This window comes from Netta rufina (assembly GCF_964035555.1).
Source record: "Netta rufina genome assembly, chromosome: 3".
Lineage (NCBI taxonomy): Eukaryota > Metazoa > Chordata > Aves > Anseriformes > Anatidae > Netta > Netta rufina.
The window spans coordinates 12,919,463-13,034,543 of record NC_140125.1 but is presented as its reverse complement, the minus strand read 5'-3'; the positions used below and the strand labels follow the sequence as shown (position 1 = coordinate 13,034,543).

Here is a 115,081-nt window from a genome sequence, read left to right as displayed (position 1 = left end):
TGATTCATCTGTGTTTCGCACAAATAGAGAAATAATTAATACAGGCTCCACATAAGCAAGGCTCCTGTCTAGCACTATCCATCACTGCGAAACTGGGCATGGGTTAAATTAAGTTTCTCTTGAGCGCTCAGTCTGATAACAGTAAAATCCAAGCAAACATTTCATTTGCAGCAGCTGCTACAAAGCAATTCTCCTGAGTGCCCAGTGCTCCCCATAACCAAACCCCCAGCAGCACCATTGCTGGGCTGATGGCAGGGGGCACACATCTCCACCTGAAAATTTGGGGATTTCAGCTCAGCCAATTATTGTTCCCTTAGGAAGGCTTCTGTCACATATGCGTCCTACAGTTACTCTGATGTAAATCCCATATTCGATGCCCATGCAAAATGCATCAGAAATTTATGTAACCCACCTGAAATCCATGTGAATATTTCAAAATAAAGATTAGGATCATATTCTGGCAGATCATCACAAGTTTTCTGAAGCGTGAAGAGCTCTGTAGCAAGATTTCTGAATTCATGCATACGACTTTCACTGCTTTTATAAATTTCAGTTTGCCATTATAAAAATACAATAATTGTATATTGCCACATTGATTGCCAGCAGCCAGTTGTTCACTAAGTGTGTAATAATGGCATGCCTGCTTCTATCTCTGTTTCTTTATCTCTGTCCAGCACAGCATAAGCGGACATCTCCCTGGCACTGCCGGAGTTTGGAGGTGTGCCGAGAAGAGGAAATTGTACTTCTGCACAGCAAAACCGACATTGCCTTCTGCTCTGTTTCAGCACTGGACACATTCAACGAGAAGTGCACAGTCTGTAAAATACCATCCCTTCCTCTGTCACCTTTATATCCTTCTCTCTCAAGGTGGAGTGAAGGAAAGAGACCTATGTAATCATCTATGCACACGTGCCCTTTGCTGGAGGCAAGGGATGTGGCTTTGCCATTGCTGGGCTCCTGCACCAGTGGCAAGTGTCTAGGACAGCCTGGTGGACTAAGCTGTGCCAGCTCAGGATCTTATCCCCCTGTTTTTGTCAATTTTCTGCTTGTGTTGGAGCTCCTGCCCATCTTGAAGCTATACCAACTCATGTTGTCCTGCAAGAGCAGCCCTCAGTATCCTCTCTGCAAAACATGTTCCTTTTCTTCAAGGATTTACGGGAGGCAATAGTCCTTCTGCAGCTGCCTAGGCTTATCTGTCACAGCTAGGGGTGTGCAACCATTGCTGAGTAATCACCTGCTTCTTTCTTCTTCCCACTCCAACCCTGGGACTGTCTGCCAGCAATGCTGCATAGTGTGGCAAAAATAAAATGTGGGAAAGGACGAGTGGACACGCATGCATGTATGTGCATGTATCTGGGCATCAGATGACTTTTGGCAGCATCCAAGCCCGATTGCCATTGTGAGCCTTGTTTGAGGGAGCTGGTTTGTGGTTGTCTGAATGAATGTTTTCACTGCAACTGTAGTGTTCAACATTTCCGTGATTTTCTAGTCTGTACAATTTTGTCATAAATCACCTACTTACCTGCAAGGGTCTTTGTAAGTGGTAAAGTTCATGTATTTTGATCATGTTCAGAACCTTTGCTTGGGAAAACAGAAAATTTTGCACAAGGAGTCACTAGCTGGGGTTGCCTTTGCCACTCACCTTGGAAAGGGAAGCTTTCCTGGAGTGCTGTGACTGTTTTTGCTAGAAGGACCTGGCTTTCTACTCAGCATGATCTTCCCAGAAGAAATCCTCTGATTTGCAGTACCTTGGGAAAGCAGCACATCAGGCGTCAGGGTGTTTTTTTTCGAGGCTTTCTTCTCCTTCGCCAGCCTCCCATCTCTTTACTCTCACTCAGGTTCCCAAGCTCTGGCTCTCAGAGCTTTGTTTTCTTTAATAGCAGGGTGCTGTGTATCTGTTTGTCTTTCTGTCATCCCACGCATGCACACACGCTGTTTTCATGTTGCTTGCCACATGTGTGGGTCTGGCACTCAGGTTTTCTCTATAATACTCCAGCCAAGAATTTGAGCCAAAGAAGATGAAGCTTTTCCCTCAGATGCTTGCTGATTCACTTGGTCTGCTGGCTTTGCTCCTCACTCCCTGCTTTTGGGCCATCTCTGGGGCTTTGCTACATGAGCTGGGTGTTGCTTTGGCCACCATGCCTGGATCTGGGCCCATCCACGTTTCCTCCACTTTCTTGGGTGCTCCATGAGCCAGGAGCACCATCAGACACAGGGAGACAATGAAGGAGGTGGGCTTGGAAGGCCCTACAGCCTTCTTTTTGTCCTTCCACCCCTCTTCAACCTTCCCCCTCTGGCTTCTGAGCAGTAGACCAGAAGAAATTATGTTCTCTACTAACCCCATGGAGCTGCCCTGGCTTGCTGGCTGGGGCCTGGCAGGGAGAACTAGCAGTGAGGGGAAGAGGACCTTTTCAAAGTCCTCTGTGCTCCTGCATTTTGGAAATGTAAACCTTATGGGTTTTTGAGTCTGCTTGGCACTGACAGCCGAGGGAGCCTTTGTGCAAAACAGGGCACAGGCCTGTCACGCCTGTGGTGAAAGAAAATGGCGGAGGGCCGGAGCTGTGGGGGAGGCTGGTAAGGCAGACCTGCTCCTCGTCTCCACCACGTATCTGCCAGAGGTTGTCTTCACTGAACAGAAAAGGCTCAAGCTGCTTGCCCTCAGTCTTTGTTATGGCAGAAGAGGGAAGCAAGTCCTCACCACACCCTCCTATTGCCTGTTCTGGGCCCTTCTTGCCATGAGCCACGTGGCCACCTTGTCACCTCAGTGGGGAGATCATTTCTGGATATTCCTGTAGAAGCACTCTGTAAAGTTACTCGTGCATTGTAAATATACGTAAGAAACAAAGTAAACAATGAAAAATAGCTGCTGTTTTTCCATGTGGATGTCCAGGCGTCCAGGCAGTACCTAAGATTACAGGCAGAGCGATAACTGCAGGGAGGGACAACGTCTTTTATTGTAGTTGCTGATGCATTTGGGAAAATCAGCTTCTGTTAGGCAAACAGGTCTTCACAGAGAGAACAAATCCTCTTTTTTTCTTCTTCCCAAGTAGATTATTTGTTTTAGCAATAAAGCAAATACAAATCTCTGAGGGGAAAAAAATATATATGGTTTTATATAGGCAATGACAGGAACGGAAAGATCTCGAGGTCACGCAGGGAGAGGGAGCAGGACTTCCCCCGAACAGGCTGGGTTCACACACATGTCACTTGGCTCAGCCGCCTCCTCGGAGCTGCGTGACGCACAGGGAGATGGTGGCATTGCAACACAGCCCTGGCAAAGCAAATACACAGCTTGTTTGCCTTAAGCTGAGGTGGTGAGCCATGCTGAGGGACGGAGGTTCCTGCTTGGGGCAGCGGTCTGGTGACAACGAGGGCTGACGGTGGGGTTCTGGATGTGTACAATGGATCAGCTGTAGGTGTGTGAGTGTGGTGGTTTTACCAGACCCAGTACAGTGAGGACTGCACTTGAGGTCCACCAGGCACCTCAGACCTGCCTTGGATCCATTTGGATCCAGTCAGGCTTCTGTAAGTCACACTGCACCTGAGCTGATCAAGCCCATGATAAAAATGCCCATGCAGACTTTGTAGCTAAGGAAGTTTTGTGCAGGCACCGGAGACATCTCATAAAAACAACACACGGTCCCAGATGATTAGTCTCTCTTGTGCTAAAGAAAGCTGCAAGAAGAGATCAGACAGATGGGCTTTCCACCAGGAGGCCAGCATGACAAATGCACCAGAAATGAAGAGCGTGTCACCTCTCTCCAGTATAAAAAAATAAACAGATTTTCTCCTCTGTAGGTCATCCCAGACTTCTTTCACACTCAGCATGACAACAGTGAGTCTCTCGCAGATCTTCACCCGGATTCTGTCACATCCCTGCCCACGGCCAGCCACCACCACAAACCAGAGGCCAGCCTTTACCACAAACACATGGCAGGCATAGCTCTAGAAGAGGAAAAATACCTGTGGATGCACATACGTGTTGGTTCCAGAGGGACTACTGCCTCTCCTAAGTCCTTGGAAGAAAGGGATGTGGTTTTGTCGGAAGAATACTAAGGTTTCTTCTTCCAGAAGGGTAACATGAGTGTTGGTATAGCTTCAAGGCGGGCAGAATTTTTAAACAGACACAAAAAGTGTAAAAGGAAAAATAACAATTTTCCCTCTATGCCTAATAGACATGTGTTGGAATAAATAACTTAACTGAAGTCTCCATCAATGAAGTGCCCATGTTCTGGTCTGGTTTTGATACTCTCTGGCCTAACTGCCAGTTTCTCAAATATGTGTGTCTTAAAGCCTCAGGAATTTGAAAATGGATTCATGGCTTTATTATCCAGCACCAGGTTCATTTGCCACATTGCTGTAGAATCACTCAGGTTGGAAGGGGTCTTGAAAGGTCCCTGCCTGGTACAACACCTGCTCAGAGCAAGGTCAATGGCAAGATCAGGCCAGGTTGCTCAGAGCTTTATCTTGTTGGGTCTTGAAACCAAGGGTGGACACTGGGCAGCCTCTCTGGGCAACATCCTCCAGTGCTTAATTAATCTGGTAGTGATTTTTTCTCCCCTAATACCTAGTGAGAACCTCCTCTGTTTCAATCCATGTCTGTTGTCTCTTGTGCCCTTGCTGTGCATCCGTAAGACAGCGCCTGCCTCTGTCTTCTCAGAACCTCCTTGTAGGTGTTGGTAGATGACTTTTAGGTTCGCCTCAAGCCTCCTCTTCTCCAAGCAGAACAAATCCCAGTCACCCAGCCTCTCCTCATACACCGTCTTGGTGGTCTCCGCTGTACTCTCTCCAGTTCGTTAACATTGTTCTTGATTCAGGGGCCCCAAAACTGGGTGCAGCATTCAGACGTGGGATAACAAGTGCCAAGGAAAGTGGAACATCACCTCCCTCTGCTAACTGGCTGTTGGTGTGACCTAAAAGTGACAGATACTCAGGGAGAACAAATTTCTCATGCAGCATTCTGGGTTTTGTCTGAAATGGGTGTTAGCAGCTAAAAATCATTAGGAGAAGAGTAAGCATTTGGCAGAAATTATAGGCCAGACTTGTCTCGTTTAGATCCCACCTCCAAATTTGACTTCATGTTTCACCTCCCAGATGGGACCAACAGTTCTAACCAACAGTTAAAATATTTTGTGCAGGTTGTGCAGGAAGAGGTGCAGTTTCCCTGAAGCCAGCCAACAGCACCCAAACTAGAGGTGCCTCTTGAACCACGAGGTGTCCCCACAGGGCAGCTACACGGGCTTGGGAAGGACACAGAGGGAAGCCACAGAGGAGGGAGGACTCAGCCCTGCAGGGTAGGACGTGCAGATCTACCTCTTGATATTTCAGAGATTTTTTAATTATTTTTTTAAGGGGAGTAATGTTTTCATTTTGTATTATGGTGAAGTGGTGCCCCCCTTTCACTTGGAGAGAAAAATACTCAATCTTTTCCAGTCTTCCTTGGATTCCTAACGAGGGTAGGTGAAACACAGGTGCAGGATAAAGCAGAAGTGTCATTTGCCTTGTCCTCCCCTGTTCCCAGAGCCCTGGTGTCTCCAGGTGGCAGCCAGGCAGAGGCAGGGAAGTGATCTGAAGAAATGATGCTCCTTGGCTAAACAGTAACTTCACAAGAAGTGATCATTTTGGTGCAGAAATTTTCCATGACATTTCCCATTCTTCTGATCCAAAGAGCAAAAAGGTGGGGTAAAGCTATTTAACTCCTCAAGGAGATTATAGTAAATGGGTCTTGAGTGCTTTTGAGTAGGTTCCTGCAACTGTATGACTATTTCTACAGGGTGAGATTAGGAGAGGTTCCCTTTGTGTCCCAGGTTATGCGGGAGGCTGGGCACCTTCCTAAGCAATTCAAACCCTCTCATGGAAAGAGGACAGCAGAAGCAAGAGCTCTTTGTTAAGCTCTGAGCTACTTGATAGGCACAACCAAAAGCACCACTGCTATGTGAAACTAGCCCTTCCTTTCTTTTCCTTTTCAACCATGCACTGAAACAAAATGCTTCATTTTGATTCACAGAGAAGCCTCTGATGTTGGATGAAAAACCCAGACATTTAATTTATTTTTGGTGAGAGGAGGAAAAACGGTGGCCCCACGTTCATGTTTCTGCACTTCCATACCTCACTAACTGGCCCTTCCTCCATTCCTGGTATTAATTTAATGAGTTTGTTATCCTAAAACATAACGAAGATTTGGGCTGGTGTTGATGCTCTTCAGCACTGACTGTTTCCCCTTCCAGAGTAAAGAAGCTGATGGAAGGAAACTGAGCAAAACCTGACTGAAAAATATCTGTCTGCTGAAGCCTCTCTCCAAACCTACAGGCTAGCTGCTTTGAGACATGGCTCTGAGTAACCTGTGCTGAATAAAGTCCTTGGGTTTTTAACCAGGTCTTTAACCTGGATAATGACCTTGGTCATGCAATGAGGGATTGCGAGTAACCCCTTATCTTGGGATTTGGCATGGAAATTGCTGACAATGTGTTCAGCGAAAGCAGAGCTGGATGGTGTGTGCAGGGTGACTGCCCTCCAGTATTTGCTGTGGGCCTGACAGAGGTACCCAAGGCTGAAGAGCTGTTGCAGATCCTCTTCCAAATCCCTGATGGTCCTATTACAAAGCACCAATGACACTGCCAAAACCCTGGGAACTGACACGTGTCCCTCTTGAAGCACCCAAACTATATTCAGATGTTCATCAACACAGCTGTTACCCATATACCTGACTCCTAACTATGCCTGGTGCAGAGAGAGAATTTGGGCAAAACTGCTTGAATTCTATGGGAAAAAAGGAAATGTCAGAAATACTGTCTGCAAAGTTCACCTACTTACGTGCTCTACATACCTTTATCAAAAATGCCAATCAAAAAATGAAATACGTCAGCAGTGAGAGAAGGGCTGCCATGTTCCGGAATATACTATCCATTAAAGACATATGGCTTATTACATTGTTTTTCACGTAATGAGCCGCCTGATTCCCGATAGGTCCACAAAGGCGCTGACGAAGTCCACACCTACTTGGGCACAAATTTTCTCCCAAGGCAATGGGAGAAGAGATACCTGGGCAAATAAATTGGAGCCTGACTCACAGCGCTCCTACGTGGACTTCCTCGGCCCATTACGCGGGCAGCGCTGCGGAGGGTACAAGGAAATGGTCAGGGAAGTGACTGCAGAAGAGCCATCCATCCACGTGTATCTTCAGGCACACAGTTAAACAAACAGAAGAGTGGCAGAAGAAGTCATAAATGATTACTCAAAGTTTACCTTGGCTCTTTTATTTAAATGAGCTGGAAAGGTGAATGTTGGGGTAACATGGCACAGACTGGCTTCTGGATACTTTTTTTAGGAAGATCCAACTGCAAAAAAATCAATGAACCAGAAAAAAAGGTCAAGTGACCTTAAAATGAAAATCAATGCTGCAAAGATGCAACCTGATCAAAGCTGTCTTGTGGTTTCCCAATGAATTTTCCTATAGATTTTGACTGGGGTTTGGTCATGGACTTCAATAAAAGCATGGCCGGGCACAAAATCGATGCTTCTTCTCACCCTTATTCTCAGTCCATTATGTACTATTGATAGCACCACACATTTTTCATCATGACAAGTATTTATCTTCCCCTGGTTACTTCACGAACTTCTTAAGATACCTTTTGCCTGTCCAGCAGGTAGACATTGTTCTGCCCAAATAACTTATTTTTTAAGACAGCTGTACTGAGACCTCTCGTCTTCAGTCTTAGCATCCTTCCTCAGCCTTCCTTTTCTTTTAGCATTCTGTGCCATTATCTTCTAATTGTTTCAGATGAAAGGTATGTTCTTTTCCCATTATTTTTGTTTCTGCTTTAGGAAGCACTGAGAATGCTGTGTTTTGTGTATGTTTATTAACAAAAAGAGCTTTCCTAAATTTTCTCTCAACAGAAGGTGTGTTTTTGACTCTAGCACAGGCTAACCTACTTTTTGGAAGTGAAGGAAACTAGTCAGGAAGAGTGATTAACAGCATGAATGTCAAGAGAGGGGAGATAGGAGAAAATGAGGAGGTGAGCCAAATGAAGCAGTAGCCTGAAGCTCATAAGAAGAGTGGCTGAACACTAAAAAGAGAAGCCGCGAAAAGGAAATGTGACTGCTGTAGAAAAGCAACCTGGCTGGGAGGGAGGACGTGAAGGTCACCTCAACTTATGAGGAGCTGATGAAGTGGTGGTGATAGAAGGAGAGGGAGGAGAGCCAGGCTGGTCTGAGGGAGAAACTGAGTGTGGGAGATGGGCAGAAATAGGGAGAAATCAGGTCAGCAGAGAAAGAAGGATGGATTAGTAAGGAAAAAGCAGGAGGGGAGAAGGGACAGAAGGTGGTGGTGGGAGGCAGATGCAGGGCAGAGAAGAGCTGGGTGTTTGGAGATGTGGGGCAGATGGAGTCCATCCCATCGCCCAGCCCAGCACTTGGGCAGGTGCGAGATCTGAGGCCGCGCCGTCATGCCTGATGCCTGAAGGAAGCTGGCAGAGGACCAGGATTCAGCAAATGCCGTGACCAGACAGCTGCGAGTGCACGTGGCATGAGAAGTGCCTTTGCCACGAGGTGCCTCTGCCGTGTTTGCTTTGGCGAGGCAAATGAGCGTAACTGCAAAAAGCAGAGCACGAGTGGCAGCCAGCCAGCCTGCCTGGGAGGGGTGTACGGGGGGGTTATCTCACCCCGCTGGAGTTGCATCATGTAGGCAGGGACAGAGAAAAAATATTGCTCAGGCAACTCTGATTTTCACTGTCAGGGCAAAAGCCTGAAAGCCTTAGGAGGAAATCATGTAGAGCAGAAATCAAGACGGAGGAGGCACTGGCAGCTGGGGAAGGGTGGAGCCTGGAGGTGATCCAGGGTGCAGAGTTTATGAATTTCTGTGAAATACCCCTGAAAGGGGCAGTTCCTCACACCACCACTGAGCCAACACTTTTGGTTAAGACCTCATCATGGTGGGACACGTCTGGGCACCCAGCGAGGACCCACCGCTGCCAGCTCTGGCTTGTTTGGAAATTCACCCGCAGCAAAAGCACATCCTGCTGAGCATTTGCATACCTGCAAGAAGAGGCTTTTCTTTCCTTTTCAGGCATCTACGACCTAAAAAGTTTTATCCGAGCCCATGAGCTGACCTCGCAGAAGTCTGGAAAGCAGGTGGTTTCCCGAAAGTGTGCTCATTACATCAAATGGGCACAGCGCTCTGGTACTTAGATTTAAAGGCTTCTCCTCCATTTATAGCACTTGACTGAATCAATATGATAAAGACAAATGGGCCAAATGGCTGTTTCCCTTTCAGACTCCCTCGAGTGCACACATTTGTGTTAGCTTTTGTACATGAGCACAGTTCTTCAGAGATTTCTGACATCTGTGTGAGAGGGGGAAAGCAGCAAATCGTCAGTCCCCACCACCCCCACCTCCCCTGGCTCCACCAACCTGAGGAAGACGCAGGGGGTGAATTTCCACAGTCCTGTTCATCCCCTCAGAGTTACTCTTTTGGCATCCTTGTGTAGCTGTGTAATCACTGCTGAAGTCAAGCTGTTGCCGCTTCTCCACAGAACTGCCAAATACAAAGGAGATAGAAATTAGCAGCGATTGCCTCCAGTGCCTATCAGGGTATTGTGAGTGCAGCCCTCGCTTTCCAGGTGTTTCTTTTTCTCCTGTGGTTTTCTAATGACTACCCTGAATTTGCCTCTTTAGAGGAGAGGCCAACAATTTCTCTCACTGTTCTGCAGGCGATCAAAAATTTTGTCTACACAGAAAGCTGCAACTGGTGCTTTATTGAAGCACGTTACAAATACAGAAACCGAAATCCTGCCAGCGGTGAGAGGAGTGGTTCGGGTCTATCTGCCTGGGCAGTTTCACTCAAAGGCATGTGACAGCCCTTCCTGAGCAGCCACCGAGCAGACGAGGAGAAGAAACGCAATAACCAAGAGCCTATAAATCAGTCTGGAGGCGTTAAATGGGAGCTAGAAGGAAGGGTAGGTGCTGCCATGCTATTTATAAATTATGCCATCGTTACATGATTAAGGCCATCCCAAACAGAAGCAGGGCACAAGCTCAAGGCCTCACCCACCCCCAGCACCGTGCACTGCAGCAGCTCCACACCATTCAGCCACTGCACGCCAGGGAAAAGGAGCCTGCGCCGGGCCCAGGGCAAAGCAGGAGTGTTGAGATAAGTGTTAATGTTTAATGGCACGGGCTCACCAGCGCGCCAACACATGCAACATCAGAGGCCTGAGCTCGTGCGCTGGGCTCCATCCACGGAGTGCACATGCTGTCCTGTCAAGGACGAAATCTCACACTGTAGAAAGTACCAAAGTCCCTTTGATAAGATGAATTGGCTCAGCACTGCTGTCTCAGACCAAAAAAAAAAAAAAAAAAGAAAAAAAAAAAAAAAGATCAAGGAAGGTCTAAAAGATTTCTAGGACTGGGTTCCTGCTCGGGCTCTCACCAGCACACAGCCCAGGCTCCAGCCTGGGTTACGCTGCAGTGAACCCAAGCACCTCCCAAGCAGCGATGCTGCAAGGTGCATCACCTATCTGCCATCCCTTGGGGTAAAGTCATTTTTCCATGGAAAAGCCTGTGGAGCTCGCTTAAGCTTCCTTAAAGAACAGAGAAACTAAAACTACCTGCCCTGAGCCAACCACCTAGGTGCTTGTAAAGCACTGCCAGCAGTCAGAAGTTCCCTGATGTCACCGCTGCCAAAAATACCGGGCGTGGCTTCAAGAGGGAGGGCAGGTGGTGGAAGACGTTGTCAGAAAGAAAAAGGTGTTTTTGGTGCCTGTTCCCTTCCCCAGGGAGCTGTTTAACCAGCTGCAGTGCCAGATGGGGTACAAAGGAGGAGATTCAAGGTGCTGAGACAATTACAAGCTAACGAAGTCTTGGCCGAGGCAGGAGGTGGCACTAAGAGACCTGGTTTAGTGATGGGACTCGGGAGGTCAGGTGGGGCTTGGTGATTGTGAAGGTCTTCTCCAACCTAGGTGATTGTAGGTATCTCATGTCAGGAGGCTGCCCAAGTACAAGCAAAAAGGCACATCTGGAAAAAATGGCAAGGAAGTCTGTATTTTAAGCTCACTATCCGGGGACAAGGCACTCCACAACACGGGTCATGAGCACTCTTAGCCTTGGCTGTTGGCCACAGGACTTTTTCAAGAAGCTGCCCAAAAGCAACAAATCAATTGTATTGTCCCGTTTCACTCTGTGAAGCTTCTGCCTCTCTGCCATACCCCTACCCACACGTGAGCATCCTTCATCCTTTCTCCTGCTTGCCCCCTGCTGCTTCTCCATTTGCAGGAGCAGTGCCCAAACCCAGGAGCAGGCGACGAGCAGACGTTGCATTACTGCTGCTCGAGATTTCTGCATCGTCTTAGGTGGGCGGCCATCCGGGGCGGACTGCGGTTTGGGAGAGGTGGTAGCCTCGGAGGCTGAGCAGAAGTCACAGCGACAAAGAGGCGTCTGCTAGAATCACAGCCCCGATGGCTGCCCCTCCTCTACGGGGGCAGGAAATGTTGCCGTACACTGGGTACGTGCTGTACGTTTCAGTCAGAAAAAGCAACGCGGAGCCTCGCAGATGCAGGGTGCTTTTGGAAAGGAAGACCCAGAGGCACGTGTCTGAGGATGTGCCTTGCAGGTCTGTCTTACGGGGAGAGGCGAATCTCTCAGTGGGTCTCATTATGGGCTGGATTTACAAGACGGTTGTTTTATTGCAGGAAAAAAAATACTGTGCTTAGCAGGAAAAACTCCTGGTAGACTGGCAGGAAAGCACGGAGCAGAGAGGCAATGAAAAGATTTAAAACTTCAGCATTGTTAGGGCTACAATTCCTCTTGGTGCTCACAGCTTTGCCCTTGCGTCATGCGTAACGCCTATATGGCAAAAGCTTGCGGGCTGAAATAACTCACTTTCTCCGAATTTTACAGCAGGAACTGGGTCCGGTCCCTGCAGTTGTTAATGTGACTCAGTTGCGTGCTTATACCCTCATTCACAAGATTAGGAAATGAGTTCTCTATAACTGAGATTACTAGCCACTTCGTTTTCATTTATCTGGAAATGAAAAGCTGTTAGCAAAGTTAACAGCAGCTGAATATCAGAAGAACAATATATGGCAAGAATTGCTGACATATATTTAGTGGCTGTCCCCAGTAAAGTATTTGAAGAAGGCAGCTGGATAACCAGACCTAAAAATAGCACTTCTTAAGAACTGATGACAATAGACATGCTGTCTCCTGTGCTAGGAAAATGTGCTAGAGGTTCATTGTCATGTTTATTATTTAACCACAGGACAGCAACTCACAGCCACTGGAAATACTCCACTTAAATCCCAGCGTGCTGCTGAGTCCAACAAGAATATATTTTTAAGATGTAGAAAGAGGGGTGTGAGGAATTGCAAACCATTGCATTATCATAGGCTTGGGGGAAAACAAAAAAAGGCATGGGGACATTCAGATGGCCAAAGCTCCCCCCAAAACACTTACAGGAAAGATTTAATGTGAGGGATGCACTGCCAGACTCCTTGTCTGTCATCCCTCCTGCCTGGCCAGGCTCGTACAGCAACAGGGCATTAACTTCCCTTCCCACCAAGCCTTGCTGCCTGGTCTGGCATTTAGCTCTGAAGCATCCCATGCCCCCGCAAAGTGAGAGCCCTGAGCTAACTTCTATTTGCTGTTTGTGCTGGAACTTCATCGTGCCTAGCAACCCTGGATGTTTTTTTCCATGCTGGTTTACCATTATTTATACATGTTTGTAGGAGCAGATGCAAACATGCAAAAATTCCCCCTGGAGCTGTGCCAGCAATTTACCCACAGAAGGGACTTGGATCCTGTGCTTGGGATTACCCCTGACCATCTTTGCTGTGCTGGTGCAAAACCAGGCTGCTTTGGACCTTTCCCTCCGGGGATTTTGGAGAGGTTCCTCCTGCAAATGCATCTTCTTGGTGAGGGACCGGGCAGCCTGCGCCTCATGCCCTTGGGAAACACAAAGCTTTGGTTAGGCACAGCTTTCTGATTGTCCTGTCCAGGACAATCCTGCCTGGGAGGAAGCTCTCCAGCCACGCCGCTGAGTGGGACACTCTGAAGGGCTGGGACAAAGTCCGGTGCTGCTGATGCAATTGCAGCAGAACTGCAGGTTTTATGGAAGCAGCAGAAATTTTAAATACTGATATTTTAAATCTGATATTTTAAATAAAAATAAATAAATCTTAAATCATGATGTTTTAAATTCTGTCTCCATGTTTTCCACTTGCTAACACACTTTTTGTTATACATCTCCGTTTCTGGTTTGGTGCTGGGTCTATAAACCATCTAAACCCTCTCAAGCTTCAGAGGAGGTGGCTCAGAAATGAGCAGCTGGACCTGTGTTTAAGCAGAAACTCCAAATCAGGATCTGAGCATCCCATGTGTGGGAGAAGAGCGATTAGATGGCTGCTGTAGCATTTCTCTGACCTTGCAGCTGCCGTGCTTTAGGGCTTGGTATGGCTTCTGTCCTCTGCAGGGTGCAGTCCAGCCAGCACGAGGGCTATGAGGGAGGCTTTTCTGCTCTTCCCCAAAATGTTGCATTACCCAGAGGGCTGCAGCTGTGGAAGACACGGACACCACAGCCCACACACTGGTGCAACAGGGCCAGCACCAGCGTGTGTGAAAGCCAACCATGCTGCAGCCCATAAAGCAGAGAAGATCTGGGAGGAGGAGATGGAGAGGGAAGAGACCTTGCAGATGAAAAGGATGGAGCTGCCCGGGGAAAACAGAGAAGGAAAGCACAGTGTGCTTCTCTGTGCTGGCAGCACCCAGGATGTGACTGTTCAGCTGCTGCTACAGCAGTGGAAAGGGTTTTGAGCTTGAGCTGCGAGGTTCCTTTTCCCCAGTCCACCCAGCCTACATCCTGCCGCAGCATCTCCCAGATGCTTAGACAGGTGAGGGCAGCAGGGCACGAAGAAATCTTTACATCTTCTTATTTGTTTTAATATGAGATTACAAGCCATGCAAACATGTATTCATCTCTAACCTGGGAAATGCTTGTACACACAAACACACATACATAGACGCGTGTATTTATACACAAGCACCTCTTCTCCATGCAGAAACCTGGTGCTTCATCCTACTGAACCCACACTTTCTCCTAAAAGAGCTGTGGCTGCGATCCAGGCTCTAGTTGCTTTGTTGTTGGAGGCATCCACGCTCATCCTGTCCCCTCCATTAACTGCCTGGCTGTGGGGCTGCCACTCAGTTTTATCCCACAGCTTAAAACAGGCCCCCCCCAGCAAAACTCCCCATTTCGTGAGGAAAGTCCTTCCTCAGGCCTCTCATCCACCAATGCACAAAGGTGACCACAGAGGACTTTGGCACCTCTCCTTGCCCGAAGCACTGGTTCTGGGGAAGGGCCACGTGTCTGGGCTGAAGGAGATGGAGTCCCAGTTTCCACCAGCCAGGGTCAAGCCACTCTTACTGATACTGCCAGCTGGGCATACTGGTTTAGCTGGGTTTTCCACATTCTTCTACCTATCACGGGTTCCCCTGGTGAAGTAGCTCTGCTTCTGCCCTGGGAAGTGAGTGGGAGGCAGCGTGGAGAGTTGGGGCTTCTCCTCAAAAAATCCCATGCCCACCCAGATGGTGGCACCCAGATCTTGGTGGTGCCTGAGGTGAATGGAGGTGCTGCTCCCGCCCCTCAAAGCAGCATGGTTCGGGGCACCGGCCTGGCTGAAAAACAACCTTGCAGCCTGCCAAATTTTGCATGGTTTTACTGGCAATGAAACATAAACCCTTGGTTGCACCTACAGGCTGACTAAAAGCCGTGACAGATGATGCTGTAATCCAAATGTCACTGCAGCTGTAACCTTACACCGAGTGACTAGGGCGGCGGGTCTCATGACTATTGTCGTATTTTTGGAGCTGCACTTCACCCGGAGATAAGGCTCCCTTTTGCATCTCCCTTCCCACCAAGATTATTGCCGTGTGTGCCTGGTCTCCACCCTGGGACGCCCTGGGACATGGGATGGAGCAGCTCTTGTGCTGCTGGGGCTGGTGGGGCCCTCTCCCAGAAGCTATTCTGCGGACAGCAGTGCCCACAGTTGTTTCAAGTTATCTTAAAACCACTCAGCAGATCATTTTCTTTCTCTGTGGCACTGATGTAGAAAAGCTGAGCTCTTCTTTTCAGGTTTAAAATATTCCTGAAGTTTAGGGAGAGCCCAGACATGGAAAAATCAACCTGGGGAGTTCTACCGAGTCGGCGAGGCCTTCTCTTAAGACACCTCTGGAGGCACCCGCAATGGACTCCAGAGGGTTTTGTTCTGCTTTTACTGGATCGATATCAGCCAGCCCTTCAGGTGGCTGCCTGATTTTTATTTTATTAAAGTTTTCTGTGGAAGACCTGGCCCTCTGTTAAGAGGAAGACGCTTTCAGCTTGGTCGAGGGCAGATGAGGCCTCTGAGAGCCTCATTGGATGCCGGCGGTGGGTAGGGTGCGCAGGCCGGCCCCTCGGGCCGCAGACAGATTCCTCCCATTTGCTCGCAGAGCACTTTACATTATCCTGGTGTATTTTAAGGCCAGGTCAGCGTAAAGTGGCTTTTGTATTACCGAGTATCAGACCCAGCGATTTTATAACTCCACTTATTGCAATCCTCATAATCAGCTTGAAGGCTCTAATTAGCTGCAGCAATGACTCAGCCTTGTCGACAAACCTTGAAGGTGAAGGGCAACATGCTAGGGCTGCTCTCTTATTAGGGAAAGGCAGAGATATATCATGCCTTTTTTTTTAGGGAAGAGACAAGCAGTTAAAAAATTTACCCTGTCCCGGGTTTCATTGGCAATGCGCTGACTGCATCTTATTTATTTTTTAAGCCATCCGATGTGTTCAGAAGCCAGATCCGCCTCTATTCTCACCTGATCAGAAGTCTCCCTAAATCAGCTTTAAAAGATCCAATTGCCAAGTGGCGCAACTTCCCAGATGCCATCTGTTTGACCTCAGTAGAAGGTGAACAGCAGAAAGGAGGAAGTTCTTAAAAACTAAAAGGGTCATGCAAGCTCACACAGGAATGGGAATGTTGGGAGAGGCCCAGGGAAAGGATGAGAAGCTGATAAAGCAAAGCAAAGTCCACAAGGTGTGGGATCCCTGCACATACTTGCAGCTCCTTGCCACCTGCGAGCAGCTGATGTGGTAAGGTGTGACCGTGACATACACCAGCTGGAGCCGAGCCACCTTTGCGTTGCCACCAGGCTGGAGGGCAGGACAAGCTGGCACCGGGCTGGAACGATGCAGTGCAGGCTGGTGGCATATGGCGGCAAAACCAGCACATCCTGTGGAGACACAGCATCTGCCAGCCTAACCTCTCACATGGTCACGCCAGCTTTCTGATCTTTATTTTTTTCAGTCTATTTTCCTTCACGAGATAAATTATATTTTTTTTCCCTCTACTTTTTTCACTCCATGCTTCCCAGAGAAGCAGAATGGCAAGCCCTGCCTCAACACCCAGTGTGGCAATGCAAGTACAAGGGATGGCAATGGTTATGGGTGGTTTGGTCGCCCTCACTGCCTGTCCAGAGCACTTCCAGCCGCTGCCTAACCCAGCACCAGGTCACATCTGTGTGGCTCACAGCCACAGCAGTGCTGTCCCCTCACCACTGACACGGGAACGTGGCCCAGCACATTCACCACAGCACTACATCAACTTGTTGCTTTCCTTCTTGGAGGCTTCCAGCTGGCAAACCCCTCTGTTTGCTGTTCCTAAGGAGTCGGTTTCCAGGGTTTTCACTGAAAGCTGCAGGATTTGGCTCCTGCATGCAGTCTGCGTTCAGGGAATGCTTTGAGTTTCTCCACCACTAGACCGAAACTTCTGCCAAAGCCTCTTCCCTGAAGCAGAGAGCCTCATGTTGCCCTTGATAAGTCTGTAAAACATCTCTGACTATTTCTGGATTTCTCCAGAAAAATTATGTAGCAGTTACGTTTCACCACAGAACAGAAACTGGAAAAATGAAAAGAAAAGTGCTTCCAGACAGATCAGGTGAGGTTGAGGTGGGATGACTGGCTTTGAAGGACCCACTTTGGTACGATCAGGACCCAACTGCATAATAATGCTATTGCTGGTGATGCTGATGGAGCAAAACACAGCTCAGCACGCCACATTGTACACTCTCAGTAGCAAGCACAGCCCAAGGCAGCTGCGAGGAGCCTGGAGATGACCCCGGGTGTCCTTTCCTTCAGCAGCTTTAGCTGTCTCGCTGCCAGGTGCTGAGGTGGTGCTTCAGGCTGCCCACTGGCCCCACGTTGCCCAGCAGTCACACGCTCGCAGACCTGCTTTCCAATCCTCCCCTACATTTTTTTTTCCCTTGATAAGGGGCTTTTCGGGGTGAGGAAGACTTCTCCTGGGCTTGTTGTGTGCCTGCCCTAGCAGCAACACAACCTGCACTGAGGATTTTAGCAGACCCCACACTAATAACATTGTACCAGGGACGGAAAGGTTTTGCATCACGTTTGTGACCTTTTGTTCCCAGATTTGGGCCATGGTGATGCGGCTGGCTTTGGAGAGGCTGCTGGGTGTGCTTTCAGTAGGAGAGGAGGAAGGGATGGACCTGCCCAGGAGAGGCTCCCCCGCCATGGAGGACAAGGAGCGGAGCACAGACCTAATTTGCGCCTGGCTGGGTTTTAGCATCTCTTACTCACGCACTACGTTAGGCAGCAAATCACTTGGGAGTGCTGCAGAAAACCGAAACATATGTGCACCGGGACTGTCCGCCTCTGCAGGAGAAAACATTGTCGTGCGGGAAATTGTTGAGTAATGGGGAAAATATGCCACTGCTCCTCTCCAAGCCTCCTCCCAGGACATGACACCTCTCAGCAAATGGGGTGCTGACGCAGCCCCCTCCCTTGCTGCCCAGAAAAGCATGGGAAGGACTCACAAGCTTTGGAGTCACTATTTCTGGTCACAATAATGAAGATCCCTTCTCTGGGTAGATACTGTGATACCTTCTCAAGAAGGTTCAAGGTGCAACCATGGCTTGCTCTCCCCTACTTTTGCTGGAGATCTCCTATATGGCTTTGGTGGGGAGAACAGCCCCCCTCTGTGATGTAGGGTTGTTTGCTGGTCTCATTGCAGCCCTCTCCTCCCCTCGTGCTGTGTCCTACAGCCACCACCTGGCTCCAGAGGAGGGACCACCGTGGCCCTCAGGACCTCACCAAAAGTGCGAGCAATCCAACAGTTAAGCCTCTCCTTGAAAAACTGCCAAAACAGTAAATGTGATTTGTATTCCACAGACAGATTTAGAATCCAACAGCAAAGGAACGGCTCTGGGACAATGTGTGTTGCCACCAGCAAAGCCCGAGCAATGGTAACATGTCATTAAAATGGATTTGAGACTCCGCGTTTGGCACCAAAAGGAGATACAAGGGAAGTTGCATGTGTCACTACATGTACTGTGAGCACTAGAAATAAATTGTTGTCTGGCATTTCATTTAGCTTCTTTGTGAATATTTAGTACTGTGAAGAAAACCAAAAGCCAGGGTTCCTGCTGAAGCCTTTTGTTCCTCTGTAACTAAGAAAGGGAAGAAAACATGGCATTAATTAAAGAGGATTTACAAAGCAGTCTTCCTAGTGATACAAGCTTGTTTCAGCTGAGATGAAGCATGTGTGAGCAGGGAAGTCTGGTGTGGGGCAGAAGAGAAGCAAAAGGATGAAACCTGCTGAGTTCCCTCAGAGAATGGGGAAAGGAGCGGTGCAGGCTTTGTGGGGAGTTACTGTGCTGGGGAAAAACACAGTGCAGTTTCCAACCACACAAATTGTGAAGACAGAAATGGAAACGACACAAGTTGTGGTGGCTTTGGGGGTTCTGGGAGGCTCACCTGGAGATCACAAACTTGGCTGAAACTCTGAGACACGGAAGAGATGAGAAGCATGCTCCTTCGTAGCAATAAAGATACTATCTTCTCCTTTCTGCCACAGACTTCAACGTGCCCCAAACGAGCAGAACTAAAACCAAAAGCGCTAAGTCAGTGATGACAAACCCTTCGCTTGAAATGGCTTGGCAGCTGACACTTCTTGCCTTCCTCCTACATCTCCTGAAATATAAGCACCCAAAGGGACACCGGGGACCCAGAGGGACCAAACAACATTTTCAGGTTTCTCCTTACCGTGAGAAGAGGCACTTGGAAGGGGCAGGACATCCTCAGCGAGTTGGGGCTCCAGGCTTGTTGAGGCCTTTGTTGGCTTTTGTTCCAGCAAGAGTCTGCCAAATCTCACTGGGGATGCCTCATTCCTCTACTGTGAAATTGCTGCAGAACGACCTCATGCAGGCAGCATTCACACCACACTTTACATCTACCAGAAGAAGTTGTGGGGTGGCACTGGGCTGTTGGGAAGCCCCATGTTGATGGTGAAGCTTTGGGAAGCAGCAACAGCTTTGGTCATGGCTCTTTGTTGGATTTTCCTCACCCTCTCACAGTGACACTATTCAAAAGCAATCAGTGGGTCCAGTGGTGTGTCTCAGCTCCTCAAAGGCAGGACCGAGGACACGGCACAGGGCACATGACATGGAACAACTGGGAGACATCGCAGCTCCAGAGGCCTCCACCAGCCTCTGTTCTCCTGCAGATCTATGACTCGTGAAGAAAAACCCACAGTCTACTGGTGAAGAAACCAGAGAAGTGATAATCCTTTAATCTTGTTCTTAACCAGTCTGTGTGCTTTTTCACTGCCAGGTTCACCATGCTCCACTGCATGCCTTGTCCTTCTGCAGGTACATTTAGTTTCTAATTACTTGCCAGTCAAATGTCTACTCAAGCTCTGCTTGGCCAGGTGGAGCAAGAGAGGCCTGAGTAACCCTCTCTTCCTCACCTCTGGCGGTCTGTCAGCCACCAAAATCCTCCTGAGATGATTGACCAGACCCACAGGAGGAGTCACCACCTGGGCTAGGTCTTCAACCACCAAACGGGCCCGTGGTTTGTCAGGTCAGCACAGAAACTTCTGCAATGAAGCGATGCCAACACCTGATGACATCTTTGTGTCTCTGTAGGATCACTACAAGACTACCTTGGTTTTGGGCGGCCTTTGGTGGCCTCAGCTGGCCTGGGAGTGCAGTTATCTCACTCCATGGGGCCTCTTTCTGCTGCTGAAAGATCCTTCAAGGGATGGGAGCTGGAAACTTGGCCACAAGCAGCGTCACCCTGATTCCTCAGTGCTCCACAGCCACACCATGGCAACTTGAGAGATCATTAATGACCTTCGTCCTTCTCCCAACCAACTATTTTGTTGTTGTTGTTATTTCATTTTGCTTTGCCCTTTTCTTGTTTCTTAGCTACCCTTCAAGGGAGAACAAGCCCCTTTTCCAACCCTCCCCTTTGGACATCTTCTCTGCTGTGGGGAAGTGGTTAGGGCTTCATAAAAATGACATCAGGTGGTTCTTCATTAGATGAGCGTTGTGCCTTGCAGACAAGGCTGTGAGGACAAGGCTCATCACATTTTGGATGCGCTTGTATTGCCCCACAGGGGTCATGCCCAGCCTCGAGGGCTGTGAGCCCAACCTGGTGGACACACAGATGTTTAAGTGGGCACACAGACACATAGGTGGACACACACGATTTAGGGAAATGGAGCCCATTTCAAGCAAGTAGCAAAATGGGGAATGCTCTGACCCCGTGACAAGCTTCTTCCCTCCCATCTTCCACAACTTGGCTTCAAGCATTGAAAGGAGAAGCTGCATGCCAAGAATTTTTAAGGCTGTGTCCAGCAGAGCGAGCCAACCCCTGATTTGCCCTTAATTATAGTGGTGAGAATGGGGCGGGGGACAAATGGGAAAGGGTGAGGAGCAGGCGATGACGAGGACAGGACTCGTCTGTCGTGTGCCAGAGGCCATGCCTCAGCCAGCACCACACGGGCTGCTTGTGTGCCTGCGTGCCGCTGGGCAGTGTGAGGGGAGCATGAGGGGAGCGGGGTAAAAACGGGGTAAAAGCAATCACCAAATTACACCAGAGGTTTTGTTGAGCCCATTTGTGTCACACACAAATGGCAGCAGCCCCAGGGGGTCTCCACGACTGCCTCCAGAGCTGTTTGTGTGAGGGGACGTGGGCGCCTCGAGCTGCTGGCAGGGGGCCTTGCGTTGGTGTGAAAAATGGAGAAAAAGGGTGTTTATAGGAAACGGACGGGGATGTGGGGGAAAGCAGAAAGGCTGTGTGTTGTGTGCAAACGGGAGCAGGTGAGCGGAGTGAGGCGGGTGCTTGATTTACACAGTTCCCTAGGAAAAAAAAGTAATAATAATAAAATAATAATAATAATAAAATAATAATAATAATAAAAAATAATAAAAATAATAAAAAATAATAAAATAAAAATATAAAATAAAAACGATAATAAAATAATACAAAATAAAAATAATAAAAATATAAAAATAATAAAATAGAAAATAAAAATAAAAATAAAAATAATAAAAATATTAAAAATAATAAAATAAATATATTAAAAATAAAAATTATTATTAATAAAAATAAAAATAATAAAAATATTAAAAAATTAATAAAATAAATATAATAAAAATAAAAATATTAATAATAAAATAATAAAAATAAAAATAATGAAAATAAAAATAATGAAATAATAATAAAAAATAATAAAAATAATAAAAATCTGCACTTGGGCAGCAGGGGGGGAAGAGCATTTGGGGGTGCCGGGGACCCCTCAGCCTCACGCTGCATCCCCCTTGTTTAGAGCCCAGCAGCCCCGAGTTGCGGCAGAGAGGCACAGCCCCCCTTCCCCCTCAAAACTGCCCAAAATCGGGGTTCCCCCCTCAAAAAAAAAAAACTCTCCCCCCCCCCCCCCTTTTCCCGCGCATGCTCGCCCCCGCGGGGCCCGCCGGGAAGAGCCCGCCCCCTCCCCCGGCTCCCCCCGCCCCCCGCCGCGCCGCAGCGCCCAGGTGGGTCCGGCGGGGCCGCGGCCATGGCGGCCGCTCGCGCCGGGAGGGGGCGGGGCCGAGCGCCCGCTCCTGAGGGGAGGGAAAATGGCGGGGGGGCGGGAAAGGGAGGGGGGAGGCTGAGGCGGGAGGGGGGGGGAGAAGGGAAAATGGCGGCCGCGGGGGGCTCGGCCGTGCCCTGCCCGACCCGGCCCGTGCAGGGAGCGGGGAGGAGCCCGGTGGGAGCCCCGCGGAGGCGGGAGGCTCGGCCCGGGGGAGGGTTAGGGGGAAAGGGGTGGTGAATGCCGGCGCGCTGCTGGGTCCGCCTCTGCCACTGATGAAATTTAAATTGCTCGGGGCGAGCACGGGGCTGCGCCGGGCTCGGGAGGCTGCTCCCGGAGGGGACGGGGCCGCTGCTTTCCTCCTTCCCTCCCTCCCTCCTCTCCCATCCCATCCCGGCCGGGTGCGCTGTTTCTCCCTGCGCTCGCCTTCACCGAGGAGCGAAGATGTCGTTCGCCAAAGGTAGGCTGGCTGCTCCGCCGCAGGGACCTCGCTCCGCACCCGCTTGGTTTTATTTCGGTTGTTTCGCCTTGACGCCGTGCCGCCTCCTTTTCTCTCCTCAGCAGCAGGCTGTGTGGCATGCCAGGCTTTCCCCCGGCAGGTGACGGTGCCCGTCCCGTGGACGTGTCCGTGGATGTGGACGTGGCCGTCTGCTCCGCCACGCAGCACCCCGACAGCCCCTCACCACAGCTGATGCATGTAGAGGGCTTCCCCCCTTGCCTCTCCCCATCTGCCCAAGTTTTTTGGAGGTCTGAGTGTGTTTTGGCATTTGCCAGCCCCCACCGTAGGCGCCGGCACGCTGCCCTGTGAGCGTCTTGCCCGGTCTTGAGTTGGGAATCGTACATTGGGAAACAGGGAACCGACCCGCGAGGGTCATTTCAGGAAGAAAAATTACTTTGGTGCATTGCCGTGGCACTTCTCCCCCCTCCCTCCCCTCCTTTCTGGTGATCCTAGTGGTGCGTGTGTGGTTTTTCTGTTGCGGATTTCACGCCTGTAGGTTTTCTTGGTGTAAGTCCATTCAGGCCTGTCACCGCCTTTAGAAAAAAAGAGTGGGCAATAGTAGGTCTGCTGCTATGTGAACTTGGGTCTTGTGGGGAACCAAGAGCTTCTGCAGGCTTTGGGAAATCAGCTGCTCGCCCAGTGGATGCCCAGGAGTGTGCAACACTTGCCGTGTAAGTGCAGTGACACTTTGTGAATGTCCTGTGACAGCCGGGCGAAACGCACAGCACCGCTCGGGGAGGTGCTGAAGCCACACTGCTCACCTGGTGTCCTGAAAGTTGTTGAGACAAGCCCCTTCTTGCTGTGAAATGAGTGACAAAAATAGGCTCTAAAGCCTTCTTTTTAAGCGGAATTGGCTTATCTCAGCCTTCTGCTGGAGGTAGCCATCTTGCAGGCAAGTGGTACTGTGTTAACCTACGTAAAGATCAAAGCCAGTTCTTAAAATATTACCGAGGTTTTGACAACACTAGAAGCTTCTTTAAAGAGTACTTTTACTAGGCTGATAGCACCAAAACACGTTGCTGATGTCAGGTGGTATTTTTAGCAGGAGGATCAGCCTCTAGACTCAGAAATCGTGCTGGGTCTGAGCGGTAACATTGCAGCCCTTGGTGTACGCGGCTGGCCAGGACGGCGTCCTGGGTTGCAAACTTCTGAGCGAGCTCAGGGTAACTTGCTTCTCTGTGATGGGGAGACAGTGGCGAGGTTTCACTTCTTGTGTGCTTCAGTGCCGTGTGTGTTGACAAATTTTGCCTGTAGTGGTAGGGAGAAAGAAGTTTGCAAATGCTTCTTGGGTGTGTTGAGTTCTCAAAAGTCAAGCGAAGTAGTAGTTCTCAGTTTTGTGTTGGGCAGTGTGGACGTCTGTGAAGTTTTTATCCCTGTCAAGGATAAAAATTGCCTTGAACTTTCCAGCGGAGTCGGTGGAAGTTAAGGCATTCACTCTGTACCCTCAGCCCGGAGTTCAAGGATAGAGCATTTAAAGTTCAGCTGCGTGTTTCAACTTACGGGCCAACCTTCCGGATTTTTATGCAAGTAGTCTGGCTCCGAGGAAATAGAAATAATTTTCTGGTGTAGCTCTTTCAGTGTGCTTACTTGGATTGCGGTGCTAATTACAATTCTCAACCCTCAGCCCAAAGGATCCCTACATTTTCATGAGAGGACTTCTTGCTTGGCTTGCCCCGTGACTCCTTCCTGTGCCATGACCCTGTATGCTATGTACTAAGGCAGTGAGTTCTCTTCTGAGCGAGTTAATGAGCTCTTAGGGCAACAAAACTGAGCTTTGTGTGTTCCCTCTTTTAATGTAAAATAAAAGGAGGGATGGCAGAAAGGAAATACGCTGCTGTTCTCTTTGTGTGCAGTTGGGGAAGCCTGGCCCTTATTTTATTTCCCATGGTTCATGACGGTCTCCTCTTTAGTAACTTGATCTTATTTATCGTATATTGTTTGTTTCCCAAGTGTCGGTTATAAAATCATGCATCATAAACCTAAAAATACTGTGCTCTTTACCATAGTTCACGGTGTGAGGACAGTGGCAGGCTAACAGGGAGATAAGAGCAAAGTAGAAATAAAGGTGGGGACAGTACTGTTTGAGTGAAACTCTCCACCGGTGACTTGACTAAAGGTCTTTCTCTACAACTTGACGGAGCATTTTCTGCTGGAGGCATTAAAAGAAGGTGTCCTGGGTGGTCATTTTTCTTGAAAACCCCGTGTTTTCTGGAGCCCCAACTGTTTCATCACGCGTTTCTGTTCTGCACTCATTCCTGTGTGGGCCCATCCCTTGTGAGTCTTCCGCTGCCATATCCCACCCCTTTCTTCCTTCAGAGGGGAGCTGAAGAACAGCGATCCCGTAAAAGTGAGCTTCAGCTGCAATCCGAGGCAGTGGTTGCAGTGTGGCTTGGAAGAGGCATTTCTTTTTCAAAGGTAATTTGGAAGCTCAGGGCAGCGTGTCCCCTGGGAAGTCTCTTCCTGCAGTTCTGCAGCACCCCTGCCTCCCGTCTGGTTTTACAGAGGTGCCATAACTACTTTTCACTGCAGCCTTAGGAAATTCGCCTTGCCTGTAGGAAATAACTGCCCTTAGAAATGCAGTCGCGCTGGCTTTTCTACTTCATTGCTATTAAGGCGAAGAGGGAAATAAACGTTAACCCGGGCTGTTAAATTTAACAGCAGCGCACGCTGAAGGACAGCAGCCATCCTCCTGCCATCGCTAGGCTGGAGGACAGAAACACCAGCTTCTTCCCCAAACCCTGGAGGGGTTTTCCTTAGGGAGGAAATCCCAGCAGGAAGGCTGGGTCTGAGCTCCTCGGCGTTGGGTACAGCACTGAAATTCTTACCCTGCACAACAGATCCCTCCCTGCACCCGTAATACTTGGGTCGGAAGCGTGTTTTTGTGGACTCCAGCTGTGCCAGCTCTCTCATTCCTCTTTCCCCCAGATGATCCCAGTATGGGCAGCACCAGCAGGGCTCTCCCCAGCCACCCACATCCTGGTGGGCTGGGTGAGACCAGTGGTGGCCACCAAATGGTGGCCAGGAGGCTGCGGGGTGGTGGCTCTGGGCACGGACCATCGGGCTGCTGCTCCGCACGCCTTCAGCATTTGCTCATGAAGCCCTGGAGAATGTGTTATCACGTGTTTACTTTTCCTCTGCCTTATCCTTTTGGTTTGCTTCTGATATTGCTTAATCTCTCAATGCTTTTTTGTTTTTTAATCAGGGAGATACACGTCTTTTGGCCATCGCGAGCCAACAGGATCTTCCTGCTTACATGGCAGCCTGGGATGGCTGTTTGCTGGCTCTTCCTTAACAAATGACAGCCTCTGTTGAATACTTGGTATTTGCAGAGTTTCTGCTGGGCTGCGTTGCATCATATCGGGAGGTTCAGCATGTTTTACAGGCTGATGAGCTGCGAGAAATGGTTGCTGCTGTTGCTGTAACCCCAGCCCTGTGTTACAACTCCTTGTAGGGAGGATTACAAACAAACAGCTGAAAGTATCTTGTAGCTGTTGTCACCCTGGAAGTTTAAACACTGTTTCCATGTGCATCAAGTCAAAATGAGGGAAGGAAAGCTCAGCAGTTCTGCATGAAACTATTCAGGTGGTAGAGATCTTATGCTCCTTTCTGTAGGAGGAAGTACTTTCAGTGAAGAGCTCTTGTGTTTTTACTTATTTCACCTGGAAAGATAAGCCTAAGGTGCCTCCAACTTTTAACCTGTTTTTACTACCAAGTGAAGCACGCGGTGAAAAAATGAACCTATTGTTAATTGTGCTATTCATCTGGTGCTGGCATTTCCCCTGTGTTACACCATGGCGTGTGCACTGCAGCACTTGCCTCTCTATCTCCTTTTTTTTTTTTTTTTTTTTTTTTCCTTCCCTACCTGCAAAACAGTGCAGTCAGGAAAATGGCTTCTGTGGGCTTCAAAGCAAGGGCTTGACACTGTGACCGAGTCCGAGGAGTATTTTGCTTAAAAATACAATCAAAACCGTAATGCGAACGAACTGCCCCTGGCTTTCCGAGGCATTCTCGATAGAATAGCCTTTTAATGCGTGTCCCAAATAAGAAAACTTTAACCAAGGCTGCCTCTTCTGTTTCCTGGCACTATCAGTTCACTCGCAAAGTTTTTTCCTGCCCCTTTTTTGTACTAGTATCAGGGTGTTTCTAACATTCCAGCTATATTTGGCAATGCATCATTCTCCGTGTTATAGAGAAGCGATTACTCAAGGGATTTGGCAGAAATTAAATTAACCGAGGTCTTTAGAGAACATACTCGGAATGTCTTTAGGGAAGGCACTCAGTTCACATGCTTTCTTCTGGAAAATAAAGTCGAGCTATCTTCCATTCCTTCCTGTGCGGTGCTTTGACTATGGGCTTCACTGCGTGGACCGTTTGTGTATTTACTCTTTCACATCCATGGAGCTTATCACTTTCAGAAGCAAAACAAATGCTGAAGTGATGGACGGACTATTTTTCCAGGTTGCTTAGTAACTGAAGGGCATGCTGTAGTGTGAAAATACTCATACGATAAAGGAAGGGAATATTTGCTGGAACAAACGGAAGACCGTGTGAAAATGCACAGCATAAATAATTAAAACGTGTTTTTATTTGCTTCTGTGAACGGAAGGATGCCCTCGATCACAATGTTCTGCATACAATATTTTTTTAGTGAATGGCTTTTTTGCGTTTTTACTTGCTAAAGTAAAAGTTGATGTGGTAGGACACGAACACTTTAGTTGCCTAGCAAAAAATACGTGTGCTGCTGTGGATTTGGAACATTTCTTGTGACGGATCATTGATCTTCTGGAACTTTTTAGAGTTTTGAGAGAAGGTTGGCTGTTTTTCGCACCCAATTTAAGATCTGTTCTCCAAGTTACTAGGAGCAAAATCTCTAGGTTCCTGGAGTGCTTGCACAGTAATAAAACAAGACTGGATTACGTGATTATTTTTTTTTTCCCCGAAGAAATCTGAAAGCTGTCTACAATCTAAATAAGCTAGTTTTCTTTTTTCTTTTTTTCCCCTTTAACCTTTTTTTTTTTTTTGCTTTTAATTTAAGATTTCAGCAAAGCCATGTCTCAGGCTGGCCCCTCACAGTTTCAGGAAGTCATTCGACAAGAGCTGGAGTATTCAATGAAGGTAGAACTCGATAAGATACTTGCAACCGCACCTTCAAATGAGCTGGAGGTAAGAAGCGTGATTTAATGCAACTCAAAGCCTGAGGAGGTAGAGATTTTATACAAGGGGATAAATCACAGCATATTGCTATCCTTATTTTTAAGATGTGCTTGGGTCTTGTGTGGAAGAGTAGCCTGGATACAGTGTCAGTAGGAGACTTTGAGTTGCATGCAAACTGCACGACAGAGTTATTACTAAGTGTTTAATCATCTTTAGTTATTAAAGGTTCTATATAATCTGTAGTGGATTACAGAAAGAGAGGGTAAAGTTGTTACTCTAAAGATTTGGCCAAATTCTTGTGGTTATAGTTTTGAATAAAGACTTGCCTTTTAGGTATCCAAGGTGTTGGATGTCTTTTTTTTTTTTTGTGTGTGTGTGTTTTTTTTGTTGTTGTTTTGTTTTTTTTGTCCCCCCCTTTAACCCCCACTCCCATCTTTAGTTTTAGTGAGAATGAGCTTTTGGCACCTTTTGGAATTTAAAATTTTATCATGTCTGTACTTCACGAGCTGACAAACTTGCTCTCATGAATGTGTTGTATATCAAGTTTGTAAAAATGCTTCCATGATAGGGTAGGTATTAATAAATACCAGTATTAATTAATATTATTTCTTCTCTGTAGCACACCAAAAATGACCTGGAAGGATTTAAGAAGCTGTTTCATAGATTCCTACAAGAAAAGGGACCATCTGTGGACTGGGGGAAGATTCAAAGACCACCAGAAGATTCTGTAAGTTGCAATGGAGACGCAGTCAGTAGGGGACATAAAGCTATATACCATGGAATAGGTGTAACTGCCATGGTTCTGTAAAATCACATAGGACAACACTTCGGGCTCTAGCTGAGAAGTAATAATTTACAGACATATGCTGTGTGTGTTCCTGAACATCAGGTCCTGCTTAACATATGCATCAAGTTCTGCAGTGTTATTTTGTTAGCTGTTCTCTGAGCAGGGGAGCAAAGTGGGACAGATGCCATCTTACCATTTGGTACCTTCTCTGGAGTGACTGGTAACTTTTGTTAGAGGGGAAGTAGGTAGGACTCTTGTTGTTCCCCTTTCCTTCCTGCCCATGACAGAAGGTCGCGCGTCTCAGTTGAGACTGTTTCCAACAATCCATTCTGCTAAATAATTCGAAAGGGACATATGGCAAGTGGGCTGGGTTATATAGCTCACTTAGCAACTTCTGTAATCTACAGCAGCTCTGTAAAAGCGAGGAATCTGAAACTTGTAGCTGACTGAGGGTTTTTGAGCATCGTTTTCTAATGCCATCTCTGGTGTTGTAACTTACAACCTGCTACTTGAGATGTTGCTGAAAAAGCACTAAACATTTTTTTTCAGCAATATTTAGTACCGAAATAAACAATTCCTATTAAACCTAACCTCATTTGGTTGATTCATCTGCAGCCCGAGGCTGTCCTTGGACTCTTGCGTAACTAACGGTGTAGCTGTGCTACAAATTCTTGCTTTTCCCACTGCCGTAATCTTGGCATATCCTGAGACTTCCTTACACATTTGTGGTCTCTCTTCGCCTCTGTGGTGATTCAATCAAGGCTCTGTTTGCAACTGAAAGACAGGCTGGCCAGTTACTTCCAGAACAGATGCAGCGCTGCTTTCTAAAGCGTTGATGAATGATGCTGTTTTAGAGCAAGTATAGGGCTTTTTCCAAGGTTGAGTGTTTTCTTTTAACTTCAAAAACATGCGATGTCTGTCTCTTCTGTACTGTAACACCGAACAAACTGTTGCTTTGGGGAGAAAAATCCACCTTGAGGAAAGAGGCCAAGGTGAGAAGTTGGAGTTCTAGATAACGTTTTATAAGGAAGCCTGCAGAAAAGGGGGCTGCTTTTAGTCTAGAGAGGGGTGAGGCTCTAGGGGAGTGATAACTTTTGAATATGTTAAAAGGTAGCTGCAACAATCAATGAACGGAATAAACTGTTCTCTGTGTCAAGATAAAGCCTGGGATTAAATTACAGTAATTTGATGCAAGTGAATAGGCTGCTTTGTGGAGAGGGAGAGCTATTGTCTGTCCATTTTTAAGGTTTCGCACACTTTCAGTGGAGGGAAAAAAAAAAAATCAAGTTCTGCAAGGGACTGAAAATTACTGGGCAGGACAATGGGAGCAAATGTCAAACAGGAGGCATTAGACAACACTGAAATAGGTTGTTGGAGATGCCCACGCAAGGCAAGCTGTTTAAAAAGAAGGCCTAACTTAAGATCACAAAGGGCTGAAAGGAGGGCACGTTTAGAGTTGGTATCTCTCTTCTTCCTTCTGGCCTGTGCTGGCTCATCCTCATCTGTGTCCCTTAGCTAGGAAGCAACTTCTGATCACAAACAGGGGAAAAAAGATGCAGCATCCTGTTGCTTTGGCTCAGGTGAGGTGTGTGCATGTTCTTAGATGAGATTGTGCTTCCTAGCATGAACTCCAAATCACAAGGAGTCACAGAAGATGTCACAGAAAAAAGATAGGGAAAAATACCCTCAAACAAGTTTCCTCCCCATGCTGCCTTCACTTTGAAATAAAGATCTCTTGCTTTCCTGATCTGACAGGAGGTGGGTTGAGTGCTCTCAAAATTGAAAGTATTCTTAATTTTCTTGATTATTTTTTTTTATTATTATTATTTTTTCCCCCCCAACTGCAAGGGTTTCATTTCTCTGTCCTCTTCAAAACCTTCTTGTATTTATCCCAGATCCACCACCTGTATAATACGTGTCATGTTGGGACTGTGGAAAGTGAAAGGTGTCCTACATGAAAGTGTTTTCAGGTGACCTGCAGAGAAACGTCTTCCAAATTATTCTTTGCTGAGGGATATGACTTGCGGAATTATGCAATAAATCTTGATTTCTTTACAACCAGAGCTATCAATCTTACTAGTAGATGAGAACAGTAGGAACTTTTGAAAGGGATGAAGAATGATAATTTTCAGAAGGGCTTCAGAATCAAGTCTGCAGTCCTAACTTCTTTGGAACAGGTATCTGTGAAATATATGCAGATTGAGTGCTTTTATTCAGCTCTCACGGAGTTTTCATCCCCTAGCTATAAAAGCTTACAGTGCGCTCTCCTCCTGCTCCTGTGGGAACAGCACAGAGAATGTTATGGGCAAGACTTTTGGAAAACTGTTGATAATTTTGTAGCTGATTTATAATTGCCCATTTTGATGATATCATTTTATGAGGTGGGGGTGAGGGGGGCAGTGAGGTTCTCATCTACTTTTGAGACTCTTGTGCTACAAGTAGCATGGCCTAGAAAGGAAGGACTTACAGTCCCCAGGGTGACTTGATTTGGCTGTGATTTTTCTGGGGAATTGGCTTGCTGCTTGATCTGCCCGAAGGATCAAGAATTCTGGCATGTGTAATCTTCAACTGCTAGCTAGTGAAGCTCAAAGTATGTGTTTAGGTATGTAGGTGCATGTGTGTATATATATGGACATACACTTATAAAATATATCTATATACATACAGGTGTGCACGCACACGTGGCTGTATGTATAAGAACCCAAAAACGTGCCAAAGATTTTACCAGCTTAGAGTTACTGAATGGTTCACTGCATTTTTAGGCTTTAGCTTTTAGTTTTCTGTTTTGCATAAGGTTCTTCTGAATGTCAGGTTCAGTGGGAAAGGTGTTCCAGGCTTTTCTGCAATGCTGTGCTGCGCAGGAGGAGAATTTCTGATCAGACTTCCATGGGTCACTTAATGTTTTATCCATGGTACTTGTTCTTTGAATGCAGTTTTCTGTTCTTTTCTGAAGCATCTGCTGACAAGTAAAGACTCCTTTCAGTAAACCTAACTGTAATTGTGGTGTAATGTTCCCCCTTTTTCTCTGCAATGGGAGATTTTATTCCTGAACTCCATATTTTAGCGTAGCAACTAATACCGATGGGCAAGCAAGCTGTAGGCTCCAGATGAAGATAACACAAGATTGAACCCATTTCGTGCTATATTGGTAAACTTCTGACTTGTTTTTTCCTTCCAGATGCTTTCCTTCTATATGTCCAAAGGCTTACAGTGATAGCTGGCATAGTTAGGACCCATTACTGTTACAGTCTTCAGAGAAGAAAGTGCACTTAGAGTGCTGGTTAACGAGGAGGAGACGAGGTAAAGAATGTGGACACGGCAAGTGTAATTTAATCTTGTTGATGTAGATTGCAGTGATCTGTTTGTTTGACTTGGAAGCAGTAACAAAGTCGTGCTGGGAGGCCTCTGAGGGAACAGCAGTGAACAAGTTAACCTCAGAGCAGCAATGCAAAACCTCATCAGTGAGCTAAAGAGAGCATCCAAAGCACTTTGAGTGTGAAAGGAGCATGTCTATTATGATGATTTTTTTTAACCCAGTGCTTGGATTGTCTGCAGCTTGAGCTGTCACCTCAAAGAACTGTATCATGAAGGAAAAGAAAAAAAAAAAAAAGGCATGCTTTTAATCAAAAATCAAATGTCTTCCTAACCCTCAAATCTGGAAGCAGGTTTTAAGGGTTCATTTGGTGCTATTTCTTTTTAAACTGTCCTTTGGTGCTGAGTAGATACTAGCTTGTTTTTCTGCAGCTACATATTGACTAATATGGGTGTATTCCTCTCCAGTCTACCCATGATGAGGGCCCAGATGCTCATTTTGTCTCTCTGGCAAACCGTTCCAAACATCCTTGCAGTAGGAGTATACTTCTGAGATCAGTCACACTCCCAATGTTGCCTCACACAGACTGTTCCAAAAATCACTTCGGTGACATTGTGTGCAAAACCAAATGAAGCTAGATGTTATCGTAGCAGAATCCCTGACCACAATTTCGAGATGTGTCTCAAGTGACTAACACTGTAGTCATGCGCCTGTGAGCCCTGTCATTCCTGCCCATTTTTGTTCCTGAAGTATTTCCCCATCAGCGCTCGCTTGTCAAGCCCAGTGTTCCAAACCCTTAGAGCAAGAAGTGATTTTTATTACTGGGGAGCACTTTCTGCTCTTGTGTATGTGCTTAGGAGGTGATGAGGCAGTTCCTCTGCGTGTTAGAGCCTACGTGTGACTGGAACAGCTAAATGGCAGTGCCGACACCTAGCAGGCCTGATGCTGCAGGGATCCTGCCTGAATTTGAATTCCCGACGTTTGTTTTTCTCTGAATTAAAGACCCTTCAAGATCCAGGGCTTCCTTGCCAAGTTGTCACTTCCAATACCTGTGCCAAAAGGAACTGAAATATTTAGCAAGGCTGAGTTTCATATTTTGTGTTGGAGCTGATGCAACCGCAAATGAAGTAAATGCATGACAGAGGCCTGGGCGGAACTGTTAACTGCATCAGGACCGGGTTTCTACTCTGAGCTTTCTGCTTAAGCTCATTTCAGACACGATAGTGAAGACATAAAAGGGGGAGTTGGAACTTCAGCAAAGGAAAATAATTTTTGAGGCAGTCTGGCCCTGAACTGAGCAGCAGACTTCCTTCATTTTGGAGAGCTGTACTGGGCATGATGCAGGAAGAAAGGAGTAAGACTTTAAAGGTGAAATCACGTTTTTGGCTTTTCAGACAGCATCTGAACGCTGTGGGTGTGACTCATGTCCCACCTGCTAAATGTTTAAATCCCCTGGAGTCTAGTACGGGGTGGTATTGACCTTGGAGTAGACAGGAGGTAGTGGCAGGAGGGAGTGAGGATCAAGCTGCTTTTCTGTTCTGAATGGTGCCCAGCGCTAAGTATAAATCTCTAGATCCTGTTTGTAGTGAATCGTTCTTGAAGCTTTCTGATGCACCTTCAGCACATTAAATTTGGGGTTTATACCCTTTTTGTTAGTGAGAAAAATAGTTGCTTTTAATGTCTGCCCAGCCTGAACACAACCATTGTTGTTGTCAAAACACAGCAAGGTTCTACTTTTTGTATGCTTCTGTTCCTGAAATCTTCTAGAAGCTTTGGAATGAAGTTCCCACCGATGTTCTCCGTGAAGTAGCAATATGGTGTGTGTTTTTAGGAGCAATCTTACAGTCACAGCATATGGCTACCTTGGCCCTTGAGTAACTCATTTCAATGTTGACCTTGGGAAGGCAAGGGTCTGTAGGTACAGAATTGTATGGATCCATTAGTTAGAGATTTAAAAAAGAACAACAAAAAAAAACACCTTCATAGTTTGGGCAACAGTCTTTTTAGATAAGAACTGGAAGGTTGTGTGCATATTTGCTATTTCTTCTCTGTGTGCACTTGGAATTGGATATCTGCTGTCAATTCCTGCATTCGTGACCCATTCTGCTGTATCAGCTGTCCCTGTCTTTCTGACAGATCTATGCTTGTAACCTTCAGGATGTTTTATCTTCTGTAGTTTGTTCAGATGCATCCTGCACCACTGGAATGCTGTATCCATGTCCTGCCTCTTCCATTTGTTCTACGTGTTCCCTTTTGAAAGTATAGCAGAATAAATGGACTGTGGATAGAATAAACCGACTATGAACAGATGGTATTCCTGAACGGATGTGCAAGTGGAATAAAAGAGGGATTGCACTAGACCAAAAAGCTTCAGTTCTGTCTGATTTTTGCATATCAACATTCTGCAAAACCGCTTCTGTCAAAGATCCTTGCATAGCAGCTAGAAGATTGCTAGAGGATTTTCTTGTGTGTAGTTTCCCTCATAGTGGGAAGGAAAGGGTTGTGTGAGATGGAAAGGATTTTGTGTTCTCCTGCATGAAAATCCTTCTGCCTCAGGTTCACAGAGTGTGCCTCTGCTATTCTCGTCTAGCATGGCCATAGCAGTGCTAAGTTAGTGCTTAAGACTTAAAGTAATTTATGCTTTTATGAGAGGATGGCACAGCTGGTGAAAATGGTGGTGTTTCCAGTTGGAACCGGAGCAGCGCACACAATTTGTATCCTTCCTCTCTCCATCCTCCCCTATCTTCCAGTTAGTAATGAATCTCATGTGAAAAATGTCCCATTTTGATGAAGGTTCCTTTGAATTGTTCTAATCTCTGGATCGGCAACGAGCGGGTGACCAGATCTGCCATGCAAGCTCATTGCTGTGGCTTATCTCGAAGCTGTGGTTTTGCTCCAGGTGTGACTGGCTTTTGTGATGTTCAGCTTCTCTCCTCCCACCTGCTTAGCTCCTAACAGCCCCAGAATCCGCTCACCCAGTAACCGTGCGTGGCTGTCTCACATCTGTGCAGCAAGCAGCCCGCTCTGAACCGGCAGAGGCATCTGTGGGAACGGGTGAAGTCTTTTTGTTTGCCACGCAGCCCTGGCAGGGAATGCTGAACTCAACACGTGCAAAGTCTGGTGGGTGCTGTTTTAATGGATCCCTTTCTGATGGCTGCTGCCATTGCTTTGGTACGTGCTACTTCTGTTGTACCAACAGAGACATCCAGAGATGCCAAGGCATTGCTGAAGCAAGACCAGTCCAGTGTGTGCCTTCTTTTAGTTGCAGAGCTCTTTGCTGATAACCAATTTCTGGAGCTGTTCTTGCCGCTGTCCTTGCGCAGCGTTTTGCCTGGGTCAGTTACCTCAGCTGTGTGCAGCGCCTGCCACGCAGGATCTGTGGGGTTGCAGATGACGAGCTCCATAAACCTGTGCTGTTCAGTGATTATTTTCAGGTCAGCTGTAGCTGACTGGCAGTCCCTTGAGGCACGATTACAGGAGTGATAGTTTTCACTTTCGTTGTGAAGATTGTTGTACAAGCTTCCTGTTAAATAGATGTCATAGTCCAGCCTTTCTGCCCAACTAGTGAAGGTACAGTGTGTGTAATCGCTCTTCCCCCTTCCTCATACCCTAAGGAGCTGACTTTCCTTATTTCCTAGTCTATAAAAACATCTCAGTGTTTTCAAGAGACTTTTCTCTATTTCAGAGTGTGCCTGTGTGTGTATACACACCACACATGTAAGTGATAAGCCATGTATGTCCGTGTTCTGTTTATGTTCTTTTTTCAAATATTAGTCTCCTGGTTTTCTTCATCTCACTTCCTGGAAGAAATGAGCCTCTCAGCTAAGTTATAAATAAAACAACTCTGCGGACTTGAAAGCTTTCTCTGTCTTAATTTAGCTGAATATTGCCAGTCATAAGTTTCCTGATGAAGGGCAGTAGTGTTCCTCTGTAACATAAAGTGCTTGTGTGGGCAATCTGAAATGGTCCTGTACGAGTCTGCTCGATGTGGGTATTTAGGAAGTGGCTTTGAAATGATGTTTGTCTAGGTTGCCACGGCTGCCCCGACTTAGTAACCTTCCCATCCTGGTATTCTTTGGACAGTCGAGGTTTACGCATGTGACAGAGGCCAGGACAGATGCTATCAGTAGCTTTGTAACCCGTGGGTTGTGTGAATACAGCTCAGGGCCAAGGAGAACAATTTCCCCCTGCAGAGGAGAAAGGACAATATTTGAGAATGTCTGGAGAGGTGTAGGCTCCTGCCACACGTGGGTAGGTCAGGTTTCTCATTTGGTAGCTTGCCTCCCTTAGAAACCCACTGCAGAGGATCTGAATTCCCCTCTTGTCCCCCACAGCTTTTGGTGTGAGGGAATAAAGAGTAAAGCGCTGTTGAAACAGCGCAACCATCACCGCCTTGGGCCTGCTTCCATTCCTTCTTTACCCTTCCAGCAAGCAGGAGACATTAGGGCTCATGTGTGGTGCATCTTTGAGTAGAGAACATGGTACTGCAAAAACAATTTGACAGCTACCAGTTTGTTCCCAGACGCTTTCCCTGTATAATAGTATAGTTTCATGCAAGTGTATGTGTTCTTGTTTATTTACTGAAAGTACAAAGTACAGATGGACTATTTTTTTTGAAATAGGTTATGGGTGTCTTAGACTTTGAATTTCTGCATAAAAAAGAAAAACAAAAAAAGCATAGTTATATTCAGATCACTTACCTGTTGGACTCTTTTTTTTAATCAAATGAAACCCACTTTAAACAAGGAAATGGTAAGACAAAGATCGACCTCTGTGCTAGAGGAGCACTGGGACTACATTGACCTGTGGAGGTTATAATACGTTAATCTTATTCCCAGTTTCCTCTAAAAACACAGATCGCTTCCTTAAGCCTCCGGACAAACAAACTCATTCTGTAGACCTCACAGGATGGCCGAGCTCCTGACTTGACAGGCACAAACCCAAATTTAAAAACAAACAAAAAAAACACAACAGAAACCATTAAGAGCGTGTTCCCCAGGGCACGGTATCGCGGCGCAGGCTTGGCGTGGGCAGGCTCCCTTCTGGGGAGGCCACGCATGCGTTTGGGCTGCACCGTGATGGGGCTTTCATCCCGGGGCTCTGAGTTGCAGCTGAAGTGCTCTGGAGCCACATTTGGCTGCTCCCAATTTTGCTTATCCCGGGTTATCCATCTCTTAAGCCTTTGCTGAAGTTGGACTGTGGGGATGCTTCCAAAATCCTGCTGTTAAATTTAAAATGTGAAGGGGAATGTTTTGATAAGGCTTAGTGGGCTGACAGTGGTGTACCAGTGCTTTATTTCCTGGTATTTCAGGTCTTTTGCCCTTTTGCCCTGAGTCTCCATTCATTTCTAGCTGCCACCTTATCTTCCACCTTCTTCCCCCTTATCAACCTCAGCTGTCTCTTTCCTTACTTATTTCAACCTTCTGTCATCTCGGGATGATGCAACTGAGCATAATTTATAACCTGGAGGCAGCAAGCTGTGCCACGCTTTGGGGTGGGAACAGGCTGCAGCTAGCTAGCACGTAGGGGAGGGCATGGGCAGCATGGTGGGCTGGGGAGAGGAAAAAGCAAGCCAAAATGGGTGAGTGTTTCCCTTCTGGTAACAGCCTCTTTTACCCTGCCTGTGCTTCTTGGAGTAACACATGGCACGTAAACTGGACGCTGTGTGACTAACTGGGAAGATGTGGTTGTGATTGGAATGGTAGTTTCATTTCTTGATGTTGCCAGATACCAAATCTTTTTTATTTTTATTTTTTGTGTAAAATGAAGTCTGTCACACCCTCACGTGAGAAAGCTGGAATGGAAGGACTCACCTTACTGCTTCCCTAGCAAAGTGGTCAGACTGAAGTACCTTTCGGTTGCGTTTTTGGTTTTATAAAAGGAGCTGGCATAAATTATTCATAACAAATTGTGAAGTTACCGCTTTAAGCCACGTATTTAAAACTGTCAGACTTCTGAAGTAAGGGATTTTGGAGACCTGTTTTAAGCCAGCTGGTTAACAAGGAAGGAGCCCTTTGTTAATCCTTTTGTTCAAGGCAGCAGAAATCCAGAGCAATTGTTTTGGCTTAATATACCTTCTTCTGGGGGGTTACCTTAGATGTGCATTTCTGTTGAAGTGCTGTGTTTGATTTCATGATCTTACAATACAGAACCAAGACGAGACACTGGCCGTCGAATTGCTGGGACCCCCTGAGCCCTCGTTTGAAAACTGTCTCTCTTGGGTGTTTGAATCAGACTGGTGCCACAGGGACACTGCTAGGGGTCAGAGTTCTGGCTGTCCTCAAGTTAGCGTTGGACTTCGTGTCTGGTCTGACAGATTGCCCCTCCCTTGTCTCTTATGGATGCGTATAGATTTTTCTGACAAACCCGTGTGCTTATTAATGACAAAGGGGCATATTATTTCTGCTCTTATCACTCTGGAAAGCAGCATGTCGACGTCACCTGCTTTGTTTAATCAGCTGATTTCTTCTGCTAAGGAGAACGTGGATATTAGCAGACAACTGCAGCAGTGGTTGTGTTCCTTCGTGCTGCCCGAGCCACGATAATGCTGTTTGCCTTCTAGCTGGCTTGCTGGGAGAGTGAAATAAAACCTGTCCAGCTACCATGTCTGCTGCTGTGACCTAGCTTGGAAAATGGAGGCTTAAATGTGTGTGATTTTCCTCTTCATTCTTACTTTCCCAAGCAAAACCACGTTTATCTTGAAGGCAGTGATAATTGTAGCACTCGGGACAGTTCGTGCATTACTCACAGGGCTCCTTGCCTTGCCCATGAGGCTGTCTCAAGAGTTTTTGGCATAGGAGCCTCTGTCACTTTGAAGCATGAAGAAGTACAGTTAAGCCTGAATTTACGTGTTTTCTTGGAATGTGAGAACTTGGTAAAGAGCGTGTAGATGGAAACATTCCTGTCCTTGATGTGTTGGCTAGATCTCAGCAGAGGGTCAACAGCGAGCCTGGATGTTACCTCTTCTCCTGGGAAGCGTGTGGTCTGGGGGTACTGAATTCCCAGTGTCTTCTCTGTGCTAGGAGACGCTGAGGGGGATTGCACCTGCCAGAAACAACCAGCAAAGCTCCTGGTAGTTGTGTAGAAAGTGGCTTTTAAAAACCACACAGAAGGAAAATAATTGGTAAGCTTGTTGGACAAACCTCTTGCTTTTAGTTGTATTCATTTTGATGAGTGCGTATCACAAAACTACCGAAACTCGTCTTGTTCTCCACTAACACTGCCCACTGAGCCAGAAAAATAAGTCACAACAGTGACATATGGTTTTCTATTCAACAGCTAGAGTGTTTCAACAAGGAACCCCGTGCTATTCTTACAGATATTTAATCTGTTTTCGTATTAGCTAAAATATTTGAGTGAGGGAGTAAGGCTTTCAAGTCCAGTTAATGGCTTGCTTTTTTGGAAACATTTTTAGGTGGAATGTGTTCAAGCAGTTGCATCAAGATGTTCCTCCCGGGCCAGTTACCACTGTTTGAGTAATGAGAGTTTAGTTAGTCATTACGCTGCAGCTTGTGGAGTGATGTTATCTTTAAATATATACCGTGAGCTTTCCAGATCATGCAGGAGGCAGAATTTCCCTAATGTGAGGGATCCACTCTAATCGGCCATCTGTGGCCTGCTGGAATTGCACAAGTTTTCCTCCCAACCTCCCCACATCCGAGTAAGAAATCTGACTCTTGTTCCAGTGCACCGTGAATTTCCAAGGAAATTCGGGCCTGACTTGCCTGAAGCAGACACAGACTTCTGAGAAGGACTTGGTATGTGTTTGTTTTCAGAAATCAGCTGTGCGATTTACAAATCCCTTATCAGAATTACAATCACTTCCTTGCTGCTAGAATACGTGCAGCACTGAAACACGAAGGCTTTTCTTTGGAAGGAAATCTCTAGATGGGCAGGCTAAAAGATGATTATATTGATTTTGCTGGCATGATACCTATTGTTGCACTATTACCTTTGTTTCCTTGACTTATGTGCTTTGGATTAGGGGGGAAGCACTGCCTAATGGAAAGCATGCTGACTTTCATTACAAGTCTGATTTTGTTCTCTATCCCTAGCCCTAAACGTATCCCATACTCTGTCCTTAAACCTGTAGGATATGGCTATATCAGCAAGTAGAAGGCTTTCTGCAAGGTTTGATGAACGCATCCTGAAAAAATGAGGATAAGAATTAGGAACTTTCTTTATTCCTTTATTGGGAACTTTCTGCATTCCTTCCTGGCTTCTCTTCGGTGTGATGAATTATTATATTGGGCTGGTAATATGAATAAATATTACTTTAGACTGAGTCAAAGAACCAACCTTTTGCCAAGAATGTTGCTTCTGAGAAACCTTAGTGCAATGTATGAAAAAAATCTGCTCTGACTTTAGGTTGCTCAAGGAAGAAAAGTTATGTCCAGTGTGCGGAGCCTGCGCTCTTAAATCGCATCCTGACTGAAGGAGGAGATCTTATGGGGAAGGGAGTTAGGCGAGTCACAAAGAGACTCCTCCTGCAAGACAAGAGGAAGCTTGGGTTAGGCAGCATAACTGGGCTGAGTTGTTCTGAACCCCTCTTCACCATCGAGTCAGCTCCCTGTATCTGGAAGGAGTAGACTGAGACATGCCTGGATGAAGCTGATGGTGACAGGTCTCACAGAGGCTAGGGGGTTTCTCTAGAGAATAGGTTGTGGTGGGAACAGATCAGGTTATTTGTATTGTACCAAATCGGGCTGTTGTAGACTCATTTTGCAAATGTTCTGTAGTTTTCCTAAATCACATAGGTCAATTTGGGTTATCAAGTTTGAAGTTCTGAAAGCTTTTAGGAGAAAGCACTTTCCTTCCAAATTCCTGACTTTCTGAAAATTTTGCTTCTTACAGATCCAACCCTATGAGAAGATAAAGGCTAGAGGGCTGCCCGATAACATTGCTTCTGTCTTGAACAAGCTGGTGGTTGTGAAACTCAATGGCGGCTTGGGCACAAGCATGGGTTGTAAAGGCCCCAAAAGCCTCATCGGGGTGCGGAACGAGAACACCTTCTTGGATCTGACCGTGCAGCAGATTGAGGTAACTTCTGATGTGCTTTGAATGTTGTGGATGCTTCAAGGGAGCCGTGCACTTGAGACTTACTTTGAAATCACCTTCACCTAGAGCTGACATCCTGGCCAGTACAGAAACACTTCCCACTAGAAGTCTGACCTCAGTGAGCACACGGCCCAGGGTCACACTTCCCCTTTTTGGGGCGAGGGGGAGTTTTGGTCCAATCCTTGTTTCACCGTATGAGCCGTGGTCACTGAGTGTGCTGCATTTCTGAGTTGTAATTCGGGGTAGAGCCTTCCCTTTCTGCACAGGGTGAAGCGAGGCACAGAGAGCTTCTGTGGGAGCCTTAAGAGAGGTGATGGTGGAGGCCTGCCAAAAGAAAGAGGGAAAGGGGGCCTGGTCTCAGAGCTAGTGGTGGAGCAGAGAATTGCTTTGGGAAGAATGGGCGCTAGTGATGTGCAGCACATGTGGACAGAGGGGACGGAGCAATCGGCGACTGAACTCTGTCCTCTCTGCACATGTTAGCACAAGAGTAATTCAGCCTGTGCGCACCAACCGGAACAGGGCTGGTTGTGTCCAGCTACACAAGGGACCAAATTGTGGAGCTGGCCTGGCGTGGCTAACTCCTGGGCTCGCTTCCGACTCCTCCAGGTGCAGGTCTGAGTGTAGCTTTGTTCGTGTGCCTCGGAACAAAGCTCTTCACAGCAGCTCCGAGTTCCTTCTCAAATTAAAACCCTCATCATGGAAGTGATTGCTAGGATTTTCCTCAGAAGGAAGAAAAAGTAACAGCTGCTGGTGCTGGGAGAGGACGTTTCAGCTTATGTTTCTAATGCAGAATATTCCTCTTGCAGCAGATATTTAAGATGGCCATTAGAGTAGGAAATCGAGGGTGCTTGTTCCATAGTTTTTAGAACTCCAACCATTTTTGCCTCATTTTGTTTTTGGTTTGAAGTGACTGTCTCAGGTATGCAGGAGAGTCCCACACACGACTTAAATTTATGTCCAACTAATGCAGTCCTAATCCTTCACGTCTGTGGGTGCTTCTCCAAAAGGGTCATTGCAGTATTCTGACTCCCCCAGAGGTTAATGATCCCAAACGTTCCCCAACAGACAAGGGTGATCTGGTGCACCAAGATTTCAATTCAATTAAAGTGTATTTTCTGCATGTTTTTTTGGTAGAACACACTTGTTTTCTGTTGTTCTTTGTTTTTTTTTTTTTCTTTTCTTTTGCTGTGCTGAAAGTGCTCACATGTATTTCAGTTTTTTTTATAGATGCCCAAATAATTACCATTGCAACATTTCATCCATTATGTGGTCATGATAATATTTTCTGTCTCAAAGCCTGACAAAAAGGCTCAAAACTGCTTGCTGTGCAGAGAAGTTTTTGCAACCTTCCCCTCACAGACTTGAATAATTCTGGGGGAAGCGTGCCTTTTGTAATCAACAGTAGCCTAAAATTTAAAAGAATAGTTTTGCAGTGTCACGCTCTTTAAATTTGGAATCTTGACGCAGATTTAAAAACAAAGATTAATTATATGTTAAGTAATGGGTCTTATCTTAAATACTTCACTGCTTACAGTGATTTGTTTTCTTTTACTTGCTTTATTGTGTATTCTAGTGGTACAAGAATTTTTCTCTTTTATCTAATGGATAGATAAAGCAGACTGGAAATAATAAGTGTATTTCCTTTTTCCCCAAAATCTTAGGTGTCAGGAGTTAAAGCTAAAAATACATGCTGAATTTACCATTTCTTTCCCATCTCAGCACTTAAACAAAACCTACAACACCGACGTTCCTCTTGTTCTTATGAATTCCTTCAACACCGATGAGGACACAAAGAAAATCCTGCAGAAATACAGTCACAGCCGTGTGAAAATATATACCTTTAATCAAAGCAGGTATCAAAAAACTTTTCTACTTGAGGTGAAAGGAAACACTAGCTTGCATTTTCTCATGCTCCAAATAGTACGGTGTTTAGTTTGAGGTAGCAGTGGTATTTTCTATACTCACGTTCAATCTCATTATTTGAAAGGACGACTGAAATGTCAGGGGGTTCAGTAGAGTCAAAAGCGATGTATTAGAGAGAGATGTGGGGTGGGGACAGGCTACGGTTTCAAGAAATGGGTGTAATGGAGTGCTGGATGCTGGCCACTTGGTTCCTGAATTTGCTTTTAGGATAGATGCCTGGGCTCTGGAGGGAGACAGAACGTGGTTTCCTTATCGAGAGAAAGCTCTTATCTAAAGTGGCTGATGGGGTTGGAGGTGTACTTGGCATGCTCTGGAGCCCTGTGTCAGAGGAATGCTGTTTTACTGCATGGTCTGAGAACTGTGGTTTTAAATCCATGAATGAAAGACCGTGTTCTGCACCTTCTCAGTGACCTAGTAAGCGTTAACATCTAAAGCTGCATGAAAAAGCCCAGGTAGCTGCACCCGAACTATTGCATTTTCATTTTACTTTGTGCTAACAACCTAACAAAACTGTTGTCTTTCCAGGTATCCTAGAATAAATAAGGAAACTCTGCTGCCAATAGCCAAGGACGTATCTTACTCAGGAGAGAATACGGAGTGCTGGTATCCCCCAGGCCACGGGGACATCTACGCCAGCTTCTATAACTCCGGGCTGCTGGATAACCTCATTGCAGAGGGGAAGGAGTATATTTTTGTATCCAATATAGATAACTTGGGAGCCACTGTGGACCTCTACATTCTGAACCATCTTATGAACCCACCCAATGGAAAACGCTGCGAGTTTGTCATGGAAGTCACAAACAAGACCAGGGCAGATGTGAAGGTAAATGCAAACAGTTGTGCAATGTGTCTGAGTGCCCGCGTGTTGGTGCCAATCTGTGCCTCTTGTCTCTTCCGTATGCATGAATTCAGACATACATTAAATCTTCTTATAGCTATTTCAGGCACCATTTAACACATCAGCTGCGATCTCATTTGAGATGCACAAAATCAGCCAGTTTATGAAGTTTTAATTCATGGAACAAATTGGATCTAGCTTCTGGGCAACAGCAGCCAAGGATTACTGACAACAAGTAATTTCTGCAGGTCACACTCTCCTTACCTTCTCCAAACTGTCACTTGCACGTGGGAGAGGTTTGGGGATGGTAAAAGCAGTGCATGGCTGGGATATTGCAGTTGTATCACTACTGACTGAAACCTGTGCAAGCTCCTTGTGCAGCTGTACATGTGAGCATAACGCAACACAGCTTGTTGGGGCTGCAAATCCCCTCCTGCCACAGCTGCCTGACTTTGTGCAAAGTCCAGGTTTGACAACTTATCAGATGTTTAGTGCACGTATCAAATATTCTTAGTGAGTAGTAATTAGTCATGTAACAGAACTTTAGTCATGTAACAGAACTTTACCTTTGCTCTTTTAAGTATGAGGCTGGAGGGAACGTGGTTTTCCCCCAGCTAGATACCAAGAAAGGTCTGACAGTCCTATAACACCACAAAAAGGCCCTGTAAAAATACAGGGCTTCACCCATGGAGAGTCCAGGTTGTCTAAGAAATGGTGTAGAGTTAATAGACTTGATTTAAGTTTTGCACTGTAATCCAGCAAAGCGCTAGAAGATGACTCCTGACAAAAGCAGCACTTGCCAAAGATTCTCAGCAACTTTCATTAACAGAAGTAACTGTTCTGGAGTGCTGAAACACGATCATTTAACAGTTCTGACTGTAATTTAAACACGCTCTATAATTAGTAACCCAGTAGCTGACCACAAGTAACATGTTTTCACCGAGGTTCAACTTAAATGGCACCAAAGCAGTGCATGCAGCTGGGGTGGTGGCTTCTCTGTTGGCAGCTCATTAACAGGACTTAAAACTTCTTCTTTTACCCCTGCAGGGTGGGACACTTACGCAATATGAAAACAAGCTGAGACTGGTGGAGATAGCTCAGGTCCCAAAAGCACATGTTGATGAATTCAAGTCTGTGTCAAAATTCAAAATATTCAACACGAACAATTTGTGGATTGCTCTGTCTGCGATTAAAAGGCTGCAAGAGAAAAACGCTATTGACATGGAGATCATTGTTAACCCAAAGGTAATCAGATAACAAGATTTTAGAGGAAATGAACTCAAAAAAAATTTTGTTTCTGTGTAACTAAACAAGGACTGATGCCTTCAAAAAGGAGCTGGTCTGTTGGTAAATGTGGAACTCTGAGTTAAGCTAGGCTGTAGGGCTGAGTGCCTTTACCTGCTGGTCATGCTTACGTGAGTTTTCTCTTCCAGACCCTGGATGGAGGTTTGAATGTTATCCAGCTGGAGACTGCAGTTGGTGCTGCTATTAAGAGCTTTGAGAACTCCCTGGGGATAAACGTTCCTCGCAGTCGTTTTCTGCCTGTTAAGACCACGTCCGATCTCCTGCTTGTGATGTCGAACTTGTACAGCCTTAACGCTGGGTCTTTAACCATGAGTGAGAAGCGAGAATTTCCGACAGTGCCTCTTGTCAAGCTGGGAAGCTCTTTCACGAAGGTAAACTCCCATAATTGCACTTGTATTTTATCGCATGGTATAAAAACACAGTCCATAGCAATAAATAAATAAAGCGAGGTTTACTTTATCTACCTCTACCCATCATATGTACTGTTGTGTGCTCCTTCACCCCATCAGCTGAGGAAAAGTAAAGGCTTGCATGTGGTCTCTAGTGCTCACCCAGCTTTGACGGGATATTGCCCTTACTGTCCCTTGGTTGTAGTCATCTCAGACAATATGACAATAAATGACAGAAGTAGCAACATTTATATTTGTCAGACATAGATTCCAGAAATACCTTTTAAAAAGAGTTTTTAAAAGAAGCTCCAATGTTTGTCTACAAAGGGATTTAAAACAGTCTGTATTTTTTCTTCCCTTCAAAAGGTTCAAGATTACCTGCGGAGGTTTGAAAGTATTCCAGATATGCTGGAACTGGATCACCTCACAGTTTCAGGTGATGTTACGTTTGGGAAGAATGTTTCATTAAAGGTGAGTTTGTAAGCAGGATGCTCTTGCATATACATGACTCATCTCTGCCACTCTGTAAGAAAACTGATCCTAAGTCAGCACCTTTCCCTGGAAGCATTCCTAAGAATTAAAAAAATAACAACAAAAGGGCCTGCAACAAGGATTGCAGCGGTCAAGTTTGAGCCAATATTGCCCCTTCTGAATGAGCACAAGGCATTACCAGAATAAGTGCTTTTCTGTACAGTTCTAGCAAGAGATGAGGTTGGTCTACAAGTACAGGCCTGTGAAAACACCACAGACCTGGTGACTCTGTGTCCAAAACAATGCTTGCATCTTTGTGATTTACCAGGCATGTACCACCTTGCTTCCCAGGCTGGCTTTACAGCCATAGGCCCATTCTCATCAATTTGGGGTTCTTGATTAGTAAATGTTGGAGCTGAGCTATTTCAGATGCTTCTTAGGATCTGTGGCACAGTACTTACATTTCCTTGCCTTATAGCCATAATGGTGAGCTGCATTACCAGCTAAGGCAGTAACATCTTTACACCTAAAAGCAAGCAGGCACAATAGGATCATATAAAGCAAGTATCTATCGTTAAGTTAGCAACCCTGCTTATAATCTGGTGATATCAAGTATGCTCCTATAATTACAATAGTTCCAATATTATTGCTTATTTTAAAGCTCTGTGCAAAAAAAAAAAGTAATTCAGTTGAAGCACGTGCAGGGTCTGGCTGCTAACAGCCTCCCAACAACGCTGCTCTAACTGTTGATTTGGAATGAGCTATCCTACAGTAAAGTTTCCCTACAGTAAAGTTTCTGACCACTCACTTTCTTTTCTGTGACTCCAGGGAACAGTTATCATCATTGCAAATCATGGCGACAGAATTGACATCCCCGCGGGAGCTGTACTAGAGAACAAGATTGTGTCAGGCAATCTTCGGATCTTGGACCACTGAGTCGGTGGAAGGGCATGGCCGGTTCTGTAGGCTGCTGTGCTAAACCAGCCTGGTCACGGAAGAACCTTTTAAGCATTAGAAATAAGTACACAGAGGGCCTATGCTTTGTCATCCTCACAGTACCCTGCAGTATTAATTTAAAATTAATTTCTCTTGCTTATCTTTTTAAGCAGACACATAGCGCAATGGATGTGCGTAAGTAATGTTTCAGTCCTTAAAGAGATTCTGTAACTCAGTTAACATAACCTTGAAGTGCAATACTGTTTGTCTTGAGGTAAGATGGACAGATCTTTGATAAGAAGTTAAGAGGCTTGCCTCTAACATTTAGTAGTTTTGAATTGCTTGTAACCGCAGAAATAAAGCTGTGAAGCAATACATGTGGGACATGGTTAGCTACTCATGCAACTTTTTTTTAAATGAAGTGTAAATGGCAGGCACAGTTGAAATAAACCCAAAGTTTCACTACTGCTAAATGGGCTGTTTAAAAACCCTGTAGTTCATGTGCTCACAACTCCCCCAACCTATAACCCTCTTTAACCCCCACAACTGACAGGTGGGATTCCTATCACGATTATACTGTACGTCACAATACTGGGGTTAAGGTTGTAAATACCTCTGTTTCTGTATTGTGAGAGCATGGGCATCGCTGATGTTCCAAACTCACCCAAAGAATCTAATACTTGAGAAAAATGCCTCGGTATCCACACGTCGTGTTTGCTTTTCACATCCCATTTAAGACTGGATCACCCATTAGTATCTTTATCCTTTATCTGCCCTCTCTTTCAATAAATGGATTACATCACGTTGTCTCTGTCCATGTTCATACTGCCACAGCCACATGTTAATTTATCTGCTCTTGACTCATTTCTAGATTTGTACAGGAATTGAAATCCCTGGCCTGATCACTATTGATTTCTTAATGTTTCTCTTGTATTTACATGCAGACAATTTATTTTATAAGCTTAGTATAACACTGGTATGTATCATTAAAGAAGTTGGTCTTTAAAAACAACTCTGATTTTATAGCTTTATTTTGACTGACAATTAGTGACATCTGTTATGCTAACAGATAAGCATGCCTGTCTGAAGAAACCATAGGCGCGCACACACTGGAGACCATTCCATCATACATAATCAGCACAGGGTTAGGCACTCAGACTATGCTTAGGTAAAGAGGTGTGAGGTGAAATACACAGGCACTTTTACTTAGTACTGGCAGCATCCAGTCTTAAAAGGTAGTATTTAAAAAAAAACTCTTAAATTAATTTCAGTTGCACCTTCTTTAACAGTACAACCCTTTATAAGCAGCCTAAAAACTTTAAAACGCCTCCTGGCCCATTTTCTGTGTCCTATTCTGTCTCTATTTAGTGAAAAACCAAACAACTCAGCACAGTACTTACCCTGGTGTAAGTGGCGGTGGGGTAGCTGCAGGAAGCCATCTGCACACCAGCCTTTTTACTACCTTCAGGTTCCACGAGAAGCCCGCTGTTATTTTGTCGTTGCTAACGATTATGAGTTCACAACTCTATCCTCTAGTAATGGCTTCAGTGAACAGGCAGTTTATTAGAAAATCGTATCTTCAGGTGGCAGTTTAGAGCCCAGCTGTGAGAAATACCCTGAAACAGGACTGCTTCCTAACAAATCTGAATCCTATATGCAAGCAATCAAAAGACATTTATTTATATAAAGTTCTGTAAAAAAATAAATTTTAGAACAGCATAGTTTCATAGAGAAAAACATTTTCTACAGAGTTCCAACTGCAAGATTCTTATATTGTACCATCATTAAATAAGGTGGGACACCATGTGAATTTCATTGCACTAGAAGAAATGCAAAGCATCTTTTTAATATAAAGATATACAGAGCATTCTAGACAACTACAGCTGTGTTACAGCTATGTGTTCTTTTGGATTTGGTCCAAAGAAACCTGAGTCTGTTTCCAGAGAGAATGAAAAACATTGCACAGACAGCTGATCACTTGTTTCTTGCTGAAGGACACTGAAAAGATCACTCCCTGCAGCTCACTCTGAGTCTAGTTTCCCCGACTATCAATAGTGTCCTTTCTTGGACTCTGTTCTTAAGTATTCACCTCACAGTCGTCACGCTTCTTAGAAGAAAGTCGGTCTGTTGTCAGAGCCAAGTGACTGCTCCCAGTGGATTATCACCTCTTCTGCTCCCAAATTTCAGCCATGTTCAGGTCTAAGTTGTTAAGGCCTTTCAGCGCTTGAAGGTTTCCAGTGTAAAAAGCTACATCTGACGTAACCAGTCTGCATTGAAACACAGGATAAGATTAGCATCTGAATGTATCAACTCCAGCTCAAATATTTAGAAAAAGCCACCAGAGGTTATTTATGAATCAAACAATTACTGTGATGCATGTTCAAATACTATGACCAGGTTAGGTATGAAAAACATCAGCCCAAAACTCAATGGGATTGGGGTTTTTCTTACAATGGTGATAGTACACAAGCTGTGATTCCTGCTAGATTTAAAACCAGTTATTGGGGAAGGGAGATAAAGTTTAGCAGGAATTAGGCACCCAAAACTTCTATCCTCTTGCTGTAATCCCAGGCTTATCTTGACTTAAAATTGATTCCATCGCAACTTAGAACACTAATTATTGTGATATTAGCTTCTGTATTCTGAATATAGAAAAATATTCATAATAATAGAAAATAATAATAATTTTAGATACTAGAAAAGCAACCAAACAGCTATACTGAGTGTTTACAACACTTATATCCAGAGTTAAAATCCATTACACTGTCGAAACATATTGTGGGATCACACAAACATGACCACAGTGTTTTTGGTTAGGAAAGAGCAAGATGTAGGAGTGAAAGCTGTATTTTCACAGGTGAAAGATAACCAAGATTCACAGATTTGGATTTTTACTATTGTTACAGAAACAAGCAGGTTAAAATGGGATGAGAAACAGAAAACCGTGCTAAAAACTAGGTCAGTAAAGACTGCTGGAACAGCAGCAAGTGAAATGCAGTGTTTGATATTTTCCTTCTCAAAAGGCCCCAGCTACGTATTTGGAGAGATGTGTGCTCTAAAGGAAGCAACTGCTGCCACAAAAGATGCAGGCTTGGGGCATCACTGCTTCCAGCTGGAGGTGAGGGACCCTTCTGACAGGGAGGATGACCCTGCTGGGAAACACAGGGCCGCTAAAGGGATCCTTTTAGGCCCTCCAACTACAGACATTGACCAAAACCAAAAGCAGCAGCACGCAGACAGCACAGCACAGCTCAGGATTACACAAGAAGCACAAGATCAAACACTCCACAAAGCACCCTGGGTGCTCGAGTTTGGGCTGTGCAGCCTCGCTCTACGCAGTAAACTTGCTGGCTTACATCTCTGTTATCTATAACTACACCATGAGTACAGAACAGCATTTCACAGAGACTCACATAGAGGACAAGGATGAATAAGCTTAAGCAGGACAAGAAAGAATAAATTGGGACAGGAACAAAATTCTTCTTTCCAGCAACATTTAAGATCATTTATAAAACCTCCTTCTCTGGCTTCTTCAACCTAAGACAAGGCTTTCTTGCAGGTGGGTAGGCTGACTGAGTTCCACTCCTGCTTCACCACAAGTAAGGGTCATTAAGCAGCCTTTTATTTCAGGGCACAATTTGCCTTAAAACAGAGACTAAGCCACAAGAGGCTGCACGCTTCCTCCTGAGGTGACCAGGCAGCATCAGGCACCCACCCCTGAGAAGTGCCGCTGACCAGTTGTGGCGAGGGAAGGTTGTACTGGGACAGGAAAGGGCAACGTGCTCGCAGAGCTTATCTCCAGTTCAAATCTCTGCTTCTGCCACAAAAACAATTGCTGTGTAGAAGCTACCCGACGCACAGATGAAATGCCACTTTTTCTTATTTTCCTCTGCTAGCACCATGAGTCATCATCCACATTTTAACACTGCTTCGAGGATCACTCAATTCTTGCAAGTTAAAATGTGGCTGCTGCTGTCACACCGAAGGGGAAAAAGCAATTCACAAACTGAGGAGCCCTACACAAGTCTCAGAGCAGGCCTCCAGTAAGACAGTGCCCAGCTCCCCAACCTGTTAGCAAGCTGATTGCATTCCGATGGTGATGTCCCTTATCATAAGAAGGCTCCAAACAAATCCATAAAAAATATGGGAGTGTGGCTGCATTCTGCTTTCCAAACTTCTTACAGAGGACAATGTCCACCCATTTAAATTAAGCGGTAGAAGAAGTGCTCAAACTCACCCATTCTGAGGTCCTCCGTCATTGACTACATTTAGGTGGGCCAGCTGCCTCTTCAGATGAAGTTTGTAGCTTGCGTTAATTCTTAAAAACAACATCTGGAAGAAACCAAAGAATCAGGGTAAGGAACCATCCCCATGCTTGCATCATTGCCTACAGAGAAGAAATACCTTGCAAATAACTAAAATCACACTCACCTGTTTTATTCATGCAATCCGTGTGATTTTCCCTCAATACATCACCTACAGGACAGTATAAACTTGCCTTATCTGTTACATGTTGCACTTAGAGACACACCCTTTTAAACATGACCTTTTTCTTCCCTGTTCCTCTGGATCATCTGGCAACTTGTATTCAGGCTAGAAGACAACGTATCTTTTTCCTGCACTACAACCACTTGCAGTCTTTTTTCCATGAGGAAGTACAAAAAACTGTTTGAAGGGAACATTTAATTTAGTGTAAAAAGAGAACCTACAGCTCAGCACATTCAGTGACTATCGGCCCTTCCTACCCTTAGATTTACAACTCTGCAGCAGACTCAACTGCAGCAAAATACTAGAAAAGCCTATCTGGTACAATTTGGCCACAAAATACGTTTAGGGACCTTCAGAACCCACTGTGTTTGAGCAGTGTTACAGAAGAATTCCCCCAAAGGGCTGCCTTTGAGCCCTGAAGTGCTGCCATTTGCATACAATTTCAGCACTAATGTCTGAATTGAAGATCCACCTCTCTAGACATGAAACCACAGCTCCAAATGCTGGAACCAGTTAATTTTGTGTGTCTCATTGTTCTTGCTGCACATTCAAATGTTTATTTCGGTTCAGACCAAGCTGTCTACGTGACTGCTGCCAACCCCTCTCATGTGTGGGTTTTGCAAAAACCTGGTATTTCCCCCCCGTTCACAGATAAAGCAGAAGTCTCTCTGTTACACAGTGAATGTGCGTTTGCAAAGGAGGTGTTACATGAATCTCAAAAATAACATTCACCTGAGTTTGTTCCTCGGGAAGGAGATCATATATAGCTTCGTGCATCTTTGCCATTTGCTTGCAGATATTCCTGAAGCACGCTGAAGGAACAGGAGCTTTCACTTCATACTGGAAATAAAAACAAAAGCCCTTACTCCTTCCTGCCACGGCTCACTGGTTCTCACAGGAAAGTTTCCATCGGCCACCTAAAGCCCCGCGTTGCTGCTAACGGTGTCGTGGACCAAGGCTCATTTAGCACACCACAAATGAAAGCAGTCACTGGGCACGATCTGTGGCTCCCAAAACATCGTACAATCTTTTATCACTTCCTGCTTTCTAAACAGTCGCATTCAAAGCGCTATGAAAGCTGAGAATTTCCCAACTTCATCTGCTCATCTTGGTTAGTTTTAATTGCTTCTCCTCGCTTATTATTTTTGTTGGTTTCCATTACCCTATGAATTACAGATGCGGACAGAATAATCACTGCAGCGGCTGAAGAGATGCACGCCATGTGCCCTGCTAGCTGGCCCACTCCACTCTTCTTTGGATTTATATTCTCGCCAGGATCCCTGACAGAAACGATTATACCTCTGAAGAATATGCCCCCCAGAACTTCACCAGAGGAGACTGCTTCTCTAAGATTGCATGCATACAAATTTCTGAAGGAACGAGGGAAGAAAAGCATAAAATGCAAGGTGCTGACAACTCAGTGTGGGCCAAGAAGCTAACGCAAACTGCTGCAGGAATATCTGGGAAAGCAAAGTAGGAAACTTCTTTTCTCTAACAGCGCCCGAGATCTGAGAAACGAGGCATGGAAACCACCAGAAGGCGAGCGATTTGCTGCAAAGGGAACAAAACTCTTACATCCCCACCCTGGAAAGGGAAAATCTGAATGTGAGCTTAGTTTTTCCAGGTACTTCTATCCCAGCAGCAGCAGCGAAGCCAGCTCTTCTTCATCTCCTGGTGGAGAGGCTGTGCTAGCGGGGGCCTGGGTTAAACACCCGTGGGTCTGCCTCTCTGAGGAGGGCGACCCTTCCCCACACAGGCTTGCACAACTCAGCGCGAGGCCTGACTCATGCTCACTAATAATTTACCAGCACATAGGAGGAGATGCTCACTCATATGCTGGCCTGAATTGTGAAAGAGAACAAAGCTTGCCCAAGTGGGGGAGAAAAAAGGAGCAGGGAGTTCTGAGAAAGCCTTTAAGGAAAAGCCAAACCAATAACTACTAGGAGAAGTAGCAGAAAGGTGGTACTTAGTGCTCCAGGAGCCCTGCTCCCTGCGTGGGACAACCACAGAGCGCCCGGGATTGTGCCTCAAGACGTGAGTTAGGCAACGAACGATTTACAATTTACCAGCGTGGTGTAAAGCCAGAGGGAACTGGCAAGCCGCAGCTAAGGCTCTTGCATGACTACAGACAAACTCCTCATGATGACAGGGAAAAAGCTACAGCACCAGAAAGAAACATGAGCTCCAGCCCTGCACGTAGCTGGCCATTTTTATCTCCCGCTAAGGTCAGCAGCGTGTAACGCCACGAGGGATCAGACAAAAATTCACTGCTCTTCCTTCCAACCAGTCACAAGACAGCAAGCTGCAAGAGAAGCGAAGAACCCCACCTGTTTTGTTTTTTCCATGAACATTTATCCCTTTCTAAAAACCTATGCCTTTTAAAACTGTTAATTATAGCTGTTACACATCCCTGTTCTCTCTTTACGCCGGTGCCAAAGCCACCAGAGGGATGCCGGGAGCTGGCTGCACACCGGTACAGCTCCCCGCACAGCACCCGGCCTCGTGGTGGTGGGGTGGCAGAGCACAGCTCCTGCTCTGCAGGGCTTGGGAAGGCAGAAATCAGTTCCCTGCGCTGCCCAAGCACTGCCTGCAGTGCTAGGACTTTATTACTGCAGGAACAAGAGGAGCCAAATTATGGGATATGTTAGGAAGGGAGGCAAACCAACACATGGCCTCCTCTTCTGTACTCTGTGGGTTGCATTCCTATGAGCCAGGCGCTCTCACTCAAGCCTTTAGGACCTTTATAGAACAGGAATATTCTCAGTTTGTATCTCCTGCCAGCTCACAAGAGGTGAGCAGGCTGCAAAGACGGAAGGACAGTAGGGGATAGATGCTCACTAACTACCACCAGGCACAAAAAGCGTGTTCGTGATCTGCTGTGGGCTAACTTGTTTAGTATCAACGACCAACATTCCTGCATTTGTTTTTTACTTTCACAAGGAGTAACAAAAAGTGATCAAAAAGCCATGCACAGAACTGCTATTTACGAGCTTCAGAAAAGGGCATAAACATGTGTTCAAAATGTAAACACAACAGAGGGGAAAAAAAGTTCTTACTTAAATGTTTTGGATTTTTTCCCTACATTTAGGTGACGCTGCGGCTACAAGAAACACATGACAAGAAAAAGCACAGCACAGAATAAACAACAAACACTAAAATAATAGAAACAGCAAGGAAGACAGAAACTCTGCCTGTTACAGCTGCCCCACTGCAGTGAAACCCCCTGCACACCAACCCGTGCCCAAGCACGGAGATGCTGCGATTCTCACAAGCTGCCACAAGGAAGAGGTTGGCCAAGGTCAATCAATCAAATCTGACGCTGAAGGATTAATCCTTTTCTCTCATGAAAGAGCTTTTTTTTTTTTTTTTTTTTTTTTTTTTTTTAAGAGCATAAGAGCCAAAGCAAAGCACTAAGCTTTAAATGCTCACATGCTTTATCCATCAGATCAGTGAACCCAACAGGCCCGTCCTGGGGCAGAGTCTCTTCCGTAGCCCCAAGGGGTGCAGCCTCCAGGTGAGTCAGTGACTGGAGCCTGCCCAGGGCCAACCTGTTGAGCTGACAGGCACTCATAAAACACTAAGAGAACCTAATGGCACAGCCATCAGCTCTGCTACACAGCAGGAACTACTCAGCACAGACTTCTAGTCCCCAGGCTTGCAGCCCTATCAATGAGCAGATCCTTCCCTCAAGAAAATTTCCTCCTCAGCATTTTTCTGCTGTTTCCTCAGCTGCAGGAAATTACACGCACAGAGACACCATCTGGAAATGCAGGAAAGGGGAACCAGCTCTTTGGGACAGGCAAGAGGCAGCAGCAGCAACCTGACTGCAGACGAGCTGTCAGGGATAAAACTGCCCAAGACAGGAGAGCGCTTCAGCTCCTAAACACCAGAGCATCCACGCCAGTCAAAGCACGCCCATTACTGATGAAGGAGTAAATCAACAATTTTTGGGGGTGAAGATGAATGACACCCATGTGGCAAGTGTTAGGACAAAATAAATTCTCCGGTACTGCACTAAACTGTGTATACAGAAAGTTCTAAGATGTTCAAACGACTCCTGATGAGGAAAGTTTAAGACTTCATTTGAAACATCCAGACTGTATACAGTGAGACCTCCAACTGCAATTTCCAGTGTGTATAATTATTTCTGTAAATCATTACCTTGGATAATAGTTTGTCAAACAAGCTATCCATTATGGCAACAAGCTTCGCTGAAATTTCAGCTATGTGGTCGTGATAATCCTGTAATGAAAGAGAATGGCTTTTATTTATTATCTAATGACATTCGTATTTTTCAGAGCACAACTGAGAGGCAGAACTTCCCGTTTAATTAGGAAACGCCAAAAGAATTACCTTTGTTATGTGGTCAAAATGCCTGAGCATGCTAAACTGCTTCGGCTGCAGTCGAGCTTCAAAATGAGCCCTGATAATAGGAATGTAGTGTACGATTAGCTGTAGGCAGCGTGAAGAAAGGGCTGTAAATCCAGAAGTGAGAGAGGAAAAGAAAAACAACAATTATTACACAAGAAGAGTCATTTGGTATAGACTGTGTCTGCTGTAACATGACTGAGATAGACCTAATGCCATTTAATATGCTTTAAAACAACCAAACAAGGTAACAAGGCAGAAGGTCAGCACTTTTTCCCCCTAGAAGACCCCACCCAGTGGAGACACCAGACAAGTACCTGGCAATTCACACCCAGATTCTGTAAGATATGGGATAAGGGACTGATTTTACAAGAGGCTTTAAGTGTCTGCTTGACATTTTGAGCCCTGAGCACATGCAGACATCAGAGAGATCTCACAAGACCTGACTCATCAGCTACCTAACCTCGGCAGCCACATTCTCAAGGCACCAACATTTCTCCCCCGACAGATGTACACAAACACACTGCCCTGCCAGCGCCGAGCTGCCCAGAGCCAGCTCCTGCCTGTGGTGCCGGCAGGATTCCCAAAACTGAGCTTCTCCTGAGCCAGCAGCAGGACATGCGGTGGTGCCAGCACGATCGCCAAGCCTTCTGGAGCAAGGTCCTGAACGCAGCTTCTTCTCTCTGCTCACCTGTGTCTGCTGCAACACCACAGCCCGTGGCTCCCTGGCCAGAAGCCTCTCAAACCACCCTCAAGCTCATCTCTTTTTAGAAGTTAAATGCAGTTTGGTAATCAGTACACCCTGAAACATGGGAACTGGGAGCTCAAACACCTGCTTTAACCCGCAGGTGAAGAGCCACCAAAGGCTCTTAATTTCAGTTTAAAACTGAGGGGTCTGAAGCACCACGTCAGGCTGTTCTGCAGCGTGGAAGCCTACACCTAGCTCTCCCTGAAAAGGGCAGATAAAGCAACCCAGGCAGCAAACTCTGCACTGCCAATTCAGCTAAATAGCTGCACCCTTCATATGAGAGATTCTAAAGCCCAGAGTTTGGATTCAGCACACAGACACAGAGCCCTAATTTACCTGACTGCACTGAGCCATTCGACCACATAAAGACTGTTTGATTCAGAGCCACCCGCAGAAATCATTCTGCACATTACTGACACGCGGTTATAACCCACAGGAGCAGCATTTGGACACTGCGTTACAAAACACAGCACCACAGGGCAGATGGGACAGCACAGCTCAGCAAAACACACGGTGAGACTGGCGTTTGGCTGGATTCCTCTACCTACATACCTCCAGTCTCAAGGCTGAAATGCTGAGCAGCTCCCAAGCACACCAAAGCCACCACTGAAAAAGTAACTACGCCTTCCCACAGGCAAAACATTTTCATGGAAAAACTTACTAGCCTGTTTATTTCCTTCTCACAACAGAGAAGAGCTTTGTATTTGTGAAGCAAAGCGGTAGACAGCAAAGGAATTTGATGGATTTTAGTGCACCCCTTGAACAGACAACTCATTACCCTTTATATTTGTTTTACCTTCTAACAAGGAAGGTTTTATCACTGCCTGTGCTCCACACACAGCACCACAACACAAGAATAGCTTATCCTAAATGTTTAGTGGTTGATTTTTTGTTTGTTTTTTAAACAGACAGGAGTATGAGATTTGACACTTCAAATACAGAAATCCTTACCTAGATTCTTTGTAGTGATTGTTTTCAAGCCAACAACTTGCAACGCACCAGCTCCAAGTACCAGTTGGCAGCTTCTAGAGTTGAAATACTACAAGACCAAAAAAAAAAAAAAGTTAATGAAAAGGTATGCTGACTCTGTAAGAACGACACATAGCCACAGTTTAGAAATACTATCATTAGAATTGTGCAAGGTTAAACAGATGATTACAAAATAAACAAAGGCACTACCAGGGTTCCACATACTCATACTACAGAGGAGTCCATGATTATTAACTAGTAAGACAAAAGGAACTTTTTTTTAAAGCCAATTTCAGCAGTCACTGGCCTGTAGTATTTTTTGACTCAGCTTAGGCTAAAGCACTCAAGGCAGTGCTTCATGAAATGGAAGTAGAAATAATGTTATTAAAAATACAGTTAGAAAGTCAGTGACTTCAGTCCGGGGACTAATTTCTGCTTTTGTATGAGACCTTTGGGTGAGGTTTCTCTGAGTCTAGAAATAGAGTATTAAGTCAGAGGTGCTGCAGACTAGCTACGTTCAGCCTTACTTTGAAGGCACTACACTAGCAGCTTTGTACTAGAAATCTAAAAAAATGTTCTTCTGAAACCAGGGCCTTGGACAAAGTGAAGGGTAAAAATCTCACCAGTTTTGCTAGGTAGAGTGGAGGGAGTAGAAGTGTTAATACCAGAACGGAAAATATCAAAAGGACTCGTTTCTAACTTTGGCTCCAGACTTTTCACACTGTTCACGTTACAGGAAGCTTGAAAAAAAACAAACTCACTGCTGCTGAAGTAGCCAAATTTGTGTTTATAACACTACAGAGTGCTGAGATCTAGGAAATGATGCACAGAAGTCTTGAAGCAACATCAAAAAACAAAGCTACAAGAATTCCAGGTATAATGGATGACTTTTGACTTGATCTTCCTAACTCAGCTCCAGCAGAAAGAAGTAATTAAATGCACACAGGCCAACGAGGTCTCTGGAAGGTTAAGGATGTGCTAAGAGGAACTGTCAGTCTTATTCTGGAATTCTGCTCTACCACTCAGCACAAGACCCAAAATACTCTAGCCCAGGTTGGGTGATGCAGCAGTGATGAAGGAACTGTTGCTGTTGTCCCTGAGCCCTGCTCTGAATGGACAGGAGTTCCAGTGCTCGTGTTTGAGCAGAACTGAGACACTGGGGTGGAAATCAGGAGGTTAAACCTAAAGAGATGGCACCTTTTCTTGTACTATTTTCAAGCTATTGCCTGAAACTAGTCACCAAACTCAGGACCGCAGGGGATGTGCTGTGAGCAGCAGATGTGCACCTGCTCTGGGCTGCTAGAGTAGCAAGTCGAGGGCAAAAAAAGCAACCCAGACCTAGTGCTCACAGCTGAACCTGAGCTACACGTGGTCCCTGAGCCGACAAGGGGCATAATCTACTCTGCTCTCAGTCAGAAGTCAGGATCTGAAACTGTCTGACATTCGCTTCATCCCCTCCTCCTGAAAAGCAGGGCCTTTTCTTATGCCTCCTGGTGGACTTCAGAAGCAGCTCCACTGAGCAGACATCCTACACAGCCTAAGCTCCTCTGAGGTATTTAGCTTAGGTTAGCGCCAGCTCATCAACTGTGTGGCAGACCATTAGAAGCATGTTCTATAAAGGATGATGGACGCTTGCACTCTCCCCCTGCCTTTCAGGGATATTGCTAACTTACCGGATGGCCTGTTGCAGACAAAGCAGCAAGGAAGTAGCGTGTCTGAAACATCAAAAGAGCAATACCCCCTCCTTGTGTCTGCTTGGAGGAAAGCATTTCCACATTCTGGAACCATGGCTGCAAACCTTCTCCTGTCTGTGCCAGGTAACTCCAGTAACAATGGTTGTGTTTTTGATCAAACACAGGTGTTGTTTCACTCGGGTTACAGCCACAGCTCGAATTTCATCATCTGGGAACCACTTCACAGCTTCCAATCACAATACAAACTAGCTCTTGTTACATTTGTCATGCAATTATCACACAAAGTACAGCAACTTGCAAGGACACCTTTAAGGAACTCTTATTTTGCCCAAAACATAAAAAAAAATGCACTTTTGTTTTGGTTCTTGTCATCTTTCTGATGGTCACCTCGCTGCCACAGATATAGGAACTACAACAACTGAACTGCACATGCTATTTGGGTACCAAGGAATAAAACATGCCTACTTCATGCAAAGCTCTAACGAGATATGGTAGGGAGAAAGACATAACACAGAGATGCAGATCTGGCCAAGTCTGAGGCAGCTGCTGCTGTTCTGCCTGCCTGCAAAAAGGTGCTGCAAGTCCTGTGTGAAGCAGCAGCTTGAGAACAAGGTGGAAAGAGAGGGATCCCAGTCCCAAACTAGCTTCATTCTCCTTGGATGGTACTTAGAAAGGGGAAGGTTTGCGGATGAAGCTGAGTGACAACTTCAGGAAGGAGTGTGCCTGTGTCTGGATATTCAGATAGGAACTACTAGCCAAAAGGAAGATTATTTAAAGGACTCTCTCCCCAGGTATGTTCCCTCCACAGCCCCTTTATGTAAAACCTACTTTTGCAGAGTATAATCTGTTGGTCTTTTATCAATTATGCTTATGTTCAGAACTCTAAAACCTGGTATAACCTTTGTGAGCAAAGACATCAGTGAAAAACTTGAACTGAATTAACCGGTGAGCTATGGATATATAAGAAAGGTTTTAGAAGCACTCACGTGCTCCTTTTATTCTTGTTTACTTGTATCACCTTGCAGTATCTGCGCTGTATCAGCTTTCATCTTCTCTAGAGAGAAGCAGATTAATAAAGGGCCTGGTCTTTCATCATCTTTGCATTTTACAACAGCAGCTTCATCCTATACTATTTTTCATGCTTCTACTGACCATATTTCTACCGACTTGTAGAAATCAAGGGAATAGGTTCCTTCCTGAATACAGATACATCTCGGTGACATCTGAAATCAAATCACTTCTCTGTCAGTAGCATTAATCCTACATTCACCCCGAAGGACAGGCAGCTATGACAAACACTACTAGATGGGATTTCAAACATCCCAGGTGACCAAAGCAAGGACGGCCTTCCCGACACAAGAAATTGCATCTTCAATTCCCTTAACTTAAAAACTTACCTTACAACACAATAACAAATGCAATAGTTTCTAGATAATTTGTATCATCTATATCAAGTCATAAAAGCATGCGAAACATTAGTGTAAGATATATTTGCTGCCCTGAATATTCTGGACAAGTACAGACCGTACATTTGGAGTCATACCTTCAGTAAATCAGACAGGCGGGTAAGCATGTCAGTGGTGATGGAAGGAATGTTATCCACACACTGGCAGTACTCAAGGATTATTCTTATTAACAGCAATACTGTCCTGCAAGAGAGGAAATAGCCAAATATGTTATCTCAGTGAACACAGGATATCACAAAATTACAAACAGGCCAGTCATGCTGATAGAAAGCTACCTAATGCTGGAGGCTACAGCATTAAATAAACCCAGTACCTGATCTGAGGTAAAAACTTAACATAAAAAGAATACCCGTTTCAGAGGGTGGTGTGTGGATAAAGCACTTAATGTATACGAGAGAAAACCTCTGATATTTATCAGCATAACTTCTTAATCTCCAAAAATAACTGTTGTAGAACTAGAAGCCTCTGTGCAGATGTTAGCTGGGGAAAAAGTCTAAAGCTCCTTTCTTGTAACACTCCATAGTTCTGGCCAACTTTGAGCAGGTATAATTCAGAGCCTGTAGACAACAGCCACTGAAAAGGATGCAACGGGTGCTGAGGAGTCAAAAAGAAAGAAGGCAGCTATCAAGGAACAGCACCAAATATTTAAAGATGCTGAGTACCTGTAACTTCCCATGAATTCAGTGGGGACCAGAGAATTTGGGAGGTACTGCATGGAATTAGGAAGACTCCACGCAGAGCAAGTACACTACCTTGAATTCAAATGCAGAGAAGACAAGAAAACTGAGGCCAGATCAAATTTCAGAGTAGATATTCTAACACTTCTAAATATAAATTCACTTTCTTCTTTTAGGCAAGAGGGTATGGAAAGAAGCAGAACAATTACTGAGAATAAGCACCTGAAGAATTCTGGGGGGGAACATCGAGCCTTTTTTTGGTGAATGTTTTTGATTTAATACAATGAAAATGTACGTAATACTGTGTGGAACAGTATTTGTATCGCTGTGAAGCTGACAATAGGTTTGTGGAGCTAAAAAGTTTCAAACGAGCAGAGATGAATTTTCTAATATATAGTCTATTAAGTATATTTTTATCCTTCAGAGTGTGTTCAAATGCTCCTACTTGACCTGAAATGCTCTTTTGCAGTGATATCTGTAGGCTGGCACTGAAGTTCTGAGCCATCAGCTTCTGTTTCTAATTGAACAACGGCACATCATCACGAAACAACGACAGCTGGTCAAAGACATTATGTAAATCAGCACTTTTCGGTTTAAGTTTGGGGTAAATTGATGTTAGGACTCTGGGGAGTGAGATCTTCCTGCTTTTACTCCCTCTCCAAAAACACTTTCATGTATATTTAATGCTTAAGCCTCTCAGTCTTCGGAAACACAGAATGCTTTTGAATGAAAGAAGTGTTTCAGTATTATGTATTTTAAAATCTCTCTGATATGGCCAGTTTTAAACTGTTTTCAAACATAAAGCAATCAGGATATCACGAAATAAGGAGTGCAGCTTCTGAGATAGCCCATATCTTATTTCTTATTCTGAGTAAGATAAGCAATTGTTCAGTAGTGGACTACTGTATTTTGCCAGAGATAACCTATACTGTAAGAAATAAAAACAATATTCTATGAAGATAAATCTGTATTTTCATGAGTAAGTGTCTTCATGAAATAATTGCTAAAAATCAAATGAAACCGTAAGTTCAGTCCAGTCATTCAGAGAATAAAAAGCATTTTAATATATAGAAGAGCTTGCTCTGCCAAGCACTGCTAAGAGAAAAACACATCTTACCCAACTGTTGCATATTTTTGTCCTTCAACAATAAGAAATTCAGTTGGCTTTCTCTCTTCAGTAGCTAAAACATTAGCAGAAAGGAAAAAGATGAGTTAAACTAAAAAGAAGCACAAAAAAATGCTAATTTCTAGAAACCAACCGTTCCCCAGCCCAAGTTTGAAAACAATGAATAAATCTTTGGAATATGTCTTTATTTAAAAAGTGTCACCCTTCATAATTAATGTAAGTAACCTTGCTGGTTGTATCTGCTAGAATACAGATGGGATTTTAGATGAAAAAAAAAAACAAAGTCCCACAGTCATTATGGATTTAGAAACTTCAAATGCAGCAGGTTAGAAATACAAGAAGAAAAGCAGAAGCCACTAGGTTTTCTACTGTGCATTCTCTAATGATTTGCTGTGTATATTAATATTTTAGCTTCAAACCACTACTTCCCTCAGTAGCTCTTAGTGATGCAGTTTTTCATGCTAAATTTGATGCCTCCAGTTTTCTATCTGCTTGAAGGAAGCAGCAAAAGCTTCTTCTAAGAGGAATAGCAGATGAGCATCTTTTGGTATTGTGCTCCATGATTTGGGTGAGTATTGCCTCATCTCACCCTCCATCTCTGCTGTGCTCGTTTTGGGGGAGCAGGGAGGGTTTCCACACCACGACAGTACTACAGTTTCCTCCTCTTTATCTCTTGCCATTTTCCTTCCCCTCTGTGTATATTTTCTTCGTGTTCTAGCTGTTCACACACATTTATCACTGCAATATTGGATGAGAACACCCACAAGGTAAAAATGCATTATGCAGTCCCATTTTGCGCATGGGGAAATGAGGCACAAGGAGGAAAAAAGTGACTTCTCTGAGGTCAAATGAGGTTTCTGTGGCGAGGTAAATAATTGAATGTACATAACTTTTCACTTCCATGAGCAGCCACGTAGCATGCTGCCTTTCACTGGAACAACTGGGAGATGAAGCCGTGGAAGAAGAGCTAGCACTGTTTTACACAAAAGGGACTGAGCACATGCACGTGCTACTCAGTCCCTTGCAGCATTTCAGCAGTATGTTCTGGGGGAAAGACTAAATTTCTGCATGGACTGGAAGCCTCTACAATGCGAATACTACTATTAAAAAGTAGCTCTCTTCCTGGGCTAACATTTAAATGGATTAAAAAAAATAAATAAATGTAAAGTTGGCCCAAGTTTTTTCTGTCAATGGTGTTGAAAAACAAACAAACAAAAAAAAACCCACCACTATCAATTTCCTTCCTTTTAGATTCTGCCCACAGAACCCAGAAAGCAAACACAGATCAGGAGTGACACAGTGACTTCAGAATATGTCCATCAACATTAACCAGCACTATTTGTTGATAACATGTTTAAATTCGAGTAATGGTAGAACTGCACGATACACACCTGTTGTTTTTTTTTCAGGGAGAGAAATTCTGCCATCTGACACAGAATCGACAAGATCCTGAAACTCAGCAGGAACTTCAGCCTGTTTCCAGCGCTCATTGTCCAAGAGTAGGCTGGTTATAAAGACAAAAGAAAGGAGGCTTAGAAAACAAAATACCTTGTCGTGACACCTCTCTTGCCTGTACTGCTGTGGAACCAAAGATACAGTAAATTAAAAAAAAAAAAAAAAAAAAAAAACACAAAACAAAACACAAAAAAAAACAGTGGTCCAAAATGTTACATTATTAATCCTTATTAGAAAGAGGTGCAGTAGCAAACGAGAAAAACACCCTCCTTGGCATAGAGATCTAACAATTCATTCATTCATGCTATCAGAGGACAAAGGACCCTTCTAGGGAGTAAAGATTCTCATGAGATCAGTGCCATTGAAATAATGTAGAAATACCAAAACTTTAAGAACTTACGATGGATGACAGCAAAAAAGACTTGATGTGTATTACTGGAAAGGCTATTTCCCAAGTGTGGTTTTTTTTTGTGTGTGTGTTTCTTATTATTTGTAATGTTTTTAAAAGCAGTTGGGAGTGAACTATCCTGGAGTTACTAACCGCTGAGATGGGACATTTCAGGCCTTCAAAATCACTTTGGAGTTCTCCCTGTAGCTACTAACTGCCTTTATTTAAATAATCATAGAACAATCCACTTTGAAGAAACTGTTATAAAAACTGTCAAAATCTAAAACCATTGAAAACAACTGCATTTTAGAACAGTGTTCCACACTGCCCCCACTTCTGCTAAGTACAACTGAATTACAAGCGTTCCAGGCAACAGAAGATCTGTGTTTGCATGGGAATGATAAAATTCAAGTAAGAAGATGAAGGCTTTCTACCCAGATACCTTAGCTTTGTCTTCCTCTCCTCGTGGAACCTATTCACAAATTTATTGGCTTGGCTCTGAAGTGCTCCTCGCAAGGACATGCTTTTTCTGCCGCAGATCTGCTCAGTGTCTAGGATGAAGCCTTCCATCAACCGCGAAAGAGCGACGAACTCATTGGAATTCAGCTTCTCTAGGAAGCCACCCTAAATGCAAAGAAAATCCTTGTAAGGAGACTTAGCACCACAAACATTCAGAGAAGCCATGAAACAATTAGTCAGCATGTCTGAGGGCTGCTAGTATTTTAAGAGGGGCATTATTTAACTCTAAATGAAACAAGGTAGGCTGACTGATAGCAAGCAGCTATCTCGTCACAGATATGCATTCTCTGCATGGAACTTCAAAGACAGCAAGTCAGAATATTAGAAAGGGAGAACAAAAAGTAGCAGAAACCCACATTGCCTTGCATTGACATGGTATGTTAATGCCTGTGTGCTCTGGGCTTTAATTAGCATCAGGCGCCTGTGACAGTGGGAACAGTGAGTTAATTTCAATTGAGAAAGCCATTTCAGAAGTCTCGCTCATTAAGCCACTAACTCGGAGTAACTGCTCATTAAGGATGAGACACCGACTGTGGTCTGGTCCGAGCTCCTTACCTTTGCTCTTGCCATGAGGAACTTGACTGAACGATCATGGCAGATATCAGAAGCGTTATAAAGCAGCTCTTGAATATTGTTTGCCAGCCTGCCCAGTTCCAGTTCAGTTAGCTTCATGTCATCGCTGATCCTACAAACAACAGAGCCATTTGCTTGAGCATCAATTTATAAAAAACAGTATTTCTGCTCACAGTTTGAAGGAGGAAAGAACCTTGCAGCAGCTGTCAAACACACAGTCAGTTAATCACCAAAGTCACGTTGTGCAGATGGGACCGTCCAAGCTGCTGTCAACATCACGTCAGTCCCCGTGACAAGCAAATGCACAACTGCACTGTCCTTAGATTTTGTTTTAATTCCATATCTTAATTGCTGCTAGTTGAGATAAAAAAGCACACAACCAGTATTAATACAGTAAATAGTAATGTTTACTGAACTAATCTTTAAGTGTTACTCCTGTAATATTTGAGTATCACAGCATTTTTCTTCCAGTGAAAGTATAAGGTCTGCCACAGATACTCTACACCTATTTTGCTAGCTTTTTAGCTTTCAGGCTCCTAAGTCTCTGTTCTTTAAAATAATCTTGTGGCTTGTCTGCTGTTTTGAAGCTAGGCGAACGGCAGAGCCATGCCATGTGCTAACTAGTTAAGATAACAATCTTTTGGTCTAGTCTGGCTGTTCAAGTGCTGACAGTGCGAGAGGAGGGAGAAAACCTGGGATGCTACAGCACAGCAACAGGGCTAACGTTGCCATAATTACCTAAGTTTATTAGCCCTCTCCGTATGTGGGGCAGAGGTACAAGGAAAACCAGAAAAGGGATGAAACAAGTTCATTTTGGAACAGTTTCACACCAACCTCAGACGCTCTGTCTGGATGGTCTGTTTCTAGCCAACTTGGCTAACTGCTCCGGGCCATTTGGGATCCAACTCCTTCCTGCTTCCTTGCTCCTCACCGTAACCCCCTGGACTCCTCACTGCGTTATTTTTTCACAGCATAGGATGGGTGTTGGGATATACCCTGGCCTGGATCTCTTAAGCACAACATATTTAAAATAAATTCTCATTCAGCCAGCATTGTGATTTAGAGGGGGAAGGTCCCTACCAAATCTGACACAGGAGGATTGACACCCAAGTACCAATCAGCAGCTGTGAGCAGGCCAGTCGCTACCTTCCATCCTTCAGCAGGGTAAGAAGTGGTATTTCAATTTCGCTTCATAAAACTTAGGATCCAGACGTGCTGGCTTTTGAAGTGGCTCAGAGCTGAGCCCCACACGTGTTATGCCTGGTTCTTTTACAAAGGCAGCTGACTTACAGCCATAAATAAGGAACGCATAAAAGGTTGTTCAAGAAGTTTATAGCTCTGGAGTCAGGAGCACCACAGGGCAGCACTGCCTACGTTGCCAAAGCACTGAGATGTATTTGTCTAATCATACAAGTCACAGAGTTGACAACGAGCAGAAGATTTTTCACTAGGATTCACCAAGGTGTGTTCCATGAAGCCAGCTTAAAAGAGAAAGGAAAAACTAGCCACGGTGAACGTGTGCAGGGAACAGAGATGCCTTTGCCAGCTAAGGCCATGACAAACGATCTGTGCCTTTTATGTAGGTCAGACTTTGCATTTTCCCCTGCTTTCTACACAAGAAGGCTCCCCAGTAAAACAGACAGCAGAAGGGGCCCTTTTCTGTAAGGAGTGACAAAATCAGTACCTATACCACTGCACAGAGATGAAAACAAAGCTAACAAAACAAAGGCAAGACAGGGACGGTGCAGTCAGATGGCAGACAGCATGGGCAACCACAGAAAGCCACTCCACACCATTTGCCTGGAAAAAGACATTCCTCCAAAGTAAGTTTTGTACCACACAAACAGCCCCTAGCGTCCACCACCTTGTCTCTGTTAACTTACATCATCTCCACTCCTCCTGGAGTAACGGAAGAGGACGTTTGCTCTTTGCTGGATGAGGAATCGGTAGTGCATTCTGGTTCGGAGACTGAATCGCTGCTACAGGGCTCGCTGTTTGGGGAAGTGTTTCTTTGAGAGGTAGTGTCAGCTGCTACGGGCGGGAGGTCCGCTTCGCCGAACGCGTCGCTTATAAACATGCCCTCGTGGGTCAGGTAAGCCACTTCTGTGTCCACCGTGCTGTCTTTAACAGAGTGCTTTTGTAAGGTGTCCTCCAGGTCTCTGCTTCTTTGGTTCTTGTCTAGAACCAAGAGAACCACGCTACGGATAGTATTTAACGTTGCCTGGAATCAAACATAACTTTTATTACACAGCAAAAGAGAACCCCGTACCACAAGCCCGCACTGCAAAGATTTTCTTTTTCCCCGCAAAATTAAACTAAATCCTGGCTTTATTTTCTGTTGCGCAATTAGCATTCAGAGGCAGACCCATCTGTCTTTGATGGTAACCAATATCAGATGTTTCTGAGAATAGTGAAAGAAACCTCATTTGGAGCAATCTGACACATACAAAAGTTCTGCCCTAATCCCCAGCAGCCTGAAATGGATGTAATCACGCTACAAGAGGTATTATCTCCTCCCCAATGCTCTCTTTGTTAGCACTAATCATTTCTGCCCTGGATGCCGATATTCACATATCCCTCTTTCAATCAGAAGTTTGAACTCTATAATCAAAATGAACACCTTGAAACTTCAAATGGGAAGCGGCTTCATCCCATGTCACATCTGAACCAGCTATAAGAAAATCTCGGTAAATGAACGTCTTACCTTTATTCTCTTGAGGAAGATGGTAAACTTAGAGAAAATATCCTTCAGTAAGTCAAACCACTGAGGAAAATTCATCATCCTTATCTGGTCTGCAAGCCTAGAAAAAGAGCAGTATTCAGTAAACAGCAAATATTTACTAACCATGCTGACTACTGGCATATAAAGGATATAACTATGCTATAGGTAGAATTGTAAATATAAGGAAAACTGTGCAAACTTTTATCTGGCAACACAACAGACATGACCTGAACAACAGTCATGATTAACACAGCGTATGCAAGTGGAACGGGGAAGGAGGTGTATAAAATTAGATCATGTTAGAGAAAAAAGCCTCACATTTACCATTTTCCAGGGCATAGTGCTCTTTTCCCCCAGGTAAATATGTGTTACTATCAAGGGAGGGAGTTAATAACAGTTTCACAAATCATGTAGAAAAAAAATAGACCACAAAAAAAAAAAAAAACATTTTGCAAGTATTACAAAAGCCGTACTTTTAAGCCCATTTTGCTGCATTGCAATGAGACCACTTCTGCTATTAAAGTGCAAGTCAGCTCTTTGAGGCAGAGGGCAGAAAAGTCACTGGCCAAACAGAAGTTAAACCCTCTACTACAGAGTTAGGGCCTAGCTGCAGAATAGTAAACGTTGGAGAATGGTGAACAAATTTCCAAATGTTTAAAAATGCTGCTGTGCCCAGTCTTTTCTCAGTTTCAGCACGAACACCAGGCAGATTCTGCTGCTCACTTTGCTTTATCAACTAGTCTGCTTGGTTTTCCTGTTTTGGGGTAACCCTTTACTGAGCCAAAAGGATCAGAGCCACAGAAAAACAGAGGCTGGGGGGGGATCCTCTGGAGCTGGGACCTCTGAAGGTCCCGTGTCCAAACCCTGCTCAATGCAGGTCCAACTAGATCAGGCTGTTGAGGGCCATGCCCAGAAAAGGGTTGAATATGTCCCAGGACAGAGATCCCACAGCCAATCTGGGCCTCTTTTCCAAGGTTAGACCACCCTTACAGTAAAACCTGTGTTTTTTAAGATTCAGTTAGCATTTCTCAGCTCCCAACTTGTTCCCTGCTTGCCCTTCGTCCTCCCCTTGCCCTCCTCTCGGAGGAGCTTGGCTGTGTCTCCATCTGTACCAGAACTCTCCTGTAGGAGAGCTGCAGGCAGCTCACCCCTGAGCTCTCCACTCCTGAGGCTGAACAAAACCAGCTCCTTTGAGCACTGCCCTCTGCTGGATCTAAATGCTTTTCTTATACTGGGGAGCCCGAAACTGAGCACAGCCACCAGACGTAGCTTCACAAGTGCCAACAGAGGGGAAGGATCATTTCCTCCACCTTTTCTCCTGCAAAGCTGCTCCGAAGCCAGCCAGCCCCTGCCTCTCATCCAGCAAAGGGTTGCTCCCCCCCAGGTGCAGGACATGGCATTTGCCTCTGCTGGGCTTTGTGAGGGTCCTGCTGGCCCATTTCTTAGAGCTGGTGTTGCCTGATCTCCTCTCCAGGTAGCTCCTGTTCTCATTCATATGGGAGGGATCAAAACTACTGACACATTTTGGTACAAAATCCCACGTTGTAGCAACAGGGAATGCCTTCAGGTAGTTAACACATGCCTAGATATGGTAGTTTAGGCTTCATGCAATGAGGGTCAGAGAATTTTAGTATTTATTTGAGCAGTAGATTTAATTTCAGGGAAAGATTTGTAGCATTAGAGTCTGAACGAGAAAAGGAATATGCAATATTCTCGCAGAGGCAGACAGGAGCAGAGGCTCACGGTGAAACAGAAGGGTAATCCTTGGTTACAGGGAAACTGAAGCAAAAATTAGAACGGTTAATTTATCTGTGCTGAAAGCATCCGTCTCCTGTCCCCCACCCACCACAAAAAAAAAATAATCTAGCTGTATACTTACTTAACAACCACTTCTGTATCTATTTCTTCTATCTGCGATACCGTATTAACCACACACTGTCAAATTTAAAGGGGAAAAACAAAACAAAAAAAAGATCTTAGCTTCTAACTGCTGCTGAATTTCATCGCATGCACAATAAGCCTCAAGTTAAATAAGGAGAAAGAAAACCAAAAAGGAAAGACATGTTTGTAGCATTTAACAGCTTGTTTCTCTAAGGAGAAAAAAAAAAAACAATGAAAACAAAACAAAACAACAAAACAAAAAAACAAGACACCCCCCCAAACATCTAGTTGCAGAATAGATGGACATTTGTTGCTAGATTTCTCCACGCTGATTGCTGTGCTGTGGCCTTTTCTTAAAGGATGCTGTGGGGTAACACCTTCAGCTCGTACACATGAAGCTGGACTTCAGGTCTCCAGAACGATCAATTTTCATCCCAAACCCATTGTTTTACAGCGATTTGCTCACTGATCTCTTTTCACGTTACTGCCTTGTAAGCCCATGGTACAAATAATTTTTTTTTTAGATTGAAGGAGGGGTTTTCTTCCAAATATCAATCAATAACCTGACGAAATGAGTCAGCAGCATACCTTTACGTGGCTGTGTACAACCCAGTGACTGAGGGCAGCCCTCTCAAGCTACACTGATTTTACCTGAGCTTTGCATAATGGTGGTCAGTACAGAAGCTTCTTGAAAACAGACCTTGTTCCTGAACTATGCAGTGAGTTAGTGAAGTGCTTACAGATCTCTGCTCTTCCACTTGCCTGGCAGTAAAGAGCTACTGAAGTACTGACCAAAACAGCCCAGCATCGCGCCTGAACAGGAAACACATTTGAGACATGGGAGGGAAATGGTTTCCTCTACTAAGGAAAAATGGCTTTGCAAGTTCAGACAATAGGCCACAACGCAAACATATTCCACAAGCCACGCAGAAATACTCTGAGCCTGTCACTTTTCCCAATTTAATGCAAAAACTTATATTGGAAGTTGATTAAACTTCATCTACATGTATTACTGAGCAGAGGTGGCTGAAAAAATCACGACGTAAAGACAAATATTCCCAGCAGAATGGGGAAAGCAATGTATGGCTGAGGGTGAGCAGGAAAACAGAGTGCTACCTGCCCGCTATCTGAGCAAGCAGAATTTAAAGAGAAAAAGGTCTCCTCGTGGCTGCCTACATAGGCAAGTGAAAAACCAGGAGACTGATGGGCAGATAACAGGTTTATCCTGGTGTTGCCCATTCATGCAGCAGTACACAGAAGGTGTATGCCCTTGTTTTTCTAGGCTTACAGTAACAAAGCATGACTAGAAAGCAGTGCTTGCTCTCACCCACTGCTGAGCTTTCAGGGAGCTGGGCAGTGACCCAGCCCAGCTCCCCACTGCTTTCAGGTGGGAAGGAAACAAGTAGTGAGAGGTAGGGGCACTAAACATGATCTAAATTGCTTTCTAAAGTGAGAAAGGACTCGTATCATAGCCAAGTCCTTACATGAAGCGGTTGTGCAGTCACACACATCTTTGTCTTCTCATCCTGCCACCAGAAGCATCAGCAACACTGGCTTCTGTTATCTACACCCACCCTGCTCAACCAGATCAACAGAACCACAGGGCTGCAGTCCAAGACGGACTTGGGAAGCTAACCTGGCCTAAAACAAAACCTTTAAAATAATAAGAATTAAAAGAATTCCAAACTTTTAAAAGCTGGAGAAGTTCCCAATCTGATTCACAACACAGCTGTGAACTCTAAAGGCAAACCCACCACCTAACTGTCTCCCAGTCTTTGGGATACACATCACAACCTGACTCCTGAAATGATCACATCTCTATAAGGCGGAAAACCCCACCCCTACGTAATACCCCACATGTACATGCAAACAAACAAACGAGATGAGTAAAAAAATGAAACTCCAAACATGTTCAAAGTTCAGCCTGAGTTTTTGTTTGTAAACAAAAGCCATCATGTCACTGTTCAAAAACAATCCATGCATTTTTCTCCAGAGAAGGCAACTGGAGTTATTTGTTCATGTTTTGGTTTTAGCTGTTTTTATCTACAAAGACTTTTGGTTTGAAAATACAGATATACTGCCCTAAGTGGCGTGCAACCAGACTAATGCGGGCAAAGGTTCATTTTTGAAGTAATTCTTACAGGCAAGCAGCTCTACCTGCATCATGAACTCACCTTGCTCTCTTCAGAAAAGGCAGGGATGTTTTCCAGCTTTTAGCCACGTGCCTATACTAGGTCTGGGCTAGCACTGAGGCAAGTAATGTTTTCTGTATTATTTGCTGGTGATTTTTTCTTTTCAAATGGGATTTTTCTTGGTTCTTTTTTTAATGTGCTTACACCAAGAACCCAACTTTTTGTTGTTCGTGTGTTTTTTTTTTTGGTTGTTTTTGTTTTGTTTTTTGAAATGGTATTATGACACAACTATACTATTTGGGAAAGCTGTGTACTTAAAAAAAAAAAAAAAAGCTAAAATCAGTGGATTCAGAATAATGGCAATCACATAGAGAAAGCTGTGATCTTCAGCCATACTTGTGCTACTTGTACCTACTCCTTGCAGAAAGTCATCTCTGCAAACAGACTTTTGTGCTTCAGGAAGTCCTTTGTGTTGTAAGCTCAGCTGCTCTAAACATGAGATCATTCACCACCAAAACATCTCAAAGTTGTTCTTAACTACTTGAAAAACAACAACAAAAAACATTTTTAAGAGGTTGAGGCAACCTTGTCAGGTGAGTTTGAAACATTTGGCTTACCTGTTTAATTATGTTCTTTGCGGTAATAATCATTTCATCTCCGTATATTTCATAAAAGTTGAGATTTCTTTGCTTTAAAAGTCCAAATACTAGTGATACAAGTCTCTCCTATCAAGAAAAAGAAACGCATTAAAACCATCAAGACGAAAACAAGAAACAATTTTAAGAATCTTCACAGCAATTAGAGTTCACATATCAAACACGCAGTGGACAGAATTTAGATCAGTCCAGTGCCTTGAGACTACTGTCATGGTTTAACCGTACAAAGTTTCCTGTGGCAATACCAGCTAACGGAGTCCCTTCCTCACAGTTATTTTCATTCCTGTTCCTCAGCTGTGCTCGTGCAATTGTGCTTGAAAACCTACGTATTTCCTAAGATTAATGAGTTTCCTTACCGCAAGCGAGAATGACGCTCGACACAATTGCACCAGCACAAGTGAGAGGCTACCACGTCGCAGCATCGAGACGGGGAGAAAGTGCAGGGCAGAAGTGGGAATATTTAAATACTACTGCCACTCACCACATTGCACAAAACCCACAGGTTAGACAAGACTAAACAATTCGTAGGGTCTAGCAATTATGGCAGAATTGCACAGGTAAGATCCAGAAGAATGTGTATTTTTTTCTTTTTGAGCCAGAAAAGATCTTTTTCTGGCTCAAAAGCAGTCACAATAGCTTAATCTTCAGAAATTTATGATCTTTAAAGGAAGATACCCTGCAAATGAAGTGTGTACTCAGGGCAACCATATGCTTGATGTAAGTACTCTTAAGTGCATAGGGAGGCAGAATAAGAATAACATGCACAGCTTTCACTGCAAAACTGAAGTTTTATGGTCAAGCAGATACAAGGGTTCATGTTCTCTTCCACTTACATGTTGAGGTTCATGAAGTGTCCAAACTAAAACTCACTATACATTTCAAATGTATAGTTAGAAATGATTATTTAAAAATAAAATAAAATAAAGCAGGACTGGATTGCAGTTCCGTATGGTTAGTTACAATTATTTAATTAGATCAAGTACAAATAGGTGTGGGAAAAATTTGGATGAGAAATTGTGCAAAATGATAATGTTGCTACCAGGGACCCGAATTAATTAGCTGGTGCTAATTAAGGATGTTACAGATGCAAACATATTCATCAGACAGTTTATTTCAATAACAGACGTACCTCTTCTAGAATTTGGCAATCATCTTCTAGGGGTCTATTTAAATCATTGCGAGCATAAGTTGAAAACTCCGCAATCATCATTTTATCTATCAGCTTTTCCAGTTCACAAAGCTGTGAGCCAAGATGCCTAAGAAAAACAGCCATTGAGATATGAGCTCAATAATCAACCTGAAAATGAATCATTAGTTCACAGCTGAAGAAAATAACCACCCAGCAGGTAATTTCCATGCAATCAATGCTGGCTTAATGGGAGGCGCAAATCTTTCAGTTCTTAGAGCAGCTGAAACCACACATTTTTCAGAGGCACCATCACCTTGCAGCAAAAACATATGGACTTGAATGTTAATGGAACGTTAAAATTGGATGCAAGACTTTGTCGGAAGATGCTGAGCACCCTCTCTTCCCAACGAAGGGAACCAGAACCAAGAATACTCAGTGCTTGACTGTATCTAGCTGTTAAATGCTTCTTTTGCTGAATATTCTTCCACTTCAAACATTTGAGCTTTTAATACAGTCAAGGTATTTACTTTACATGACTGAGATCCAGGAGCAGCTTCACAAAACAGAATGGCTTTCAGAGAACACAAGAATTTTAAAGTGTTCAATTTTTATACCATTCAGATTTAAAAATACATTTTCATATATCACAGATTTTAAACCATATTTTGCAAACTGTTTTCATACAAAGCCATGAGGGAATTTCTCCCATCAGATATGTCAAGTAGTCTTTAGAAGTCATGCAGCCAGAGAGACTTTTAGCAGAGTAAGAACAAAATTGAGAACTTCAGAGATGCCAAACACTCCCAAGCTTTCCAGCTTCCAGTAACCATTGAGATCACCAAGTATCTGTAACAATCAGCCCCATTTATTTAAACCCAATGTAACCTACCCTCTCATGCCTCGTAAATATGGAAATATCCAATAAGAGCTGGACAACTGTAGTTGGGCTACAATCCCCTTAAGTAAAATTGTTAGTGCAGGGCAAAAATTAATTAAAAGCTTACAGATGAGAACAGTGCTTCCAGGTGTCAGTGTTTTGCTGTATGACGTCTGATTTGCCAACACAGCCGTGTAAAAACGTACTGGATCTCCAACACCCCAAACAAGGATTGAAAAAACAACATAAAAACTGGCAGTAGAGATTTGTAATTTAATCAACACGTTGTTTGTTCATCTTTTTAATTAAAAAGACGAACTTGCAAATGTTAAAGAGCTCGAGAACTGTAATTCTACCCTACAATAGTTGCTAGGAACGATCATAACGCTGTAACTGATACGTATAATCATAGGGGATATTAACCTATGTTAAAGACAGCAATTTGCATTGAATGATGCTGCACTACGGCTTGATTTAAAGCTAACAATGTCTGTTTAACAACAAACTCCACAAGCTGTCACACACAATACACTAAAGCAACAAGTTTGTTTTGTTTGGTTGTGGAAAAAAAAAAGATACTGAATATTTTAGGGAAAAAAAAGAGATTAAAAAAAAAAAGAGATAGTAATTACTTGGAAACTTCTCTCTCCTCCAAATAAAACAGGTATTTATCTCACTTGAGAGCTGCAGCATTCGTGCTCACAGCAAACCACAAACAGTCATTCACTATTTTGTGGAAAAAAGCTGAAGTATTTGTGTATGGCATTAATTTATTATTATTGTTTTCCAAACCAACATTCTACTGAGCAGTTTTCATCAAGATCCCCATCTTTTCATTGCACATTATTTCTCCAGACATGCAACACACAGAGGCTATTGTAAGAGTTGGGAGCAAGCGTGCTGGGTTTGTCAGAGACACAGAGCTGCGTTTGCATCCCTGGTGGGGCTGAGGAGTGAGGCTGCATTTAATTCAGCTTTCTGAGCCTTTACTATCCAAGGCAGAGAGGACTTTTCCCACTCATATCACTTTTTAAAGAAGTAAATAAATTATTTTTTAATTCTACCATACCAATCAACTAGGCATTATTCACAGACATTGTTTTTCATAGACGAGATATTTACCTGCAAGTATGTACCACATCTGATTGTGAATTTAAAATAAAGACACATTCTTGGAACATCAAATATGACAACAGAACTGCATCCTCTGCTAGCACTGTATGTAACTTAGCTTACCTGATTGCAAAAGAAAGCTAATTCTGATTGATGTCTCAGGTTTGTAGAAGTACACTCAGTATCAGTAATGTAAATACAACTATGACTTGGTCAAGTTTATCAGCTTAAAAAAAAAAAGTGGGATATTTTTCTTTTAAGGACTTTTTCTGAGTTTTTCCTGCATAAAATTTGATTCTTTTTCTAAACCAGCTAAAAGGGGTGTTACAAGCAGAGCTTGTCAGCACAGATGGACCACAGCAGTAACCGTATAAAGTTCTCAATATTCATGTTGCAGTTATTGAGCAACAACCACGTTTTTAACTACAAAAACTGGAAACCCTTGGGTTGCAGGAACCACGTAACCTCAAAACCAAACAGAAAAATAGCATCAACTTATGAAACTAAGTAGGCAGCTCCTCAACTGGCTAACACAAATCTCTAAGCCTATTTAACATACACTGCTTCTACCAGCATCGTATCACAGCGGCAGCTTTGCATATGACACTGTTGTAGTGAACACAGCAGTTATGATAGCTTTTTTTGCACCAGCTGAAAGGATTCTGATGTACTGATGCTCCTGCACATCACAGAGGACCCTGCCCAGTGCAGCACCATCTCCCAGACAGAGCTCTGAGTATCCACCATGAACAGCAGCAACCAGCACAGGACCCTGGACTCAGTAACCCCCATGACCATAGCAAACACAGGTGAAAAACCAGCAGCAGGAGCTCAGGCAGCACCTTCCCACTGTTTCTTCCCAACTCTAGCAGCTTATAGAACTGGATTTCTCAGTGGGATGAACCCCTCTCAGGAGGATGCACCCCTGGCCGTGGTAAATACAGCTCTCCCCAAGAGGAGGTGCTGCTGAACACATCCCATCTGACCAGCTGTCAGCCTCAGACCACATTTTGAGTCATGGTTTCATAGCTTTGCACTGCCTTTTGCTTACAAAGCTTCTTCCAGCACAAGGACAGGCTGGAGGCAGAACTACTCTGCATGAGGATTGCAGACCACCGCTTAGAAACATCTCTCAGCTCTGGGCTACAAACCCTGCAAGATGAAGGTCCAGTCACTGCTCAGGTGCACTCCCCTGCACCCCTAAACCACCTGTAGACAAGAATGGAGTACAGAGCATCTCGATATTAAAAGTTCACCAAAATAAAATATATTTGACACATGCAGCAGTCACATTACATATGCTTTACTTACATGTTGTACCATGTCCTCTAGGAATGAGCAAACACAGGTAAAACCACCCCCATCAGCCAGCAGAATACTTGACACCCTCTAGCTCTGTTTGCTTTTTATTACTTTCCTAGACGGTTACCTACCGGAAACTGTGAATGCCTTGAAGTTCTTGCTGCAACACCTCCTGCGTTGTTGCTATTAAGTCCAAAGCTCCAACAAACTCAGAAGTGGACAACAGCAACTGTACCGTGGGCTGCGTTTGGTGTACAGTAGCCATTAGCTTCAGTTTATTGTATGCTTTTATACAGTTATTTCTGGTGAGCGACAGTCTTAAAACTCGGAGTGATCCTTCACACATCACTTTATCAATTTTGGAGATTTTCTCTCGAAGTAATTTTACAGCCTGGGAGGTTTTCCTGAGGTAGTCCTGCAACTCATGCTGAGAGGTCATTGCATGGAAAAATGCTTCAGAGCGCAGAGAAATCTGATGAGCAATATTGACTTCCACAATGTCCAGGTAATGGCTCAGCTGGGAAGAGGGAAGAAATTGAAAGGCATTGTTATGGCTTGGCATGTTCATCACCGTGAAAACATACATTGAGAGTACAACCAAAATGTCTTACTGTATCACAAGGACAATTTGCTAATAACAAAAAAATGCTATAATATTATATTAAACCCTTTATCAGAGTAACAAGCAAATACCACCTGGTGTGGTTTGCTCATTTGTTTCTCAATGAGCTCAAAAAATCACTTTGGGAAGGCTGACCTGATGCCTCTCCTGCTTGAAAATGACAAGAGAGAAAGCCAAATAGTTTTAAAATACCCAAGTTTTTGTACCACAGGGGTTGGCTTGCAAGTAAGGACAGCATACATATGCAAATATACTACGTACTTAGAGCCATTCAAGTTGATAAAAATGCATCATGACCGCACTTGATGGCACGGCTCTGGGTCTGCTCAGTTAAAAGGCTGCAGAATCATCTTTATAGAAAAATCCTCAAGAGATGTCTGGCTACCGTTGCTTTTTGCCAGCCAGTTGGAGCTCCTGCTAAGGTTATTTCATGTCTGCTGACACTGTGGGACTCCAGAGACAGAGCATACCTACACGTTTGGAACCTGAGACTCAAATTCTTTCTGTCGAACAAATTCCAATTCTTTGTGTTACCAGGCCACTGGGTTGGCTTGGTTGGTTGAGCTGCAAAAGCTCTGTGTTCTGGCTTACGCTGAATATGCAAACTCAAAGGACTGAGGCATTAGGATGCTCATCTGAATGCTAATACTCAGATGACCTGTTTTTTTTGGGAGGTGCCATGCACTCAAAACCTCACACTGAATTTCAAAAGACCCATCCAGAAATTGAGAGGAAAAAAAAAAACATCAGAGAAATGTTTCTGTCTTATAGCTATTTTCATCCTGCATATGTTTAATGCTGGGGATTTATGCAATACGCAAAGCCATCTTTTTTTGTACAACATTTAATCAAAAAAGTCCTCCACCAACCAGCTGTGACACACCTAGCCCATGGGAGAAGCCGAGACAGGCTGTGACACAGGGATCAGAGGAAGGGTTATTATTATCATTTATTTACATGATTGTCACATCCAGATGCCCCAGGCCCTTTCACTACGTTGAGCACTATAGAACAACCAGAAGAAAACAACACTACCTGCCTCAAAGAGCTGACAGTCCCAGCGTAGGGCAGGAAATAGGAGGTAAGATGGACAAGTATCAGGGGGAGTTGTTCACGTAGATAAGCAGCAATAGCCTAAATGTGTGAGCTTATGGCAGGGTTTTCCAAAACCTGCTGAAAAACTGTGCCTGGAGCTAAGGATGAAATTTGGGCAGCAGGACACATATTTACACCTGGTAAATGAGAACAAATTTTGGGCAGTTCAGAGCCTTTAAAACAAATAAAACAAAAGTTGGGCCAATTCTGGTAGCACAAAACTGTAATAATTTGGTTTTCATGCATGTGGCTTTGGAGGCAACAGAACTGCTTTATGCTATTTAGATATTTCTATCATCTCTCTAAAAAAGCACGGCTCACAGCGATTTATAACCTTATTTTCATTCTGCTGCATCCAGGTGGGCTCTGGGTCTCCTTCATTCAAGTCCCTAGTGAGTGTTCATCCTGCCCTTCACCCAGGCACACTCTGAAAGTTTCAAGCACATGCCAGACACTGCTTTTTCAACTTCAGACAGCAACTGCCAAAAGCTCCGAAGTAGTATTTCCAAAAGCCACCTCTACATGTGTGAAGATAAAGCAATGAAGGAGCAAGTTATCAGTTGTCTTAAAGCAGGGCCTGCCTGTCCCTCCTGAACTGGAGGGGAAGCAGGAAGACTAACGCCTGGAAACTTGCAAACATGTGACCCCCTGGAAGATGTTTTTTTTTTTTTTTTTCTGAGTCACCTCCTCTTTTTTTTTATGCCAGCTCCCAGAAGCTGTAGTAGGTTAAGCAGGAAGGAAAACTGAAGTTAGAAAATCAAAATAATTTGAGTCCATTCCATAACTACTTCACGGATACTTATACCTTAAAAGTGATTCAGTAGGGGATTTCTATACTGAATACATAGCTCTAAAAACCAAAAAAGAATAAGCAAAGACACGTGTTTCCAGTATGAATGAAGCAGCTCTGCTTTCTTGCTCTCCAACATACACAAGTCCTTGTCAGCACAGATGACATAACAAAAGGAAAGAAGTTCCTGACATACAAAAGCTTGATATTTAGTATTTCTTTTAGCACAGAAAACACAGTGCCTTGGAGTTTTCCTGAGACATGAGAAAGCAGTAGTCTTAGCAGATGTCCTAAAACCTCTAGCTTAACCTTCTCATGGAATTGCTCTTCCTCCCTAGCAAAGAGCTTTACATCTTGAAGTTCTCAATGTATATCTGCTTCATTCAGTTTCAGCAATCATTAGCCAATTACTATGCTATATGCAGATTTTTTCTCCCTACAGATTTGACAGATACATTTATTTAGAAGGGAAAAAAGTTCTTGCATTGTTTACTAACAATGTATAACCTGATGTAAAACCAAAGTTGCCAAAGTCCTCAATACTGATGTCTTAGCAACTAATACAGGACAGCAGCAATGAACTTGGCTGCCAATAGCTTCTTTGTAGTAACAGCTAGGATGTATCGTGACACGTTGCATCAAATTCTTACCTTTTCTTGAAGTAACTTGGAGGAAGCTGCGTCACGATTTCCTTTTCCACCAGCAGTACTAAAATGGGACCATGGTAAAACGGCATTAAATGTTAAGGAATCTTCCAAGGCAAAATCTGGTTTCATAAAAATCTGAAACAGAAAAACAAAAGAAAAAAAAAAAGCATGTCTCTCACCTCTATGCTCATCCTTGCCAGTTTAACAGACATCCTGGTTAACAAAACTAATGCTGATTATTTTTTTTCTTCTCCAAAAAACAAGTTTTCATTTATCCAAGCAAACAGATCTTCTAACCAATTTACTTCACACCCTAAAAGCATGTGTGATCTGACAAACGTTTATTTTCATAGAAGTCCACTCTGAAATGACCTGGGTCAAGATCTAAACAACAAATTGCAGATGGATCCCCTAAAGGATCACAGCAAGCAGAGGCATCCCACTGTTGATATGCTCATTTCTGGGGCCCTGGTTTCTGCTAGACTGAGGATCCAGCCAGCTGTTCACATGCACCAAGTGTTCCCTGGAAGGGAACAGGGCCTCAAATGTATCTCCTTTAGGCACAGCACAGCAAATGTGCTGATTGTAGAAAGGTTTGATAGCATTTAACATTAACTCTATACATCTCAGAGAACTATCAGTCTGAAGTTCTCTCTGATCATATTATTTTTACTTGACAAAATTGGTATAAACCTGGAGGTAGACAGTAGCTCCCCTTTCCCTTTATTTGTGAAGTGTAATTTTAAGAGGTTCAACACAGGCTACAGCATGACACTACACTCAAACACTCTTGTTTCTGGGGCTTTAAACATTGCAGTCACAGCTGTTGAAGCAACAGGCTACACAACTGGCACAGAGATGCCGACCCATATTAACACTTTGACTCCTTAATGTACCTATAAAAAAGGTATTCAGACTGAAGTGGAATCTAGGGTTGTGTCTTTTGTCAACCCATGGCATAAAAACACATCATATATACTGCAAGCATCTATGCAAAAGGACTTTCCTTGAGGATTCAAGGGGTTAAATTCAATGCTACGTGGCACACTATGTAATATTCAAACATCTGTTGAACTCTCCAGTTTCCCCTTCCTCCTAAAACACAGGCTGTCTAGTTTTGCCCAGCTTTAAGATTTTAACAGGTTTTAATTATTAAAGATGAAAAAAAAAAAAATGGCATTTGTATTTTACTTTAAGTAAGAACAAAATGAACATCATAGTCAATATTAACCAAATAAAAAAAGAAAAAGCATCTTGTTCTTAATTCTTGTAAATTCTGAGCATCGCAGACACTCTTGATAATCAGTTCAAGTGATCAGCTTGGACAAGACTTCCATGTAACAGGAGAGTACATCCATATGTTCAAGGCTATATGTGAGAAATCCTTATAAAAGTTTAGAGTTCACAGAAACCATACCTTAGGTACTTGTTCCAGATCTGTCCTGGATTTATCTAAAATAAAGCAAAACACAAGAATTCATTCATGAGCAAAGAATTAAAAACAATTTCCTTGAATATTTTAAAATGCTACAAAATTTTTTAAGACAACAGTGCCAGACTCCTCACAGTGAGTGGACAAGTAACAGGACCATAAATTGAAACAAAAAAACTTCCGACTGAACAAGAAAACCTTTTTCATCATGAGGACAGTCAAGCAGGCTGTCCAGAGATTGAATAGCCTCCATCCTTGAAGGTTTTCAAGATCTGACTGGGTAAAGCCTGTACCTCAGCTGGACAGTCTCCCTGTTCTTGACAAGCATGGTAAGCAGGACATCAGAATTATCTCCCACATTTCTCTCACCTCTCTGTTACTTGATTGGTATTGAAATACTAAAGGAAACCTAAGAATCATTCTGCTGTTCTCAGTGGTTGGACAGACCAACTCTTACGGAAGTGAAAGGCCAGGTCTTGTGGACCAGAGCTGGGGAAAAACAAGCAATGCCTAAAAAAGAAACCACAGAAAATCCAGAATTTCAGTTTACCAAATGATGCTTCTAGGAATTTCCCACCTACAAAAGGAGTGTCCAGATACTTTGGTAACACCGTATTTTTTTTTCTTTCTAAAACCAAAGCTCTTTCAAAATGGCTAAAGCTAAGCCTAAAGAAGGAACTTGTCTTTCACAGTATGTGCCACAAACAGATTCACTGAGGAAGAGCTAATTCAAAATAACAAGCCCAGGGAAACCCTGCAGAAGGGCTGCCTTTTGCATGGAAAAGAAGGAAGAAAGCTGACTGGAAGAACAACTTGATCACAAGCAGTACACTACCGAATGCTTCTTGTTGCATTACATGTAGACAATTGATATAGATGAGCCTGATCAAACAGTGATTTGCAAATTAATCTTCAATTCATTTTTATCAGAAACTTTAACACAAAAATATTACAAACTTGCTGCAGTTTATAAGGGTTTATTTCCCTTTTGTTTGACTTGTGATTTTCATTTTCATTTTGCCTCTCCCCTTCCTTTGTCGAGTTTCATACTTGCTGAACTATTTCTATAAAATCTTGAAATTCAGCCCACAGACACCAAAAAAAAAGTGCTCCAGGTAGTCCTTGCTAACAGTAATGATAGAAACACTAAACAGAAATGGCCAGAGTGGAATTTCATGAGGTTCAACAATAGGAAATGCAAAGCCCTGCACCTGGGGGAGGAATAACCCCAGGCACACTACACACTGAGAGTTGAGCAGCTGCACAGCATCTGTGCAGAGAAGGATCTGGGGGGGTCCTACTGGACAACAAACCAACCGTGAGCCAGCACTGCACCCTTGTGGCAAAGTATCCTGGACTGTTTTAGGAAAAACACTGGCAGCAGGTCAAGGGAAGCTGATTCTCTACATAGAACTGGTGAGATCACATCTGGAGCACCGTATCCAGTTCCGGGCTGCACAGTAGAAGAAAGGAACGGACATACTGCAGCGAGTCCAGCAAAGGGCCACAAATATGAATGAGGGACTGGGGTATATTTCATACAAGGAAAAACAGAGAGCTCAGGCTGTTTAGCATGGAAAAGCTTGGGGGGAATCTTTTCAGTGTTTATAAAAATCCAATGAGAGAGCGTAGAGAAGAGGGAACCAAACTCTTCTCAGTGGTGGCCACTGACAGTACAAGTGGCAACAAGTACAAAATGAAACGTGAAAAATTCCATCTTCTATGGTGTGGGTGGCCAACACTGAAAGAGGCTGCCCAGAGAGGCTGTGTAGTCTTTATCTGTAGAAATACTCAAAACCAGACTGAACAGGGTCCTTGGCAGCTGCCTGAGGTGACCCTGCTTGAGCAAGGGGTTTGGACTAGGCCATCTTGAGAGGTCACCTCCCCTTCAGCCATTCTTTGATCCTCATGGCAGAGCCAGAAATGGCTCACTGCTGCTGCTCTTCATTGCAAAGTCAAGAGCTGCTAGAAGGTTGCTGTAATAGTCTCAGCTTATCTTCAACAAAAGAAAGTTAAAGAAAACACTGCCAGGGACTTAGTGACCTTCCATGAATGTAAACATGCCAAGAAAAAAAAATTATGAGCAGGTCTCACAAACATTTTGGCCTATCAGGTATGAGCAGTGGTCACAAATACATCTAGTCAATCGTGTCTGGGTTTTCAATTATTGTTACAAAGAAATCACCAGCAGCTATTTTTGCACATGAAGCCTATGAGCAAGTAAAAGAGATGATCAGTATGTTATAGTATTCATTAAAGGAACGACTTTTTAATGACAAAAGGAGGGCTTTGACTATACCATGGGTGTGTAACAGAGTCCTGTCGAAGGTATCTTTAGGAGGACAAATATTCCTGCACCTTTCATGAACCTTCTCTCTCTGCAAAACAAAAAATATATTAAAAAATTACTCTGAGACTGAAAGAAAAAGCATCTTTTTTTAAAATGGAACATTTTCATGGAAACATACTGCAACATGCCAAGTAATTCTGACAGTTTCACAGTAATATTTTTTTCCTCTTAAAAGTTCAGATGTTTGTCCACAGGTTAAAAATTTTGGTTGCTACATTGTTTTTTCAGTTATTGAAAAGCCAAAATAACCTCTCTGTATAACAGGAGATAATCACAGATTGGTTGTAATTACATATCCAAATGCTTATTTGCTCTCTGACCCAGAAATCACACCAACAAAGTAAATGCTTTTTCATTGCTAAATGAATTGAATCAAAGTAGATACTGCTTCAACATCCTGTTAATGGACACCTAGCTGAAATCACACATCTTGTTTTGTCATGCTGAGCTTCAAGTTTTACCTACAGGTGCAGTCAGCACTAGAGACCATAACGATCAGAAACTATGCTTCTAAAGACCACTGATAGATAGCTAGATCTCTTCTAGAAGCTACATCACGGGCCAGTTCCTCTTTCCAAAACCTTCTTTCATTTGCAGTCACTGCATTACACATTAATTTTAACAGAGCTCTTAAATGCTTTAAATGTCGAGCGTGTGAATGAATGGCATTACAGACAATTCCCTTTGACATACTTTAACTGTGATTTACACAAGTAACACACTTCCTGCAGCCAATTCTGTAACAGCAGAACGGTAAGAAAGTTACAAACCAAGGAAGCAGAAAACAGTGGGAGACTTCTGTATGTTCTTTCAGTTCAAAATAAAATAATAAAAAAAGAATGTTACTACATACTTACTGACACCTGTATTTTAAGAGTTTTTAGAAGTCTCCTACTGGTCCTGGTGTCCTTAGATGTAGCTTAAAATTTCCTGTTACAAAAGAAATCATTGAAATAATAGATCTATTTATAGTTTTAGGACTTTATGTATAAATGTTTAAATTGGAGATTCTTTAGAAATATCTCTAATCCTTGCAGCACTTACTCATGTTTTATATTTGATCCAAAGGTCTTAAAACATTACGTTGCACTGTAGAGCTCAATCATTAAACAATCCTTACAGAAAAAGGACTGATAATCAGAAAGAACGAATATGAAATGCAAGCCCTGGTGCAGACTGCAGTATTCAGAAATAACAGTGAAAAAACATGGAACTTTCTAGACGGAATTTAGACATTTTTCACACTAATAATATTGAGATTATAAAACAAGAAATGCCTAATGGAAAGTCAACAAGCACTAGAGAACAAATTAATGATCAGCTAACTGTAAGATGGTCTCCTAACGGGCACAGTCACTAATTAGTAGCAGGTTCTCCTCTCTCTTTCTGGCCCCTAGTACCACGTGCATCGAATTTTGCATCCTTACCGGAGTGATTTCCTGTTGGTATAATGCAAAATGTTCCTTGGTGATCTGTGGGAGGTAGAATGAAGGCGTGACTTCAGTGTCCACAAAGTCCACTCCCCATGTTTTTGTAAAGAAATCAGATTCCCTTTTTGCTAACCTAGGATCATTTAGCGCTGCTGGGAGATTGACTTTGGAATGATAAATAGTCCATCTGTGCTGATCCGCAACTAGAGATGGGCTGTCACATAAGTTATTGGGATCGCCTGCGGCACAAAAGACAAGACAGTTGTGTGTTTTTAAGATGAGAAACCAAAAGTTGTATTTTTGTTAAAATGTGATCTTTAAACAAGCTACGTTTTAACAATTACACAGTGGATCAGAATTACCTATCCAGAAGACACGACATTTTCATTTCTTCAATGCTACCTTGCATTTCTTCTATCACATTAACCAACACAAGTTTTGAACAAAAAAGTGTATCCACACTCACTAAATATCTTTAGCTCAAAACCATTAACTTCCACTGAAGAAGAAAAAAAAATCCAACTCCTTACACACATTATTAAAAATCTGGACTACTTGATCAGAAACACAGTCGAAATTCACTAGAATCATATTCCTTAATTCTTCAGATCCCATCCCACCACCTCTCTTTATCAACTAAGCTTTGGTATACTGCAGCAGCTATGACTTTGACCAAAACCAGGTCTTATGATACCACTAGAGACTTATGACAATGGTACAGACAGGTCTTGGTCTTTTGCTTCCCACTGCAAAAGGGCTGGGGTGTAACACAGAAGTAGAGCAACAAGACCCCAAGCACGCTGGATAGATCTGTTCCACACACACCTTTTTTCTTGTTTGTGGTAAGAATCATAGCTACAGTGTAGAATCACACAGACAAGACCCTTCCTATAACGTGGAGATCTAAAAGGAAACTGGATGGTAAGAAGCAGAACTACAGCATAATTTGAAATAAGGCCACGGCTTAGTACGCTTCACACAGAATGCAAGAGAATTTGGAAATTTGACTGAAGAATTGAAAATGGATTTTCACATTAGCAAACATAACAGTGTTTTCACTCTCCTTGCACATTAACATTACCTGTGGGCTCCTTGGGACAGACATCAGGCAGTGACTGCACAGGTCGAAAGCGCTTGGCCACATCCATTTCCTTTTTAAAGAAAGCATCGCTGCTGTTTGACTGAGGCACTGGTGAAGAACTGTGGCTCGATGCCATTGCATAAAATCACCACTTGATAAAAGCTGAAGGAGAAACAACAAACACCACGGCTTTAATGAAGTTCTGGCTGCGGACTAACAAGAAAGAAACGCTCTGTCAGTTACATAGATTTCGGTTTGTTTTTTCATACTGCAACAATTTAACTGACACATTTCAATAAGAACATGAAAAATAAAGACGAAAATAAAAGGCAGAATGTAACTTCACCGTCCGTTTCCTCCCACACCTTCAGGTATGAAGGTTGGCTTGTTCCTGTGCACAGCACCAATAAATTCTGACGTTAACAGCAACGGAAATCTTTCAGGCACTTCTGCCTTTCTGCTGCCAGAAGCACTGCAGTCACGTTGGCAGTAAAACTCCCTCCGAGGTACCAAATAGTGCAGGTAAAGGAATGTAACAGAGGGAGGAGATCACCTTCATTTTCTGTACGTGTTTCATACTGTCCTGGCGCTGCCCTGCACACATACAGCAGGGCAAGGGAAGACACAGAGGATCCCAGCACCTGAAGCAGCGTTGTAGGACAAGACCTGTGCAAAGGCAGCCTGCGTGCCGGGCTTAGCTCAGCGCTCCCAGCCTGGAGCTGGGTGTAAAACCGCTGCTGGGGGGCTCGCAAAAGCTGCTGGAGCTTCCTGGCCTCGCTCTGGTGGAGGCAGAGGCAGCGTGCCAGACGTCTGCACAGGTAGGCAGCTGTGCTCAGCGAGGCTGAACCGCGGTGTGTCGCAGCGGGTGCCCTCGCCCCGCTGCCTCGCACGCGCTGTTTTTTCCCAAAGGAGCTCTAAAACCTACGCCTGCCATTTGGGGAGAGCCCAGCAGCGACGACCCACGCGAATGATACAGCATTCAGCATTTACAGCAGCTGGAATCTGATGTCGGAGGGCATCCTGGAGTTTCAGACAAATCAGGATCCGACGAGCACGCCACGTGCGTGAGAAAAACACGAGCATGCAGTACTCAGAGAGCACAAACATCTTCCCTAACTCCATCCAGGAAAAATGGTAATTCCCCTTCTCGTGGCTGTCTAGCACAGCACAATAAACAGGAGTTTATTTCCGTACTAAAAGCACTCGCACAGAGAAGACAATCACAACCCAGATCAAAAAGCCCTGGAGGAGGGAAAGTCCCACTAATCTTCAGTTGAATTTTAAAGACTTCGTTTGAAAATAAACACCCTTAGAAATCGTACACCAGGACTGAACACCAGCACGAGTTCCCTCCGTCTGCAAACAAAGCTGCATTTCTATCAAAGCGTTGGCCAGCTCCGTAATAAACTGCACAACTAATACAGGTCGGAGAGTTTATTAAAACTTCCCTATAATGCACGGCTCCAAGAGCACCTGTTCAAAGGGACTGATCTGAATCCTCTAAAGAGAAATAAACACATCCTGCAAAATCTGAACGCTTAACTGCCAACCCCTAAGGGACACCTAAATTACTTACTACCCTGTGAAGGAGCACAGGAAGATAAAAGGCCTATTTCATCTTCAATCACTCGAGTAGGCACCGAGGGATGACTGCACGTCACCGTGTCAACTTCTAACAGCAGCACGTACGTTGCAGCAAATCTCATCTGGAAAAAAAAAAAAGTTCTGCTTTCTAAACAGGGTTGGAAGTGCCCTACAAAACAGTTCTGAAGACAAGCTAAGATACGCACAGCTGTAAGACAGCATCCCAATGAGCAGGAGCATAAAAATAAGCCAACACTGAGCACGGTGCTGATGTACCCTTGCCTTTTTCCCCCTTCTAACTACGCTGTACGACAATGAGGGTAACATGCTTTAAAAGTGACTTTTAAGGGGTGAAAACAGACCAGCAGAACCCTTTTTTCTACAAATGTGCCAAAAAGCTGAAAATCTGTCTCCCTTTTTTGTGGGGAAGGAGTATCCCAGGTTTCCAGTTAAATCAACACTGAAGTTACAGCTCAAGGTATAGAACAGGAGCACTAAAGGAAATCTGGACAGAGCAATACAGGGGAAAAAAGAAATAAAAACAAAGCAAAACAACTCAAATGTGTGACAGACCTTCCTTAGATATCATAAACATCAGTGTTGCTCCCTAAAATGTCCCAAAGAAAACTTTTTTTCAATGCTACTCCTGTTAAGTCTTCACATTTTTGTGTCTCTCTGCGTTCCCAAAGCATATTCTTTCTTTATGAAGCTCTTCCCTAATGTTTTCGGGTGTTTAGTGAAAAATCTTGCTCGTGATAATGACAGAACAATATCACTTTAGCATCTTGAAAAACACATCCGGTGCTGAAATATAATAATCAAGTCTCCTAAAGGCATACAGTAAATTTATCCACACTTGGAACTGCTTCAAAGTTGTGTTTTTGCAGTTTTTCTCCCGAAAAAAAGCCTCTGTAATGAGACACAGCCTGCTCTAGCAGATGTGTGAGCAGCTAAAGCAATTTGTAGGAAGCACCGAAATCTTGTCCCCTTGTTAGCGAGTCTTTCATTAAACCTCTCTCCTTCCCCTATAACGAAGCATTGCTTCAAAGTATTTTCCAAGATGGAAATCGTCTGAAGTACATAAATCTCAGCGGAGAAAACGCTAGCTGCCATGTGCAGGAGCAAGATTTAAAATACATTAAAAGGCCAATTTAACAACGAGGACAGGTTTAATACCTCAAATTTTCACAAAGGAACGATACCTCCTCTTTCACAGGTATATTTTAGGGTGAAAATGGTAAAAATTCACATTGCCTTCGGACACTGACAAAACCTGAAAACAGAACGAGAAGGGCACAACAGAATTTCAAGGAGTGGATTTCAGGGAGATATAAAGATTCACAGACAGAGACCTTCTTAAGTGGCATGCAATACGATGCTGCACTAAATTATTCATAGTTAACAGCTATTCTAGTAGACTCATAAGTCAGGGCCTTATGGATAATTAACCTCAGCCAACAGCCACGTTTGCAGAGGAATATTCTCATCTGTGCTGCCAAAAACGGGCATTCCCCAAACTGCAGTCCTTAAATTAGGAAGAATTGCTTCGGATAGAGGAAGGAAAAGAAAATAAAAAGACAGACAACCAGACAGAATTACCAGAATTAAATCCAAATTGCCAAGGAAAATGTGAGAAGCTTATTTTAAGAGAAAAATCCTGGCCTACACCTGAGCCCTTCTGTGTCTGTTAACCTGGCAGACAACCCAAAAATGCCGTTTCACTTGCCCACCAGCAGAACGGCCTTTCCTTGAGCTACACTGCTAAACACTTGCGAGAGAAATGGATTTATAACCAGCCTTCTGAATCAGCGTTTTAAAATATGCGGCGATACATGAAGTTGCTGATTTAAACACCCGAGAAACAATGACTTTCAACATCAACGTGGAACAAAACTGCCGCAGGATATTTTAACTCTTTCAACTTCAAGTGAAACGCAGGTAAATGGAGCCAACTGAATAAGCTGGGCGGGATGAGTTAGGAGACGGTGCATCCCCTGAGCCTCCTGCTTAGGAGAGCATATGTGCAGCAAGACGGATATGCATCTGGGTGACTTCATGGCATCAATATTTAAGTGACATCCAATTAAAACTGGGTTAGATTAACTCTGTTCTCTCCAGCAATCACTGTAATTTACTCACATCTTGTCTAGCAACGCATACTAAACTAGCATAATAAAAAACCTGAGGGATTAGGTACTAGAGAAATAATGGAAATAGAGGATTACGGCTGTGTTTGCAACGTGCCTTCGATGTATTAAACCCACCCTGCACACACTATTCATTTCCTTAGTTAAAGGATGACATTGAATTACACTGTTGTGATGACTTACTGTCACTGAAGTTAAACTTTTTTCCCCTTCAAATTCAACCACCACAAAGAAAACAGCTTCGATGATGCAAATTCACAGCGCTCTGACGGTCTGAACACACGAAGATTAGTATTTCGTGTTTAACCATTACACAGCTTCCTCTGAAAACATCCTCATTCAGTAACAGGCTTGGCAACTACGATATGACACAGTTGTACAATGAGCAGCGTTGAATAAAATGTCTGTAACGATAAATGCAATAACCTCACGCGTGCATACCGTACACTCAGCACAGGATGAGATCTGTGCAGTTAGTAATATCTTAATCATATCAGTTTTAACAAGTGTTGCGATGACTGCTCTATGACTGAAGTTACACAAGCAAGCTTTCAGCAGCTAAAAGGAGAGCATAACAAACGATTCAACCTCTGGGTATTACTCAGAAGTGATTGCACGGGATGGTTGTAACTCCTGTGCACGTGTTGCTTTTATTAAGCTCTTACTAACTGGGTGAAGTTCCTCAGAAACTGCCTTTCCATATTCTGTTACCCTCTGCTACTGAAGCAGCAGTACACAGCTCCATATGCACACCCTGTCACACGAGGCACAAACTAAGCCTCACCTACCCGTGGTTAGCTTCGTTCTCAGATTTCCTCGTTTGCTGGCAGTTTGCCGTTAGCACTATCAAGCACTTTTCTGTTTGCTACTTGAGGCAGCAACTTCAAGTGAATTAATCTTTTTTTTCTTTTGCTGGAAATTTTCATGTGTGCATGCTCTGGTTTGTAAAGCTGTAATTTTGTGCTAACAATACAAATTAGAATTTATGAAGCCAGCACAGTCCCTGCAAGGTGCAGAAGTAGGTAGTAATTTCTCCTTTATCTGCACTCTACCTCTCAAATGAAAATAAATCTCACCTACTAGTATTAACTCCAACTTAAATTGGTAGTTTTGATTAGTTAGCTGGTACTACAATAGACACCCAGGAACACAGAGCTTATTAACTCCAAACCTTCATGTTATTCATAGAAGCTCCTCTCCAAACGCAGCTTTGGCTTCAAGCACAACACCTGAGAAGAGGCCCTTTTGGAACGGAAAACCATCAGAAGCCACCCACAACTCACATTAAAGCAAAACATTTTACTGTTTCCAGAGAAGTGATAAATACTGCAGATACTTATCAAGAAACGGATACTTGAAACGTTACTGGGAGAGAAAAATGCACCAGGGATTGCTTCCAGGGCCTCAACAGGCAACGATGTGCCCGTTATTGGTCCGGTGTATTTACCCTGTCCTCAAAAGCCTAGATTTCCCACTGCTATTTTACAGTTCTTTGTTGAATCAGCAAGGTTTAACCTTGTAACAAGGAAACCGCGGTAGGAGCAAAGTACACACCACCTTTGTAAGACAATATGGAGCAGCCCTGGCTCACGCAAGCTTTCATTTTCTTTCAACCAGCTAATTCCTCGGGCTGAAGTTTCCCCGCTTGCCCCAACACCTCAAGACAGACATCTCTCTTTCAGGAGGGGTGCCAAGAGGGTGAGCTTTCAGTAAAAAGATTTAAGCAGTTTCAGAGAATGAGGTTAAGGCTGCGGAAGCTGTTCTGCGAACTCAAGCTTTTTCTGAATACCTATTTACATCCTGGGGCTTCAGAGCAAGAAGCAGATTGTCGGGGGAAGGCAAGGCTAGATTCGGAGGAGAGCTGTGACTTGTCCCCAGGAGGAGCCATCCACGCTTGGTGCACATTTCAGCAGCACGTTTCCTTACACAACTTGGAGAGGAGCCTGTGCCAGCCCAGCCTTCTGAAAGCTGACTAATTACACATGTGTTTCTGTTCACACACACACAGGTATTTCAGTGCATTCCGCACACCCAGTAATAGCATCTCCAATCTCCTACTCCCACCTTGTCCACAAAGGTAGCAGGAGTGCTGACCGCCCAGATGAGCTCTGCTGGAAGGAAAGCGACCTGACAAGGAGGCCGTTTATCAGTTATCCTATATCTCCCATCTGTCCTGCTCTCCGCCACGTGTGCTGTCACAAGCCAGCATATTCTGCAGTGGGTTGGGCCGTGCTGAGCCGAGACAGACTGTGCTACTTTCTCAGCAACCAGGGACCACGTAAAAGCAGGAGCATTTGAAAAGCTTAATTAACAATGCCACCATCCTGCCCTGCATCATCTCCTTCATAACGCCACCTTGCAGAGCCTTCCTCAAATGAGGAAAGAGGAAAAAAAAAAAAAAATAACGTGACTACAATGAACACGACAGCTACATCCCCACTGCACTGTGTGCAGACTACAAGGCCAGGGCAAAACAGCAGCAGATTTTCATACCACGACAGTTTGTACCAGTTTCTTTTGCCTTCCCTAGCTGAAGTCACCTTGGCAGTAGATTTAAAATGAAAATAAAAGTTAAAAAAGAGCCACGTGAGCTTTAGCTGAGCACCACTTCTTTAAACATAAAAATAAGATCCTCTGAAAAAAGTTACCCTGTAAAGCCCCCAGTGCTGAATAGTCTATGGTTGTTTGAGTGAGCGTACCCACAAATTATTTAGAATAATAAACAGGTGTAAATATTTTGTTAAATATTTGAGAGAGATCTGTCTCCCTATAGACAAGCTATGTCAGAAGTAGTATTTCACAGTTCTCCAGGTATTAAATGAAACAAATTAAATGGAACATCTGTGATGTATCCAATGTGCCAAACACATTTCTTCTCATCTGGAAACCTGACTTCCCAATGATGAACGCTAATCTGAAGTCAGAAGGCAGCTTCTGTGCTGGAGCAGTCTTTCCTACAGCTATTTAGGTCATTAAGCGTCGAGTTCTTCAATGCCACGAGTGGCAGAATCATTCAGAAACAATTAACAAAGCAGGAAAAACCTCTATCAGAAAAGAAAAGCCCTTGTGGTTATTTGCCCACACTAACACACAACAAAGGAGCGAGATCTTTGAACTCTTGTCAGGCACCAGCATTACCGTGTGCATCATCTCCTTGGAAAATGGTGAAACATGAGCATCTCGAGCATCTCGTACAGCTCCACAAAGGTACGTGCAGCTGAACAGAGATCAAGGAGCCCCGGCAGACACTCCAGCTAAAGTCTGTCAAAGGCAGAGCCTGCGGAGTAGTGACATTTTGAGGAGAGGCAGAACTACATCAGCCAGAGCAAAAACTGTAACAGTAAGGTTCTGACTTTTTGAAAGGAGTCAGACAGAAGCTCACGGGGATTTGCGTCAACAGCAGGTTTCCCTGCACAGGCTTTCCACTTGCTATCTTCGTCAGGGTTAGGCTCAATTCATTAATCTGAAACTAATTTTCTAAAAATGCGATTTTTCATGAGAATCATGGCTTTCCAACACCATACCACAGCTCTGAAAAACTGCAAGCAGCTGTGAAATAACTATTTCAGTTAAATAAAATATATTTAACAGTTCTGCCATTATGCAAAAAGCTGAGATCAGTGGTTATCCAAGAGCTGGCACATCATACTTTCTACAGTTTTATTGAGCAACCCCAGTCCACAAGCAAGAGGCAGGAAGCTGCTCTGTAGGGCAAGTATTCTGCAAGCAAGACCAACAAAACTTCACCTTGGGGAGCATCAGCAAGTGCTACCCGTGTTTGTTAATAGTTCTTGTGATGTTAACACCATCCCAACAGAAGATCAGTCGAAAGGGATTCGATTCTCATCACTGCCTTTTTACCCCTCAAGGAGCTTCCACTTACAAGAATGAAAAATATTTCTATAAACATAAAAAAGTAGAGCATGGCTATGCTACATTTAGAATACCAAAAAATAGAAGCAAGGTCTCACATTGCTGCTTACAGTAACTGTATAATACCGATGGACACACTCTACCATATTGCAAAGCACAAAATAAGCTACTGCAACTGTAATAACCCACTGCATGCCACCTCAGGTGGGGTGTGTGTGTGTTTCTTTTCATGTTTTAAGACCAGATTCATAGAGAAAATGCTAGGATATTTCTACTATCTAAATATGAGTGTTTTGGAACATCTGGTCAGAAAACTGATCCAGCATTTTTAAGTAGGAAGAAAACAATTCAATACATTATTTTGAAAATAATACATTTTTTTTTTTGCCTAATATCTAGGTGAGGTAGGTGCAAAAAGTTAGATACAGAGAACCTTACATGTGTTGGAAAATATTTCTTTGGAATTAATAGTATGAAGCCCCAGAAATACATACATAGAACATCCATTCATGCACACACTTTCTCTCTTTATGCCTTATTTGTAAATCAGCAAGAATCAACAAAATAAAGATTTTTTAAAAATAATAATAATAAAAAAAAGGTTGGCTGAGCCTGCCAACTTGGAGGATTTTAAATCTTGTATTGTAAGATGTCTGTGGCCCTTGACTCTTCTGCTCAAGAAACATACGGTTCCTTATTTCCCCAAAAGTCTGAAGAGGGAAAGCAGAAGTGGCTTTTACACCAAGTTGGAGCCCCAAAAGGAGAAACGATACCTGATTCCACTTCCCAACTTCTTCTCACTTAAACCAACAAAGAACAAGTCTGCAGACTGCTTTCTCTGCCCTCTCTAGTGGCTCCTGACACTTCTCGGGGAAATGTTTCTGTTCAGCCTTGGAAATAGATGTCCTTTTATCCCATGAAGCTCATGCTGGCAACAGAAAAGCAAAATTCCTCTATATGCGCACCAGACTCCTACAACAGAAAGATAGTGACGAAGACACAGGGACACCCGGTGGGAAGACCCCAGATGTTACTGGGGAATGGGATGAGAGAGGTTGAGCTGTTTCTCAGCACACCGCCTTCAGACCTCATTGATGAGGCTGCCAGCACAATGCACTGTGGCTTTTGCTTAGAGAGCTGCAGATCTGTCAATTAGTTAATGTTAGGCATTGTTTTCCTACCCAACGGAAGTACTGTCTGACTTCCAGAGGATTTCGAGGGAACTACAGCTTGGGAAAGAGTCACCCTGGCTCTATAGTAAAGCAGCAATTACTGCAGCCACTACAACAATTAACATACTGCAGTCAGGGTTTTCAGTAAGACGACTTTCTCACAGGGACACAAAGCAGCTGTAGCTGTACAGGACAACTGCGGTCACACTTGGGGATCTTTGTTCCACATGCCTTCTTCTTGTTAAGGACTCCATCAGACAGGATGCGAGTAAGACAGTAAAGTCAATACACCGCCTGTACTTCAAAACACCCAGAAGCACATATCCAGGTTTATCATCAAATAAATATTTTGATGTACTTTAGAACTGGTACAAGTTTGAGATCACTCGATGTTCTCTAACAGAAATTCGAAGTATTTATAGAATATAAGAACAACAGATAAGGAAAAGGGAATCAATAAAATGGTAAGGCCAAAACCGGACACTCAAAGAGAGAGAAAGTTCATGTTTTGGTGATACAGGTGGTCAGCATTTGACAAACACACTTAGCTACGTCCCTCTCAACAGGGCATACCACATTTGGAAAATTACAGTAAAGAAAGGTAAGAAACAATGTTTCTCTACAATTTTGTCATGGAATCACAGAATCATCTAGGCTGGAAAAGACCTTAAAAAATGCTCAGGTCCAACCACCAACCTGACCTACTGCTGAGTCCCATCCCTAAACCACCCCCAGTGCCACAACAGTGTCCCTCAGTGCCACAACCATGAAGGAAGTGGCTGTGATTCTGTTTGTCTATAAACTCAGGAACCACCACGCTTCCGAATGATATTTGTAAACAAACAAACAACAAATCGTTTTGTGCTCCCCATCCCAGCTGGGCATTATGGAGAAAACCAAAAACACCTTCTCTAAGCGTTATGCCGGTCAGTATAAAAGCTGTCCGTGCAGAGCACGGTGCCACCACGCCGTACCTTAGTGAAAACACTCCAAGAGCATCTGAGGAAGGCCGTCGTCATATCTCTTCCAGTTGCATCATACAGAAACCCTCCTGATGGTGTAGCCGGGCAGCAGCGCGCCGAGGACCTGCGTGGAAAAAAGCCCAGTGAGTGCCCGGCCAGGGAAGGCTGACATTTCCACACACAACGCCTTCCCGTCCACACACACACACACACACACACACAAAACCACCAGGCACCACTTTCCAAACTGCCCGGGGTTGCCATGGAAATGCGAAATTTATCTTTAGAGTGGAGAGCTGCACGCTCCCCGGCTCGGCGCCCCTTCCCCTCAGCGCCCCCACCGCCCGCCTCGCTGCGCACACGGCTTGGGGGCGGCCCGGACAAAGGGCCCTGAGGGAAATTATTCAACTTTCCCGGCCTTTAAACCAAAAAAGGGGGGGACCCCAGGGTTGAGGTTGCGGTGGCACCTGTACGGGCGGCCTAGCGGCAGGGCGGCCGGGGGCGGCTCCCCGCTGCCTACCTGAGGCGCCGGCCCGGGCGGCGCGGCCTAGCGCGGCGACACGTCGCTGCCCCGGGCTCGGGGCGGCCCTCGGGAAGCGGCCCGGGCGGTGTCGGTGGCGGTGTCGGCCCGGAGGAGGCACGGAGGAGGCTGAGAGGAGGAGCCGAGGCGCCGCCTTCTCTCCCCGCCGCCCGGGGGAGGAGCGGCGGCGGCCGGCGGAAGGGGCTGCCCCCGGCCGGCCGGGGAGGCCGCGGGCACCGCCGCCATTTGAGGGACTGGAGCCGGGTGGATGGGGGTGGGGGTGCGAGGAGCTTTGCGTGGGCTAAAAGCTCTTTGTAACGCCTGAAGTGCCCCTCAGGGTCGTGTTTTAGGATTTAATGCCGTAGCAGGCCGCCAAAGGTGGTGAAGTTTACGATAGGGGAGGGTCCCCCAGGCAGAGATCCCAGCACCGAGCCTGCCAGAGCTCAAGAAGCGTTTGGAAAATGCTCTCAGGCACCCGGGCTGATGTCTGGGTGCTCCTGTGTGCAGCCAGGAGTTGGGCTCAATGCGCCTTGTGGGTCCCTCGCAGCTCAGGATACTCGCATTGTTCTGTGAAACACGGGGGCATGGCACATTCCAGTGAAACATCTCACACCTTACCATGTCTACAACGCACTCAAACACCACACAACAAAAAGTATCGCAATGCAGGGGCACGCGAGGCGCTGATTAATCACCAGCAGCAATTCCAGTCTCATTAAGGAGCAGAAAGGCACGTGGACGTGTCTCCACGGGCCCATGGCTATGTAAGCTGGGTGAGCGCGTGTCTGTGGAAATTCACACCCTGCACACCCACGGCTTGCCAGCTCACGCCTGCTGACACGGAGCACTGTGTGTCCTGCCTGCCGTGACTGCAGCCTAACCCCGTGAGAAGAACTTGGCAGCCAGGCCCCAGCAGTCCAGCTCGCTCAAACACGTCACCACAGCTGGGTTTAAGATGTTTTCTCACTCCTCGGTGGTGAATGTTGACAGACCTTAGTTGGGTAGACCTTGAGAGCGCTGGACCTGATCTGACCCAATTTGCCCTTCTTCTCAGGGTGCTGCTCCTCTGCCAGGTGGCAGCCTCCTGTCTTTAGCTTTTCACTTTGCAGTAATGACAACAGAAACCCACCGACATCCATAGTGACCCCCTCTAGTTGCTAGTACAGCAGAGTGGGATTTTTTTGCAAGAGAAGAAATTAGTTGTGGACGCAGAATAGATACATACATACGTGCGCACATTACACAGTACTGAATAACAGGAAGCAAATGCAAGACACTGCTGTCCATGGAACCCTGTTTTAAGGACATTATTATTCTGCATTTCACTGGTGGTCCTGGGGAGAGTGCATTTTAAGAGTGCAGTGTCCCTTTTCATTTTTCCTGTCTGACTTAGTTTGCAACACAGCAAATGGCTGCATCAGGCTAAAGAAATAGTGCTAGCATTGCTACCACCGGCTATGAAAGGCTTATTCCAAAGAATAACATTATAACTATAATAATCTATAACCTCAGTAAATTTAAAGCACAGACCCAGCAGCAAGGAAGCCGTTGCACATCCCATGGTAGAGGCCGCAGTTTCAGGTGTCATGCTCATAGGGTGGACCTCATGTGTCTTCGTCACTTCAAAGCTGTGTTTTGCTAAAACTTTGGCTCCAACAGGCAAATGACACAGCTATTCACACCTGTGTACTTACACACTTGGGCTGTAATTTCCACTGAGACTTCTTGTCTAGCATTAGCACGAGTCTAAGAGCTAGGCAGAGCTCAGCTTTTGGACCAGGACATGGAATCTCCTGGGTCAGGTGTCCCAAATAGGGGACAACTATTTGTGGGATCTGTTGTCCCGCCCAGACCACAGTTATGTGCTTGTTGGTTTGTCAACTTCTCAGACACTGCAGAAAGGAATGCTTGAGAGTTCTAGGTGGGAGGATTTCATTAGTGTTCATTACCCTCAAAGGGCAATGTAAATCTGTGGCTGCAGTTTTTTTGCTTTCACTTCTTAATTTCATTCTCTCAGGCCACTGCATGCCTGGATGCATTCATGGGTCCCCAGTATTCAAACTGTGAAATCCTGAGTGATGCCATGGAGCACAAAAAAGGGTCCTAAGATGCTTACTTTGCAATTACTTCCCTCTTGTTTACCTATCTAGAAGGCCCCAGCTGAGCTGACGCTATGAAGCCAAACAAACTCCTCATCAACTGTCCACATGGAAGCGTGTGAGCATGCTGACCACCTCTGTGACAATCACAGCCCTAGCCTGCATGTCACACAGCCCTAGCAGCACAACATCACATTTTATTGAGGGCACAGGGAACACCTTTGACTCCCTTTCATTCACAATATCAATACTGCTGTTTTCCATGTAAAACCATCCAGAGCTGTTGGGAAGTGGTAATGTCATGCCCAGTGCTGGATGTTTGGATGTTTGGATGTTTGTGTTGTCGTTGCTATTGTTGATCCAGGTTAACACCCTAAAGCTGAAACAACTGGAGAGTGAAATCTGTGCTGTGGATCACAAGCATTTTGCATAAGAATATTCCTGCCATTTTTTTTACAATGCCTTTGTGGCTCGCTACTCACACAGCACCAAACATTTAATTGCAAAGCTTATTGAAAGCACAGCTTAACATGCTCCTGTGTGGACTGGAGTGCTGGCTACCCAGCTTGGCCCACTGATTGCCAGTTGTGTGTGTGACAGCCTGGGAAACGCTGCTGTAGGCTGAAACAACACTGTTAGCTGCTCTGTGTGTGAAGGTGCAATGTAATCTCATCTTCTGTCTTACCCTGCAACAGATTTGTGCAAGGTTTATTTCATCACGTTAAAAAGCAGAAAATGTGGCACTACAGAAAAGGAATCATTAGTTTAATATTACTGTTACATCATAACTGTTGGCTTTGACTTCTGATGTCACCAGCACCACTAGTTCGTCCTCTTTACATCCATTATACCTTTCCTAGACACAATTTAGAAAATAAAGCTGTACTTTCTCTTGCTTTAAAACACCATGCTTGGCTTTCTGAGGTACTGCTATTAATATAATTTCAGCAGAGCTCAAACAGGTTTTACTGGTAGCTGGAATAGCAAAAGGAGCAAAAAAAGCATGTTAAATATTAAATGCTTGTTAGGAAGCCAACAGGAATTTCCCTCCAGCAACCTGTAAACTTCTCTCACCATATTTTTGTAGCATCTTTTCCACTACCTGGCAGAAATCTCTTTGTCCCTAACAGCCACAGCTGTGTTCAGACTGCAGGCACACGTTTGACACGCTTCTCATGGGGAAAATATGTCTTTCTCTGCCCTTTAATCCCCGAAATATGGCACAGTTGCAATAAAATGTGAGATCATGCACATAATGTAAAACTAATCATTGTATATAGATCCATACTGCAGAAACACTGAGTTTGCAGAATTTACTCACATGGATAAAGCCAGTAAAATCAGTAATGTCTTTGAAATAGGTTGTAAAGCTAGGGAGGGGGAATGGCAATGCTCAAGATTTACAGGTTCCTAGTAATCAAAAATACTCCACCTGTTTGCCAGGGGTCATTTTCCTTTCAACACGGGTGATGCTGTGAGACTGAGGTCTATCAGTAAGAAGCGGAGCCAGCTGGAGGAGCCTGCAAGTACCACCTCTGGATGAAGCAGCCGTGCACAGCACCGTAAAATCTGTGCTGTGGCTCCAGTGTTTTTAAGATCTAGGAAACCCCAAGCGGTGAAGTTCCAAGAGGTGAGTGATCTGGCAACCACACATGGCAGAAAGAAAGTCCAAGAGGCTGCGGGAGGGATGGAGGCCGTGTCTGGGTCTGGTTTGTGTTACTTATTATTGCTTCTGGTGGATGTCCTCAGCCGTGGGAGTTCAGGGTGGCATTCCTGCCTCTCTGGTTCGTCATTGCTACAGACTGTCTGGGCTCCAGCAAGCACTCTTGAGGGAGATGGAAAGTCAGCCAGCTTTGCTCAAACCATGTTCATGGCTTGTTTTCAGTAGCCTGACTGACTTTCTGGAAAGGAACCCGTGAGTATGTACATAACCGCTTCCCCCTGGCAAAGAAATAGACAGGAAAGGAAGGGAAAGGCAAAAAGAAAGGGAATGCCCAGCAGAGGAACAGCTGTGGGTGGTTGTTAACTACAGCCACCGTTTGTGAAGGGAAAACCCTTCCCACAGCCTCAGTGGTAAACCAGTTTTCCCCTCCCCGGCCCTCTGGGTCAGCCTGAGGCCGAAGGCCGGCGCTGCGGGCGCCATTTTGTGGGGGCAGCAGGTGCTGAGGCACCCGCTGCTGCGTCGCCTCCAGCCCTGGCCCCAACCCAGGGCTGGCCTCTGGCGTGGTTCAGACCGACGATTTTGAAGCGTCCTTACTCTGCTGAGGAGGACTTCCTGCCTGGTTATCCTCAGTCAGTCACTCAGAGCAACTTCCAAAAGAAATTTGGCATCACTCGCTTAGCATGAAGTAACCTTTACCCAGAGCCGGACCTACCCCTTCTCTGACACTCGCCCAGGAAGTACTGATCTGGTTGAAAACCTCAGGTCTTTGTTTCTCTTTCACCAAAGAGGTGCATTTAAATGATTAGTTGTGCTGCAGACATACAGGAAAGCCATACTCTCGAGTGACCTTTTAGCTGTGTGGCCTCCCATGATCTTTAATGTTTTTCAGTCTCAATGAAAAGAGCCTTGTTATCTACTTACACAGGGAAAGAGTGAGTAACCAGTCGTTTGATTTTCTACTTTATGCTTCATTGACATTATCTTTGAATCGAATGTTTTTACTGTCCTGCAGCATTCTGTAGTAACAGCAAAGCTCTCTGTTCCCCTTGGTAAGAATAAAATGATGCCAAATGATATCTGTGGACTGGAGTGAAAGGATGACAGACTTGCCCTTACGTCCTACTGCTTGCTGTTCTGGCTGTCATCTTTTGGTTAAACACCACTGCAAAAATAACAAAACCAGCCCAGCCCAAGGTATATCCTCCTGCCTAGACTGTAGGACATTAGTGGGTGATTTCTAGCAGTTTTGAGAGGGAAGGCTCCTTTAAACCGTAACAAAGTTCTCCAGGGCACACAGCGTGGCTGGTCTTGTGAACTCCCGTGTCTGCAGCCTGAACATGCTGATAGTTCTCTGCAGATAAAACAAATTGCCATTTCTTTACCAGCAGAGTTTGGTGAGGAGATTGTGAGTCAGTAAACCATAGTTCATTTGATGTGGTGTTTATCTGCCTATTTGAGTACGACTTATATCCATAAAGTATGTTTTTATGGTGATTCTTGTGACTGCAACATTTCAGTTATCTCAGCTTCCTACTGATTGCCAAGGGCCACGTAGGCTTTGCAGGGGAACATGACTCAGTGCTGCCAGCGTGCTACAGTGCCCTGGTGATATAAAATGACAAACATCCTTATTCCTGTGTATGTGGGACACAGCACTACAAAGAATCTCCTAAGTAAACAAGTCCAATCCCCTGTACTTTTAGCCAGGAACATTTTTCTATCACTTTTTTTTTTCTTTTTTTTTTTTTTTCTTTTTTTCATTTTTAATATGTGAGTTAAATTGGCATTCTTGAGAAGCAACAAAAATATGACAGGGCTTTTTCCTACAGTCACTTTGCTGAAGGAGTTTTCTGTGGTGTCTTCATGGAAAAGTAACAGGAGTGGGGTTTATGGTGTAAAAAAATAATAGCAAAAAGAAAAAAAGTAGCTCAACATTTCCCCAGGTATCAGATAGTAATAGATAAGGAAAAGAATATTTGGTGGCAGAACTGTCAGCCAATTATTGTAAAAGCTGGGTTATCTGTAGTAATATCTGGGCTCCTTTCTTGGGGTGCTGTAGTATTTTAAAAGGCCTTGCTTGCAGGGCCCTGGTACTGGCAATTTTCAGAAACTTTCACATAAAATCTTTCCTCAACTTGTACTGCAAGCAAAAAATGAAAAGATACTGGGATCCATAAAGAATATGAGAGAAAAAAGAAAAAAAGATTAAATGTAATTAGAAGGGCAAGTCCCCCAGGATCCCTGAGTATAGTGGGTAATCCTGTCATGAAAAGAGCATCATTAAGCAATAAGAGGAACAACCAAACATCAAGGAAAAGCTCTCCTCAGAGGAAGCAGGGGATATAAAAGAAATCTGTAAAATAATGAACACTGCAGTGAAAGCAGATGGAGAGTTTCTGCTCTCCTTGTCTTCAGTGAAGTGGAGGGATTTTACGACTGAATTTTTCATGCCAATACTGGGGAAAACATTTCCATGCCTTGTGTAAGTGGAGCGTGGTGTGCATTGCCACAAGAAACCAGTGAGGAGAGGAACTTGGGATGCCGAACAGGACAGCAGTTTTACAGAAAACACAAAGTGTCAGAAGAAACAGTTGTTTCTACAGCCTACAGGAAGAAAAAGTGGTTGGATCAAGGTAGGGGAGGTCAATGGCTCCGTCTAGGCCAGGCATGGTGTTGTAAGTAGACTCCATCAAGACACCACCACAACATGAGGACAGCTCATAAAACAGGGATGTCAAATCACTCCTAAGTGATAGAGCATTTATTCCTCTATATCTGCAGCATTAGCAGACTTCCTCCTGGCTTCAGGGCATTCCTTGGCACATTAAACATCTTGCAGATGTATCCATGCTTAACCCAGCTTCTTCTTGGTACTGCCAGCCTCCAGTACAGAGGCTTCTCTATCTGGAGTGAGCACATTTTATCAGATGCCAGCTTAGTCTGATGGAGTACATTAATACCTGAGTCATCAGGGGCTCTGTTTTTGTTCTTAATTTATTTTATTTGTCAGCTTTCCAGGCTAGCTTTGTTACGTGCAGTACTCCCTTTGAAATCAGTCACTGCCATCCCTACATTACAAAAGGAGGGATTCTGGTGGGATGTTTTCGGGGAAGTGTAATGGAAAGCAGTCTAGTCTGAGTGGCAAATCTGCTATCATCGACCCTGAATTCAAACAGGACTTTGCTTTTAAATTAGATGGCAACATGGGACGTTACTGAAAAGCACAACTAGAAATCTCTTGTTTAGGAAGAAGGCATGCCTGGTATATGGAATTCATCTACAGCATTTACTTAAATCATCCATGGGGATTAAGATGCCTTATCAGGGCCCTCCAGCTCTCTCAGTATAAGACTTCTTCTGCAGACAGTAGACTCCTTTTTAATCCTGCTGCTCTTTGAGGTACTCCTGAAGAAGTCCCCTTCTCTCTCTCTCATCTTTTTTATGGTCTGTATGTTACCCTGGGTATTTCCACGTCTCACCCAGAGCTTTATCCTACAGATAAATTTCTCTCTCTGTCTGCTTACACCATTTAGACTTGAGAACCCACCACCCTGACCTGACTTTTCTTCAGCATTATTTGCTGTTTGACCTCCTGATTACTGTGACAAAACACAGCCAAAACCATTTATTTTTATTCACTGTTTCCAACCATCCTTCCATCATCTGCTGGCATTGCAGGAGCAGAGAAATGTCTTGACATTACCAGAGTTCAGTGTGTTAGCCACTGCCCGGCAGAGGAATGGATGCTGTCCCTACCTCTACCTTGCAAGCAAGTAGAAAACGCACTACACAAATGTTTTAAAAACCGTATCATCTCCTAAACACATCCTTTTCTTCTGAGCATGTGAGAGAAGCGTTTGATTCTTAAAGTAATCCAGGAACAGGCACCCATCAAAGCTGCCACCCACAGCTGCGCACTGAATTTCTGTTTGCAAAATGGGCAGGGTGTCAGGAGTTCCTGTCCTTTGTTCCCACCTTTGCACCTGTTCCCATGATAACTCATTTATTTGGAACAATTCTTTCTGGCCTCTCGGTCTTTCTTTGCTCAAGTAAGATAAAACCTGTTGTTTGTGAGAAAACCTGAGCAAAAACGTGCAGTTTCAAAGAATCAAGCAAGGAGTTACCTGCCAAGGAGGGCTGGGATGTTAGTCAGTGACTTTAAGAGATACAAATTTGATTTCAGTTTTACCACAGTTTCAGAAGTTTTTTGTTGTTGTTGTTTGTTTGTTTTTAATAAGGAACAGAGATAAGGGCTCTGAATTATAGATGTTTTTTAGACTTTGCTCTTTTCCAGGATGCAAGGTCCTCCGGTAGAAGGTACAATGAATCTTAATCAAGTAATGCTGAAGTGGCCAAGCTAACTTGTTGCTGTCTTAGCTATCACATACATACCACGGAGCGGAGACAGACACCTTTAAGTATTTTATAAGGTACCTCTTCACATACAAGAGCTGAGAGGCTGTAGAGGTACCATGGGCACCTAGATTAAATCAGGGACAGAAGCTGAGGAAGCAGCACACTGTCTGTCTCCCAGCCAGTAGCTTCCTGAGAGGTGCTTACAAACATTGCTGCCCCTCTGCTCATCTCTGAACCTGACTGGAAATATCAGGGATGAAGGCAGGTGGGGGCAACAAGGGTGATTCTTTTCCTCTAAGGGCATGATTTTGTAGGGATGGGTAATAGCTGTTATTAGGAGGGTGATCTGTTAGGAAAGCATCCATGCATCTGTAAGCGCACAGTTCATCTTTGATTGTCTTACCTTGCTTCTATCCTAAGCTCTGCACAGCCTCAACAAAACTGTTGTGGTTTGGTTTAGGTCAGTTTGATTTTCAGCAGCTGCCTCGTTGCTGAAGATGGCAAATTACAGCAGATGGCAGCCTTTCCCCAGATTTCCAGAAAAGAGCAGCAGGATTTCAGACAATACATGTCTTTTCTTGTTCCCTGGTGTCTGCTTGCTGCCAGCAGAAGCCTCCGTAGGAAAGGAGCAGCAGGATCAGAGAAGCAAGAGATAGAACCAAGACTGAAATCATCTCCTTGCGTTTGCAGGACCCAGCTCCTCACCAGAGGTCTGATCAGCTGTTGTGCCACCTCTTTATTTATCTAGGACAACGTTTCCCTTCCAACTCATATCAGAGTTCAAGATCAAAGTCATTAAAAATCCACGCTAATTCCTTTTCTCACCTTGACAACAACACGTAGCAGAAAACACCTCGTATTTTGCGGGTAGCATGTCAAAATCAAAGCGCCATTTTTCAGCGCTTGATTTAATAAGCTGTTAGCGCCATATTAAAGAGCACCTCTGTGAAGCGACCTACAGCAGCTGGCTCAATCAACTGTGGTGTGGGCGAGGCCTCAAATTACTTCATCTGTTGGTGACTGTTCAAAAGAGCCTCAGATATGCTCTGTGGATTCACCCAGCCCTGAAAAGCAAAGAGAGAAGCGATCAGTGCTCCTCTGTCCTGCCTCCTTTTATTCCCTGCTCTGAGAGCCCCAGAACAGGAATGCTTACTGGGACAGGGCTTTTTTGTTGAGAAGGCCACGGGCAGTTTTCTGCCACACCAAGCTCTCTGATACCCTCTAGACCATAAATTTCTTCTGACCGAGTGCCAACTCCCCTGTCCGCATTGTCTCTATACCTACCTGACTGGGACACATCAATCCTAGGGGGCTGTTTCACCAGGACAAGGAAGAGGTGCAAAGACGTCTTGTTCTGCAAGGTAATTCGTGGTGCAAACATAAAAGAACATAGATTTACCCCTGCTTAGGCTCTGCCTTCAATTTCTACTATTTATCCTGCTTCTGTTCTCACAAAATATGTTAATGTCATCCAGATGCTTATTAACACATTTCATCCTAACAACCAGAGACAGGAAATACAGGCCAGATGAGGAAAAGAACAGCTCAAACAATAGTTAGGAGAGATCAGAGGAATTCAGAGTCAGCAGGGCCAAGTAAAATTTACTTTGGAGCCTTCAAGAAGCTACTCAAATGGTTGTAAGCAAATGGCTTTATAAACTCCGAGGGACAGGGAGCCCATTATCAATATCCAGGGGGACATCCAAACACGGCACCACGGGCTTACAAAAACAAGTCACATCGGACCAAGTCCATTCCTCTCTTTGATAAGACAGCTGGCCTGGCAGCTAGGAAAGGGAAGTCACAGATGTGCCATATCTCCCCTTGAATAATGCTGGCTCATGCAGCCACCAAAGGAAACGGTCTAGACAACATTACTACGAGCTGAACAGACGAGTGAGTTGTTTATGCTCAAGGTGTAACGCTCATCACATCGTCCTGCCCTAGCTCGCTGTGCCCCTGACAGCCACCACCATGCCTGTCCTGGGCCCTGCCGTGTGCCCAAAGAGGCAGAAGGCTGTATTTCTGCACGGGAGAGGTGGGAGATGCAGGGAGAAAGAGTTAATTTCACACAGGAAATCACTGTCAGTGAGGAAATGACCCCAGTTCCATATGTTAGATTCAAGGTCTCAGCATTCACAATCGTCTTTTCCTTAAAAGCCATGCGCGCCACCCACCCCCCAGTTCAGCTTTTAATGAAAGAAACACGAAAAATACCCTTCCACCAAGCTCCCCAGCCCGCAGAGACTGTTGCAGACCGCTTCTTCTCTCTGTCCCTCGGAGGAGTCTTTTCATCCTTTTGAAAGCTGCCCTCTTCTTCCCCAGCTCTGTAGAGAAATCTGGCTAAATAGAAATCTCGAGGCCATTATACTGCAGTTCTCCCATCTTCCTGCCTGCATTCATTATTAATAGCTCGCCATTAAATTTTAATAAATCGAATATCAGAGGTTTAAGGCTTCTTAGGCACCTTTCCTCCCCTTCTCCTTCCAGGTCCATTTGTTGGATGAGTTCATTCGGTGCCACGCAGGGGAAGCTGCCGGTCGATGGCAGGCAGACCTCTCGCAGCAAGTTGTGATGTCTTTATTTCCAGACTCCGCACGACTGCTTACAACACAAAAGCTTTTGCTTTGGGTTGCTTTTTTTTTTTTTTTTTTTTTCTTTCTTCTTTTAAAAACAAACTACAAGAAAACCCCCAAACAGCAGGTAAGCCTTTGGTCTCAACTTGCTTTTTCAGCCTACCTAGAGCAGGAGCTGACAAACTCCAGCTTTGTTCATTAAGGAGTTGGTTTCTCGGGGAAGACAGGAGCAGCGTGGCTGCTGCTCCACGTCAGAGAGATCCTAACACAGGATCCGTCCCCTGGAGAGGGGTGAATCGTGGATGCTTCAGGAGAGGCACAGCAAACAAACACAGCTGATGGTTAAGGAGAAGTCCACATAAGGAGGGAGCTTCTACGTGGTGTTTTTCAGGGTGAAACTTGCTCTGTCCCCATCCCAGGAGCGCACAGCCTGGGTGCAGCAGTGACATGGAAAGCAGCACTACTATTTATTTACTCCGAGTTGGTGTGGTGTGGGTAACCCTGCCACCTTGTCCTTAAAACCCCAAAGGAGGACACTGTAAGAGATCTGGATTGCTTTGGAGTTTGGGACTCAGGGAAGCCAAACTGAATGCCTCTCAGTGGGCAGAAATGCACTGAAACAAAAAATCGGGATGTTTGTCCCCACAGGGAGGAGTTTTCTGAGGGACATGCAGCATGCAGGATATGGGCAGGGACCTTCTCGCTTCACTTAGCGAGTCGAGGGCCTCAGGGGGGATGTGCTGAAGTTGAAGACAGAGTTCAGGAAACAGAAACAAGAACCAGGGCAGTCTGGCAAGCACAACCTACTAGGAAAGATCAAAGGACTCCTTTAGCGTAGAGAAGAAAAGGCTGAGAAGAGACATGCTAACAGCTTTCAAATACGTAAAAAGGCTGCTAGAAGCAGAGAGCAAAACCCCACTGCCTCCACGTCCTCTGGGGAGGGAACCAGCAAAACGTGCTAAATCTCACCTTCTGGGGAGATCTAGGCTCAAGATGAGGCGCAATTTCTCGCTGCAGGGATAGCTGAGCTGCGAAACAAAACACCTGGAGAGGCTGTGGGGTCTCCCCTACTGCAGATTTTGGACGTGTAAGTCAGATGAACACTTGGCAAGCAGAACACGGGTAGGGCTGACCCCGCCACGGGGCTGACTAACACAGGAGAGGACTTCCACGGATTCTTTGTTAGGTTGCGAACAAAGCTTTTAAAAACGTCTGAAGCAAAGAAGCTTGCATCTGAAATTCTGGAAAGAATGTGTTGGTGCAATCTGGGAGCCCTTGCTGGTTTCCTTTCCCCTCTCCCCCTTGGAGCACTAGGGAAATTGCAGCGAATGGAAGAGCTGGTTCTCAACAGAGCACCAGGACTATAATTTTAGAGTAGCTCAGCTGACATCCATAGCGAGCAGAATAAAGCCAGTCAGAGCTCGTCCGTAAAGGACAATAAGAGAGTGCCAGTCAGCGTGTCGCGCTGTCTTTTTTTTGTTTGTTTTGAAAGAAAAACTCACATCTGGCAAACCTGCTTTCCTTCTCCGAGGTGACAAGAGTGGCAGAGAAGAGGCAGCGGTACTGGAATTTTGTGAGACATCTGACTCAGGACGGAGCGACGTCGCGATGAACAGATTAACACCTCCACCATCAGCAGAGCCCACATCAGATGGATCGGCGCTGCCAGGAAGGGGACAGCATCGCCTGGGAGGCGCCGGGACCTGGCACCTTTTGCATCGCAGCGACTCCCACAGTTGCTCGTCTCTCCCCACGTCAGAAAAGGTTTTGCCCTGCCCCAGCTGTGGCCTGGGGAAGCCGGTGTCTGACATCCCGCGTTTACACTTCTGTAATCTGAATCGGTCCCTAAATTGCACTCTGATTCAGAGTGTTTGGGGCCAGCAGAGCCTAAGCCTCTTGCGTGATACTCTTCAACGTGTTTTCACCACAGAAACATAAATACAGCCTGGCTTTATTAACTATTAGCCTATAAAGATAAAAATATATCAAAATGCAGACACGCACGGCCTATAAATATATTCATGCTGTCATGAGGAACGCTAATCCCAGGCCTCCACGGCATGAAAAACACTCCACTGTATAAATACGGCGCATTTGGCAATATTATTTTAATGACACAGGGGCTGTGGTGTTTTTCCTTGGGGGCTGGCAGGGCACGGCCCCTCGCCAGCCCCTTTTGCGGAGGCGTTTGCCCCAGCTTTTGGCGACGGCTTCCCCGGGCCGGCAGCTGCCAGGAGCTGCCCGTGTGCGACGTGAGCGCTGATTCATCGACGCCCCAAGGCGCTCGCGCACACCTTCTGCTTCCCCTGCTCCAGAACAGGCGGCGTGAGATTTCCAAGCGATAAGGAGTGACGCTGGCAGGAGTGCTGAGTAACACTGAAAGCACCGGGAGCCGTGGTGGAGCCGAGGGCTTCGCTTCGGCATCACTCGCCCTGCCTCTCTCAGGAAAGCTGCTCTGAATCCACTTTTAACACGAGTTAAGTCAGAAAGTGCTAAACACCCGTGCTCAGCGCTGTTATTTGTCACTTAAAAGAGCTTCTGTTTCATTTTGCTCCTCCTCAGAAGCAAACCAAGCTTAATGAAATGAGGCTGGGGCGCTGGCAGCTTTGCTCTGCAGAGCCTGGGTGCAGCTTGCCCAGCCTTGCCGTGACCACGGGCTGCGGGGAAGGGGCAGCAGCTGGGAGGTGCTGTGTCCCTGCAGCCCACCTCGCACATCCTTCGCCCTCCAGCAGCGCTGGTGGCACGGGCTCAGCGCGCCGTGGGACACACGGACACGTCCCCATCCCTCCCTGCAAGCAGACAGCTGAGACCCAACCTCTCAACCCCCTGAAATTCGGGGCCTTTCGCCCGCTTTGAACATCACATTTTACATGATTGCCCAGGCAAAATGAAAGCGGGCACGTCTTCATCTCAGTCCTACGGAGGTTTTGAAAATGCCAGCCACCATGCCAACTGGAAGCACAGGCCAGGAAGAAAGAGGCCAATTAAAAGCCAGGTTGTCTCCGTTTTGCTCAGGGCTAACAGAACAGATGATAGCATTGCTGGAAGCTGCGTTTGCTTTTAATTGTCCTCGTTCCACTGAATAACTAATTCTCTCCTCCTCCCACACAACAGAAAAAAAAAAAAAGCATGTTTTTTGGAAAAGATGAGTTGACTCAATTCCTCTCCTACAGCGCATGACAGCAAGCTGCAGTTTTTAGCTTTGCATCTAGGCAAGCTTAGAATATTGCTGCATGCATTTGTTTTGTTTCAAATCTTCTGGGATCAGCTAAAAATATTATTTGGAGAGATGAGAGAATGGAAGCACATCAGGGTTCGCGTTCATTCAGCTCTCAGACTTCAGCCAACCAAACAGAACGTCACAGGTAGGAGCCAGCTGTGAGGTGGTCACATTAGAAGGTTATTTTAAAGGTGTCAGAGGCCTGAGATGTGTTAGGTGCTGGGACAGACCCTGTGAGGTCTGAGCAGGAAAGAAGCAGATCCCCTCGGCCCAGAGAGGCAACAGCAGCTCCCCACGAGACATCCTTCGGGTGGCTGTTTCCCAGGAGCACAGCAAAGCGATCGCTCTTACCTTATCCTTTGCCAGCTCCCGTTTCCAGCATTATCCAGGAGAGACTGAAGGGAAACCCTGTCTGGGCTGAAGAAGAGATAACGAAAACCAAAAACACAAAGCACGTTTTGCAGAGCCCAAATCTGGCCGAGGCTGTTTAGCGCATTAAAAGAAATCTCATATTTCAATTAAAAAAATTATAACCACAGTGACTGAGAAGTTGTAAGACAAAGCAGCTGCGGAGAAAAGCGAAACTGAATTTTTCTTTAGTTGAAGCAGAAACAAATGCAAGGACAAAGACAATGTCTTATAAATAAGATAAGCAGGCAGGATGATCTTGGGAATTGCTCGTAAAGAATACACACAAGGAAGCTTTTCCCCAGGTGATCTAACTCTGTACTGCGCTTTCATCCACTGTCTGAATAAGTGAATTATTTCCTCTCTCCCCTCCCTGTGCTGCTCATGCTTAATGCAAGCACGCTCCCAGGGAATCCCTAGGAGTAAGTCGTGTGCTGTGCAAGTGCTTTGGAGGGAAGCCTTTTAATGAAACCTTTCCACTAGGAAGAGGAAAAATTGACAATCCTGGTGCGCGGACAAGTTACGACTCCAAAGGGTTCAACTCGTCGTGTTTCTGAGGACGGCAGCCCTCCAGTAGCGATCGCAGCGCAGAGCTGGTGCTGTATACGCAGCCACGGCAGAGGAAGGAAATCAGAGCAGATTAATAATTCACTCCTGCCTCAGAGCTGTTTAGTTTCCACAGAAGTGACACTAAATCAGCAAAAGCATTCAAAATAAAAACATCACAGCATCGCAGGCATTGCCAGCTCACGGAGGAGGTTGCCTCTGCCAGCAGCAAAGCGCCTCGCCGCCTGCTCCGTGAGCTCCTTCGCGCCCACGCAGAAGCAGCGAGGGGGCTCAGGCCCTGCCTTCCCCTCTGCGTGGTGGCACCGGCCCCTGGCAGGGAGGGCAGAAGTTTGCTGGTGCCTTCACTGCCTCTGCTCGCAGCCCCCTGCCTTGCCCCAAACTCGCCCTCGGCAGGTAAAAAGGAGGGGGCAGAAATTGGGGTGCTGCTGGTGCCCGTCTGCAAGGACGGCTGGGCATGCTGGGGGGGAATTATGAGCGGTGCGTACAAGGTGGATGGGAACTGGTTATTCACTGCAGCCTGTCATACGAGGAACTGGGTTTTAAGCAAAGTGATCATGCTACGAGGTCCAAAACAAACAGAAGGCACTCCGTAGCGTGCAGCTGAGCCACTGGACTCCTTGCCACAAGAGCTGCAGGCCCTGGGAGCCTGCGTGAGCTGAGATGTCCTGAGCTGCTTTTCCAGCCCACATGTTGAGGCCCATTCCCCTGCTCTCCCTGGACTCACCTGACTTTTGTTCCCATTCTCCCTCCACTTTTTAACCCTGTTTGTGGTTTCCCAGTGCTCCCCTCCACCAGACCCCTCCCCAGCTGCCCACTACCGTCTATTTTTGCCCTGTGATTCCTCCCCCTGCACACCCTGTGACCGTTCCCCCGCTGCTCTGCGTGGCAGCAGCCGAGATGCTCAGCTCAGCGATCCCGGGGGCGGCTGGGGCCAGGGAGTGGGCAGGGAGCTGCTGGCTGCCAGCGCTGGCACCTCGCCTCCGGTTACTCATCTCCCCCCAGCTCAGCCTCAGGTGATGCAGCCTGAGCTGGTGCCGCAGCTGATCCCACACAAGCTCGCGCCCAGAAAGCCGAGCAGGCTTCTGCTGCGAAGTCACCTGCTCTAAAAGCCCGCATCACAGCACCGCGGGGAGAGCAGGCAGCAGCTCCCACGGGGACCCAGGCAGTGACGTGAACATTCAGGCATGGGATTAGGGTCCAAACGCGCATCCCCAGCCGCCTCCGAGAGCTTTGCTGCTACCCAGCTCGTCCAGAGCACCGGGTTGCTTCTCGTGCAATGAGCACAGGCAGCGTTTCCCTGGCTCAGCTCGAGTGGCTGGGTCTGTTTCCATGGGATACCGCCTCCGAAGCTGGTTCCACGCGCTGCTGTTCGCGGCAAGGGCAAGGAACCAGGGCCCGAGCTCCTGCTGCCACCTGGAAAGGGCAGCAGGAAGGGGCAGGCTCGCTGCTGGCTCCAGCAGACATCTCCCCGAAGAGCCCCCAGCACTCGCTGCTCCTGCAGATCTTTCACAGGATGCAGGGCTGCATGCCTAAGTGATCTCCTCCAGCCACAAGAGAGCCTTCAAAGCCGCATTTCCAGGGTGATCACGGCCCTTATGTTAAAGCCAAGTGCTACAATTAAAACTAGAGAACTTTCACCATTTATTTTTTTGTTTTTATAACAGAAAATGAAGCAGGGATTGCACAAGCTAAGACTACAGCCAGGAAATCTGCCAGGAAATTCAACAGCAGCCGCGCTTAATCCATTTTGAAAGACGGAGTGCAGGCAGATAACTGCAGGCATCCCAATAGCTTCTTATTGCAAACACTATTGCTAGAATGGGACCTGGAAAGCACCTCTCTGTTTGGAAAGGGAGAAAGCACGCCACAGGAGGGTCACGACAAGATTTGCAGAGCACTTTCAAGTGCAGCAGGACCGCCAGGGTGACTTCACATCGTGAAACCTTTCGGGAGGCAGGCCTCATTCCTGCAGGTATAACAAGCCTGGCGCAGACGGGATTAGAAAACCTCCTCCCCAGCCCACACCACGTGTCTCGGCCACACCACGCACCCGTTGTGCTGCTCGAAACTGGTGGCTGAGTCAGCCGAGGGAACAGCTCTCCGGAGGTGCCCGACTACGCGCAGCCTTCCCAGGGAAAGCCCCCGGCCACCTCCCAGCCACCGTGCTTCTCCCTGCCCTGAGTCAACGCGCCGAGGGCTGCCCCGCTTCTGCTTTGGAAACAAAAGGCCTTCCGTGGCCAGCTGCTGCACCAAGCTGCTGCCTTTTACCATGTTAAATCCGCGCAACTTCCTACAGCTGAAAGCAAACCAGCTCCTTAGGTAACCCACGTTACACAGCGCACAGAGAACTGCGCAGAGCACTGTGCAGCTGCACAAACCAACTGCAGAGCTACTTGCTGCTTTCCAGTTGCACTTCTGCAGATTTCCACAGAGCTCCAAGGCCAGAGAAAGGCCTGCATTCACCTCCTTTCCACGGGCATTCCTCCACCAGCGCCACACAGCTGCAGCCATCGCCCAGGGAACAGTCGCATCCCATTTGCCAGTTGCATGGTCGACGCCTCTTCCCGTTTGAGCACATCTCTGAAAGCGGGTTAAGGCCACAGATTTCATTTGGGGCTGGTTATTGAGTACAAGGGCCTGGTTTTGGCTAAGCAAGCAGAGCTGTAATCATCTCGCAACCAGCAGCAGCTCATCCCCTCGCACTTCTCTCAGCTCCACATCTGTCCAGAACAAAAGGCCTTAAAGTTCAAGGTGATTTAGTCAGTTGTTTGCGTTAAAGGGATGATTTTACTTCTAATCTGGCATTCATTTTGGAGTTTATAGAGCATGAGACCTTCTGTTTAAATTGTTTATTAAAGAACAGAAGCCCAGAGGGGAGCTCCAATAGGGAAGCACGGTCAAAGCCACTGCTTTTAGTTAGCTTGCATGTTTTATGGAAATTGTTCCTCAGCCTACTCAACCGCTGCTGTCCTGCTTTCGGCAGTGGGGTTTCCGTGTCTCGGGCTTCTGAACGCCCGCGTTCTGCCCATTTAAAGACAGAATTAACCAGCCCACCTCGGGTCAGGGAAAACATACAACAGGCAGCGTGTGGCAGAGCACAGGGCTCTGGGTAGCGACACCTTAGCATAATGCTACCCAGAGGAACAGCTGGCTCTGCTGAGACCACGCTGTCTTCTGTAGTCTCCCTTTTTTAGGGAAGGGGTGAAGTATAATGGAAGCATGAAAACATCTCAACAGGGTGCAGGCTTAGTGATGGTTGTGTGTTGGGCACAAGCTGCCCTTCTTTCCTTCTCCAGCTGAAGGTTTGTGTTCCCAACCACCAGAGCACCGCTGGTTCCATGCTGTGCCTCCAACTCAGGCTGCGCACGCTGCTTTTGGTGCTTACTAGAGTCCAATTCTCAACCTGTTTTCACCGTTCATCTCTACATTACTCATCCTGCTTTGTTGCTTTCATCATTTCCTTTCCTGGCTTTTCACATCCCTGCATTCAGCAAAGATCACAAGCAGAGAAGATGTGTCAATCTGATTGTGTGGACGATGAAATCAAGAGCTCCTGAAGTTTTGTAAGAGTCCAGCCATCTGGCTGAAGTTTTTGCTTACATTTCACTAATTGCAACCTACCCAGGGAAAAGA

The 115,081-nt window shown here is 44.9% G+C and overlaps 2 protein-coding genes across 2 annotated transcripts; one reads left to right on the top strand and one right to left on the bottom strand.

Annotated features, from left to right (window-relative positions):
* Window positions 1–22,154: 22,154 nt before the first annotated feature.
* UGP2 (UDP-glucose pyrophosphorylase 2) lies at window positions 22,155–47,583 on the top strand. The gene is made up of 10 exons (XM_084284718.1): window positions 22,155–22,359; window positions 27,434–27,561; window positions 28,172–28,279; window positions 40,506–40,691; window positions 42,429–42,562; window positions 43,158–43,455; window positions 44,518–44,715; window positions 44,904–45,146; window positions 45,531–45,635; window positions 46,464–47,583. The coding sequence occupies exons 1-10, from the start codon at window positions 22,344–22,346 to the stop codon at window positions 46,569–46,571; spliced, it is 1,524 nt and encodes a 507-aa protein (XP_084140844.1). The 5' UTR covers window positions 22,155–22,343; the 3' UTR covers window positions 46,572–47,583.
* Window positions 47,584–48,323: 740 nt separating this feature from the next.
* On the bottom strand, window positions 48,324–96,681 carry VPS54 (VPS54 subunit of GARP complex). Its single transcript, XM_084283677.1, has 24 exons — window positions 96,560–96,681; window positions 96,052–96,163; window positions 86,302–86,463; window positions 85,218–85,459; window positions 83,740–83,818; window positions 81,426–81,460; window positions 80,012–80,143; window positions 76,986–77,371; window positions 73,563–73,689; window positions 72,395–72,502; window positions 69,644–69,699; window positions 67,747–67,843; window positions 66,926–67,263; window positions 65,025–65,154; window positions 64,393–64,574; window positions 63,499–63,611; window positions 62,099–62,162; window positions 60,382–60,487; window positions 57,127–57,214; window positions 55,413–55,534; window positions 55,221–55,301; window positions 51,792–51,899; window positions 50,809–50,903; window positions 48,324–48,838 (listed from the first exon to the last, which is right to left on the bottom strand). Exons 3-24 carry the CDS (start codon window positions 86,435–86,437, stop codon window positions 48,733–48,735), a joined length of 2,931 nt encoding a protein of 976 aa, XP_084139803.1. The 5' UTR covers window positions 86,438–86,463; window positions 96,052–96,163; window positions 96,560–96,681; the 3' UTR covers window positions 48,324–48,732.
* Window positions 96,682–115,081: the final 18,400 nt, after the last annotated feature.

Bases quoted from the DNA above. Each gene is read 5' to 3' on its own strand.
- UGP2 (XM_084284718.1), top strand. The intron at 27,562-28,171 runs GTAAGAAGCGTG...TCTTCTCTGTAG, and splicing joins CACCTTCAAATGAGCTGGAG to CACACCAAAAATGACCTGGA. The intron at 45,147-45,530 runs GTAAACTCCCAT...TCCCTTCAAAAG, and splicing joins TGGGAAGCTCTTTCACGAAG to GTTCAAGATTACCTGCGGAG.
- VPS54 (XM_084283677.1), bottom strand. From the start codon at position 86,437: ATGGCATCGAGCCACAGTTCTTCACCAGTGCCTCAGTCAAACAGCAGC. The intron at 83,819-85,217 runs GTAAGGATGCAA...TTTGTTTTGCAG, and splicing joins ACCAACAGGAAATCACTCCG to AGAGAGAAGGTTCATGAAAG. The intron at 60,488-62,098 runs GTAAGATGTGTT...CCTCTCTTGCAG, and splicing joins CAAAAATATGCAACAGTTGG to GACAGTATTGCTGTTAATAA.